At 44.0% G+C, this 144179-nt stretch overlaps 1 protein-coding gene across 1 annotated transcript; it reads left to right on the top strand.

The window, feature by feature from the left end:
- Positions 1 to 24386: 24386 nt before the first annotated feature.
- LOC144774140 (tyrosinase-like) lies at positions 24387 to 124449 on the top strand. Its single transcript, XM_078659160.1, has 4 exons — positions 24387 to 24398; positions 25858 to 26059; positions 60289 to 60430; positions 123888 to 124449. The coding sequence occupies exons 1-4, from the start codon at positions 24387 to 24389 to the stop codon at positions 124093 to 124095; spliced, it is 564 nt and encodes a 187-aa protein (XP_078515286.1). The 3' UTR covers positions 124096 to 124449.
- The last annotated feature ends 19730 nt before the right edge of the window (positions 124450 to 144179 follow it).

Here is a 144179-nt window from a genome sequence, read left to right as displayed (position 1 = left end):
ACACCAAAGGAGTCGTTATGCTGTCTTATAATGATGCAGGCACTAGATATTTAGTATTGTAATCATTCAGACATTACTGCTGCATTTTTTTTGTACACTTCTCTTCACTTATTTTATAGCTCATGTGTAATTGTGAATATATTCCGAAAACCATATATGCACTTGTTTGTAACTTTTAAATAGAAAGAGATTCTCTAGTAATAGCATTGTATTTCTCTATATATTTATTTTAATAATGATACACATTAATTTTAAATATTCTCCATTACTATTAAGAAAAACTTACCATTACAAAAAAAATGGAAAAGAGAAAACAAGAAAATAAACAATACTATTTAAAGAAGAGACAACAACAGGAATTAGATGAACTACAACAAGTGGCAAAGAAAAAAAATGTCTTGCGGTAAGAGAACAAAATCATTTATTAAAAGACTTTCAAGGACTAGAAAGGGTTTTGACAATGTAGGAAATAGAAAGAATAGTTCTAGAACAAAGAAGAATTAAATGAAAAAAGGACAAATTAATGGCAAATCACGTTCTGATGAAACAATCTATGCTGAAAGAAGGATGAATCAATTTTATGATATAAGGAAACTTATGTATAAAATTAGAGTACTAAAAAATGTATTCAAACATGGGAAGAAATATAAAAGAAGTTCTGCGTTTTATAAAAAGAAAGATTGAAACTATTGTCGAAAAGGCTTTTGAAATAAAAATAAAATTGCGCATTTTAGCTTTAAACAGGATATGAACATTAGATAAACCAATGGATTCAATGAAGGCCAAAAGTAAAAAGAAGAGACTAATTTTCAGAACTAACTTTTGTAAAAAAAAAATTGGGCGAATGGAAGCACACTTCAAGTTCAGAACCTTTTTTTTTTTTTTTTAAATGAAGAGAGCTATTTTCAAGCCAAAACATTAGTTCGCGCAGTTGATGCCAGTGGTCGTGCTTTTGAAGTGAAGAACGGTTGTGCAATTCCAAAAGAAATTATGGTTCCTAGAGATGTGGAAGAAGTGATAGCTGATGAAGTTCTTGGGAGATGTTCAAAAGCCCCAGTGTATACTTGGGATTGTAGTAGTATTTGCAGTATACGACAGGAGTCTACTGATACTTTACAAGATTTCTCATGAGAGTATAGTAAAAAAAAGTATTAAACACAAGATTAAGATGTTGCAAAGTCTAGGGGCCATATTATCAAGAAAGGGTGATACAGTATAGCAGTTTTATCGGCAGGAAACACCAGAACCTGGGCTTCTATGGGAACTCACAAGGGCATATTGTCAAGCCCATTATCTCCGCTTTAGCGGCAGTGTCCTGCCGATAAAAGCGGAGATAATGTAACGCCCTTTCTTGATAATATGGCCCTAGATTCTTGTAAAGTGAGAAAAATTACTGGTTTGCAAGGTCATGCTCTGGCTTGTCTTTCTAGAAAAGTGTGTCAAAGTGTTTTTCATCAATTGAGAATGTTAGCAGTACATCACTCTGCAATGCGGATGTTAGTAGGAAGATTGTAGTATGTAAAAAGTCCTGCAATCATTTTAAGTGACTTAAACACTGCTCTTTTGCATGGGTCAGTATCGGACGGAAAAAAAGTTTGTGATGATATAGAGTTTTGTTTCTTTGGTCCTGGAAAGGAGTGTAGAGAAAGTGAGAGTTGTGTAGGTGTTGAAGAAGAGGTGGAAGATAGTAGTACTGAGAAGTGTATAGAAGAAATTACGAAGTTTAAGGTAATTTATTGCGAAACACCAAACTAAGGGGCCCATTAGGATGGCGGGCAGATTGCCCCGCCAGGCTGGCGGTAGCCACCGCCGGCCTGGTGGGGGCAATCCGCCCGCCATCCCAACCAGAATGACCCCCCGCCATATTATCATGGCTGGGGGGTCGGCGGCGGATGGAAAGACCGTCCGTCGCAAGGTGACCGGTGCGGAAAAGGTTTAATATGGTGGCGGTGTCTAATTGACACCGCCAGCCATATTAGGATGGACCTCTGCAGATGCCTTGCGTTCTTTACTTTGAGGGCCCCCTGCAGGCCCCCGGAGTGAAGGAGAGGTAAGGGTGCACACGGTGGGTAACTGGGTTACCCCCAGCATTTACATACACAAAGGGGCAGGCACTACGCGGTGCCTTCGGCTTTGCATACTTGCATTTTTAGCATTGTGGCGGGCGGTACTGAGAGCACCGCCAGCCACCATGTTAAAAATGCAGGATGCGCCCGCCACAGTGACGGGCGCATCCTAATACCCCCCACCGGACCCCCACCCTTATGGCGGGCGGTCCCATTATCCGATAGGATGGTGGGCGGACTTAGCATCCTAATGGGCCCCGAAGTTTGTATTTGTTGTCGACTTACTCACTATAGAAATCAAACTAGGAATGTTGATCAGTATTTAAGAAGTGAAAAAGAAAACAATGATAAGTGGAAGGAGTTTGGAGCTTATTTGTTGGTGGAAGATTTCTTTGAGTTGGGTAGTGATCAAGGTATATGCAAATATCATTATAGCAAATTAGAAGAGAACAAAATGCCTGCTAGAGCTGTACATATTAACCTAGATTTGGTAGCTATTCCTCCAGAACTGGTAGATTTAAATATGTATGAGTCGATTCTGATTCAATCTGTGCACCCGTAGAATTTTTTGTCTTCTTAAAGAAACCCTCAGACTGTTGACATTCCATGTCATAAGCCTCAGACAACTATTTCTTGTATGTAATGCCATACTTTAAGATTAACAAAAAAACTAAAAATAAAAAACTCAGACTTTAACTGTAATTTTAAGTAAAAAAAAAAAGATAAGTCTATAACAATTGAGGACACTTTTTTTTTATTTTTTCCCCAATGCTCCCCCACCCTTTGTGAAAAATGAGGTTTTAGTGTTTTCCACACATTCTAATTTTTTTACCTGTGACTCCCCCATCCCGCCCCACCCTCCCTGGAGAACCCTCCCTTGCCTCTTGAGGTGTAATTAAACCTCCATTTGAACTCTCTCTATCATAGGGCTATATTAATACTTTGCTTTTATTTATGACTGAGACTTTAAATTTTCTCACTTCGCTAGGATCTCGAAAATTGTGCATTTTATTATTCAGCATAACTCTTAATGATGCAGGGAATCTAATTTTTGCTGTGGCGCCAAGGTCTCTAAATTCGGAAATACATTTTCCCAATTCCCATTGGCGATCAAGTGTAGTGCGGGAAATGTCTGATCTTAGACGATAGTACCAATCGTCTTTCTTATATGAGCCTGCTTTTAATGCCCCAGTAAGTATAATTTCTTTCAGTGTGTATGATTTGAAATTCACCAGAATTCTTCTCGCCGCTTTCCTACCAGGGCGGATAACAAAAGGGTCATGGTGAACTCGCTGTATGTCCTCCTCTAGGGAAACTTGGTCAATGTCTGTATTCTGCTCCAGAATTAGCTTGGTAACAAATTTTTTAATGTCCCCCTCCTTCCACTCCTTCTGGGACATTTAATATTCTAATATTGTTACGTCCTGCATTATTTTCAAGGTGTTCTATCTTATCTCTCAGTTCCTGTTCATTTTTCTGGAGTTTATTAATTCCCAACTGGTTAACCACTACTTTTGCAGCAATTTGCCCGTATGCAGTCTCCATAGTTGTAACCCTTTCCACTAAGCCGTTGAGCTTCTCCTCCAGAATCCCACAGTGGTCTTGAATTTTTTTTTGATTCTCCTCCAATAGTTCACAGTGATTATGAATCTTTTTTTGATTCTCCTCCGAGGTTACAAACCGATGTCTAATCTCAGTTAACATTGTTGCCATTAGCCTCCCCAGATCTTGTGGTTCTTCCTGAGTAGACAGTGGTTCTCCTGTAGTGCTTTTTTCAGTGACTTTTTCGGTCAGAGGAGGAGGAAGATGAAAACTTAAAGATTGACCCCTTTGAGGGCTTTTAGGGCCTTGGGCGATTAAAACACTTGGCCCCATCGTTTCAGAGCCAACATTCTCTCCCATACCCGCCAGTGGGTCGAATCTATTTTTATTTGGAATCTGGACAAGGATGTCCTCCTGTATGCTGAAGTCTGGGTACAGACTCATTTTCCTACCATCTATCTCTTTTGTCACATGTAGCTCTATATCCGTTGAATTCATTAGGTTGTAAGGGTGAGAATCCGGATTACTAGGAAGTAGATCTTGTGACTGTACTTTAAAGTACGATCGTAGAGATGGGGTAATTTTAACTCTTTCAGCTTTTTTTTTCTCTCCTTCCCTTTCCCTTTTTCTTTCTCTTGCCCTCCCAAATTTAGAGATGCTTTTTTAAAAGACTTTGGTGTAGGGACGAGGTGGTTATCCTGTTCTATTTTATTCTGAGTTGTTAATACAGATGTAACGGTCGAGGAGCAAGATAACTCGTCGTAGTCTTTTAACTCTTTGGGGGAAATTATCCGCACCTCAGGTTTAACTCTTGCGCCCTTTATACTCAATGTTGGATCCTCTTTACCCCAAATTCCTCTACACCTTAGCGTTTATCTGTTTATGGTGGTAGTTCCCTCCTCCTTTCTCAGCTTTTCCGTTATACCGTCTTGGGAGCCCTCTTCTTTCTTACTTCCTCTACCTTTACTCCTCTTTTTGATTACCGAAAGTCTAGTAGTGGACCCCCCCTCCTCTACAACTTTCTGTGTATCCTTTAATTCCTGAGATGGACCCCTTTTTTGCCTCCTTACCGGGCTCATAGGTCCTTCATTTGAGTCCCTACTGGCATTCTTCTTTTCTTCCCGAAAGTAGAGCTTACCCAATATCGAGGAGGAAGGGAACTGTGGTGTACTTCTGACTCTTTCCTGCTCTAGTGTCACTATACAGGAGCGGGGGTAGTACGCTTTTACTCTTGGTGCACGAAGGGGATCCCCGACTCTTTCTGCGGCAGAACGACTCCTCCTGAACCAAGCTGCTGCTACTGCCCAGATTCCTTCTAAAAGTGCCGTTGTTACCTTCTATCTTTTACAGGCTGCCCACAGGATTCGAGGGGCGCCCGTCAGAAAAGAAAGACAGAAAGACCGAAGCTATTCTATCTACCAGAAGACATCCCCCTACACACATCTGTTTTGAACTTTTTTAACGTGATTCTTATGTATAGAAACGTGCCATGTCACACCCTAGCCAATGAAATAATGAAACACTGTAACACAGCTCCAAGCTCCTCAAAGCTCCTCAAGCACCCCCTCTAAAAAGAAAGAGGGTATCCGATGTACCAACTGAGCTCCACTGTATTCCCTGTTCTCAGCCGCTCAGAAAGTCACGAGTCCCCCAAAGAAAAGAAAAGATTTTACCAAGTTCCAGTGACCCGGAGAGACCGGGTGTATGGCTTTTGCTGTCCGCTGCCTTACCGTTTTCTCGCCGTTTTCTCGCCGCTCCCCCACTCTGAGTCTGAAATCTGGAAATCTGGAATACGAACAGCGTATGACAGCGTAGCGATGCTCTTCTCAATCTTGCTGTTCCCCCTGCACGAAATCCTGGTAACGGTCGTCTTGGCGTTTCAGCTGCCACAGCCTCGTTGTTCTTACTGCTCTCGCTGTTCTCCGAGATGCAGGTGTGCTGGTGTGTCGGCGTGACGGCTCCGTTGATTTTCGTCAATCTACCCACCACTCTGCTCAAAAAATCCCGGTTGCCAGTTACAGAAGCTGGTGTGTCGCCTACTTTAGCTGTTTTTTCTTTTCCTTCACGTTTTCCACTCTGCGTGTTGGCAACCACCGCTCTTCTTACTGCACCCCTCCTGGTTAGAAATCCCGCCTCCCGTCTCAGCCATACCGAAAACGCCGTGCAGCCCTACAACCAGCGAGAGAGCTCACGACCGATCCTGCTTGGCGGCCGCCATGTTCCCCTGCTATGATGTCTTTTATCTGTAATAAAACTACCCACCTCTTGGAGAAGTTATTGATTTCTTTTGGAGAAAGGAGTACCAAGCTAGAGGTGCTCCTCATATACATATGTTTTTATGGATCAAAGATGCACCTAAATTTGGAACTGATTCTGATTAAACTGTTTTATCTTTTTAGGTGGAACTCTTTATGTCACTTTCATAGACTCGATGTTTCCTTCGCCTCCTCCTGTAAACCTCCTCGTAATGTTGATCTTTATTGGCTTCCCCTTACTGTATACCTAGATCGTTCAGCTAAAAAAAAAACATTACCTATCAATTCTGAGAATTTTAAACCCCCTTGAAGGATTTTACTCCCCCTTTACGTATATTCATATACTGTTTACTACCTCCATTTATTTACTGCAATGTTCCTCCATATGTTATACAGTTTTTGATGAATGCTTTTATTGTTTTTTACCTGCTCTGTTCTTTTTGTAGTTGTTCTTTCTTTTGCACTTCATTTTCTCCCCCTTCTTTCCTTCACGTGCTCTTTCTCCTTCAAAATGTATAAAATGCTTTTGCCCTCTAATTTGACACTAGGATTGTTATGATTCTTGTTTGACCTATATACTTTGTATTATCCTTCCTATTGTCATTTGTTACCTTTATTATTCTAATTACGTTTTTCAAACAGAAAAAACTTTTTTCTTTCATTGAAGACTATGTTACATGTGGTATTCCAAAAACAGGAGAAGAAAATACCTTAAAACAACACATTTTATGGTTTCAAACTGTTCGATATGGCAAATATTGTCGATGGAAATGCAAGTCAAAGGAAAACTTTTATACAAAATGTCGTTTTGGATTCCCACGTCCAGTAATTTCCAAAGTAAGAGACAACAGTTTCATGTCAGCAGTGAGGCATACTATAACTCGAAAATCTCCCAAAAATACTTACAATTTAAAAAGAAGTGAACATTCAAAGTATGTTAATGATTAACATCCAGTGATTTTGTCGATGTGGAATGCAAATATGGATATCCAGTATGTTACAGATAATTTCATTGCTGTTGCTTGCTATGTTACTTCATACATAACAAAATCTGAAACGACGGAGTTGAAAGAAATGTGGGAAGAAATTTCACAAGAGAAGACTGATAGTTACAAATTGCACAGCTTTACTTTGAAGATGCTGTTCCATCGAGAGATTGGATCCTACAAATGTTCGAATTGGTTGTCCCCCGCAAGTTTATATTCAAAGTCAGGAGGAATCATTTGGGTTAGTCTAGGTCTTGCTGCAACACAAAATTGAGTATCGAACTCTGTACTAAAGGGAATTTTTCTATTTAGCACTTCTGCAACTCTTCAAGCCTTGGCATGCTGGAATGGAATTACTTAGAGATTTACAGTGCTATGAAGATTCTTTTAATGCATGCAAAGATAGCATTGAATGCAGAGTTTTTCCAAATTATCTACAAATGTTGAATGAAGATATTGAACAAGAAACTACTATTGCAGCTGAAATAGCTAGAGGAAGTTCTCAAGATAGTCAACGTTCTGCTCCACTGAGTCAAGATCCACTAGGAGAACCAATTCTTGAAAATGAAGCAGCAATAGCCATGAGTGAAGTAGGAACAGCAATGCATCAAGCTCCACAGGATATTTAAGATGTGGGCAATCTTGGAAGAATAACTAAATATTGATCAGAAAGAAATATATCAGCAAGTTACACAACAGATAGACTATGGTTTACTTCATGAAAATAAAGAATGCAACCGCACATCATTTAAACCTATTCAAATGTATATCAGTGGTCAGGCTGTAACAGGAAAAAGTTTCTTAATTAACCCCTTCAGTGCAGCGCGACTTTCGCTGCAGTGCTGAAGGGTCATAAATCACATTGACTCATGACGGAAATGTTCCGTCATCAGCACCGGAGCACCGACGCTGATGACGGAACCGTTCCGTCATCAGCATGGAAGGGGTTAAAGTTTGGACCAGTTATCTCCATACAACCACTGAATCACATGTATCTTGTGTTGTAACCGCTCCAACTGAGTTATTAGCACATAACATTAAAGTGATTACATTACATTGTTTACTGATGCTACCAGTTGAACATGAAAACAAGTTGGAATATCACAAGCTATCTGGAGAAGCTTGTTATGAAGTTTCAAGAGTACTAAAGAAAATGAAACTTCTGATAATTTATAAGGTGAGCATGGTCTCAAACTTAATGCTTGCCTTTGTACATTTAAGAATGCAGCAAATTTTAAAAACAGATTATGATGTCTTATTTGTAGGAAAACATGTGATTGTATTCGGCAACTTACTGCAACTTAGTCCTGTAAAAGGGCAACCAGGGCAACCAGTTTTTAAAACACATGAAGACAAAAGGACATTTTTGGGAAATATTGGAAATGTCAACATTTGGTCTTGGAAGCATTCTTCAAGATATAATTATTGGTGTATTGACAAAACATGGTAATGAAGCTTTGCAAAGTCAGCCACTTACCAAATGAAAATGGTGCTTAGTAAATAATATAGAAAAGAATTTGAGAAAATAAATCTATACTTTGCCTAATGCCAACACTGTAGTGTTCAACATTCAATCAAGAACTTTTGAAGCTGGAAAAACAACAAATAATGAAAATGTAAGCCATTGATAAAATCAAACACAAACAAAATTACTATTATTTTGTCAGAAAAATTTAAATCAAAATTGGATTCTTTGGAACAATCTATATCTAAGACTGGTTCAGTAAATGGAGCAATGGGAAAAGTTGTTGATTTTGTTAACTATGCAAATAGAGATGGAATTGAATTTTTGAAGATTACATTTATAAGATTGAAAAGGTAACACAGATTAAATGTTGTGCTGTTTCTTTTTTGCTTGTTATAGACTTGCATATTTGTAGAAAACAGTTTTTTCTTTCTTAAGCATATGCGTCGACCATCCAGAAATCTCAAGGTTTAAGTGTAGACAGTGCTTTGGTAAACATTGGAAGTACATTGTTTAAAAAAGGCATGGCATATGTTGCAGTGTCCCGAACCAGAACTTTATCTGGATTCTTTTTGATTGATTTTGATGAGAGAAAGTTTAGTGCAGATACGAATTGTGTAAGAGAGTATAATCAGTTAAGAAGACTGTATGCTCCCAACTTAGGTGAATATCCAGTATATGAAAAGCGTGTAATATGTCCAAAACAAACATATGAGAAACACTGTAGTGAGGTTGAAAAGAAGAAAAAAATCAAGAGAATGTTGAGGCTCCAAAGAAAATGAAAATGGACCCTGTTGGTGATATTATAGGATAATAATTCAGGTATCAACTGCTATGCTAATGTTAATGTGAACATTGTTCCTTCTAGAAAATCTTCATCATCAAATTATGGAGAATTGAGAAAAAAGATGTTGTTCTTTGTTGCATTTTCTGGCATTCGGCATCTTTTGGATATGAGTTCTGGTTCTTCACAATCTACACTTAATGTACAGCAAGATGCTCAAGAATTTCTTATGCTTATGATTGCAGTATTGGAAGGTGAAGGAATACAAACCGAAAATCTGGTTGGAGTACGTTACAGATGGTATCATAAATGTGACGACTTCATTTTCTTCTACCACTGAAATAGACACTGAACAATTCATATATTTGACAATACCAGATTGCAAAACAGTGTCTTTTAACAAATTAGTAAAATCAGCTAATCAAAATATGGAATATACTCAGTGCAAGTCTGAAATGTTGTCAACATTATTTATAGAAAGATTTGGACAAAATGTCATTTTAATGCCACAACGTTGTAGAGCATATGGAAGAAAGTTGGAAACCATAATAAAAAATTTAGTGGCAAGTCAACTGTCAATTTCAGGACTCTTAAAGCAGTGGCTATTATTTTCCATGATGGCCCTTGTACAACATCGGGACACTATACTGTGTATTTAAAGTGCAATAAAGGATGGACTCATTGTAATTGTCACGGACCCCACAAGCCTTACTGACTGCCTGTAGAGTAGTCTCGCAGGGATGATACGAATAACCTCCACCGTCCCCACCTATTCCCTTGTCCTACCTTAAACAGTACATAACTGGGGCGTGGTGAAGACCGGAGGAAGGAATCCTTGTGATGTGGCATGCCTTAAGTTGCGGTGAACGATAAAGGATACCTCGTGAAGTTAGTTGTTCTTACTGACCTGTAGTCTGGAAATATAAATGCCAATCAGTTACCCACTGCCTCAACCAGTATACACACCTACACATATGTTCATCAAGAGGAGGGCAGGAGGAAGAACAATAGTCACCTGAAAAGGATGGGTGTAGTCCAGGAATCTCTGGTAGGTGCGCCTACCAACAATGGGTAAGGAAAGAGCAGACAGCACAGATTCGCTTGATACCCCGGTTCAAAACAGCAAGGGATTCCTTCAAACAATGGTACGGTATTAGGCATCCTTGCGCTACCATAAGGGGTTAACTCAGCAATGCGCTCCTGCGCTCAACGTGTGGCCAAGATAATGAAAGTGGTGATACGCTCCAGCGCTCACCGTGGTGTGGGGCAAATGAACTCCGGTGCTTGTCAAATGGAAGGGAAGAAAGGAAAGTGGTGATACTCTCCAGCGCTCACCGTGGTGTGGGGCTAGTGAAAAAGTGGCAATACACTCCGTTGCTCGCCGTGTGGTAAAAAAACAGAAAAGAGCGGTGACGCGCTCCTGCGCTCATCATTAGGGGGAGGAAGGTGACGCGCTCCATCTCTCACTGTGTGTTCAAAAAAGGAAAAGAGCTGTGATGCTCTCCTGCGCTCACCGCGAGTGAAGGGAAGGATGGTGACGTGCTGACCTTGGCATTGAATTACAGTGACACGCTCCTGCGCTCACCGGGAGGAGAGGGAAGGACGGTGACGGGCTCCTGCGCTCACTGCAAGTGAAGGGAAGGACAGTGACACGCTCCTGTGCTCACCTTGGCGTTGAAGGACTGTGACGTGCTCCAGCACTCACGATGGTGAAAAAAGGACACTGACGCGCTCCAGCGCTCACCACAGGGTTCAACAAGGAAAAGTGAGTGCCCCCGCACTGGACTCTCCCATGGCAGGAACACAAGGGCTCGAGCTCCGGGCACTTGGCATGGACAGCAGTTCCAATGGTACAGGTTCTGGATAGCGTCTGTATCAGTATCAGAAGCATGCGTGTGTGGTCATTGTGGAGGTTTAAAGCTATGACCCGGAAGTGCTCCGGAGGTGACCTGCGGTACTACACTCTCATAGAGTGCTAGACTGCCAACCACAACATCACACACTCCCCACTACGGACGGGGGCATGACAGTAATGATGCCAATTTGGAATTCAAATGTCGGTTGACTAATGAATTATCAAATTCATACCTGATATTTTTGGAGCCAAAGTTTTGAAAACATCATTCTGCCTATTGGGAAGATGTAAACTTCACTTAACTAGTTAATTTTGGATATTTTCAATTCAAAATATTTCTAAAAAATATTTTGGCCTATTGGGACGATGTCAAAGATTTCTGTTTGTATTTTCGTTTCGGTTCATTGATATTGTATTAAGAATTTTTTTGGGGAAAAATCAGTTCATATATTTGATCTTTGTATTATATGCAATGTTATTGAGGGTGTTTATTTAAAAAAATGTAAACAATAGTTGAGTTTGTTGTAAATATTTTCAACACGGATTTGTTTTTTTTAACAATCTTATTGATTGCATTTGTTTTCTCACTGTTACATGATGATCAACATTGAAATCACTGTGTATGGTGAAATTCAATAGAATCTGAAAACTGCAAAAAGGCAAACTATGTAAATGTAAAATTATGTTGTGTTCTTAAAACTATAATATTATATGCAATAACAGTAGTTCATGTCTACTACTCCACCTGCAAAATTGGATGGACGAGACAAATATAATTCCAATGTTTCAAACCGGTTTTAGACCAGGGATGGGCACATAACAAACCTGGCCACGTTGGCACTCTTAACTGAAAATGTAAGAAAAGAGAAAACACGGTTGTTTGCATGTTTTCTCGATTTGAAAGCCGCGTTCGACAAAGTAAGCAGAAATCGCCTTTGGGAAAAATTGAGAGCATAGGGGCTACCGAGCAAACTACTGGACACAATAATAGCCCTGCACTGTGACCCCTGGGCAAGAGTGAAATTAGGCGACGGTCTTAGTACCACCACCAGTATTCACACACAGCAAGGCCTAAAACAGGGCTTTGTCTTTGCCCCGAACTTGTTCAATTTATTTATGGCAGACATCAGTAAACACATGCAAGCAGCCGACTACCATCCGCCAAACCTAGCAAACGAGCCAATACCCTTCTTACAGTACGAAGACGATATAATGGTGCTAAGCCAACGCCCCATCGGGCTACGAAGAGCGATACATAGCCTAGTCTCCTAACTCGATGGAGATAGCTTGGAATTAAATAAGGACAAAACCAAGGTGGTACATCTTGTGGATCCTAAAAAAAACAAGTTCAAATGGTTCGTAAGAGGGACTATAAACAAAGAACAAGCGGGGTACAAATATCTAGGCTTAAAAGTGGGGAGAGGCTCAACATACAAATAACATAAAATAGAACTAAAAGCTAAATCGCGATCGTTCACCTTTGCGTACAGTCTATTGAACAAAAAACGTTGTTGCCCGATCCATGCACACCTCCTAAAAGTGATGGCAGCACAAGCAGTACAGCTATTGTCATACGCCCTAGTAGTTTAGTGTGGCAAAGAGGTCGATCTGCTGAACGAACTTCAGACAAAGGTTTATAAAGCTGTTTTTAATTTACCAAGGTCCGCTGCACCAGCTTAGGTTTAGCTGGAATGCTGCCTTCAAAACCAGAAATTCCGGAGCATGAGCTGCTTCGTGAAACTATGCCATAAATGTTGTGCATCTGAACTGGGATCATTGAATAACCTATGCTGGAAAGAAATCAAAATCCAGATGGATCAAGATATCCCACACTCGTGGGGAGCCTATCTGAATAAAGCATTGGCGGAACTTGACATTCAAACGATATGGGATAGCCAGATAGACCTGGAAGTTTTTGGCAAATTGACAAACAAGACCGCGAAGAGGAAGTCTTTATTAGAAGATAAAATAACTGCCTCGAAACGCAGGAATGGGTGGATCGTGATTAACTCCTACATATCAATAAAGCCACAGGCCTACTTAGTAGCTCATTTTAGTGCGGAGTTAAAAAAAAAATTCATCAACTACCAGCTGGGCTTGCATGTTTCGAAAGATCTACACCCATCCTGGAAAACCAACCAACAAGCAGCACACTGTCACCTATCTGGTTTTTTTAATAAAACATTAACTCACCTGCTGTGGGCATGCCCCGTAGTTAATGAAATAAGGGGGCTTCTAAAACCAGTTTTTAACCAATTGAACATTCGCACATGCAGGCAAGCAGTTATACATTGTTTGGAAGGTTCCTATAATTGTGGCTAGCCGAGGGGTAATATACTTGGCAAAAGTAAGGAAACCTTTAAAGCTAACAGATTTAGAAGTCACCAACTAAGCAGGAATAATGGCGGTTTCAGTAGTCTAAATAAATTGCAAGTGGTCTGAAGCCCAGGCCACAGGATAACCGGAACAACAAAGAAAAATGGCAGCAGACCAAACCTTATTGTAAAGTTTGGCATTTTACGGACATTTATTTCAAATAATCTAACCTTTGGACAATTTCGATCACTGGAGCACTTTGGAAAGCTGTGAATATATTGAACTGTCACAGATCATTTAACTGGTTAACTAGGATTTTACGCTCTTTTTTAATGTTATTCAGATTTTAAATATCGCCAAGTTCATTGCTGATATGCAGTATTTAATGGAAAATTAAGTTTAATATATTCTTAAAGTGTAAATTGTAATGATTTTAAGTAATCACATGTATTAAACTATTTTTTGATTTGATTTGATTTGATATGCAAAAAGAGTATTGTTTTTCTCTTGTACAGAAACTAATTTTAAAGTTTGAAAATATTTATAATTAGATTATAATAAAACCACTGAAAAAATTGTTTCAAGGAGTTTCATATCTACTTCAAAAAAGGTAAGATTAGGTAATCCATTCACTACCAATGCACTGCTGCAATGAACGTGTGCACTACCCATGGAAAACTCTAATCACCTAGACACTAATCATTCATTCCTTCAATTACCCAGGTACTACCCAAGCACTGCTCCAATCACCTGTGCACTACACAATGCACTCCTACAATCACCTACAATCACCCAGCCAGTAGCATGCACTTATCCAATCACTCAACCAAGAGCCAACCCCTTATAAAATCACTTTGCACTATCCTTGCTTTCCTCTAATCTTCCCATCTGTACTCATGTACTCATGCAATGACCCAGGTACTAACCATGTATTCAACCAATCATCCAGACATTAACTATAAACTCATCAATGATGTCATTTGAGATGTCATCAGTGATGTCATCAGTGATTTCACTGATCATGTCATGAATGATGTAATATGTGACATCATCAGAAGTACATTGCGGGGATGTGAGTTATAGTTAGCTGAACTAACTATAACGGACGAATTTCACTGGTTTTGTACAGTGAAATGTCCAACTAATATATATATATATTTATATATTCTCTGAAAACACCATAGGTTTCACACCAGTTATAGTTAGCTGAAAATTTTACTCGCATAAAACCATTGAAATTCCCACGTTATAGTTAGTTGGACTCACTATAACTTGCGCGTGCAATGCACTGCTGATGACGTCACATATTACTTCACTCATGACATGGTCAGTGACATCACTCATGACATCACTGATGACACCATCCAGTGAATGTGTGTCTTTCTGAGAAATAAATATGTTTTATATATATATATGTAAAAGTTGATAGAAGAATAAATGTTTAAATAAGTGTCTAAATGGATGTTTTTTTTTTTTATTGATTGGTTAACTGGCTTATTAAGTGTATCTTAGTGAATACATATATTAGTGAGTAATGTTTAAATATTTAAATATATGTATTAGTGTTTCACTTTGTGTATAAGTGGCTGCATGGGTTGGTGAGTAGCTACATAAGTATGTATATGGGTTATTAGATGTTTTTTTAGTATGAGTATGAGTGTTTGTATGGTTTGGTTGGGGTATTACTTAGCACATAGATGCATGAATGACTGACTCTCTGTTTGTATGTGTTTTGAAGATAGCATATGTGCAGGACTGTATGGGTGGATGAGTGTGTATATGTGTGTGTTAGTGAGTGAATGACTGTCTCACTAGTGTCTTTATCAGTAACTACATATGTTTTAATCTAGTATATGTGAATATTGATGTATATAAGTGAGTACATGTGAGAGTAAGAGATTGTAAGAGTTCCTGTTTAAATAAGTATGTGTTTCTATAAGTGATTGTTTAAGAGAGTAAGTATGTGTAAGTTTCCTTAGAAGTAAGGTGGTAGTGTTTGTATAAATGCTCAATATTTACTTGCATGTGTGAGTATGTGTGAGAGTAACTTTGGATGACTGTCGGTGTGTAACAGGATGTATAAGTGTATCACTACATATGATGAGTGAGTATATGTGTGAGTGACTATATAGAACTGTTGGTGAATGAGTGCATGTGTATATAGATGGTGGGATTATTGAATTGGTTGTTGTAACTGGTAATCTCCAATTTTTTGAAAATTTTAGTTTCTATTTTTGAATATGTTTTTCAAGGGTTACATTACAGTGAAAGGAGGTCTGTCACTTTGTCACAAGGATGGTGTCATCAGTGATGTCATGAGTGATGTCACTGACCATGTCATGAGTGATGTAATATGTGTCGTCATCAGCAGTGCATTACACGCGCAAGTTATAGTGAGTCCAACTAACTATAACGTGGGAATTTCAATGGTTTTATGCAAGTAAAATTTCCAGCTAACTATAACTGGTGTGAAACCTATGGTTTTTTCAGTGAATTTCATAGGTTTTTTAAATGCAAATTCGTAACTATAACCGGTGTGAAACCTATGGTTTGTTCAGTGAATTTCATAGGTTTTGTAAATGCTAATTCCTAACTATATATAGGGCCTCAAACCTATGTTTTTTTCAGTGAATTTCAAAGGTTTTTTAATAGCAAATCTCTATAGGTATGAAATATAATATTTTTTATAATAAATTTTATATTGTATATTTATGTAATACTATTTTTTTATGTATATTTTTCCCTTTTTTTTTTTTGCCTTGGTGCGCTCCCGGTGCGCGTACCGGTGAGCGCACGGGTAAGCGCCGTGTTACGGCACGCCCCGGTGCGCATACCGGTCAGCGCACGGGTAAGCACAGTGTTACGGCACGCCCCGGTGCGCATACCGGTGAGCGTCCCGTAAGCGCTATTGCCGCGAATGAAAACATCATAGTGACATATCGCGTAGCCGCGTGATGCGTCTTATGACGCATGGCGTAAGCGCACCCGGAAGCGCCCGAGCGCATACAATCGCGCAACGTAAACGTCCCCGGGCGCGCCCCAGGGCGCGTCCCGGGGTGCGTAGCGTAAGCGCGTCGGGTCATGTGACCTGAAAATAACACTTTTCATTAGTTCAGAACACTTTTGGTTTCCAAATGATGAAAGCCCGGGTCATGTGACCTGAAAATAAAACTTTTCATTGGTTCAGAACTGTTTTGTTTTCAAAATGATGAAAGCCCCCACCTTTTTTCCTCATTTTTACTTTGTTCTTTGAGTGAGGAAGACCTGTTTCCATTCATTGAGAAATGGCTACAGTAGCAGCAGCAGCAGGAGCATCTGCACCACCACCACCACCACCACAAGGACCACCACAACACCACATTGGTGGTGAAGAAGAAGAGGAGGAGGAGGAGGAAGGGGAGGAGGAGGAGGAGGAGGAGAGGAGGTTCCTGCCTGAAGACAATCTCCCTTATAAACCGAGAGAGCACATTGTGTGGGAGTTTTTTAAATTCCCAAGAGGCCAAAAGAAAGTCAATGCGGCAAAAGTGACTTGTCTGATCTGTGGCACTGAACTTTCCAAGGGGAACCCTACAAAAAAGTATTCTTTTGGTATTTATACCATGATTCGCCACATGCAACGCAGGCATCCTAACAACTATTCTGCGGCAGAGGTGAGAGAACTGTCCAGAAACCTTCCCCAATCTTATTCCAGAACCTCAACAAGCAAACAACCCACTCCATCAGGTCCAGAGGCAAGGGAGATGGTCCCAAACATCCAAACCAAGTTTGGAGATTTTAAAATTGTTTGTATCTATTGCGGGACTACAATTTCGTATGGCGAAAAAAAGTATAAACCTAATCAACCGTGCAGGAGATAACCACATTTGTAGAAAAAAAACGTAATTTTTTTCCTGATTTTTTTTGCTCCAGTTGAGCCATTTACAATTCCCTGTTTTTTGTTTCTCCCCATAAAAATTACAAAAAAAATATAAAATTGTTCATAAAAGCCAAAAAAAGTAAAAAAAAATCAAAAAAACTAAAAAAACTAAAACAACAAAAAGAATAAAAAAAAGTTCTTTTAGAACTACCTCCAATTTATAAAAAAAGCTACATTTTTAAAAAACTCTGTCATTCTTTTTTCTCCAGGGTATGCGCACCGGTACGCGTACCGGGGTGCGCACCCAATTTTTTTTTTTTTTTAATAAAGGAGTGAGCATGAGGGAAGGACACAGAGAGAGTGATGTTAAGAGAAAGAGAGCTAGAGGGAGCAACACAGAGGGACTGTTTATTACATAGTAAGACAGAGAGAAGGTGTAATAGGGTGTAAGTGAGAAAAGGAAAATGAATAAGGGAGCGAAAGAAGGGAAGAGAGAGGAAGAAGACTAAAGCAGAGGTACTGGGAGAATGTGAATGGGAGGAAGGACAGTGAAGGATGGGGAATGAGGGGTAGTGACGGAACTGGAGTAAAGGAACAACGGTGAGGGAGGGTGAGAAAAGAGCAGTGAGTGTAAGTAAAGAGGGGTGAAAGAGGGTGGATAAAAGTGAATAAGGGTAAGACATGGGGAGTGACAGAGAGAAAGGACAGCGAGAGTAAAGGAAGGAGTGACTGAAAGGGTCTGAGCGAAGCAGCAAAGAAAGGTAAGTGAGGGAGTGTGGGTGGGTTGTAGGGAGTGAGCAAGACGAAAGAGTACTGACAGAGTGAGGGGACAGAGACAGCGACGGTAAGAGAGACAGAGTGAGGGAACGGAAGTGAGGATCTGTGAGGACCGACGGACTGAGAGAAGGAGTGAGTGGAGTGAAGTAAATGAGTAAGGGAATGAGTGAGGGAGCGAAGGAAGGGAACAGAGGGTAAGGGAAGTAAAGCAGGGGGACTGAAAGAAGTTGAATGTGGTAGGAGAGTAAGGAAAAGAGGAGTAAACATGGAGAATAAGTATAAGTGAGGGAAGCAGAGTAAGGAAACAGGAGTGAGGTAGGGTGAGAGAATAGTAGTGAGGTTAAAGCAAAGGGTGATGACAAACTACATTTTTTTAGTCACACTTACATATAATTAATGTAACTTTAATGACATGTTTTTACTACACTTTGTATCTGTGAAAGAGAGAACAAAAAATAAGTTATAATTAGTAAAATATATATTTTAAAATATAAAAGACAAGTCAAGAGGTTAAAAATCATAAAAGTGTACTAAGAAATAAAGTAAGAGTGAAGGACACAGAAAGGGAAATAAAGTAATGTAGAAGGAAAAAAAGAGGGAAAAATAAATAGAAGGAGAGCAAATTACTAAGAGTAAGGCAGATACATTCAGTGACAGAGAAGAAGAGAGAAATTAACTGAAGGTAAGAAGGATACTAAAAGAATGGGAGTTAGCAAAACTAAATCAGGAAACAGGAGTAAGTAAAAAGAGAATGACTGAGAGGGAAAGGAGTCTGATTGAGGATACATTTACAAGAATGAGGAAAGGAAGATGACTGAGAGTGAGTGAAGGGGAGTCACAGAGTGAAGGGATGAAGGGAGAGAGGATAATATAGAAGGATTGAGGGAAAAGGAGTGAGGAAGTTAGTAGACAGAGGGACTAAGGGAAGGACTGAGTGAAGTGGAGTACAATGAGTGAGGAAAGGAAAATGAGTAAGGGAGCAAAAGACGGAAAGATAGGAGAAGAGGACTAAAGCAGTGGTACTGAAAGAATGTGATTCGGTGATGAAAGTAAAGAGAAGGACACTGAAAGATAGGAAATGAGGGGTAGTAATGGAACCGGACTAAAAGAAGTGGGGTGAAGAACGATGAGAGAGGAGCAGTGAAGTTGTTGTAAGAGAAATGATAGAAGGTAGATAAACACAAGTGAGCATAACACAAGGAGAGTGAGGGACTGAGGACATAGAGGTAGTGAACGGAAAATAGAGAGAAGAGGTCAAAAGAAAGGAGCAAAGAAAGATAAGTGAGGGAGAGTGGGTGAGTTATAGTGACAGAGTGCGACAAAAGAGGTGAGTGAGTAAAGAGGAATTACTAAAAGAGCAAAGGAGGAAAAGACGGAAAAGGGAAGTAAAGCAGAGAGACTGAAAGCTGAAAAGTGGTGCAAGGGAGAGAGGGGATTCAGATAGTTGAAATGGAAATGAGGGGTTGTGAAAGAAGTGGAGCAAACGAATGGGGGTGAAACAGAGTGAGAGAAATGCAGTGTGAGTAAGTAAAGAGAGCTGTCTGGAAAAAGGAAAGTGAGTGTGAGACAATGGGAATACAATATAAATTATACAATACAAACTATAGAATAATTTGTACAACATGTTAGATAGTTTATTTTTGCTTTTCTCAGAACATATTGAATTTCACTAAAAACAGTGAGTTCAAACTATTCATCATATAACAGCGGGAAAAAAACACAATCTAAAAGATTGTGTTTAAAAAAAAACATATAAACTTACAAATCACATATGTACACTAATCTTTGATTCACTTACTTTTCCTTTAGGCCAAATAGTACATCATGAAGGTCCTTTTCGTTGCAAAGTACTCTGCTGTTCTCTAAAAATTCCATTTCATCGACTTTCTATAAGAAAAGCTCCAAGAACATCTGAAATATGTTTCAATGTTTTCATATCCTCCTTGTGTTCAGTCATGACTCTTTGCTCATTCCTTCACCTTTCCTTAAGGCCAAATAGTGTCAGATGTATCAGTATGTTTTCAAATTACTCAAAACAAACTCTGAAATTAGCGTTATTTTCACAATGTTTAAAAAATCATATTTCCATCTCTTTCTCACTCATGTTGAACATTTCCTATAATACTGATATCACTTACTATGAGATCCACTTACCGTACCTATATGAGAACTAGAATTTTTATATTATCTTCATCACTTTTACTCACAATATAATTTTAAACAGCAGATTAAATTTTAATAACTGCTCCCGCCTTTATAGGCCAATTACGTTTACTTAAATTTCGGTTCTAAAAACCCTAGGTAAGAATTTTTTAAGTCAAAAGGCAAACGTTGTTTGAAAGTCAAATGAGTATCATTACAGTTAGTCCAACCTTTTCGACATTTTAAATAAATTGTACAATGCCCTGATGTTGGACCGTCATGATAAATAATAGCTACAGTTGCAAAAGTTCTTCCTGAAATTGATAACTGAGAAGCCACGAAATTTGTAATAGAAGTTGTCAATTTACTTCCATCAGGTCTACATCGTTGGAACATTAAAATGACATACTGACCATAAGTTTGTATAAATAATGTTTACAGCATTGCAGACTTACATTGGGTACACACCATATTGTGATCAGCTGCTTTAACTAGATTATTAAAAGACACTGATTTGCAGTCTGGTAACGTCAAATATATAAATCTTTCAGTGTCTATTCTAGTACTACTTGATAAACTACAACTGTCGAAGTCATGCTGCCATTGATAAGAAAGGCTAAAAAAAATTTTTATATCTACACCTTCATCTTCCAATACATCAAACATATACATTAAAAATTCCTGACAATCCTGCTGAATATTCTGTGAAAACTGTTTTTGACCAGAACATATGTTTAAAAGATTTCGAATTTCTGAAACACTTTCTATTTTTGCTCTATCACTGCTACATTCCTCAAACACAGAATTCAATAAACAGCAGAATCTTTGATCCCGATTTTCAACAATCTGTTTTTGTAAAGTTTGAAGAAAAAAATACAACATTAGCATAGCAGTTGACACCAGAACTATTTTCAAACTGAAATCCAACAACATCTTCAACAGAATCCTTTTTCTTTCTCCTTACAATTACAGTGTCATCTACTTTTTCTCTTTTTGCTACTACCTCACTGCAATTATTCTAATTTCTTCTTTTTCGGCCTACCACACGTTTTTCAAACAGAGGATATTGAGGCAAATGTGGAGCATACTCTCTTCTTTACCTATTGTATTCTGTAACACAATCTAGATCTGCACAAATCTTTGTCTCATCACACTCAATCAAGTACAATCCTGATAAAGTTCTGACTCGTGATAATACCACATATGCCATACCCTCTTTAAACACAGAAGTTCCAATGTTCACCAAAGCACTATCTACACTTAAACCTTGAGATTTATGAATTGTCACCGCATATGCCAAACAAACAGGAAACTGTTTTCGGCGAACATATAAGTCTTTCACAAGCAAAAATCTAGCTGAACAACGACTGATTTGTTGTATTTGGTCAATGCCATCAAATTTAATTTTTAAAAATTCAATTCCATCTCTATTTCTGTAATTCACAAGATCAACAACATGACCCATTGCTCCATTTACCAGACCTCTTTCAACATTTAAATTCCTTCTCAAAATGATACGACAATTTAAACACACATTCTGAGTCTTTTCAAAACCAGCAGTTTTAGATATACTCTTCTCTAATGAATCCAATTTTGATTTCAAATTTTCAGACAAAATAATTGTTGATCCCATATGCTCTATTTTATCTATAGCTTCCAGTTTCACAATCTCTTCATTTTCGAACTTTAACATTTTGTTGTTGAAGATGGAACATTCTTTCACAGTTGGCATCAAACATATCCCAGATTTGTTCTCAGTAATTTTCTTAAAAATATTCTCTGGAAGAATGTTTTCATTTGGATACAAGTTTGAAATTAATCATGCATGTAAAGCTTCTTTCCCATGCTCACTTAGTTTTCCGATTCTTACATCTGTTAGAATATTTTTATAATCTTCATCCTTTGCCTGTCGCATATTTTGAAGCAGTTCTGCATATTTGAAGTTTGACCATATATTAACGTTTCCAATGCTTCCTAGGCACTTCCTGGTATCTTCATGCGTGAGCATTTTAAACACTGGTTGTCCTTTCACTGGAGTCAACTGCAGTAGATTTCCAAAAACAATAACGTGTTTTCCTCCGAATAACACATCATAGTCTGTTCTAAGAATTTCTTGCATTCTCAAATACACAAAAGCAAGCATTAGATTTGAGACCATGCTTACTTCATCAATGATAAGAAGTTTCATTTTCTTCAGGACTCTCGAAACTTCAGAACACGCATTTCCAGATAGCTTGTGGTATTGCAATTTATTATCATGCTCAACTGGTAGCATCAGTAAACGATGTAAAGTAATCCCTTTAATGTTATGTGCTGCCAGCCCAGTTGGAGCGGTTACAACACAAGACAGCAGTGATTCAGTCCTTTTCTGCAGATAAGTTGCAATTGCTTTAATCAGAAAACTTTTTCCAGTTCCCGCTTCTCCACTCACGTACAGTTGGACAAGCTTAAATGATGTACATGAGCACTCTTTTTTCTCATGACTGAATCCATGTTCAATCTGTTCTGTGACTTCGTCATATATCTGTTTTTGCTCAACGTTTAGTTGTTTCACCAAATCTTCTAAGTTAATTACATCCTCTTCAGCTTGTTCCATAGCTCTTTCCACCTCATCCTCCTGCTTTGATTGGATACTACTTTGCGATAACGATAAGTCAATTCAACATCACTGCTCATTGGCGTTTGCACAATTAGACTGGCTTTCTCTGTGACACTCATAGGCTTGGGCGTAGGTTGGTTGGATGGACCCACTTGATGCGGTTGTGCGGCTCCCAGCTTTCTCCTCAGACACTGCTGCGGCAGGAGTAATATTTTGTTTCCCAAAAAACTTCCTGGGTGGCACACCATTCTTGGTAAGTGCCACTTCTTTCTTCTTCAGCTGCTCCTTCTTCTTACTGGCAACTTTCTTGGTACTGTACGACCTGGAAACTTTCTTTGGGGCCATCTTCAGCAGATGTCAGCAGGACGCATTGCACAAGTTGCAGAAATGTCTGTGGTCACATATGACGTCACGTGACGTCGTGCGCAGCATGACGTCTGTCTGGCAGTACAACCGGTAATGATGATGACACCTTCTCCTCAGTCTTTTGTGCGCTTAAATGCAAAGAAGCCAGAAGAACATCAGTGAAATGTTGCATTTGTTGTGGTTCAATTAATATCAGTACAAACACATATAATATATAAGTTAGTGTGTGGTGGTCACACTTGTTAGTGTTATATTATTAAAATTTATTAACTCAGTTATTAAAAAAACATAATAACAGTGTAGCCATTTGTGAGTCTTTGACAACATGGGCTTTCATCGTATACTATGTACACTCAGGAAGGATAGGAAAGAAGAAGAAAAAAAACAAAAATAGAAATGTAATGGAAGTGGAACCTGTTTGGCATTAATTTACGCATTACATAATTCAGGGAGCTGCAGCTGGCAAAGGGGATGGAAGCAGTAAGCCAAGAGGAACAAAGGAAAGACATGCAGGCCTATATGTCAAAAGCAGCACACTACTAAACTACCACCACAAAACGGCCACCAGCCACATGGTTACTCACAGTCACAACAAGCAGGAGGCCTGGAAAACATTGAACTGAAGCAGGCCTGTATTACATGGCCAGACAAAGGAGGCATGCTTGCGAAACAACACAGCTTTAATGCAAAATTGCAAAAATGAAAATCCACAGTGCTAAAAAAGGTTGGAAAGTTACACAACACAAGTACAACTACACCACACACACATCCAACCAAGGCATTTATTTAACACACATCAAAAAAGTGAAATACCCCAAAAAACACATTTTGGAATTCAATCCAATGCCATCCATGCCATAAATGATGTTTAAATTCAACAGACACCACATAAACAGTTGTGTCATGCACTCATGAGTAGCTCTGGGCCTACTGGCTGAAAGGCCTATTGGCAGAATAGGCTGCAAGCTTGCAGGCCTATGGAAAAAGCACACTGGCTGGATGTACAAAATGGCCGCCAGCCACATAGCCAGGCCATCTACAACAACAAGAAAGGGAATACAGACAATGCAGGCCTATGGCAAAAGCAAACTGCCTAGCGTCACAAAATAGCTGCAAGCCGCATGGCCAGGCCACAGCAGCAAGATGCATAAGCCAAGAGGAACAAAAGAAAGACATGTAGGCCTGTATGGCAAAAGCAGCACACTACTAAACTACCACCACAAAATGGCCGCCAGCCACATGGTCACTCATAGTCACAACAAGCAGGAGGCACGGACACAATGAACCCGAGCAGGCCCATATTATATGACCAGACAAAGGAGCCATGCTTGCTAAACAACACAGCTTTAATGCAAAATTTCAAAAACTAAAATCCACATGGCTGAAAAGGTTGGAAAGTTACACAACACAAGTACAACCACACCAAACACACATCCAACCAAGGCATGTATTTAACACACATCAAAAAAAGTGAAATACCCCCAAACAACACAATTCAATCCAATGCCCTCCATGTCCTAAATGATGTTTAAATTCAACAGACACCACAGCAACAGTTGTTTCATGCACCCATGCGAATTAAAAAAATATTGCAAGTTGGAGAAAATGTAGTGAGCGTTTCCTTCATAAAACAAAACTAGTTGAAAAATTACATACAAAGAAAAACAACTAGGTCCCTACTGAAACTACAGACTACCCACAACAATAAATTCTAAAAAAACAAATCAAAAGTAACAAAAAATGTACGTGCAATCTCCAATCAAGCAAACAACACCAATTCTCAAACTTACTTTTAAAATCTCATATACAAAAGTCCTCAAATCCAATGATATATGATGCTGCAGGCACAAAGAGTGATCCTTCTAGCTCAAAATCCAAATGAAAAGTGAACAGGACATGGGCAAAGAACTGGGAGGAGCCTGCTGGACAGGAACAGGAAGTTAGAGACTGTGGGCACTTCCAGCCCCTTAGAAAAAAGTAAAAAAAGAAAAAGGACACCTTACACAAAAAAGTACAGCCAAATGTCAATCTGAGGAGTTTTTTCATCCAAATCATTATTTTCGAGGAGGTTTAATGCTGCTCGAGAAATATTCTTCTCCAGATTGCAAATTCTGCATGTCCAGCATTGCGATCTTCACGGAAACTCCGCCGGATGTGCGATGGCGCGTCCAAATGATGTGTTCGCGATTGCACACTCTACTGGGATCTTGCGGCCAGCTACCAAAATCTTGTGGCGCACGCGAGCGGACAGGAAATCTTGTCGGCGAATGCAGGAATCCCAGTAAGCCGCTACCGCATGCGCAAAAATGCATTTTGAGAGAGCAAAAAATAAATAAACTCTGCTCTGCCGTGGCTCGCAGAGTTTTCGTTATCTCGTAAGTGCCCAAAAATCCGCAAACTCCGAGAGTGGGGTGGGTTTTAACGCCCAGGGTTAATTCCGGCCCGGAAGCGGAAATTGCAGCCCGAATGTGGAAATCCAGCCCGAATGCAGACATAAAGTTAGTAGTCGTAAGTGCATTCTGTGAATACCAAAAACCGTAGGTGCTTTCTGTGAATAACAAAAGTAGTACGTTTAGGATTTTGTCTCAGATTAGTTCTGTGAATTGGCCCTTAGGTGTTTGTATACTTCACTCACTAACTTGGATCTAATGCATTTTCTTTCGGCCCACCACTTTCCAAGTCCAGCAATTGCTTGCTCTCACTCTCCTCTGTACATCCATGTGGGTGTCTGAGAGGGGCACATGGCCTCACACTTGTTTGTATATCCCCCTGAGGTGGGCACCTATGAGACGGTTCTACTGCAGCTAGACCAGTCGTTTTCCTAATTCTGTGTTTGGTTGTGTTTCAGGTTGCATGTGGCGATTCAACCATTTACAGCTTTTGCCGACAAGCTGTAGACCCGACTCAGCGATACCAGCTCAGAAGGGCCCCGAAGGGCCCATGGAGTCTGCCCACAGAAATCGACTTCACTGAAACAGTGGCTTGGCAGGAGTATGACGTGCCTCCTTTCAACACAACATCAAAAAAGTGCTTCCGGTCCATAGCAGAAGGTATGCTGTATCATTAGGCTGCAGAGATATCACTTCTAAAGGAAAACTAACTGCATTACATGTCTTTATTTTAGAACAATGGCTCTAAGGAGGTGCACAAATCATCACACAAATGAACAATACATACAAAAGAAGTAATATCCACATACGCTAGCTGTTACCGCACACCCCCAGAAATAGCTAACCTGCCCTGGCCCTTTTTACACCTGTGTTACAGAGCCTACTCTCCCAGTTACTTAGTTTTGAGAATGCACCATGCCCTATTCTAATTTTTCTAGATCTAATGAATCTTTTTTGTATTTACGAGTGGTAATGAGAAACACATCTATATGGTACTCAATATACATTGTAACCCCATTGGCCAGACATTACGGGGCAGATTAGGATACCGTTTTTTCCGTATCCTCCGGGCCGGCGGAAGCCACCGCCGGTCCGGAGGATACGGAAAAACCGCAGCGGACCCACCAAAGACCCACCGCCACATTAGGATGGCTGGTGGGTCCAGGTTTACGTCCGCAGCTTTTCCGCCGCGGTTGGCTTACAACCGCGGCGGAAAAGCACTAATATGGTGACGGTGTCTCTGAGACACCGTCAGCCATATTAGGATGCCCAAAAAGAAATGCTTTTCCACTGCGGGTTTTCCACTGTGGAAAAGCATACGGAGCTTCACTGCGGGGGCCCATTGCGGGCCCCCTGGGTGAAGGGGGGGTGGAGGGTGCACATGGGGGGTACCTATGGTACCCCCCTGCATTTGTATGCAGTAATCGGCAGGCACCGCGCGGTGCCTGCCGCTTTCTGCATACAAATGCAATGTATGTATTTTTAACATTGCTTCAAACTGCACCCGCCGCAATGTTAAAGATTGAGGATGTGACCGCCACCCTGGCGGTCACATCCTAATCTGCATGGAGGGATCGCCGCAGCCCCTGCGGACGCTCCCTCCTACTCTATGGTGGCGGACGGACTCAGGTCCGTCCGCCATCATAATCGGCCCCCTAATCTTGGAGGTGGAAGTTATAGCTCAAAGGGCTTATTACAAATTCTTACCGGCGACCGGGAGATGCAATGACCCTAGAGGGAGGATGGCCAACCCCACAAAGTGGCAGACAAAGGGCATAGCAGCAGCAGGGCGCAAGAGCGTGGCAAAGAAAGGGTCAGTGAATGACAGGGGAGTTTGGGTTCAAAGGACCCATTCAAGAAAGAGGGGCGTGGTTGTAACCACGGCCAAAAAGACAACTGGAACAATCAATCCCCAGCTGTGTTCCCAGAAGAAATTGATGTTGCCTCTGCCTGAGATGACAAAGGCAAAGCTGAACAAAGACCATCCCAGAGATGCTTCCTAAGGAGCTGAGGTACTGGTGTCATGGTGAGCTCGGTATTTGACCGCATAGGCACAGACATTAGCAGGGGGGACCAACAAAGAAGAAGCAGAGGAGCCCATACTTATACCAGCACATGCAGCCAGGACTGCGATGCCCAAAATAAGATAGGGTGCGCATGGGGTGGGCTGGCCGGGGAAACAAGGACAACTAAGAGGGCCATCAGTGCCTAGGAAAGCAGCCTAGCTAGGACTGCGCGCCCTGAGAAGATGGGGGCACATGGGAGGCTGGCAGGGGCCACGAGGACAACAAACAGGCCCAGCAGTGCTTAGGAAAGCTGCCCCTGCTGGGCACAGGTGCTTCTGACCTGGGGCGACTGCCGCTGAGCATGGTGGCCAGCTTGCCAGGTCTTGCTGCGCCTGGAAGGTCGATGCGGGTAGTGGTGCCCCCGAGGCGGTTGAGGTCATCTTGTACCAGAGGCCTCGGTCAGTAGTGCCCACTATGCGGAGGTGTGCACGGACCTGAATCAATCAGGCTCCAGTCATTAAAATGGGTGTAGGGTGCAGGTAGCAGTATACCCTCAATTGATTTCTGCTCCATGCGGAGCTTAATTTAGCTGGGTGTGGGTAGGATTCTAGAGCAGAAGAGAATTTAGGATGTAGGAGGCCGTAGGAATATAGGTTTATAAGGAACCTGGCACCATTTGCAGCATTAACATTAAAGTGTCTGACCGAAGGGTTATTCTCCCCATTGACATATCTTGTACCGCCGTGGTAAGCAGCCCTATTGACGTTGCGCTAAAATCTGATGCAACATAGTCACTGAGTCTAATCTAAGGCTGTGTATGAGGCGAGTGCCCCCAGTCCGGGTGAAACTATTAGTCACTGTTCAGAGTCATAAACCCAACTCTGCTGCCCGGATAGCTACCAGCAAAAATCAGGCAGGGTTTACAAGGAAAATGGTGCTTTTCAGTGGCACAGGCCAGATGTATGACCAGTTTTTGCATGTGCAAACAGGTTTGCAACCCCTTTGCACATACATAAATCTAAATGGCCATGTACTAACAATATTTTGTGAGTCATAAAAAATTGCATTCCGAATTTTAGAATTAGCATCTAGAGGGAAACATCCTTTACAACGTAACTACCATTACGACACAACTTTTACAACGCAGGTATTACAATGCATTGCGCTGGAGGGCGCTCTAGGATACCTTCCCTACTAGCCACGGGGACTTTAGTTGGAATAGTAAATTAAACTATTCACTATCCAGCGCCCCCCAACGCAATGCGTTGTAACGACTTGCGTTGTAAAAGTTGGGTCGTAATGGCATGCGTTGTAAAAGCATGCGTTGTAACGACATACATCCGTATCTAGATCACAGGCAGACTCACAGGCAGGAAAAACATGAGAGGACGTGGTACTGGAACTACATTCACTGAGCCTCTTGGTCAGGAGATCCAAAACGGATGCCAGGTGAAAGGGCATTTGGGGACAGCTAGGCGAGTCATCCTCCTGCCATGGCTGTCTGTTTTCTCTGGCCAGAGATTACCTGTGAGTCAGACCATCGAAGGGGCACCGCAATTTCCTGCTGCATTCAAATGGGGCCCCCATGGCTCGGGCACAGTTTACATGGATCTGCCAGAACCCCCTGCGAGTGTTGGGGGTGTCCACAGCAGGTTTTACTTCATACTCCTTTCGGATTAGGGCAGCCACAACTGCAGCAGGCTTGGAATTGTCCCCAGATGGGATTAAGACTATTGGAAGATGGAAAACCAGCAGCTTTGAATGCTACGTCCAACCTCATTTGGCATAGGGCGAGCAAGTAGAGCCCCCCCTTTCACCCTCCCTATCCCCTCACTGCTATTGTGTAGGGCAGAGACTGGCAGCCTCTATTTGTGTCATTACAGGAACAACACCAAGGTGTGTTGGTTCATGGATTCAGTAGTGAACAGTGCAGCAAAAAGATTACATGGCTCCATCTGGGAGTTGAGAACTCATATGGAGCACCATTGGTTGGGTTTGGTCAGCCTTATGCTATGACACCTGCTGGTGCGGTTGAGTGAGGTGCTTGAGATTAGCAGGCTTCCCAAGCCAGACATTCTACTCGTTCATGAAAAAACACTTCTTGAGCGGAGTCCAGATTGTGATCCACCTGCCCAATCATTTGAAACTAATTACATCTGAATACACTAATTAAGCTGCAAAGGAAACATCAAGATTTCTCTAAAATTAGGAAATAGGATTATAATCAAAAAGTGTCAGCATGACTGACAGCCCGGTAGAGGCTGTGCAAGAGAGAGATGTGCGTAGCATGAAGCCACTTCAGCTAGGTCAAGCTGAGAGAAATGTACTCTTCGAGAGTCCGCTCCGGGCAAAGGGTGCAAGGAACCTGCATCATCTAACTACCACTGCTGTCAACATTTTACTTTGCACTAAAGCTCACTTAACGCTTATTTTATCCGTTTGCCGAGTAAGCGTATGTGTAGTTTTAACACACATCTGTGCCTCGCTCTGATTGACCATTTCCCAGCCAATCAGAGACCAGCCCAGGAAGAGCCAGTTGTGCCCCAGGCATTTAATGAATGCCGCAGTGCGGACGCGCCGCTGGTGTGCCAAAGGGAAGCCCATCTGCGCCCGTCCGTGCCAGGACGTCGCCAGGAGCCAGGCACTCTGCTCCACCCTTGTCTCACAGATGAGTTTATTTATGTGAAGCTTTGGTCATTCCAGAAGGTGAGGCAGCATTTGGGGAACACAGCTGGGCTCCGGAGCTTTGCCCCACTCATTGCAGTCAGTGAACTTTTGGGGTTAGCACTCACTTGCACTCCACAGACTTTGTCTCCAACGCTACAACACAGGCGCGCAACACCCATTGGAATCAAAGGGCTTCAGCCCCCCCCCGTCTTGTGTGGCAGCCCGGGCTCTGACAGCTCCCGGGCACACACACAGCCACACCCGAGCACTTAACAGGTCTTTAAAAGACCAGGTGCATGTTAATGAGGCTTTGTTGTTGTTCTACCCCTTCCGAGAGCCCCTGCTGTTCCACTCTGCCTATTGCTTAAAGTTTCAGCCCCCCTGAAATGTTTTCTTAGCCCCCTGAAATATGGCTCTAGTTGCACCTCTGCGAAGACATATACTATTTTTAGTCTAAACTGCCACTCCCTAAATAAACATTATGCTGAAGAGTATGATCTCCTACAGGAACGGTCCCCTTGAGGTTTTATTCTTAGCGGAGACATGGCTATCCGAGGATACTGTGGCCTTACCAGCCCTGGCCCTCCCCGCCGGATATGTAATGAGCAGTCTGAACAGAGGGGTGGGTAGAGGGGGAGGTATTGCAATTATACACAAAGCAACTTATACCTGAGAAGTCCTATACGTGGAGAAGTGTGGCTCACCGGTTAGAGGAGGCAGACCCTGATGCAGAGGTCAGACCCGGGACCAGGGTTCAATTCCTGACGCGGCAGGGTCTTGAGCTCATAATGTCCACGGACTCGATAATTCTTGCCTTGGTGCCTACTCGAATTGTGGGTTCACACTCTGCGACTCTGGGCAATAGCTTGCTTAATCATCACTACGGCCCCACCATGATGGGATGCCTGGTCTTCACCTTGGGGATGCCCAGCAGGGGTAATCTCGCAGGGTAAAACCAGGACGGGTTCCCAAAGCAAGCGCCATGAGACCTTACGGTGATAAGGCGCTATACAAGAGCGTATTATTACGATTTATGATTACCTGTAGCCTCGTGCCCAAAGACATTCCTGACTGTGAAAGCGCACTCTTTAAAGTTACACTGACAGCTCAATTCACTCTTTCTGGGCTATTTATCTACCGCCCACCGGGTCCATCAAAAACCTTTAGAGACGCCCTGGCCATTGCTATCACTACATTAGCTCTTTGAACAGCCAACTTCATCGTTATAGGTGAGCCGAATCTTCACCTAGAGTTGCAGGAGTCCCCTAACATTTTCATCATTCTTGGGGACATGGCAGCATGCCAATTGGTTGAATTGGTCCCATCTCCTTGACCCGATCTTCTCAAATCTCCTATCCCTGGAGGTGCAGGCACCTCTCTCTATGCCCTGGAAAGATCACTCTCTCATTTTTATTCCTACGCTAATGTGCTCTTTCGGGAATGTGTTACCCAAACCTTGGACACCTGTATTTCATTTAAACTCACCTATCCAAAAAGCTCACAGGCTAACGTTTGGTTTAATGAGTCTTTGTCCCTAGCCAGGAAGAACTGCAAGGTCCTAGAGCAAGCCTGGAGGCAGTCCCATAACCCTCTTGCTAAAGCACAGTACAGAAGTGCGATCAAGGCATACCAGTTCAGGAGTAGTGAAGTTAGGACTCCTAAATGCCTTAAGTGAATACTGAAAGTCTTAAATTTTGATTTTTCTCAGTTTAGGATTAGTAAAGTTAGGACTCCTAACTTTAGGACTCCTAAATTGAGAAACATCCTAACTTTAAGACTTCCGGTATTCAAAGAAGGCATTTAGGAGTCCTAAAGTTAGGAGTCCTAATTTTACTACTCCTAAACTGAGAAAAATCCTAACTTTAGGACTTTCGGTATTCACAGAAGGCATTTAGGAGTCCTAAAGTTTGGACTCCTAACTTCTGTGAATACCGAAATGAGTAAGTACCTTCTGTGATTCTGTGAATACCAAAATGGTAGTAAGTTTAGGATTTTGGCTTAAGTTAGTTCTGTGAATCGGGCCCTATGTGTCAGAGTAAAATCATGGGGGCTGATTCACAGAACTAAGTTACGAAAAAATCCTTAACTTACTACTTTTGGTATGCACAGAAGGCATTTAGTGGTTTTAAGTTAGGATTTTGTCTTAAATTAGGATTTTGACTTACAAAATCCTAATTTTAGACAAAATCCTAATTTAGGACAAAATCCTAATTTAGGACAAAATCCTAACTTAAGACAATATCCTAACTTAAGACTACTCTTCTGTGAATACCAAAAGTAGTAAGTTTAGGATTTTGTCTTAAGTTAGTTCTGTGAATCAGGCCCAAGGGCTCCAGACAAACTCATGAAACCCGACTTTTTTAGAAAATTCCATCAGTGTCTTCTGCCTGAGTGCTTGGAGCTGATTAATCTATCCCTATTCTTGCAGTTGTCCCCAAGTCCTGGTAGCATGCCAAGGTAGTCCCTCTACTGAAAAAGCCAACATTAGACATGCCCAAACGTGAAAACGTCCAACTGATCTCCGCTCCCGGTCCTATCCAAAATGATGGAATCACACGTTAAAACGATCCAAACTCATTACCTGGAAGCAAACTCAATACTGGACACATTTCAAAACGGGTTCCGGGCTCGGCAAAGTACCGAGTCCGATCTGATAGCAGTCATAGAACAGCTACAGACCTCCTTGGATGCAAGCAGAACTGCAGAATTAATTCTGCTGGATCTGAGTGTGGCCTTTGAAACAATCTCCCACCAAATCCTGCTCCATCGCCAGGCGGATATCGACGTCGATGAAAAAACGCTTTCCTGGTTTGCCTCCTTTCTTGCCGGTTGAACCTTCCAAGTAATTGCCTTTACTTTTTTTCCCTTATGCACCCATTATGCTGTGGTATTCCTCAATGGTCAGCATTGAGCCCTACCTTATTTAATGTCTATATTAGACTATTGGCTCTGCTGGCCAAAGCCCGGGGCATCTCCTTGGTGTCATACACAGATGATACCCTGCTGGGATCACCTTTTCCAACAATCACAGCCAGGACTCAGCAAAATTCAAAGAGGATCTAACTGATATCTCTGAGTGGATGGCTGCTAATTATTTGCAGCCAAATCCGAGATCCTTCTGGTAGGCCGGTATTCCCATCTATAGGGGAATCAGTGGTGGCCTCCTACTCTTGGAGTGCTCCCCATAGTCAACCCTATTTTGAACAAAATTAGGAATAATCGTGGACAAAGATCTCACCTTTGAGGCCCACGCCAAATCAGTGGCAGGAAAATGTTTCGGACTGCTGCCTAGCCTAAAGCCAGTATTAGGTCTCTTTGATTCTCAAACCCAGCAGCTGATCATCCAGTCGTCCATCCTGGCTAGATTGGATTATTGTAACATGCTACTTCTGGGATCTAACAAATCCGTGATCAAAGGGTGGCAACAGGTTCAGAACGCTTCTGCCTGCGCTATCTTCGCTCTCCCTAAACACTGTCATGTCTCCAACCTCCTTTGCCGCTTACCCTGGCTACCCCTAGAACAGAGAGTAGGTTTGCTCCTGGCCAGAGTTCCTTGGGTACGATGAGCCGGAGCGGATGGTCGCTCTTTCAAGTTGTTGGCTCCCGCACTATGGAACTCCCTCCCTCTCCACATCCGCAGCAACCCTGACTACCTGACGTCCAGAAGGCTGGTGAAGAACTGTCTTTTTCCCACTGTTAATTTTCTCTTTGTCTCCTCACTATGCGTTCAACTTCAGCGCTGGGATCCCCCGATGATGGGGCAGCCATGCCCTATACAAATAATACAGCATCACATAGCATAACATAACTAAACACCAATTTAAACCTTGTAGAGCCGTCGAGGGCCGACGTCATTATTGCCAATAACTTTCAACCTTTCACATACACTGGAATCTGCAGCTCCCAATAGACTTTCATCTCACAGACGAATGTCAGGATCACCTTGGATGCCTCCCATGTCCCGGAGTTTGGACGGGATTACATCTTCACTTTCTCATGTTAGTGCTTCCTGTCCTGGGCAACACAACCTCCTATACCTCAGTGCTTAATTTCATCCAGTGTTTACTGGTGCTCAACACCAGCACTTCATTCTCAACACCAGCTTTTATGACAGTGTGTCACACGGTGGCGCTGTTTGTCTGCATTTGAGATATTGACAGATATTTTGCACTAAAGTCTAGGACAGTTTACCTATTTGCAAAGTATAATGAGTAAGATTTATAGCATGTTGCATAAAGGTTTTATTCACATGTGAGAATACATGGAGTAGACCTTTACCCCTGGTCTTGTGTGCCACTCCAGCTGCTGATTAGCTCCTCCAGTCTCTGCTGCGTTCTCTGTCTTTAGGGCCTCAGGTTCGGTCCTTCTATTCGGTGACTGAGTCCCTGCTTGCTTTTTATTTCTGTTGCTAGCATAGTCTGAGGTAGTCTTTTAGGCACAACTTTGGTTTCATTTTGTCTTGTCAAGTCTTGGGGGACCTATCAGGCATCTGCGTTTTGAGGTCCCAGCTCTCTTCCTCCTTGCATACCCTGCCGGTTATCAAGGTTCTCATTCTTTTGGCTCCTTCAACTAAGGGGTTATGTGTGTGACATGCCCACTGGCAAGCTAACTTGCATAGTTCACAGACAATCCCCCGCACAGGGGGTCTGATTAGCTGGGACTGTCCTTGTCTGTGTGGGAAGGTTTTGCTGGTCTGGGTTCTAATGATGGAGCTCTAGCTTAACTATGCACGGCAGGTTTTTATCTCTTCCATACCTACGAAACAATATAGTTGTCATTATTTTTAAATCCCCTAAATTCAATTCTGGTTGCAGTATTCATTCTTTTATCTTAAGTGAAAATGTATTGTACAGTTCTTAGTCATGTGTTGGTTTTAATTGTTCAAACTTAAATCAATAAAATAAGATAGTGAAATGAGGTAGCCAACCATTGAACCAAATTCCTATTCAACAGGTGGACAGTTAATGTGTATTTTGGTTCTTGTGCTCGCCATTGGGTAACTCTTGTCACTACTCTAAGGTACCTGCAGTGAAAGGAGTCTGGCATGTAACTAGTGTATAATTTTTTCTGATGATGGCTAATATGAACCTACGGTCACCTCAGCCGTTCATGATCACTGAGAGGGGATCTACCTTGTAGATGCAGATGAGGAAAGACTATTTTAGTAACTATATTTCCACCTATGGCAATGACGACTTATCTCCTCAAAAGGAAACAAATATTCTGTTACATTGTTTGGGCCCGGGGGGTTTGAAAGTTTATAACCTCATTCAGAAGGAGCCCTGCTCAGGAGATGAAGGGGCTGATTTGACTTTGATATTTTACACCGATTATATATCAAGTGATTGATCTTTACCATTTTTATCATAAGAAGCAAGGGGACAATAAAAAAATGTAGGATTTTGTGGCTGCTCTAAGGAAATTAGCTTTGTTTTTCAGGTTTGGGGGATCGAAGATGAGTTGCTCAGAGACCAAGTTATAATACACTGTAATAACCTATCTTTGCAAGGCAGACTTTGCGTTCATGGGTAATCCAGTTTGCAGTAGGTTGGTGGGAGTAGGATCAAAATTGTATGAATAAAACATATGCAAACATTCAAACAAGAAGGGAATAAGAGGGTAGAGAATAGTTCCTCTAAACAGATACTGAAACCTAACTCCAGTACAAGAATGGGGAAACTTAGGGGTAAGTGTTTCCACTGTGGTAATTCACTCACCTTGCATATCACAGGAGGTGTCCCGCACTGGGTCAAACATATTCTAAATGTGGCTTAATGGGACATTATACAAGAGTATCTCGTAGGTCAAAGGTGATCAAGTGTGTGGTGGAAACGTTTGAGCAAAGTGATCCTTCTGATTCAGAAAAGGCGGGCCAATGTGTGTTTTCCATAATAAGGTATTAGAGAATAATGGCCACTAAAGGAAGAGACCTATTTGCGACATGCAAACTCTGGTTCACCATATACAATTATCAACAAGTATGCATGAGCGGAACTGTTTGTGCCTAATATAGGCTCTATTTTATTAGAACCGGATGTTAATCCCCAGAGTTTCATAGGAGAATATATAAATGTTTTGAGGGTCTGTAAACATTTTTTAAATTCAAAGGCAAGAGAGCGGATTGCAATTTGTATATTGCAGAATATGGTCAATCCATTCTTGGATGGTGGAACCAAGGAGAATTGGGAATTGTCTCGGATCCAAATGGTGTGTATTCTGTTCGGGTAGTACAGTACACCAAATAGGATACAAGCGTGCTGGAGAAAGAATTTACAATAGTATTTTCCAGGACAGTGGGAGAAGATTAAAGGCGTTGTGCACAGGATAGTGTTAAAACACATGCTAGTCCTTGTGTACACAAAGTGAGAAACATACTGTTCAATGTTAGAGAGGAAGTGACCCAAGAATTAAAAAAATTGACGGAAGCAGGAATTATTGAACAGGCCGAGTCTTCAGATTGGGTAGCTCCTTGGTGGTAACATGGAAGGCCAATGGACATGTTTGTTTGTGTGTAGATTTGCAGACATATTCCCTCTACCATGGATTAATGAACTATTGGGCTAACAAAGGCATGGAATGGTTCTCTGCTATAGACCAGACCTCTGCATACCACTAGCTATTGTTACATGAGGAAAGCAAGCATCTCACTGCCTTTAGCACTATGTTTCCAATTTAAGAGGGAACCCTTTGTATTGGCCTCTGCTGTGGCCATATTCCAAAGATTAATGCATCAATCAATAAATCAATGCTTGTTGAGCATGGCTACTCACCCGTGAGGGTCTCAAGGCTTGGAGGAAGGGTGGGGTGTTGCAATTGTGACTGGGAGTTGTGGTTCATTCAAAGAGCCAGGTTTTGAGATCTTTCCTGAATTGTGTCAGCGGCGGTGAGAGCCTGAGGTAGAGAGGCATGGAGCTCAGAGATTTGGTAGTGAGGTAGGAGAAGGATCCTATTCTGGTTCTGGTCTTGCAGATCCAAGGGACGGTGGTGAGGGCCAGTTAGGTGGAGCGTAGGTGTTTGGTGCATGAGTGGAATTAAATGCAGTGGTTCAGGTAAGCTGGTCCAGCACCATGGAGGACTTTGTAGGCATGTGTGAGCAGCTTGAAGGTGACTCTTTTGTTCACTTGGAGCCAATGGAGCTGGTGTTCTGAGATCTGGCTGTGGCGGGGGAGGTAGAAGACCAGTCTGGCTGTGGCGTTCTGCACACTCTGAAGTTTCCTGAGAAGTTTCTGGGTGGCTTCTGTGAAGACTGCATTGCAGTAGTCCAGTCTGCTGCTGATAGGTGACTATCTTCCTGACCTCAGTGGGGATCCAAAGCAGGAGAGGAGTTTGGAAGCATGATGAGGTGATGATCCGGGGATTCATATTGAGCAAAGAGTCCAGTATGATGCTGAGGTGTTGTTCATTGTCAGCGGGTGTAGGGGGGTTTCAAGCTCGAAAGGCCTCCAGGAGTCTTCTCAAGTGGAGTGGTTGGGCCCCATGGTGAGGACTTCAGTCCTGTCTGAGTTGAGCTTGAGGCAGTTGCCTCTCATCCAGGTGGCGACTGTATTCAACAAATTGCAAAAGTTGCTTCTGGCAATTGTGGGCTCGTTGGTGAAGGAGATAATCAGCTGGAGGTCATCGGTCAAGGAAAAAATGTTAAATCCACGGCTCCTGATGACGGCTGTGAGTTGGGCTGTGTAGATGTTAAAAAGCATGGGGCTCAAGGAAGAGCCCTGAGGCACTCTGAAGCTGATCTCTGTGGCTTCCGAGTGGAACAGGGGTAACCTGAATTGCTGTGTTCTACCATTGTGCAAGGAACTGATCCAGTCCAGGGCTTTCTTGTGGATACTGACTTTGTGGAGCTTCGTGATTGGGTTTTGTGAGAGACGGTGTTGTAGGCGGCCGAGAGGTCGAGGAAGATGAGGTCTGCTTTTTCTCTCCGTTCAAGGAGGGATCAACTGTGGTCGGTGGCGGAGAGGAGGGTGGTCTTGGTGCTAAGAGATGGGTTTGAAGTTTTGAGGTCTGTTGGGTCCGCTGATGGTTTCTTCAGCAAGGGGTTGATCTCAGCATGTTTCCAGTCATCTGGGACAGTAGCGGTCTCGATGGAGCAGTTGATGGTGCGGCGTAGTTTGGTGGCAATGGTGATGGTAGCTCTGTGGATAATGTGGTGCGGGCAAGGGTTTGAGGGGGCTGCAGATTTAATTTTCTTCATGGTCTTGAGGGTGTCATCTGTGGTGAGTGTGGTCCAGTTGAGCAGAATCTATTGAGGGCCATCATCGTCTGGTGAGGTGGTGGCGGGAGTGATGGGCAAGTTTTGAGAAATGAAGCTGTCATAGATCTGCTTGATCTTGGGTGGAAGTAGGTGCTGAGTTTGTTGCAGAGGTCTTGGGAGGGTGGGACTTCTGTGGTCTCACTGTGGGGTTGGGCACACTCGACAATGGAAAAGAGTTTTTTGCTGTTGTGTGCGTTGGCATTGATTCCGACTTGAAGGGATTTTTTTTGCGGTTTTGAGGAGGATGTGGTGTGTGGAGGTGGCGGCTTTGAAGACTGTTTGGGTTTCTGGGGATTTGTTGTTCCTCCATCGCTTCTTAAGCTGTCTACGTCTTGACTTGTGGAGGGTGGGAGGGAACCAACTGGCTTTCTTGCAGTGTTGCTTGCTGGGTGCTATCTTGAGGGCCACCAGTGTATCGGAGCAGTTGGCGCCTCATTTGGTGAGGTTGCATGCTGATGTGTTGGTGTTTGTGGATGTTGGTGGTATGTTTGTGCTGAGGGCAGCAGTGAGATGTTCTTCAGTTACCTTGCTCCAGTTGCGGCAGGGTTTGGCGTTTGTGTGTGGTAGGTTTGGTGAAGGTGAAGTGAACGCAGTGGTGGTCGGTCCAGAGGAGTGTGGCTGTCGGTAATGTTTTTGCTGGTTGAGAAGTCAGTGTCAAGCGTGTGTCTTGCTGCGTGGGTCAGAGAAGTAACTGGCTGCATGAGTCCGATGTTGACAGGGTTCTCCAGAAGGGAAGCTGCGTTTTGGTTGTTGGGGTTGTCCAGGTGGAAGTTGAGGTCACTGAGTAGGATGTGATTGGTGGATGCGAGAGCATGAGGTGCGATGAATTCAATGATGGTGTCGGTTAAGGACAAGTGGGGGCCAGGAGGTCTGTAGGCAAGGGTCCCACAGAGGGCGGTGTTGCGGTTGATCTGGGCCTGGAAGTAAAGATGTTCAATGGTTGCTGTGGAGTCTTCCGAGTGGGTGGTCAGGCAAAGGGAGTTCTTGTGGACGATGGCGATGCCCATCTGGGTCGGTAGATGCGATCCTTGCGGGTGATCTTGTATCTATCCGGAATGGCGATGGTGATGTACAGGTCCGAGCTGGGGTTAGTCCAGGTTTCAGTGAAGAAGGCATTGTCGGGGGAGACGGAGTCAAGAAGGTCATAGATTTCTTGAGATGTCTGTAGAGGGAGTGCATGTTGAGGAATTAGTCAGGTGTGCTGTGGGTCACCCGGGTGGAGGGCGAAGCTGGAGTGTGGAGATGGGTGAGAGCGCAGCTACAGTGTTGGCGGGAGAAAGGTCCTTGGGTGTCCTGCGGTGATGCAAGGTGGCAGGCAGCGTGGCGTCCAGTGTTGAGGGCAGTGAGGGTGCTATCGTCATAATGGTGGAAGTTCTGAGAACCAAGGTCCATGATGCTGGGCGTGGTCCAATCAGGGATTGGCATAGAAAGGCTTGCCTTTGTCTTGTCTTCTGTGTGGCCGCACAGCGGACGCCCTTACATAATGTGATGTGGAGCACTGAACAGCTGTAAGGTGGGAGCGGGAAGCCAAAAATGCGGTGCTAGTAAGGGGTTGGGGTACTGCGGTCAAACAGCGAACACATCGTAAACAGAGAGGAAAAAAGTGATAAACAGCAAAGTAGGGTGAAAAAACTGCAAAGAAGGGTCAAGAGAGAAGAAAAGCAAAAAAGAATGCCAAGAGGGAGAATACAAAAGGACAGAAGGCATACCAGCAGCAGAGCACAGATGCTCCCCACTAAACCACCAGGGATGATGTGCAGTAGGGAGCCTGTGGGTGGAAGAAGGCCTCATAACACCTACCAGTGAGGGAAGCAGTAGTAATTTTACCACGGACGCCAGCTGCAAGGGTCTGGGGGCAGTACTTTCCCAGATACAAGAAAATGGCATGGAACGAGTAGTGGCATTTACCTCACAAGCTTTGACTCCAGCAGAGGAGAAATACTCTGTCATTGAAAATGAAACCTTAGGATGTGTGGGTGGGTCTCAAGCATTTTAGGCAATTTATTTGGGGAACTAAAGTGATGGTAAAAACAACCATAAACCTTTGGCTAAGGTTCTAAATTCACAGAGTCTTAATTACGTTTCACCTAGGGTTGGTAGATTTTCTATGCAACTCTTGGACTATGTATACAAAGATAGTTATGTTCCTGGGGCTCCGAAACAAGATTGCTGATTCGTTTAACGCCTTAACTGCGGCGTTTTTTCCGCCACGGTGCGGGTGTTCTAAAAAGCGGGCGGGGCTGCATCGGCCATTGAACGTGCGCAGCACCAGCGAGGTAGCGCTCGCGACGTCCAACGATTGACGGCAGCACGCAACGGGTTAAATAGAAATACCTGTAAGTAAAAACACCATCAATGAATGGGAGGACTGTTAAGTGGCACTGGTATCACTTGAGGATCACAAAAGCATTGTTGCCAAAACATGGTCAGTGTTTCAAGACTGGGATGTTGTACTCACCAAAGTCATACCCTTTGTGCCAGGAAGGGTGGCCAGACAAGAAATGTATGGATAAAGAGTTAAACACAGATTGGAAGGGAAGTAATGAGTTGTCTGCAGAAGAAGGATTTTTTTTGAGAGGTGGAAGGCTAATTCCACCCAGTTAACCCAATGTGTTGGTGAGTGACCATGGTGGAAATGTATTTCCGATTTATTCAAAGATTTTATTTTGACAACAGGGATAGAGCTCAAAACTACTGCTCTTTATCATGACGACAGAAATGACTATGTGTAGCGTTTCAATAGAGTAATCAAAGACATTATCGAAATTGGCCGACAGAAACAACATGAACTGGAAAGATGCAGGGAATTCTGGGGAACCTGGAGGAGAGGAATTACCAAGCACAGAGTTTAGGACGTCTAGGTCAGGAAGACCTAGCCGTGCTGCGAGATCTATCCTCACTTGCGTGAACTGAGACTCCTGTGACAAGCTCATCTGAGTCGTGCAATCGAATTGCAGATTACTTTGCTGAGAACGTAGCCTTTCCGGATATGGCTCGCAATGGAATGCTCTGCCAATTTGAGAGGACCGTGGTGGACATGGCCAACTGCCTCTCTAAATATGACCCACCCTTACTTGCAGATCTTAAAAACATAGCTTCAAGTAATAAAGCTGGCTCTCCCACTGATCCAACTACACCTAAGGTCAGGAGGGCCTGGAGATTATATTGCCATATATACAGCAGATTCTTGAGCTCTCCTTCTTGGATGGTGTGGTCCAAAATCTTGGAAGCAGGAAGCTGTCCTTCCCCTACAGAAAAAGCCAGGAGCTGACTCAAGTCAGCTGGAGAACCTGTGCCCAATTTCACTCTGCCCTATTTCTCCAAATTAGCAGACAAGGTGGTGAATATACAATTAGTCACACATATTAACCAGCAAAATGTACTCCACCCCTCACAATCCAGCTTTAAAGCTACGTACTCTACGGAGTCAGCGTTGCTCCATGGAACTGAGACAATATTAAGACACATGGATGAAGGGCAGGCCGTAGCCTTGGCCCTACTGGACCTAAGCGCTGCCTTTGATACAGTATCCCACCAACTGCTTTTATAACGTCTCATATTTTGAGGGCTGGATAATATCACACTTAAATGGATGGCCTCTTTCTGCAGGATAGGAGCTTCCAGGTGGCACACCGTCCACATATTTCCAAAAGTATAGCTCTGCCTCAAGGGGTCCCTCAGGGCTTCATTTGAGGCCTACTCTTTTTAATCTGTGTCGCACTCCTGGCAGATATCATGAAATTATGGGCGTCACCATTGTGTCATATGCAGACGAGTTGGTGGTTTCACTATCACACACCTCTGACAGAGCAGCCATAAAGTTCTCCTCGTACCTGAAGGACCTGGCCTCCTGGATGACAAACAACTGCCTTAGAATGAATGGCAGTAAAACGGAGATTTTGGTGGTGGAGAAATCCCCCTCCATCTGGTCATTGGCATAGTGGCCGAAGGATTTGGGCCCTACTCCTACTCCAAGTAAACAGGTTAAAAACCTAGGAATGTGGTTGGACTCCAATCTGTCGTTTGAGGCAAAGACCCGTAAGGTGGCAGGGAAGTGCTTCAGAATTCTGAAAATTTACAAAAACCTCTGGACTTTTACCTCCTACCTCAGCTACGAAAAGCCTGGTCCACGTCTTGGTAACATCTCAACTGGACTATGGAAAATGGTCTTTACTTAAGAATAACAAAACAATGCATTCATAGGCTACAACTTGGCTTTCCTGTTTTCAGTTTCTATTTTTGGTACATTCTGGTGGTTTTCTTTCAGTGTTTTCACTCGCCATTACTTAGCAATGCTGAGAGGCACATTACCTTAAAAAACTGTGGTTATCAGTGGTCACACATTTGTGTGCCATTAAAAAACCACAGAAAGAGTGTTTTTTCCGTTTTTTGTGGAATGTTTTGCTCCTATTATTGCTTGCTTTCTGCACTGATAGCGCATGGTATATAGACAGTGTAAGTTTAGTGTATATGAGGACCAAATAGATTTTTGCAAATTAAACTTATTGTAGTACACCGCAAAATACATCTTCAGTGAGTTTTTTGTCATGTGTAAACTTCTGTTAAAAGGCCCTCTCAACATTGGCACTTGAGATGGGCAATGCCAAAACATCCAGTACACAATTTGTTAACGCTGGCCACTGACATAGCTTTCCATGCCAATATTCGTTCACTTGAAGATTGTGATTCTCAGGGCAGGTTCTGCAACATTTGAGCTGATCTGGGTGATTATGCCCTCAGAGTTATTGAAGCATTCAAATATGAAGCATCACTTTTTAAACTATGGAGGAAATTCCCCTTTATGGAGGGGGCCTAGAACAAAGTACCACAGTGAGGTTTCATTGCGTTCAAATGCCATTGGTTGTAAGGGTACATTTTTCTGCATCATTGTTAGTCAATTCAATTCAATTCAAAATACTTTATTCGGTTTTACCAAGAAAAAAACATAAAAGCAACATTACAGAGATGAAAAGGCAATTTTAAAATTCAAGTACATTAGTGGTAAACATGTATCTAAAAAGAATCATAAAATATTGGTATTGACCTAATAAAAACCTGGTACCCATACAATTTGTGTAGAAAACAGAAAATGTGGCTGACCAAGGTTCGACACTTCAGTTTCAAAGTAGGCTTGTCAGTATAGGTTTGTGCACTTAGCATCCGGAGCTAGCCACACGGAGGCACCACTGTCGAAACAGATACCAAATCTTGAGATTAAGGATGGTGCACCAAAGTTAGAAGTCCAACAAGTATGTAGTTTTATGAAAAGTCTTTTATTATTTCAGTCTTGAAAAGGCCTCAGCCAACGCGTTTCGTTCCTTGCGGAACTTCATCAGGGCTTGAACATTTCTTGGGATTAACATACAGCAGCCAAGTCGTAAGTCGCTACCTCCGCAATGTGGGTAAGTCGAATTCTTCAATGTTAAGATGAAAGGATGTTTATAACAAATGTCAGCAAGTATCAGTAAAACAGGTGTCTCCAGGCTCACGGCAGTTGAGGACCACATTAATGGTTACAGATCAGTACATAAAACAAAATAATCACAGTCGCATTTGGGTAAAGTAGCCAAACGTGCCGTGGTAAAGCAACTTAAATAAGTTACGTGAGTAGGAGGGCATATATAACCCTGAGCAGCATGGAGGTACGTATCCCCCCATCTACATGCGTCCCCTCTGGTCCTGCCGTGTATACAACTGGACAGATGCCGGCTAGAATTTGTGTAAAAAAACTGGGATAGAATTTTACCACTTAAAACAGTGGCCACAGTGTGTAAAACCATTAATTTGGAAAACTCTTCCTCAATCTCAAAGCCGATTTAAAAAATTCAACCACAAATAAAGTACTTTCTGGTTTTAACATTTGCAAAAAGCAGAGGGCTGGGCGGACCTGAGTAAAATTCATCCTTTTTAAAAGGGGCTTTAAGAAGAACCTCCTGGGGGCATCATAGTGGCGGCGAAAAAAACAAAAAAGTGTGTCAGATCCTGTGGAGATGAATCATCGCAGCCACACGAAGACAGCACCTGGCCTGTATGGCTTCCCTTAGGAACAGCCAATAGGAGATGCTAATAATCAAGCCTAAACGTTGTTAATAGAAACCGCTCATGAGAAGAGAGGGGCCACGTAAGGTATGGTTCCAGGGAAGGAACGGTTTTAAGTAGCATGAATTTGTGTACGCTGGGTTTTAAAATGTCTGTCCCATCTCTATTTAATCTTTGCCATAGGGAGAATGTGTTTTTTACGTAATCCACATCCCCAGGGATAATCTTTTCAGGATTTAAAAAAAGGTCTGGACGCCCCAATTCAGTAAAACAGGTTTTTAGATATTTTAACCAGGGGATATTGAGCATGTTGTCCATGGACATGGCCTCTTTGAGCAACTGGTGGTTAAGGACGAGATCTTTATTTAACCAGCACTTAAGCCAAAAGAGCAGAGGGCAAATGGCTATAGTGACACCAATGAATGGGATCCCAGTTTCTTCATGTGTAATCAAATTAGAAGTTCCTTTGGGTACTCCCAATAGCTGTTTAAAAAGTTATTCTCCACCACCTGAATGCCCTTAGCTGTTACATAACCCCATAGCTCACTGCCATAACTGCCAATTGCTACGCTTTTTGCCTGGTATATCTTCAGCATTGCAGCAATTGGGCGCTTGCCCATTTTGCTCGAAAAGCTGAAGATAGCTTCTCTTTTTATCTCAACTAGGGCACCCCAGTTTAGGTGGTCATCAAATAGGACACCCAAGTAGGAGAAGGATGTGGTTATGGGTACTTTTTCACTATCTACCATAAAAGGGTAATTACGCCTCGGGCGGGATCCAACCTGTAGTATGTAGGATTTGGAATTATTTATGGCTAAATCACGGTCAGCCATAAAACTATGGAAAGTGGGCAGTAACGACTGCAGGCCTCTTGCTGTTCTAGCCAGGAGGACCACGTCGTCCGCGTAAAGCACGACGGGAAGACCCCCTACACCCTACATATGGAAAATCCGCCCCAGTTTCAGTCAAGGTTTTGTCCAACTCATTAATGTATAGATTAAATAGAAAAGGGGCTATGATTCACCCTTGTCTTACTCCCCGATCAACAGTAAAGTCCCTAGATACTCCTAGGTCCCGGGAGAATCTGATGTTTGCCCTAGTGTCCCTGTGCAGATCCCTCAGGAAGTTGACCAAGGGGACGTCCACCTCCATGGCGCCCATGGACTGCCACAATTTCCCCCGATTGACACATTCAAATGCAGAGGAAAGATCCATGAATGCCATGTAGATGGCGCCTTTACGGCCGATGGTATACTTCCCGAGGATCATGTATAGGTGGAGGCATTGTGCAAGGGTGGAGTGCCCCGGGCGATACTCATACCGGATGTCAGAGATAACCCTGTTTTCTTTTGCCCAGGATGATAGTCTATTTAAGGCTACTCCACCTACGACCTTAACCACAGAATCAAAAAGGGAGATCGGTCTGTAACAGGTAGTGCTGTTATGATCTCCCTTCTTGAAAACTGGGACGATCGTGGGGGTACCGCATGACACTGGGTACCCTTCCACCACCGCTGCATTAAGCACAACCGTGAGGACCCGAATCCAGAGGGACTGATTTGATTTGAAGAGGTCTGGTGGCATACCATCTGGGCCTGGAGCCTTGTTACTGGTCAGGCCTGAAATACCTTTCTCGACCTCACACAGCGTGAACGGGAGCAGAATTTCCTCATTTCCTCCCACCTGGGGACATAACTCAGGAGAGTTGCTCTTGAAGATGAAACCAAAATGTAGTACCCAATCATCTTCTGGGATATTGGTGCAGATAGCGCCGCCCCTTCCCTCTCAAATAACAGTTTATTAATTAGACCCCAGAATTTCAAGCTATTACCCAATCTGCTGGGATCTTGGAGCTCTTTCCATATGGCATTCTTTATTTCATCTTTCCGAGTTGACAAGGCCCTTTTGTAATTAAGACGGAGTAACCTGATCCGTGGTTGGACTCTGGGGGTGGACTTTAGGCCCGCCTTTAGCTCTCTTGTAGCTTTCGAGCATAGAGAGTCGAACCACTTAGGGTCTCTAGCTAGTGATTTTTAGGCAGTAGTAGATAACAAAGTCCCAATCTTAATGACGATATCCTCAAAGGCCTTAAGTACATTCCCGGGGGAGGGATTAGGAGACATACATGATGTCAACTCGACAGCAAAGGATTCCCGAATATTATGATAGACGACCTCGGGGTTCGCCTGGGACCACTTAAGTCGACGTCTACCATCCTTAAGTGTCAGCACACCTGGGGCTACCTTCTTCCCCTGTGGGTTCAAAAGATCTCCACCGAAGCGTATACATAGGGGATTGTGGTTACTAAAGATACTGCTTCGGATTTTAAACTCTAGGAGTAGGGAGTGTAGACCCCCCGAGATGATAACATGATCTAAAAAAGGAGCCCCATTATGGCCTTTGAATGAGGGTACGAGCGGTTTACTGGAATCGTCTACCGTAGACATGGCTGAGATCAAATCTAACTCGTTAAGTAGATTATTAAGCTCAAAGTGTAAGCCCTCCATCCTTGCACAGCCAATTTCTCCCATCCTCGTTAAAGCCGGGTCTCTACACAGCCGTACATTAAAATCACCGGATAACATGAGACAATGGGAGAAGAAACTGCAGTGCTGTTTTACAAAGGTAGGGTTACCTTACAGGAACTCACAGGCAGTACGGCGTTATAAAAATGAATCAAGCAAAGACTTAAATGTCCCTGCTGTAGGGTAATAGCCTGGAGATCTGGATAAGGGGAGCAAATTTCCTTGTTTCTACATTTCATAGCTAGAGCTATGTAGATAACCAAACCACCCCTAGCTCTACCCCATAACGAGGGCAGGGCGGGGATAAAGAAGGCTTTATAGCCTTCTAAGAAGAATTTATATTCCGCCCAGGTCTCCTGCAAGCAAATCACAAGGAATTGCTTAATAAAAAATACCCAGTTAGGATCAAGGAACTTCCCTGCCAATCCAGCGATATTCCATGAAATGATTTTATATGATACTTGCTCCGGGGGATCCCCCAAGGAGTCATTCGGTTGAATTACAGGTAGCACAGGATTACACACCCTTAGCGGGGATCGACTTCAATGCGAAGAGGTGGGAATGTCTGTGGCACAAACGGTGGAACATTAAGTTCAGGGCTAAGGCTCAGTCAATCGCATTCGTCTAATCTAGAGAGGGCAGCAAACCTATTTGGCCCCATGGGAATTGGGGAAAAGAAGCGCCCCTCCAGAATAGCCTGTCTTGGAATGGGCGGAGTTATGTGGCTTCTCACTCCCCCCTCGCACTGACCGTATGAAGGATGGTGACCATGGCGATTGAGACTGCGTGGTGGGGGAGGTTGTTAAAAAAAAGCCCAAGGGGAGGATCTGTATGTTAGAACCCCTGTCAGGGAAGCCCGGTTGAGTCTCTCTAAATATTCTTTCAACGATCATGCGATTATGTGGCTTCTCACTCCCCCCTCGCACTGACCGTATGAAGGATGGTGACCATGGCGATTGAGACTGCGTGGTGGGGGAGGTTGGTTAAAAAAAAGCCCAAGGGGAGGATGTGTATGTTAGAACCCCTGTCAGGGAAGCCCGGTCGAGTCTCTCTAAATATTCTTTCAACGATCATGCGATCATTAACATTTACAATGATACAATCCCCCCACCCTGTTTTCCTAGCATTACCCACCCAGCCCACGCGATGGACCATTAAGATCTTGCGGTCTACTACCGAGCCTACAGAGGTATTACTAGAGAGCCAGTGTAACACTTTATTATTAAGCTGGCTGAAGGTCTCGTTGGTACCTCGAGGGAGGGGTGGGACATTCCCTAAAATGACCGCGAAGGGTGTTATTTCTGGAGGTAAATTAATGGACGTCAGATTTGAGGAGACAACAGTGTGGTCGACCTCAGCACCCCCGACTCTAAACCCCGGGCACCGAGAAGCCTGTGTCTGGCGTGAAGCTGGAGGGCACCTAGCCTTACCCATACCCTCCTTGGTAGCCCCCAGCACCTGATCTGTGGGATTAATGTTCAAAGTGCTCCCCCGCAATCTTGGATGACTAGATTGGGTTGAGATAGTAGTATTCCCCTGTAACTTTATAGGCTGGTGAGAACATACAATAGGATCTAAACTGTTTTGGGCATTGTTGCTGTTCTCGAATGTGCCCACTATTGGCACGGGTTTAATTTGTGCTGGCAGCTAAACTTTGCTCTATCTTGTTTAATTTAGACACAATGGGGGCCAGTTTTTCATCCAGGATGTGGGTTAGCAGGGATTTCAGGGTTTCCAACAGGAAGTGTTCACCAGTGGGTAAAATTGGCCCCTGGATGTCCCCCATGGCTGGAGCTAATGGTATCACATTGTTGGGTTTTGTTTTTTTTGCTTGGCTAGAGATGGTTTTACATTTTCTTTTCCTGGTGCCAATGGAGCTGTGGTCGTCTCCCAAGCCCTTTGATGTAAACAGACCATTAAGGCCATCTTCAGGCACAGCAATATGCTTTCCAGTATGGGCACCATCCCTTAGTGAGTCACTGTGCGAGGTAACCTGCCTATTTGCAATTATTACTACGGGGGATAGTGGCCTACACGGTCCCACCCCCGCATCCTCTAGACTACTCTAGGGCAAATCTTCTGCGGGTTTAGCTCTATCCACATGCATAGAGGGTGAGGTGCGACCTAGCTCTATGGTGGAATCATTGGGGCCCTTGTTCGTGTCACTCTGTTTGTAGTGGGCCACGCCCAGGGGAGATCTTGATAAACGTCTGTTAGCCAGTTCAATTTCCTTGTTGATGACTTGTGCCGCCCTCAACAGGAAAACACACAATTAATTCAACTGTAACATCAATAAAATACATACAAAAGTAATTATAACAACATTGTTTTTAATCACAACGTGTATTGTAAAAAATTCATTCATACAAATAGATAAAAAAATATAATGCCCCTAAAGAGTGGAGTAGGGAAGGGTAGTGCTGGGATAGTGAAAGTGTTGAAAATAGAGCATGGGTCACTAAGACCTAAATACACCAAGAATAATGATAAGTTAACACAAAGGAACAAATAACTCATCAATTAGTTTAGCAGTCATGCCTCAAATAAAATCACAAATGATAAATCAGGGAAGAGGCTGAACACAAGAGGGAGTGTCGACGTTTCGACTCAAGTTGATGCAGGCGTGGTGGCTAGAGGGTCTTCATCAGGACAGGGGTTGCGGGAAATGGGGCAATGGTTCTTAAGTAGGTACTGTGATGCAATGATTAGAGTTCAACAGTCGTAAGATCTTGAAGGTGAGGTTGTGCCTCTCAGTAAATAAAGTATCGATGATAACGAGGGTTCACATGTGAAAGTATAAAGTTGTGATTACTGCCGAATCGTGTACTCGGAGGATCGTGGGTGAACACAGGACCTGCCAAGAGCAGAAATCCAGCAGATAAAGGGGGTTCAGCTGTGATTGTCAACCGGGGCGTGCGTTGGTCGCCGTTGAATTATGTGTTAAACGCAGTCATGGTCAACTTAATAATATCTGGAGCAATCGTGAACCACTCGTAGGATCCTAAATGCCACTGATCAGTGGCATTTAGGATCCTACGAGTGGTTCACGATTGCTCCAGATACACGATTCCGACCCGAACACATTACGAGCCGCATAATAATACAGCGGTCCTGGGCGTTTACCTCAGTTACATTCAAGCTTCCACTTTCTGTGGTAATTCTGCTTTCGTCAGATTTGTTATTATTAAGCTGACCATGACTTTATACTTTCACATGTGAACCCTCGTTATCATCGATACTTTATTTACTGAGAGACACAACCTCACCTTCAAGATCTTACGACTGTTGAACCCTAATCATTGCATCATAGTACCTACTTAAGAACCATTGCCCCATTTCCCGCACCCCCTGTCCTGACGAAGACCCTCTAGCAAGGTTTACACCACGCCTGCATCAACTTGGGTCGAAACATCAACACTCCCTCTTGTGTTCAGCCTCTTCCCTGATTTATCATTTGTGATTTTATTTGAGGCATGACTGCTAAACTAATTGATGAGTTATTTGTTCCATTGTGTTAACTTATCATTATTCTTGGTGTATTTAGGTCTTAGTGACCCATGCTCTATTTTCTACACTTTCACTATCCCAGCACTACCCTTCCCTACTCCACTCTTTAGGGGCATTATATTTTTGTATCTATTTGTATGAATGAATTTTTTACTATACACGTTGTGATTAAAAACAATGTTGTTATAATTATTTTGTATGTATTTTATTGATGTTACAGTTGAATTAATTGTGTGTTTAGCTGGGACCATTTTGTTTGTATTAACCTTCCGCCCAGGTCCCAGTGACTTATTGGGTTAACCCGTGTTTTTGCTGCCCTCAACAGGAAGGAGTCTATCGTTGTTACTGTAGGTTTGGCAGTCACAATAGTCCCTGGGGTGGGTGTCTGGGTCTTTCTCCTCCCCATCTGTAACACCCCACGAAATGGGATAACAACTCGACTGGATAGAGCTAGTCGACAAGAGGCCCGAGCACTTGTATCTGAGTGGGTTAAAAGTGCAGGAAACAAACAGAGCACTAAACGACCCCAAGCAGACAATTACAATAAATGAAAATGAAAAAAGCGTTGCCTAGCCCAGCCTCTTACGGCCCCTAATGGGCACAGACGGGTCTGCCCTTGGCCCGGGCTTTGCCCGGTGCTTGCCAGCGTGCGTCCCATGGGGCGGGGGCAGCAGGTTGAGTAAATCACCCAGAGTAACGTAGAGGGAGGGGCTTGAGCTCCACCTACAGCCCGCTGTATCCTGGGGCATGCGGTCCCTTGGAGCAGATCCCCGCAGCACAGCAGCACCGGCGAAGCGTCTCCCGCAAAGCGAGAGGCGTGAGCAGTCTTTATGGCCGGCAGCGAGAGTGAAGGGCTTGAGCTCCACCTACAGCCCGCTGTAACCTGGGGCATGTGGTCCCTTGGTGCAGATCCCCGCAGCACAGCAGCACCGACGAAGCGTCTCCCGCGAAGCGCGAGGCGCGAGCAGTCTTTACGGCAGGCAGCGAGAGTGAAGGGCTTGAGCTCCACCTACAGCCCGCTGTAAGCTGGGGCGTGTGGTCCCTTGGTGCAGATCCCCGCAGCACAGCAGCACCGACGAAGCGTCTCCCGCGAAGCGCGAGGCGCGAGCAGTCTTTACGGCAGGCAGCGAGAGTGAAGGGCTTGAGCTCCACCTACAGCCCGCTGTAAGCTGGGGCGTGTGGTCCCTTGGTGCAGATCCCCGCAGCACAGCAGCACCAGCGAAGTGTATCCCGGAATGCGTCTCCCACGAAGCGGGAGGCGCGAGCAGTATTTATGGCTGGCAGCGAGAGTGAAGGGCTTGAGCTCCACCTACAGCCCGCTGTATCCTGGGGCATGTGGTCCCTTGGTGCAGATCCCCGCAGCACAGCAGCACCGGCGAAGCGTCTCCCGCGAAGCGCGAGGCGCGAGCAGTCTTTACGGCCGGCAGCGAGAGTGAAGGGATTGACCTCCACCTACAGCCCGCCGTATCCTGGGATGTGTGGTCCCTTAGTGCAGATCCCCGCAGCGCAGCAGCACTGGTGAAGAAGTGGGAGGCGCGAGCAGTCTTTATGGCCGGCAGTGAGAGTGAAGGGCTTGAGCTCCACCTACAGCCCACTGTATCCTGGGGCGTGTGGTCCCTTGGTGCAGATCCCCGCTGCACAGCAGCACTGGCAAAGCATCTCCCGTGAAGTGTCTCCCGTGTAGCGTCTTCCACGAAGCGGGAGGCATGAGCAGTCTTTACGGCGGCAGCGAGAGTGAAGGGCTTGACCTCCACCTACAGCCCACCATATCCTGGGACGTGTGGTCCCTTGGTGCAGATCCCTGCAGCACAGCAGAACGGGCAAAGAGTCTCCCGCGAAGCAGGAGGCACGAGCAGTCTTTGTAGCCGACAGCTAGAGTGAAGGGCTTGAGCTCCACCTACAGCCGGCTGTATCCTGGGGCGTGTGGTCCCTTGGTGCAGATCCCCGCAGCACAGTAGCACCGGCGAGGCATCTCCCACGAAGCGGGAGGCATAAGCAGTCTTTATGGTTGTCAGCGAGAGTGAAGGGCTTGAGCTCCACCTACAGCCCACTGTATCCTGGGGCGTGTGGTCCCTTGGTGCAGATCCCCGCAGCACAGCAGCACCGGCGAAGCCTCTCCCGCGAAGCGTGAGGCGCGAGCAGTCTTTATGGCAGGCAGCAAGAGTGAAGAGCTTGAGCTCCTTCTACAGCCTGCTGTTTCCTGGGGCGTGTGGTCTCTTGGTGCAGATCCTCGCAGCACAGCAGCACCGGCAAAGCGTCTCCCTCGAAGCGGGAGGCGCAAGCAGTCTTTATGGCTGGCAGCAAAAGTAAAGGGCTTGAGCTCCACTTACAGCCCACTGTATCCTTGGGCGTGTGGTTCCTTGGTGCAGATCCCCGCCGCACAGCAGCACCGGCGAAGCGTCTCCCTAGTCAGAGGTCACGGCAGAATAAACAAAAGGAACAGTTTGTTTCTTTACAGAAACCCTTTCTGAGGGTCTGTAAGCAGAGCGAGAGTGTGGTGTGCATTCCTTCAGCTGCTCTGCTCGGTGCGCTGCTGCTCCTGCCTGCTAGAGGCGAGTCTCGCTTCTCCTGAGGTGGGCGGGGCTGCTGGGGGCCAATTCGAGCTGTGTAAGGCTGCCAAACGCCAGTGGATACATTTTTCTGCATCATTGCTAGTCATTTCTCATACATTGTAAAATAAAAGTTCCTGAATTGCTCTTCCCCATTGCTTTGCTTACCGAAATTTACAGGCCGAGTGCAGACGTAAAGTTAGTAGTCGTGAATCCATTCTGTGAATACCAAAAGTAGGAGGTGCATTCTGTGAATACCAAAAGTAGTAAGTTCAGGATTTTGTCTTAAGTTAATTCTGTGAATCGGGCCCAATGACTCTCACACTCTTTTTCCTTTCTTTGAATGGCATTTAGTTTGTGGTTGTGCAGGTGTTTTTTCAGTGTTTATATGTTTTCAGTGGAGAGGGCTATTTCTCTTTCAGTGGCGTTTTATCAGTTATTATAGATTTGAACCTAAAACCGGACAGCCTAGCTACAATGTATCCAGAACACAGCAGGCTGCCTAATTCTGAAGCTGCCCAGGAGAGCTTCTATGGGGAAGGCTCTTGATGACCTGCCCTCGCTGCCAGTTGCAAAAAGCGTCCTCTTTAAAGCTGTATGCATTAGTCACCGTAGATTACAGGGCAAATGTCCAAGGTATCTGAATGGCTTACTCACTCCGTTTAATCCTACATGTGATCTCCGATCAACCGCGACCCATCTGGTCAAAGTCTCTAAAGTACAAAAAGCTAGAATGGGGCGTGTTCATTCAGCTATTTGGCAGCCAAAAATTGGAATGCTCTTACTCTTTCACCGCGCATGGAATCTTTGGAGGCTCTCTTCAGGTAAAAACTGAAAACATGACTTTTCCAGGTAAAGGTCCTTTACTTTCCCTGTAGAGTTTTTCCTGTGCGCGACCTGGACCCACCCTGCTCCCACGTTAGGCCAAGAAAGGACACCGTCCGAGACAGCCCTGCTCACCCCCTTAGTAGCTTGACACGAGCAGCCAGACTTATCTACAAGGCACGAGTGTTCAGTATGTGCAACCACGCCCCCAGCAATCCCATTAATGTCACCACAAATGGACTCTACACAAGTTTGTATAAAACGAGTATACTTTATATAGAAAGACATACAAAATGACCACACAATACAAATTCCACACATATACAATGGGTAATATTGTTTCTGGTGGCTTTGGGTGGTTCTAATCCCCAACCACTGCCTCTAACCAACAGTTGCGCTGACTTTTAACCGTTCTCAACAGGTTAGGTAGGTTGTATCACTAGAATGACACACATTGCAAAATACAAGAAATACTGCACTACTTAACGATGGGTTCCTGTACAGTGCCACAGTGAAACAATCAATGCGTAGCGCCACAATCATGTACTGAGTCACCACAAGATAATGCAACTTGGTTCACTATCAGCAGGCACTTTTCAAGGAAGACATGCAACAATGTATCACGCTACAATTACATACAGTGCGATTGGAAGACAATTCAATGCATACCGTCACCAGCATGCCCTGTGTAAGGAAGGAATAAGGTAATGTGTCACAGTGCAATTCAGTACAGTGCAGTAAACAACCAATGCAGTGCGCTATGCTAGGATCCTGTATCCTGCAAGAGAAATATAACTTAGAGCGTAGCGCACTAACCCCTGAGTTCGTTAAGCACCACTAGTGTCAAATGTTGTCCAATAGTTCGATAGCTCGTTACCAGCAAATATGCAAAGTGTTATTGTAAGGGGACAGGGTCAGGGGGTGTGGTATCAAGTGAAACTGAGTCAGGGAATAGTGCTCTTAAAGACGGTTTTATTTTTAAATACGCTTTCCTTCTTTTGCTAGTCTCTCTTAGTTTGGCAAATTCACTGGACTCCGTTTTGACTCTCCGAGGGAACGCTGAGTACTCCAGGCTGGGGTTGTCTTTGCCGGTGGACTGGCTCGCTCGGTCTGGTCTTGCCAGTGTAAAGGGCTGGCTCCGCTGGTTCGCTGGCCGTTCTCCCACCGGATCGAAAAGGAAGACAGGAGAAAGCGGAGGTCAAAAGGGGCATTCCAAAACAAGAGTAACAGGGGCCGGGGGTGAGGGAAACCACGTGTGCCGGTATATACAGGGCCTGCAGTGCTCGTGAAGGGAAAGGGACACAGAGGCTTAGACTATATACAATGGCTACAGGGTCTCGGGCTGTCCGTTACGTCCCACCCAGCCTGCTACTTTGCCCCGTACCTTGTGCAGCCACGTTCCTCCCGTGGGACCGTGGCAGGGCGGTTCGTGGAATCGGTGGCCTCCTGGCTTGATGGTATCAGCTGGGCTCCGCTCGTCGTCGTCCTCCTTGACTCTGCTGCTCGTCGGTTCTTCTCTTCGTCTCCACTCCAGTACTCCGTCCACCTCCTGGGAATCGCCGTCCGCTGTCTTGGAGTCTCTTCCGGCTTTTAACCCCGCGTCGTCATCAGGGGGCGGGGCCATGGATCTCCGTGTTCCACAGTTAAAGGGACCCTGCACCATTCCCTCTTGGTCGTACCACACCGTTTCTGCCTCCGTGGAAAGCCAGTTCTCAGGATCGGTGTCTGTAGTCTGTACATGAGGAACAGAAAGGGGCGTCAAAGGTAGGGCGGACCACCAGTCCGTAGCAACCCCCTGTTCCATGTCGGGGGCCCCCACCGCCCCGTCACAGTTATACAATTGTATTTAGAAGTTATGCGACCGGTTGCCCCAACACAGATCAATAATGACACCCAAGTTCCACTCCAGGCCCTGGCCCCTGTACTGCCCCGTCCGGGACCACCACTGGCCGAGATCTGTGCAGAAGCAACAGGCGCACACAGCTGCCAGCAGCAAGAGGCCGAGAGAGTGTCTCTCAGAGCTGGCAGTCCACCGCAGTTGATGATCCACTTTACCTGGTGGGGTCGTGTGACCCCACTCTCCTCTCCTGCAGCAGCGGATTGGCCTCACTCTAGAACCTTGTCACTACGGGCAAGGCGCCCTCGGGCTGGAAGTTCTGCTCCTGCGGGGCTGCTGGTCCGGGCTACCAATGTTCAGCACAAACTCCTTCCACACAGCCTTCCACACAACGCTGATGCCACCCCGCATTGCCTTCAAGGGCCCGATCACTTGGCCCTCCTCTCCAGCGCTGTTAGGACTTATTCGCTCCCCGGTGCTTACCGCTCCCCGGTACTCTTCACCAGCACCTCAGCTGGCACCTAGACACGCACCCTGCACGTCCGAGTCTCACTCCGTCTCCTGGTACACACGACCTTCGGGCACTCTCCTCTAGCGCTACAACTGCACCCCCACACGCATCCCGCATACTGGAGACCCACCGCGTTTCTTGGTGCACACCATAATCCAGGCGCTCTCCACTAATGCCCTGGTCACACCATGAGTCTCACCTCTCCTCCTGGTGCACACGCTGTACCAAGCGCTCTCCACTGACACCCTGGCTGCACCACCAAATGCCAACTCGCATGTCGGAGACTCACTACTTCTCAGTGCCCATGATGTCCCAGCCCTCTTCACTAGTGCCTTAACTGCACTGCGACACACACACACTGCGCGGCACGAATCTCGGCTCTCTTCGACGATGCCCACAATCCACAAGCGCTCCAACTGCTGTATCGGATGTATGACGTTACAACGCATACTTTTACAACGACTACCATTACAACAAATTTTTTACAACGCAAAAACTTTTACAACGCATACCATTACCACGCAAGATTTTACAACGCAAGTACCTTTACAACGCATTACCAGAAAACGCCGTGCGGTGGAATCATTGACGGGCTGCCAGGAAGGAAGGAGCAGGGAGGCCGATATCTGTAATTCCGAGTTTAAACAACTTGAAGAGGAAAATCCTGAATATATTGAGCGGATTTTTGATATATCCAGACCTAATTGAAAGTGGTTTTGGATTATAGCAACTGATTACCCGGCCCCTACGGGAGAACATTGTCGCAAAACACACTAAACGGTGGCTCCTCCTGGCAGCTAGATACGGCAGGAACGTAGCCGATATGAAGGCATAGAAGCTGGGATACTAGTCCCTTATGATTTGAAAAAATAAAAGACGATCTCAAATCAGAGGAAATTGATTTCATCCCTCTAATCTGAGCAACTTTGCACGAAATTTCCAGCAAATTGCGACCAACCGACTTTCCGTATTCTCAAAAGGGACTTCTCGAGGAACCAACCAGTTCCGTCCACATGGGCAATAAATTCCATTGGACATAACAAGAATCAGTCCTGATGAAGGTGTACTAAAGAAAGCCGAAACGCCGCGTCGACCTTTTGATTCTGTGTTTACAGTGATATTTTATCAAAAATATTGTGATGATCATGTGTATTTCCTAATGTTTTTTAAAAGTGATTTTTAATATATTGTGTAAAGTGATAAAGTGGAATAAAAATTGATATACTGTTACCAAACACAGGTGGTGATATGTTTTTAATTTTAAAAAATGTTTCTCTAAATGCTTAGTATAATGTTACGACTAGATTGGTAATACTGGTTGAAGGCATCCGAAGCAATTACTTAAGAATCTGTCATTTACCCATGTCTACTTTAGTAACTAAAAGTATGAGATTTTATATACATGTTTAATTAATCGCTTGAGGTGTTACGTTTTTGCCTTTTCCGTTGGATTTCACGCCCATCCGTCCGATACTAAAATAGGACACAACCTTCGTTGTCCACCGACGCAGGACGTCTGTTGTTGTTTTAAATTGTTTTACCCTACCGTCCTGTACAATCTAGTGTGGGGTCCTCCTAATCTTTTCCCCATTTGGGTACCAAACACAGCACACAGCAAAGTCCTGCTCAGGAAGAAGGGGGACACAACCCACTGCCGTGCCTCTTCAGTCTTTCCTTGGCCAAGAGCTACAAACTGCCCACAACCCCCAGATCACGAAGCAAGGATCAAGTGTGCCGCGGCCTATTCAGCAACACTTCCTGATGCAGAGGTTTTCTTCCCGATTGCGGACAGGTCAAAGCCACCAGAGACTCCACCAGTCCACAGCATCATCAAAGCACTCCCAGCATTTCTCTGAACGATACAGAGACAGTTCTCGACGACATCATCAACATAACCAAAGTCTTGGGGTTACAGTTCCTTCAGTTATACCCCTCATTGTGTTTGAAGTTTTCTGGTGGTCAGAGTCCCCTAAATCAGTTTGGCATATCTCCCCCCAGTGACTGGGATCCTGGATATTTAATCACTCAGAGGGAGATGGGTCTATTGTTTTATGGCTCTGACCCAGGCTTCTTTGCCTCGCAAAGCCTCTCCTTCTCCCCGCTCTAGTTTCAGGGCAGCCTGGTGCCATATCTACCCCTCCCCTGTGGCACGACCTCCCTCAGCCTTTCTCAGCTGTCCCAGATCCAGGCAGGCAATTCACATTCTGCTGAGACACACAAAAAGGTTTAAAGCACAACCTCAGCCATTTTCTCAAACAGCGGTTTCTGGGCACACAGCGACAAAACCATCTACCCAAAAAGATGCATTATGACGCTGCGAGTTCAGACATACCAAAATTCACTGTTCCAATTACAATTCTTAGGAAACTAGGTTAACAATACTACACCCAGCCTCCCCCATTCTGTCCATAGGGCAGGATAGCCTTTCACCAGGGAAAATGAAATGGAGTATTTTCCACGGTCAGCGCCTGGCACCCACAGTGGCACCGGTCCTGCCTTTTACCTACACTGCCCCCTGACTAGGGGTTACCCAGGACATCCTACAGGGGTGCCCTATGTCTATACAAAAGGAAAAGTCAGGCCTGACAAGTGGTAGCACTTGTAAGGACAACATGCTAATTTAGCATATTGCGCCCTACATTGAAGACCTATGTTCCTTCTCTGCGCATTTTTTTAGTACTAGCCGTGGCACTCACAGTGCACATCACTTGCTAATAAGGCAAACATGTACTTGCACACTGATTAGCAGTGGCAAGTACCTACAGCATCTAACTTCACAACTCTCTGTCAGGAAAACAGTCTAGCAGAAAAGCAACAAGTTTAAGTGAACTTTTAGCCAACAAGGCCAAGTCCAACAGGAACCATGCGCTTTACCAGTGCTATTATTTTTTATTATTAAGACATGTTGTGAAACCAAGACACCTTGATGATTTCTTTCCATGGTGTCTAATGTAGTATAGATAATTCCTCTACTCTAGGGATTTTCTATTGGCTTTCTTTTCATATTGTTGTAACATATGTTCTCCTTTTAATTGATTGGAAGGATTTTTTTTTTCAATTTTAAGGGGGAAAATGGGTCGTCTTTATGGCTTGCTGCCATGGTAATGTTATCAGGATAGAATGTTCATTAGGCAGGCATCTTAATGTGGCCATTAGAATGTGTGGGACGTAGGATGGTTGAGATCGCGGGGAGGAGGTTGGAGAAGATAGTCACATTGCTGATGCCGGGTCTGATTTGGTGAATAAAGCAAAATAAAACCTGTAGGTATCATTTTATACAACTAACCCTCACTCTAATAGTGGCACATCTCTTTTAGGGGTCAGGGTGAACCCAATGATGAAGCATGCCACTCCTAGAGTGGGTGAGGCTTATTAAATAAGGATTCCTTTCCCTTTCCCCCACCTCCTTTTGATGTGGTGTATAGGTATGGCATGTAACAACCCCTCTTCTTACAGAGGGATACCCTGATGTTCATTGGGACCTTTCTTTCAACAGACATGTGGGATTCTGGATAGCATCCCAATTCTGACAAGCAGTATACAATGACCTGCAGATTTAGCTGCAAGTAGAAGGAGAGGGCCGGATCATGGGCTGACAGCTTTATGTGGTTAGAATGGAACCCGACAAAAGATGAGTGAACATAGCGGTCAGTGCAGAGGTGAAAATGTAAACTGATGAAGTTCACGGTTTCCTTTATAGGTAAATAGGTGGTAAAGGGCCTGAACCCCCGATGCATCAACATCCAGAACCCCTAAGTGGCTGCAGTTGAGGCGATATCAGCGGTGTCTGTGACAGAAGGTCAATGTTATTCAAAATGCCATTCCTCCCAGCTGCTGATGTCTCAAATTTAGGGCAGGCATGGCTCTGGCTGTCAATGTTTGTGTTGAAATAATCTGAGCTTTGAAACCACTGATCTATCTAGAGGGTGCCTGCATTGCACCTAAGTGTAGGAGAACAGTGTTTCTAACTCACCCTTCCAGTCTCTCCAAGATGGAAGCTGGTATGCGATGGCCAGGGATGCTGTGGCAGCCCCTTCCTCTAATCCTGAGACTTTTTCTCTATCTCTGGATTGTATCTTTGGGTTCTTGAGATTCACCAATTGCTACCTTTTCTCTAGTCTCACACATGTCCATGTTCTCCAGTTGAACCAGTTCTTTCTGCCTTTCTTTAGGCTTCATGGATCCCCGGTTTGGTGTTAATGAAGGGCAGTTCATGCACAATTTGGTCCACATCACTGTTGGAGGGCACATGCAATTGCTTACTATGGCTTCAAATGACCCCATCTTCTACGTCCACCATGCCCAGATTGACAGGTAAGGCTTTTACAGTTAAACACCCATCAAATATGCTCTACGTTGAATGTACACCAACCAAAAAGGTGAATTGAAGCAGCTGCCACCATTACAGATAGGTCAGCAGCTTCTGCTACTTGTCCATATGTCATTGTAATACGGGTGTCGTCCGTTGAGTCTTTGGAGCAAGGAGGTCTTTTCTGTAAATCTTTGGCTGAGGATCCTCTCCCTTTGCCATCCCTTTGTCACAAATTCTTTAAATCACCCAGGATACTTGAGGGCTCGGCGTGTTTGGTCAATCCTCTTTTAGAAGAAATAGGACAAGCACATCCCCCAAATCCCAAGAAGCATTTCCCAACTGAGCCAGCGTGAAAATGCGCTTTTAGATACCTAAATGACAGAATTATTTGTTGGATGCAATATGATCAGTAACAACACAAATCCTTACTTTTTTAAGCAAGAAAAATAGTGACACAAGTGGCCAGATTTAAGAAAGGACAGTGTTGCCCTTGGGTCAAGCAAGGTTATGCAAGGGCAAAGGAGTCCTTAAGACAGATTTAGCAAGCCACTCAAGTCCACCTTGGGTGGCCCTGCATTGCTTTGTAAATAGTGACACAAGAGGCCAGATTTAAGAAAGGACAGTGTTGCCCTTGGGTCAAGCAAGGTGATGCAAGAACAAAGGAGTCCTTAAGACAGATTTACCAAGCCACTCAAGTCCACCTCGCGTGGCCCTGCATTGCTTTGTAAATCTAGAGTAACACAAGGCGGTGCAAGTAGCTGCGTTGCACTACTCTGCACCAGGACGGTGTTACCTGGTTTTTGGCACATTCCTAGAGTTACTAACACTAGCAAACCTAGGAAACTGTCAACATTTCAAGGCTTACAGAGAAAGGGGAAACAAGCAGAAATATCTTTATTTCTGCTTGTTAAGTTCTCCTTTTAAGTATGCTGCATTGTGTGGCACACTTAGAAAGAGGAAAATGCCTCTCAGCATTTCTTTTGTGCCGGAAGCTGTCACTTCCGGCACACAAACAATTCTGCCTGCAATGCAGGCACCCTTGCACTCTATCCATCATCTTGTTGCGTTTGCTATGATCACTCAAGTGGCCAAGGGTGTGCCTAGACATGGGCTTGCAATGCCACTGGATTCAGGCTAGCCTGGCTGAGGAGGGGTGAAACCCCCAAACTTGTTCCAGGATGTCTTTTTCCAGTTCAGAGAGGACCTGGTTTAGCAGTTCGGGCTGGACTGTTCCCATGAGAAGCAGGGTCAAGACTGAATTGCATATGGCTGGGTCCAAACTGAGATGGCATAGTGTGCAAAAGAACAATGGATTCAACCCAGATCATTTGACTGACAAAATGCCTTCAACTTCAGGGCATGTTCAGGCCAAGTGGCCAACTGGGCCTTCTATGAGTGAGGAGGTCTTCTTCTTACTGTGTCCCTGTAGTAGGTAACATGAGGCCCACCACATGAGAGCACTCCCAGTCAGGAATTATTATCCCTTCCATCTTTTCAGAGCAGGCAGACACTCCTCTTCCTCCAGGATGTTTTTTCCCAGATCCAGGAATGTTTTCAAGATGCGCAAGTGAGGTGTCTGTCTTCTCCTGGTCAGCAGTCAGTAATTTTAGAATTAACTATATCCAAAACTAGCAACATTTTTAGGTCTTGTCTATTATATTCCGCAAGGAATAAATAGACGAGAGTATTGTGGGCAATCCAAGCTCTCAAACATCACGGATTTTGGACAGTGCCTGTGGATTACTCGAGCGGAAAGCGCGTCCACATCAAAGCCATCCGCCTCCCTCCCACAGGCATCTGAAGCTTCCCCAGCGTGCGCTCGGCCTCAGGCATTTCTCCTCCCCCCTAATTATTCACCCCTGCTGTTGTTCAGACACGCCACAGCAATGCTGCCCTCCATCGCCGCCGGCCGTCAAGCATTTTCTGCCTGCAGTCAGAGCTTGTTTAAACCATCAGCCACGCACCTTTCTTAATGCCTTATTTGCCCTATTTTTAATTAATTAGTATTTGTTTATGTAAAGCAGCCTGATGCGCATCCTCTTTAACAATAGTGGCCCAGCTCAACTTCTTTTAGCATTTTCTGCTCGCCGTCGCCACTGCTCGTCAGTACTTGTTTAATGCTCCCACTTTTTGTGTTCTACGACGATTGTTGGCATGGAAGTTATTTAATGTCAACGCGAGTGTGCTTGAAAACAGCTGCTTCCTGTTCACTTCTGAACTGCTTGTCTTTCAGCTGGTTTACATTGAGCAGCACGCGTCATTACTCCTGGTTAATCTCTCTACTGTCTCTGTAGCCGCCACAATCTGCCTCACTTCCACTTCTGTATCTCCTCTGTGCCCCTCAATGCCATGGCCCTCCCTCTGCCTCTCTCACTCCTCACCCCAGCCTCCACTCCTCTCCCCCTTTCCATGTCCTCTTTCCTTCCCCTCCCGCTCCTTTTTTTCCCTTTTTTTCCCTGTTTTTCTCATCTTCATCTCCCCCATGCTTACTCCTTTCCCAGGTCTATCTCCATTGCTCTGCCTTCCACCTCTCATGCCTCTCTCCCCAACTCATCTTCTCAACCTCACTTCTCTCCCTGTTGCATTCTCGGGCTCCCTCATCATGCCTCTCTCCCTTTCTATACTCTCAGACTCCCTCTCCTGCTTCTCTCTCTTGCTTCGCTCTTGGGCTCCCTGTCCGTACTTCTCGCCCCGATACACTCTGTCTCCCTCTCCATGCTTCTGTCCCCTGCTGCACTCTCAGGCTCCCTGTCCGTGCATCTCACCCTTGCTTCACTCTTAGGCTCCCTCTCCGTGCTTCTCTTCCCTGCTGCACTCTCTGCTCCCTCTCAGGGCTTCTCTCCCCTGCTGCACTTTCGTGCTCCATCTCTGTGCCGCTCTCCCCAACAGCACTCTTGGGCTCCCTCTCTCCCTAACAGCACTCTTGTGCTCTGTCTCCGTGCCTCTCTTCCCAACAGCACTCTTGGGCTCCCTCTCTCCCTAACAGCACTCTCGGGCTCCCACTCCATACCTCTCTCCCTAACAACACTCTCTGGCTTCCTCTCCGTACCTCTCTCCCTAACAGCACTCTCTGGCTCCATCTCCGCGCCTCTTTTCCTAACAGCACTTTCGGGCTCCCTCTCTGTGCTTCTCTTCCCTTGCTTGTCTCTGTCTCCCTCTCTGTGCATGCCTCCCCTGCTGCGCTCTCAGACTTCCTCTCTGTGCTTCTCTCCCCTGCTGTACTCTCGGGCTCCCGCTCCATGGTTCTCTCCCCTGCTGCACTCTTGGGCTCATGCTCCATGCGTCTCTCCCCTGCTGCACTCTCGGGCTCCTTCCTTCTCCGTTCCTCTCTCCCTTGCTGCTCTCTGTCTCCCTCTCCGTGCTTTTCTCCCCTGCTGCACTCTCAGGCTCCTTCTCCGTTCCTCTCTCCCTTGCTGCACTCTGTCTCCCTCTCTGTGCTTTTCTCCCTTACTGCACTTTAGGGGGAAACATTCTTTACAACACAACTTTTACAACGCACTACCATTACGACGCAACTTTTACAACGCAAGTCATTACAACAAATTGCGCTGGGGGGCGCTCTAGGATAGGGAATAGTTTAATTACTATCCAACACCTTCCCTACTATCCACGGGGAAGGAGTTGGAATAGTAAATTAAACTATTCACTATCCAGAGCCCCCCAACGCAAGTCGTTGTAACGACTTGCGTTGTAAAAGTTGCATCGTAATGGCATGCGTTGTAAACGCATGCGTTGTAATGACATACATCCACTTTAGGGCTCCCTCTCCATGCTTCTCACCCTTGTTTCAGTGTTAAGCTCCCTCTCCGTGCTTCTCTCCGTTGCCATTCCCCTCAAATTGCCTTCCTCCTCTTCCTCCCTTTTTCGTCTCCCCCTGCTTGCCTCTTCTTTCCACACTCTTTCCCCCCTCTGTACACACTCTTCTGTCTCTTCCTTTCACACTCTTCTCTGCCTCTCCTTTCCACACTCTCACACACTGACCCATTTACACTTTCTGGTTTGCACTTACCTTGACCTTGGGCACTGAATTCTGCACAACAGTTCGCAGAAGAAACACAAATGTGTGCTCTGCTACTAGCTGATAAATTCAAGCACTAGAAAAGCATTGATCGATGGCTTGAGTTATTTTATTTTTGCCATGTAAACTTTGGCGTCGTGGACATGAACAAAGATGTATTAGATGTTAATGCACGGTTTATCGTTTCTGATGTGGCGGGTGTAGCATATGGAAACGCATTGTCAGGCCACTTACAATGAAGGCGCATCTTTTCGTGTTACAAACAGGGCGGCATCTGTACTGATAATACGGAAGCGGAAGCCGTGCTGAAGCATAAAGTTAATGAAACTTGATGCTGCAGCACAGCTCCCGCTTTAAAATCCGCCTGGTTCTATGGTACATCTCAACCCCTCCCGCGCCCATTTGGCCTTTAATCGTTAACTGAGAGGTGTTAATAGCCCCGGGCTCTCAGTCGCCACGGAGTGGGATTTTTTTTTCTGTCAGAGTTGAGCTATCTCTCAATTCTCTCTCTCGGGAACAGTCTAATTGGCCTGGTTCACAGCAGGGGGTTCAAATTTGATGTCAGTAACACCGTCGCATTTACTGCCTACAGTGCTTTGTTCTCTTTTTCAATTTTCACAACTTGTCTGACTTTTAGGTGGCTATATTATGTTCGCATTACCCAAGCGCCTGTTACCTTGTGCCAATGGATGCCATTAGATGTCAAGAGGTTTACTGTCGGGTGCTATTTCCATATGTTGAACCTGCACTGTGTTTATCACTGAGCCGCCTGGCGCTCGCGCATGTAACCGAGCGTGCCATATTTTAAAGCTGCTCTGACAGGGCCTGTCCAGGAACATGAATACCGTCTGCTCAGTCTTAGTGTTGCCAAGAATACAGTATCTAACAGCTCTTGAAATACAGGCTTGCTTCCACTTGCTGTGACTTTTGACATTGCCCATGAATATCTTTCGAACTCTGCTGATTCTTTTTTAGAAACATGCTGCAAGCAGACAGCAGACGCATGATAGGCGAGAAATGCTCTCCAGATCTGAAATGCTTTTTTTAACACTGCACAACTAAACGACTCTTTCCAAAGACGCTCTTCAGGCTGTATTTTTGGTAATGTTTGTTAATTGATAAATAGTTCCAGAAACTCAACAGCATGTAATGCCACAGCATCACTCAGCGCCACAGAATCACTCAGCACCACTGAATGCCACAGCACCCCTCAACACCACAGCACCACTCAATGCCACAGCACCACTCAATGCCACAGCACAACTCAATGCCACAGCACCACTCAACACCACAGCACCACTCATGCCACAGCACACTCAACACCACAGCCCCACTCAATGCCACAGCACCACTCATTGCCACAGCACCACTCAACGCCATAGCACCACTCAATGCCACAGCATCACTCAACATCACGGCATCACTCAACGTCACAGCACCACTCAACACCACAGCACCACTCAACGCCACAGAATCACTCAGCACCACTGAATGCCACAGCACCCCTCAACACCACAGCACCACTCAATGCCACAGCATCACTCAGCGCCACAGAATCACTCAGCAACACTGAATGCCACAGCACCCCTCAACACCACAGCACCACTCAATGCCACAGCATCACTCAGCACCACAGAATCACTCAGCACCACTGAATGCCACAGCACCCCTCAACACCACAGCACCACTCAATGCCACAGCACCACTCAATGCCACAGCACCACTCAATGCCACAGCACCACTCAACGCCACAGCACAACTCAACGCCACAGCCCCACTCAACATCACAGCATCACTCAACGTCACAGCATCACTAAATGTCACAGCACCACTCAACGCAACAGCGCCACTCAACGCAACAGCACCACTCAATGCCACAGAATCACTCAGCACCACTGAATGCGACAGCACCCCTCAAAACCACAGCACCACTCAATGCCACAGCACCACTCAATGCCACAGCACCACTCAACGCCACAGCCCCACTCAACGCCAAAGCACCACTCAACGCCACTGCAGCACTCAATTCAACAGCATCACTCAACGTCACAGCATCACTCAACGTCACAGCACCACTCAACGCCACAGCACCACTCAATGCCACAGCACCACTCAACGCCACAGCACCACTCAACGCCACAGCACTACTCAATGCCACAGCACCACTCAATGCCACAGCATCACTCAACACCACAGCATCACTCAATGCCACAGCATCACTCAACGTAACAGCATCACTCAGCACCAGTGAAGGTGGAGAACCGAGCCTTATGGGCCGAGCAGCGCAGAGCACGCCTAATATCTCCGGGTTCACTTGCCTTGTAAGATAGAGACACGAGACACTCTGTTAACCGTAGAAAATCGGGTTTATTAGCTGCAGCTAAGCACAGTTATCCAAGAAGTACAGAGGTATGTTCTTAGGAGACTGCCACTTAATTCCGTGGCGCACAATCTTATATAGTACACATATTTACAACGTCTACTCCCAAAACATACAAAACTGACAAATAGGAAAAGTTTGAAAACAAGCTATCAAGTATCTTGAATACGCCCTTCTTTCAGACACCATGTTCTCTCCTCCCCTCAAGTTAATCAATGCTAGTGCCCGTAATCCAATTTGCAGGTGGCAGGACATATCTACGTGCCTCAAAGGATAGTTGTGTAATAGGAGAATACAAGGAGAGAATAGCGAAGGCCAGTCAAATACGATAAAGTAAGGGAAGAATGGTGGGACCCAAACAGTCAACTAGGACAAGGATCAATCAGTCTAGACATGGATTACCAAACTCGGTCAGACCCTGACATTGGTTTCGTAAACAAGGACAAAGGGTTACTTTTTAACAGAAGGGACACATAGCAGCTGGGAAAGCAAAAACACTCTGTTCGCCGTGCTGTCTGAGTAAAGGCAACACAAAATGGCGCCGGACACAAAATGGCGGCTAGATACGAAGCGAAGTCAAAAATCACAGAACCTCAGTCCCTCCTTTTGCCATTACTCAGACAAAGCACAAAGGACTCAAGTTAGTCTGAGTCAATGTCAATGGTCATGATGTCATTGAGCTGTTGCTGCAACATCATTTTATTGTTCTCTATTTGCTGTGACACAGGCTTTGGGACACACAAGGTGGCACAAAGACCACAGATGGCGGGGCCACACTGCAAACAAAGACAGCAAGAGAAAATCATGGCTAAAGTCATTCCAAGGAAAGTTAACACTTTCCATCCCCATGTGGACAGTAGTCCCCAAAACTATCCCATCACAGACAAATCCCCTGTGTCCTGATGAATAGACTCGGAAATTACGTGTAACTTAGAAATGGCTTGGTATACTGTTGGGGCATTATCAGGAATGTAAATGCAGCAACTAGACCCAATCAATTTACAGGCTCCTCCTCTATTTGCAAGGACGATGTCTAAAACCATTCGGTTTTGCAAAGTCATAAGACAATCCGCCTAAAGTTCGGCTGTCAGATTACTCAAGGCTCCGGAAGTCACATTTATCGTAGCCTCAACAACACGAAATAGCTGTCTAATGTTTCTGCTATTGGCCATTGGGCCCCAGAAAGGTAGAAACCCTTTGATAAAGTCTCCTACCTCTTGTCCAGCTGTGTCTGTAGAATCAATAACTCCTCTGCCATATCTTTTTCTGTGATGACCTGAAGGAGCAGTGTATGTCGGGGGGAGAAGGAAAGCCACGTAGCATGTTCCTGAAAAATAGGTGGGAAGCCATGTGTAGGCTCTATCATGACAAACAAAATATGTACCTTGAGATGGTACCAACGGTGAAGAAATCAGGGGTGAATAGATATATGTATGGGAACAAACACTCTTTTCCTGTTGATTCTTATTATTCTGACCATTTATCTGCAGACATAAGTTACCTCTATGAGATATGGTCCAAATCGGCAAAGATCTTCTTTGTCTAGCCTTTTCAGTGAGGCTGGTAACGTAATGAGTCACATTCCAACCATCATATGCTCGTTTCTCTTTTTTTTTTTTTAAACAATCTTTATTGCAGATTTTTTATAATTTTACATAAATTTTGCCCAGCCCCCCACCCACCTCCCCCCAGGAGACCAAGAGGTAATTATACATTCAAACAAAAGAGGATACAGATCAAAACGCAGTAATTTTTCTAAAACAAGGGAATATGTACAAATATAGAAACAAAAAAGGAAAAAGAAAAGAGAGTAGTACATAAACATGAGAATGTGAGAGGAAGAGTATCTCATAGAATCTCATCATATTCCTGTTTCTAATATCTCCTATTATTCTCTCTAGTCATTTCTCATTTCTCATCAACGGGAATCTTACCAATTTCGGCAATTTTAGCCATAGTCACTATTCCCTTTATCAAAGAACTATGACTAAAATCTGCTCCACCCTTATATGAACTACCTGGAGGATATCGGAGTTGATTCTGGTATGCATTAGAAAACATAGCCAAGTAAGCCCAAGCGGAACCTTCATAAGAAAACGGAAGGACTAAATATGGCATCCCTTTCTCTGCATTATGGGGCATAAGCCCACAAACCCAACAATCAGTAGTGTTGACTACCAGTTGATGCTGATGTAACAACTGGATGAATTAATTGTTGAAGTATTCTGCTCTCCTAATTTTCTCGTGATCTGGGAGTGTATAGAACTTATGCGGGGAAGTAGTAGTAGAAAAAGGCAAAGAAACAGAAGTTGGAGCAGGTGCTTGCTGCATAGTGTGGACAACCCAACCCACACAAGCTAATAAAATACATAAACATACTAAAATACACAATGCTACGCTACATCAACTAAACAATAATTTCTTATACTTATTTTTCATTTGGACCTTTTTATCATTCCCTTCCACTTTATTATCCATTCTCTAAAACGTTGCTCACGGCAATATTCCTAGATCACTTAGTTGTGGTTATTAGCCGGCCTTTGACACTGCAAGTCCTGCAGACCTATGTCACTACTCAGGTCACAGCCTAAGACTCATACCGTGACCCTGCAACTTGATGGATAGTGAAAAGGAAATGTCTTTAAATAAAAAAAAAAAGAGTAACCAGAAAAAAAGGAAAACACAGAGTTCAATTGCCTTTAGCCAACCTAGGTCTTAGGTTGTACCGTGTCTAGCCAGGTATCATTTGATCTCGAAACTAAGTCTCTGGATTTGTTGTATTCAATCCCAAATGTTATGGTACAGCTTCTTGCAACACGTCGTCATCTTCTTTCTCAAAACTTGTCCAGTCCAGGCGTGCACTACTGAAAGGTACAAATCGGGGTACATTTTCAATCTCACTATCACCTACGCCTTCTCGGACCCACTGGTCATAAGGTAAAGGCAAAGGTACCCTCTTACAGTGCACGCCGCGGACCCAATTTTTCTTCCTGACGACCTTCACTGCTGTACGTGTGACAAGAAGCACCTGTCGCGGTCGCCTCCAACTAGGTTCCAAGTTCTTTTTCCTCTGAAAATTCTTCAGACAGACAAAGTCTCCAGGTTGAATGGAATGACCTGGATCTAAGGAAGCCTCCGGCAAAGCGTTTTGAACGTGTTGATGAATAACACGTAATTTAGTGGTGAGGTCATGCAAGTAATCAACCAACAATGCGTATGGGATATAGGAATACTTTTTAGGTCGAGGGACTCCCCAGACATTGGCTGGGCGCCCAAAAACGACCTCATAAGGACTAAGGGCCATATGTAGGTGGCCATTTCCCGGCCGGTAACTGCCGATTTCGGCCGTTACCGACCGGTAAATGGGTTTTTGGGATGTAGGGGGCCAATTTTACCGATTCGGTAAATTTACCGAATCGGTAAATTTACCGAATCGGTAAAATACTGATTCGGTAACTTCTAGATGTAGGTGGGACTCTTCTGAGTCCCAAAGGCCTTTCAATGCAATTGGGTGGTAAAATACAGAATCCTGGTGTGCATGCACACCTATGCCATGTGACAGACAGACATGCCCTTAGGGCATGTCTGTGTGCCACATGGCACACATGCCTGTATTTGGGGTGCTAGAGGGTGTCAAAGTGACACCCCCTGCACCCTTGCTGGAATCGGTATTGACCGATTCTGTAAATACCGATTCGGTAATGCCCATTGATTCCTATGGGCTTCAATGCCCATAGGAATCAATGGGCATTACCGAATCGGTATTTACAGAATCGGTAAATACCGAATCTTAACGATTCGGTATTTACCAAATCTGTAATACTTACACCCCCCCCTCTATTTTACCACTTCTTAAATACCGAATCGGTAAAATTCGGTATTTAAGAAGTAGTAAAATAAAATTACCTACATCTAGGCCTAAGTCCTAAACGAGAATGTACAGTTGTTCTCGTAGAGAGAAGTGCCAAAGGTAAAGCATCGGGCCAAGCAAGACCCGTACTGGCCTGAATCTTTGCTAATTTGAGCTTGAGAGTACCATTATAGCACTCTACCAAACCCGCTGACTGGGGGTGGTTTGCCGCATGGAATGTCTGCCTAATACCAAGACCCGCACACACCTTCTGCATAATTTGACCTACAAATTCACTTCCATTGTCACTCCAGACAATGCGCCGCAAACCAAACCTCGGGAAGAATTCCTTCAAGAGGACTTTGGCAGTGGACAAAGCAGTATTATCCTTTAGGGGGTAGGCCTCTATCCATCTGGAAAAGGCACAGACCACAACCAGAACATACTTGAGGTTATTTGAACGTTCCATGTGAATGTAATCAATTTGTAATACCTCAAAAGGGTACGTAGGGAGAGCAAAATGACCTACCGGAGTTGGGGTTCCCTTTCCTGGATTATGCATCAAACAAACGATACAATGCTTTACCACATTTTTCGCACATTTAGGGATACCTTCATTCTGCCATACTGGAGCCAGAAGCTTGCATATTCCTTTCGCACTGCTATGAGCTGGACCATGCGCCATAGTAACTACAGGCAGTACATAAGCATCTGGTAACAACCAACGTTGGTGTTCTGACAATTCTGTCCAACACCCTGTCGCGTCCAACATTCCCGTACTTTCTTTCCACTTACTCAATTCCTTCTCAGTTGCATCTTCTTGGATCGTTTTCACATTTTCTACTGTGTCCTCACACATACCTACTTCTCTGATCCATCTAGCAGGACCTGCAACATCGATACGACTCTTATATTCTTTCGCTGTTTCTTTTGCTACCTCATCTGCAAAAGCATTCCCACGACCCACTTCATCAGTGATCCTTTTATGTGCACTGCATTTCACAATTGCTATCTGAGTAGGCAAGGCAAGTGATTCGAGAAGGTCAGTTATCAACTGACCATGCTGTATTTTAGCCCCATGGAAAGTAAAGAATCCTCTTTCCTTCCACAAACAACCGGAGCTATGAGCCACGCCAAAGGCATATTGGCTATCGGTGTAAACAGTCACTCTCTTTCCCTTAGCCAACACACACGCTCTCGTTAGTGCAATCAACTCAGCTGCTTGTGCTGAATTCTGTGTAATGCGTGCAGTTTCTACTACCGTATGCAAAGTGGTAACAGCGTAGGCTGCAGTCGTATCGCCATTAGGAAGCTTGAAACAAGACCCATCCACCCATAGGATCCCATCCGGGTCCCAGTGGTGTATCTTTTAAATCTATTCTGCCTTTAGTTTCCTCCTCTGTACAAAGAAAACAATCATGCTGTTCTTGTATATCTTTCTCTTCTGGAATGGGTAACAATGTTGCTGGATTTAAAACATTACATCGCTTGATATGTATGTGACTAGCCAAAAGCGTCAACTCATACCCAGACAAGCGAGCACTCGTGAGATGTTGCGTTTTCGTTCTGTTCAAGAGAGTATCCACGGCATGTGGTACCATAACAACAAGAGTGTGATCCAACACCAATCCAGCAGATTGACGAATGGAGATCGCTGCTGCTGCTGTTGCTCTGAGACAACTAGGCAATGCCTTGGCTACTGGATCCAATGTAGCCGAAAAATAGGCACATGGCCTTTGTTTGTCTCCAAATTGTTGCGTTAAAACTGACAATGCACAACCTTCTCTTTCATGTACATAGAGTGTGAAAGGCTTACTATAATCTGGAGTTCCCAAAACAGGAGCAGAACTCAAAGCAGTACGTAGATCTGAAAAACTCTTCTGACATTCATCAGTCCAAGGACGAGGTTGGGGTGTATCTTTCAGAGTAAGTGCCAGCAAGGGTTTGGCCAACAAAGAAAAATTCAGAATCCACTGTCTACAATAAGAGGTAATGCCCAAAAAGGCACGCACTTCCCTTTGTGTGGATGGTACAGACATTCGTGCAATTGCTTGAATACGTTCTGGGGTCAATCGCCTTCCCTCCTTCGACAAGAGAGGACCTAAATAGGTAACCTCTTGGTGGCAATATTGTAATTTAGAAGGTGACACGTTATGATGTAAATCAGACAAATGACGCAAAAGCGAAACAGTCGCATTTTTACAAACATCCTCTGAATCGGCAGCCACTAATAGATAATCCACATACTGAATAAGAGTAGCACCTGGAGGCAAAGAAAAAGCATCAAGCTGGGATTTCAAAGCCTGACTATAAATGGAGGGACTCTCACAATAACCTTGAGGTGCATGTTTAAATCGAGAACTTCAGCCTCCAAGAGAGAAACCAAAGAGATCTCTACTCTCCTCAGCAATAGGAATGCTAAAGAAAGCATTCTTAAGATCTATAACTGAGAACCAAACAGCCGAAGCAGGGATCATTGTGAGCAAAGCAGTAATATCCGGGACAACGGGAAACTGAGGGACAACAATTTTGTTGAACTCTCGAAGATCAATCACAAAACGGTATTCCAGAGGCTTAGAAGGATCAGTACGTTTAAGAACAGGCAAAACAGGACTATTGCAAACATTTCCTCTCGTTTCTTCAACCACACCCTTCTGAACTAAATCATAAACAATAGCCAACAGAGCTCTTTCGCCATCGTTAGAAATCTTATACTGAGGAATGCATGGCAATTTAACATCAGGCTTGACAGTAATCACGTAAGGTGGAATTTTGAGCAAACCAACATCATTCGGACCCGTGGCCCAAAGCATAGCAGGAAGTGAACGCAATTCAAGTGGCAGTTGATCCTTAGACAAATACATAGGAGAAACCAATTTATCACCCAAAGTAAGATCTACACCAGAGGGGGAACAATACAATGTTGCATGTAGACGTTTCAATAAATCCAAACCCAACAAATTCTCACCGCAACCAGTCGTTAAAATAAGCGGGGCTTCCAAATCATAAGGACCAATGGAGATAGGCAAAGGACAAGAAACCGGGTTGCGAACTGGGGCGCCACAGAATCCTACAGAAACATTTGTTAAGCCAGACAAAGGTGCCCCATGGAGTTTGGAGTGAATGATAGAACTTCTCATTGCACCAGTATCCAAAAGAAATGGTTCTGAAACACCCAATGCAACAACGTCAACATAAGGTCCATTCTGATCCACTGGAACTGATACCACTCCGTTGCTTTATCCATGGCTGTCCTAGCTAGTATGAAAATCCTGATTTTCGTTTTCAGTACAATAATCGTCATTGTAATATTGTGCAGACTGGGAATTCTGCTGATCAAAATAATTCATAGAATTCTGAGGGGGAAAAGAACGCTGTTCCTGAGACAACGCACCTCGCCCTCTACCCCTAGATGCTGACTGAAAACCACCACGGCCTCGTGGCCCTGGCAGTCCACCATTACGCTGTAATAAAATCGGACAACTATTCTTGAAATGACCTTCCTCTTTACAGTAGGCACATTGATTAGGACCCAACAAAGGTCGTGGAACAAAAGGTGTAGGTTTCTGTAACAATCTTTGAAACTGTGAAGGCTGTTGCAGTTGACGCTGAGCAGAACGAGGGGGATACGCTTGTTGCAAAAGAACCTTTGTTTTTAACTCTTTAGTCTTTTTCTCCATTTCCTCCTTTTCTTCCTTATCCCCATTTTCGTAATACTGAGCAGTAGCTAATATATGGGCAGACGAGGAAACGGCCAACGAACTCTCAGAATCTTTCAATTTATGCGATAATTCTGGAAGTAAATTAAATACAAATGTATCCACAAATAATCACTGTCCACCCTCAGTACTCATATCTTGACCACTATGGTCAATGAACGTCTCCTCGAAACGGGTAAAGAAATCGGAGACACTCTCATCTTTCTTCTGTTTACACGCAGCTAACTTATCCCAATTAACGCGCAAGGCAGGCATCATCGTTTTCATTAGAGCGATTATTCTACCAGGTAATTCTGTGATCAACTCATCAGGTTTAACACCACCTACTTGTGCAGTATCCACCGCAGTTATAGCTGCCCAATTACCACCTAAAGCTTGGTCGTGGTCTTCCCTACGAATCCGAGCCCATAATGCTTGAGGGACTACATTTCCCATCAGCAAATCAATATCTGCCAAATTCATAATACACGCATCAACAGTCTGGGACAGCTCATTATAATAGCCAGCAGGATTCTTATGAGGGTCCGGTAAAGACTGTTTAAGCGCCAAAACTTCTGATCATTTCCAAGGGACATGTACCCATATACGCTGGAAATGAGCTGGGATAGGCGGAAAAGTGCCTGCCTGTAGAACCGCATCTCTCCATATTGGAGGAACTTCTCGCATAGGATAGTGTTTCATTTTACGCCGAACCGCAGGATCAGGTTCAAGAGAAGCTTGAGAGAAAAAGGAAGACCTAAAAGTGACAAATGTCTGAACGGCATCCTCAACATCTGGACCCACAATAAGTCCTTTATCAAATTTAGCCTGTATATCAATAAAACCCTGAGGAGGTACATCCAAATCCTTATCTCCTCATCCTTTCACAAGAGTATCACACATAACATTAAAAACATATCTCTGTGTGGGCGCATTCCACTGAAGAAAAGTGTCCAGGATATCGCGCACACTATACTGTGGACCACTCATGATCCAATTGTGAGCAAGAGAGTCCAATCTAACTCGCTCGTCAGAATCTGGAATTTGACTACGAGATTGCCTTCGAGACGAAACGGGAGTCAAATTAAGAGACCCAAAGAAAGGTGAGAGAAGACCGGAAACAGTATCGACTAATCGTCGACGAGCCGTAGGAGAATCTGACAATAAAACAGGAGACAATGTATTAAGGACTGAATGTACATAAATCAATAATATGTCACAAGATCAATAAAGTTATACAAAAGAGGAAAAGTGAGAAAGAAAAATAGAAAACTTTGTGGTCCAAAGGGGAAAGTGATTCAAAAGAATGCATGTGATTATAGAAAAATACAAAATGTATTCATGTTTAAAAGATTAACATAAGGCTCAGACAGGTTTTTGGTTTAACAAAAACATCACACAACATATACATAAAACCAGACAAGTGGCAAACACATAGAGGTTACATATACATAAGAGTTCTAAAACCATGTAAGAACTCCTATACACAAAACAATGTGTCCTCCTTAAATTATGGCCACAGTATGGTCGACGACGTTTCGACCGTTGTCATAAGTACATGGTCATCCTCAGGACAATAGTTTTTCTGAGCTTGTCATCAAACCATCTAAAATACACAAAATAACCTATTCACCAATGGACCAAAGCTCTAAAATTTATAGCATCCATATTCTTAATGTCATGAAATACAAGAAAACGAAGAAGAATTGTGCCCACAAGAAGTAGAAAGATGAATAAAGCTCATCCACTAAAAAGTGTGTTAATTAATAAACAAAGTATCACAGAAAACCGAAAAACGTGTACACCCTGAGAGTAAAGAAAGAAACCAAACAAGAAAGCTGAAAACAAGCATTAAATTCGCCTTTTAAAGGACACTGTCTTTTACGCTTGTAATTACTCAAAGCCACAATTATACTATTAAAAGCAAAGTCCAAACAATCGACATGATGTCCCGTTAAACGTGCCGCATAAAAAGGGAGATGCTTGCACAAGCAGTTACTTACAAAATAGCCAACTGCTGTGGTGTCAGTTTAAAGATTCCACTGACTTCTGGGGAATTCGTCCTTTACTGTAAACAACAACAGGGACTTAGTTAATAGGAGGCTAGTGAGTGGGATATTTAGTCAAAAGTGCTCCATAATATCACCTCCACAAAGTGACAGTAGTTCTATCTAAAGTATTCAATGATGTTATATATTACCTGATAACTGAATTAACGCAACCCACTCTCAAAGATAGTGGTTGCCTCCAGCCGGCAATATTGTGACACCCAAACTAAAAAGAGAAAAGTGGCAAAAAGCGATTTGTTAGAAGAAATTCAGTTACGCTGAATTCCGAAAGTATACAAATTGTGAGAAATCGAGCTTACCAAATGTAAAGTAGGTATTGGGTCCATTCTTCTTCCGACAAGCCGTGATTTAGATTAGCCGCCAAGCCGGAATGCCTGGGTTAAATGCGCATTGGGGGGAAATCGAAATAGGACCAGATGGCAAGACAGACTAAAACAGCGCCATCTTAGAGTGTCAAAAAACGTGTTCCATCACGTATTAAACAAAGCCCATAAAACACCCGAAAGGTGACAAAAAGCAAAAAAATTATCAGAAACTTTTTTTCAATGCATTATGATAAACAAAGCGGCTATTTGGATGCCACATAGTAAATGTAACAACATAAGCAGAGTATTCGAAGTGCAAAATGGCACCATTGCAAAAGTCCGATATTAAGCTAGCAATACATAAATGTAACCGTATAGGGTACATTCATTCAAATAGAGCTGACAGTGCATAGACATTAAGCCTTAGAAGGTGCATTGTTCAAATTGATAAAAACAAATCCAACATTAAATGCTTATGAATGGAATATCATAAAGAAACAACTAATACTAATGATTAAATACCCATTGTAAAAATACATACATATTTTGCAATCGATAATCAAGTCAGAGAAAAGGCATATACTGATATTTGATGTAACAACAACAATACATGATATATGAAATCCTGCAGATAGCATGACATTATGTGGGATTCTATATCAAATGCAAGTAGTAAAAAACAATACAGTGAAAGCAATTGAAAAACAACACAGAGGAGTTAGCCAAAGGTTAAAGAATGGCATTCCTCCATCGTGTTAAGCCCCTGATTTATACTATTACAGCGTAGAATCCAGCGGCATTCAGTTTTGTTTAAGAAATGACTAATACTCCCACCACGTGGAGGGGTACGTATTACGTCAATGACTTGCCACTTCAAATCAGATGGTGCGTGGTTCATTTCCAAGAAATGAGACACTAGAGGGGCATTCTCGGTTTTGCATCGAATGCGACTTTTGTGTTGTCCCAGACGGATTTAGATTTTTTGAGTCATCTGTCCAATGTAAATCAATCCACAAGGACACCAAATTGCTTATATAACATTTTGTGTAATGCAATTTGAATATTCTCTCAAATCATAACAAATGTTAGCATGGATATACTGTTTGGTGTTCAAAGTGGAGTCACACATGAGACAACCGCCACATCTATAATGGCCAACAATTTTGTCCAAACCCCACATAGATGTAAGATTCGGTGCTTCTATGCGTGGTAGGGCATCTCTTACTAGATGATCTTGCAAGTTTTTTCCTCTTTTGAAAGAGAAGAGAGGCTGATCATTGGTAATGCCAGTAGATACGACAAGAGGCCAATGTTTTGTAATAATGGCCGAAATGTGGTTACTTTGAGTACCAAATGTTGTTACACAAGGGATTCTAGTAGTCGTTTTTTTTATTTTTGGGGACAATAAATGTCCACGGTGATTATACCAGGCCCTCTTCATAGAGCGTTTGAATAATTTGCGAGGGTAACCATGTAGTCTCAAATTTTTCGCCAGTATACCAGATTCTGGTAGTCGTCACTAAACAATTTCTACGAATACGCAGAAATTGCCCAAAGGGCAGACCATCTCTGAGACTACGTGCGTGATTGCTGGAGTATTGGAGCAATGTATTTCGGGCGGTTGGTTTAGCGAATAGCTTAGTGACAAAACCACCTTCAAGAGGAAAAATTGTCAAATCCAGAAAAGCAATACTGTTGCTACTCGATTGAGAGGTGAACTTTAAATCTGAAGAACAAGAGTTCAACCAAGACAAAAACTCAGTGAGTGCAGGAACAGTCCCCGTCCAAATGAAAAAAATATCGTCAATGTAGCGTCGCCGATGGCGAACGCTAGCAAAAAAAGGATTTTTGTACAGTCATAAATAAAACGTTTTTCAAAATCGTCGACAACCAAAATGGCTAAATTGGGGGCATAAGAAGCCCCCATAGATGTCCCATTAATCTGTAATTAAAACTGTCCATCAAATTCAAAGTAATGTTTTGTCAAAGAAATAGTCAATAAATCAATAATAAAGTCAGTGAGGACCGCTGTGGGAGCTGGACGAGCATCAAGAATCTGTTTAATGACTGCAATCCCTTGTTGTTGAGGAATATTAGTATATAAGGATTCCAATCCAAACAAACTAACAATTCAGACTCAGGACAAAAGGTCATTTCTTCTAACTGTGTAATGATATCCCCGCTGTCTCTCACATTACTCCTGGTAGTGATTGCAAATTCTTTAATAAACACATCTATGTATTGGCACAAAGGTTCCAAGACCAACCCACATCCAGAAACTATGGGCCGGCCCGGAGGATTAAGAGAATCCTTGTGCACCTTCGGCAGGGTGTACAGGACAGGTGTCCTGGGGCTCTTTGAATTGAGAAAAACAAATTCTTTATTGCTTACAAACCCGGCATTTTTGGCCTCGGTTGTAACCGAAAGTATTGTCTCTTGGATGTTAGATAGAGGGTTGGAACGTAAAATTTTGTAATGATCAACATTGTCAAGTTGTCGTTTGATCTCAAGTTTGTATCGATCGGTGGACTGGACAACAATCCCACCACCCTTGTCCGCGCTCTTAATAATCAAGTTTTGATTTTGTTTTAGAGTGGTCAAAGCATAACGTTCATGTAAGGAGATGTTATATGGTATATATTCAAGGCCCTTGTTCAAATCAGCCACTTCCTTAAGTACCATTGACTCGAATGCCAAAAGTTCCACTGGCATTTTGCTAGATGGTGGATTAAAAGTTGATGGAGGACGTAAACCCGAAGGATTATAAGCCTCATTAGTAATATTCCCAAGGAAATATGCTTTAAGACTTAATTTCCTGAAGAATTGTAATAATTCCAGTTGGATTTCAAAAAGGGAAGATTTTACAGTGGGTACAAAGCTCAACCCTTTACTCAAAAGTGAAACTTCGTCATGAGACAACAGATGATTTGACAAATTAAAAATAGGAATAATTTCCTCACTAGGAGTATTTAATACACTAGAGGACAAGTCATTGGAGATCAAAGGCATAGGGGGGTTGATCATGTTGGTGGGCCCCACTGGTAGAATTTCCAACGGGTCTGTCTCTCTCCCGACTGGAAATTCCAGCGTTGCTAGTGTTGGGGTAGCCTGGCTCTCATACGGCCCCTCGCGCCTCTGCCGCGCTGTTCTAAAAAGAAGGGTTATAGCCCGCAGTGGAAGGTCCAGGGCGAGAATTCGTGTTCTGATCCGATTCATCGCCAGAACTGGCAGATGATTCAGAAAAAGTTATGGCATTGTTGTTTTTATTAAAATGACCCCAAGTAGGGTAGTTTTCGTTATATTGGGATTTTGTTTGAGTATAAAACTCATCTTGTAAGTAGGGGTGAGCTTTTATTTGGCTAAAATTCGCTATATATTTTTGGATCTTATTAGTTTTCTTGTTCCTCTCGAACTTCTCAAAGTCCACAATGGTTTTATTGACTTTATCAAGTGCTATTTTGGCATCATTAAGTACATCACCCTCACTTATCCGTCTCTCCAAATCAGCAATTATTTCAAGTTCTTTTTTACTGTGTTCCAAAGCTGTATCAATGCCATGGACAAACCAATGGCGGGAACAGGTAACTCCACATCTTTTTTTAAATATTCCGTCATCAAAACTGTTGATGGCCAATCCCGAGGTTCCCCTATATTCTGAGGAGTATATTTCTAGGATAAAAAATGGTCCTTCTCTTTTGGGACCTGCAGCGGCTCAGCCCGGTGTTAGTGAAGCACAAGCTTTACTTGATGAATAGGAACAATGCAGAAAAAAGCATGTACGTACTACCTTACATAACCTTATGATGACAGAATATTTAAAAAAAGATGTGATACCGGTGGGCTTACAAGTACGCAATGTCCCCGTGATTTTCACTAATGATCCTAAATTCAGAAAAGGATTTAGTCATATTGGAGTTACCTGTTCCCGCCATTGGCTTGTCCATGGCATTGATACAGCTTTGGAACACAGTAAAAAAGAACTTGAAATAATTGCTGATTTGGAGAGACGGATAAGTGAGGGTGCTGTTCTTAATGATGCCAAAATAGCACTTGATAAAGTCAATAAAACCATTGTGGACTTTGAGAAGTTTGAGAGGAACAAGAAAACTAACAAGATCCAAAAAGATATAGCGAATTTTAGCCAAATAAAAGCTCACCCCTACTTACAAGATGAGTTTTATACTCAAACCAAATCCCAATATAACGAAAACTACCCTACTTGGGGTCGTTTTAATAAAAACAACAATGCCATAACTTTTTCTGAATCATCTGCCATTTCTGGCGATGAATCGGATCAGAACACGAATTCTCGCCCTGGACCTTCCACTGCGGGCTATAACCCTTCTTTTTTAGAACAGCGCGGCAGAGGCGCGAGGGGCCGTACGAGAGCCAGGCCACCCCAACACCAACAACGCTGGAATTTCCAGTCGGGAGAGAGCCAGACCCGTCGGAAATTCTACCAGTGGCGCCCACCAACATGATCAACCCCCCTATGCCTTTGATCTCCAATGAGTTGTCTTCTAGTGAATTAAATACTCCTAGTGAGGAAATTATTCCTATTTTTAATTTGTCAAATCATCTGTTGTCTCATGACGAAGTTTCACTTTTGAGTTAAGGGTTGAGCTTTGTACCCACTGTAAAATCTTCCCTTTTTGAAATCCAAATGGAATTTTTACAATTCTTCAGGAAATTACGTCTTAAAGCATATTTCCTCGGGAATATTACTAATGAGGCTTATAATCCTTCGGGTTTACGTTCTCCATCAACTTTTAATCCGCCATCTAGCAAAATGCCAGTGGAACTTTTGGCATTCGAGTCAATGGTACTTAAGGAAGTGGCTGATTTGAACAAGGGATTTGAATATATACTATATAACATCTCCTTACGTGAACGTAATGCTTTGACCACTCTAAAACAAAATCAAAACTTGATTATTAAGAGCGCGGACAAGGATGGTGGGATTGTTGTCCAGTCCACCGATCGATATAAACTAGAGATCAAACGACAACTTGACAATGTTGATCATTACCAAATTTTACGTTCCAACCCTCTGTCTAACATCCAAGAGACGATACTTTCGGTTACAACCGAGGCCAAAAATGCCGGGGTTTTAAGCAATAAAGAATTTGTTTTTTTCAATTCAAGGAGCCCCAGGACACCTGTCCTGTACACCCTGCCGAAGGTGCACAAGGATTCTCTAAATCCTCTGGGCCGGCCCATAGTCTCTGGCTGTGGGTCAGTCTTGGAACCCTTGTGCCAATACATAGATGTGTTTATTAAAGAATTTGCCATCAACTACCAGGAGTTATGTGAGAGACAGAGGGGATATCATTACACAGTTAGAACAAATGACCTTTTGTCCTGAATCTGAATTGTTAGTTTGTTTGGATTTGGAATCCTTATATACTAATATTTCTCAACAACGAGGGATTGCAGTCATCAAACAGATTCTTGATGCTCGTCCAGCTCTCACAGCGGTCCCTACTGACTTTATTATTGATTTATTGACTATTTCTTTGACCAAAAATTACTTTGAATTTGATGAACAGTTTTATTTACAGATTAAAGGGACATCTATGGGGGCTTCTTATGCCCCCAATTTTGCCATTTTGTTTGTCGACGATTTTGAAAAACGTTTTATTTATGACTGTACAAAAAATCCTTTTTTTGCTAGCGTTCACCATTGGCGACGCTACATTGACGATATTTTGTCATTTGGACGGGGACTGTTTCAGCACTCACTGAGTTTTTGTCTTGGTTGAACTCTTGTTCTTCAGATTTAAAGTTCACCTCTCAATCGAGTAGCAACAGTATTGCTTTTCTGCATTTGACAACTTTCCCTCATGAAGGTGGTTTGGTCACTAAGCTATTCACTAAACCAACCGCCCGAAATACATTGCTCCAATACTCCAGCAATCAACCGCGTAGTCTCAGAGATGGTCTGCCCTTTGAGCAATTTCTGCGTATTCGTAGAAATTGTTTCTTTAGGGACGACTATTTCCGAGAAGCTGGTATACTGGTGGAGAAATTGAGACTACGTGGTTACCCTCGCAAATTAATCAAATGCTCTATGAAGAGGGCCTGGTATAATCACCGCGAACATTTATTGTTCCCAAAAATCAAAAAAACGACTACTAGATTCCCTTGTATAACAACATTTGGTACTCAATGTAACCACATTTCGGCCATTATTAGAAAACATTGGCCTCTTGTGGTATCTACTGGCATTACCAATGATCAGCCTCTCTTCTCTTTCAAAAGAGGAAAAAACTTGCAAGATCATCTAGTAAGAGCTGCCCTACCACACATAGAAGCACCAAACCTTACATCTATGTGCGGTTTGGACAAAATTGTTGGCCATTATAGATGTGGCGGTTGTCTCATGTGTGACTCCACTTTGAACACCAAACAGTTTATCCATGCTAACATTTGTTATGATTTGAGAGAATATTCAAATTGCAATACACAAAATGTTATAAATGCAATTTGGTGTCCTTGTGGATTGATTTACGTTGGACAGACAACTCAAAAAATCAAAATCCGTCTGGGACAACACAAAAGTCGCATTCGATGCAAAACCGAGAAGGCCCCTCTAGTGTCTCATTTCTTGGAAATGAACCACGCACCATCTGATTTGAAGTGGCAAGTCATTGACGTAATACGTACCCCTCCACGTCGTGGGAGTATTAGTCATATCTTAAGTAAAACTGAATGCCGCTGGAGTCTACGCTGTAATAGTATAAATCAGGGGCTTAACACGATGGAGGAATGCCATTCTTTAACCTTTGGCTAACTCCTCTGTGTTGTTTTTCAATTGCTTTCACTGTATTGTTTTTTACTACTTGCATTTGATATAGAATCCCACACAATGTCATGCTATCTGCAGGATTTCATATATCATGTATTGTTGTTGTTACATCAAATATCAGTATATACATTTTCTCTGACTTGATTATCTATTGCAAAATATGTATGTATTTTTACAATGGGTATTTAATCATTAGTATTAGTTGTTTCTTTATGATATTCCATTCATAAGCATTTAATGTTGGATTTGTTTTTATCAATTTGAACAATGCACCTTCTAGGGCTTAATGTCTGTGCACTGTCAGCTCTATTTGAATGAATGTACCCTATACGGTTACATTTATGTATTTCTAGCTTAATATCGGACTTTTGCAATGGTGCCATTTTGCCCTTCGAATACTCTGCTTACGTTGTTACATTTACTATGTGGCATCCAAATATCCGCTTTGTTTATCATAATGCATTGAAAAAAAGTTTCTGATAATTTTGTTGCTTTTTGTCACCTTTCGGGTGTTTTATGGGCTTTGCTTAATACGTGATGGAAGACGTTTTTTGACACTCTAAGTTGGCGCTGTTTTAGTCTGTCTTGCCATCTGGTCCTATTTCAATTTCCCCCAATGCGCATTTAACCCAGGCATTCCGGCATGGCGGCTAATCTAAATCACGGCTTGTTGGAAGAAGAATCGACCCAATACCTATTTTACATTTGGTAAGCTGGATTTCTCACGATTTGTATACTTTCGGAATTCAGCGTAACTGAATTTCCTCTAACAAATCGCTTTTTGCCACCTTTCTCTTTTTAGTTTGGGCGTCACGATATTGCCGGCTGGAGGCAACCACTATCTTTGAGAGTGGGTTGCGTTAATTCAGTTATCAGGTAATATATAACATCATTGAATAATTTAGATAGAACTACTGTCACTTTGTGGAGGTGATATATTACGGAGCACTTTTGACTAAATATCCCACTCACTAGCCTCCACTTAACTAAGTCCCTGTTGTTGTTTACAGTAAAGGACGAATTCCCCAGAAGTCAGTGGAATCTTTAAACTGACTCCACAGCAGTTGGCTATGTTGTAAGTAACTGCTTGTGCAAGCATCTCCCTTTTTATGCGGCACGTTTAACGGGACATCATGTCGATTGTTTGGACTTTGCTTTTAATAGTATAATTGTGGCTATGAGTAATTACAAGCGTAAAAGACAGTGTCCTTTAAAAGGCGAATTCAATGCTTGTTTTCAGCTTTTTTGTTTGGTTTCTTTCTTTACTCTCATGGTGTACACGTTTTTCGGTTTTCTGTGATACTTTGTTTATTAATTAACACACTTTTTGTGGGTGAGCTTTATTCATCTTTCTACTTCTTCTAGGCACAATTCTTCTTCTTTTTCTTGTATTTCGTGAAATTAAGAATATGGATGCTATAATTTTTAGAGCTTTGGTCCATCTGTGAATAGGTTATTTTGTGTATTATAGATGGTTTGATGACAAGCTCAGAAAAACTATTGTCCTGAGGATGACCATGTACTTATGACAACGGTCGAAACGCCGTCGACCATACTGTGGCCATAATTCATGGAGGACACATTGTTTTGTGTGTAGGAGTTCTTACATGGTTTTAGAACTCTTATGTATATGTAACCTCTATGTGTTTGCCACTTGTCTGGTTTTATGTATATGTTGTGTGATGTTTTTGTTAAACCGACAACCTGTCTGAGTCTTATGTTAATCTTTTAAACATGAATACATTTTGTACTTTTCTATAATCACATGCATTCTTTTGAATCACTTTCCCCTTTGGACCGCAAAGTTTTCTATTCTTCTTTCTCACTTTTCCTCTTTTGTATAACTTTATTGATCTTGTGACATATTATTGATTTATGTACATTCTGAACGTTTGTTAGGAAAAATAATTTTGGCCCCTGGTTCAGGTTGTTAGGGCTGCCCCTGTGGTGGTGAACAATGTATTAAGGACAGCAGGAGAAGAGCTGACAGTTGTGAGAGGAACTGCTGGTAAGGGAAATTGAGGTACAGAAGTTGGTGGCAAAGGAGGTGGAGGTGGAAATACTGGAAGAGGCAATTGTGGAAGAACCGGAACAACTGGTTGAACAACAGGTTGCTGAACAACAGGTTGCTGAACAACAGGTTGCAATGGGGGTGCATTAGCACCTAATACATAAGGCTGAGGTAATCTCAACAAATGCGACATTAAGGGATCTTTGTCAAGATCTTTATTCTGTGGGGGAGTAGACAACACAGGATAAAATCTATCTACGGCCATACGATGCTGTCTTTCTGAGACTTCAATCATCTGATCAGTCTCATTATTCTTAAGCTGTTGAGCAGCCTGTAAAATCGTCATACCTTGCGCTTTCTTATCTCTTTTTTCCTGTTTAATTTCTTTCTGTTTGGCTTCCTTGCGCCATAGGCGGAAAGAGTCAAACATTGCCGGCTGGGCTTTTCTCTTGAACAAAATTGCTTCTAGGTTATCTAATATGTCAGGCTCAAAGCTACCGTTTTGTGGCCGCTGCAGAACACCATCTTTCTTCGTCTATCGGATCCATGTTTCATTAAAAATAATGGGGCCAAGACCATGTTTCGAATAGAACTCATAAGTGGGAGTTCCAACCGGTGGAATTTGACAAGAATCCTCTAGCCGGGAATCCCTATTACAGTCAAAACAGCAAAACTTCCTAAACTTACTAAGCCCAGGCATTTCTTGACAAACTGGACTTTTCACAAACTTCAAGGGGGATAAAGCAATGATCACAGCACAAACGTACTTACCCCTTGGCTTCCACTAGTGCAAAAGGCGAATAACAAAAACAAGACAAAAGGGTGGGTGCTACCCACGAATACTTAACTAAGTGTTTTCTCATGCCAACAGATGTCCGTCTAACGTCTCGCGATACCAATCATCACCAGGGGGCCAAGGCAGGGCGGCAGTCAGGGCAGCAGTCGTCAGCAGCCGTCGGAAAGGAGTAGCCGCGCTGAAAAAGACTTTCGGTCCACTTCGACATACAGGGGTCGCTAAGCGTGGTTCGCGATTCCTCCAGAATGTTCTTGCGAAGCTTCTCACGATCCTCCGGCTGAACCGCTACCACTGAAGCCGCCCACACGTTGGGACTCCAATTGGAGAACCGGGCCTTATGGGCTGAGCGGCGCAGGGCTCGCCTAATATCTCCGGGTTCACCTGCCTTGTCAGACAGAGACACCATAGACTCTGTTTAGCGTAGAAAATTGGGTTTATTAGCTGCAGCTAAGCACAGTTAGCCAAGAAGTACAGAGGTATATTCTTAGGAGACTGTCACTTAATTCCGTGGTGCACAATCTTATATAGCACACATAACATCTACTCCCAAAACATACAAAACTGAGAAATAGGAAAAGTTTGAAAACAAGCTATCAAGTATCTTGAATACGCCCTTCTTTCAGACCCCGTGTTCTCTCCTCCCCTCAAGTTAATCAATGCTACTGCCCGTAATCCAATTTGCAGGTGGCAGGACATATCTACGTGCCTCAAAGGATAGTTGTGTAATAAGAGAATACAAGGAGAGAATAGCGAAGGCCAGTCAAATACGATAAAGTAAGGGAAGAATGGTGGGACCCAAACAGTCAACTAAGACAAGGATCAATCAGTCTAAACATGGATTAACAAACTCGGTCAGACACTGACATCGGTTTCGTAAACAAGGACAAAGGGTTACTTTTTAACAGAAGGGACACATAGCAGCTGGGATGGCAAAAACACTCCATTCGCCGTGCTGTCTGAGTAAAGGCTGCAAAAAACACAGTTGATGGACAGAATGTAGAACAATGTCATACATTCATCCTTGTACAAGGATCTGGGCCTAAATCCATCGTTTTTCTGCACTCCACACCACCCTGGCTTAGACACTGGCTATATGCAAATCAGCTCTGACCCTGTGCCTCATGGGAACAGTCCAGTCCAAACTACCAACCATGTCTTTCCCAGACCGGAATCAAGCATCCAAGGACCGGTTTCTGGCTATCAGACTTCATCAGCCTGGATAGCTTGACTCCAGTGGTGTGGAGAGCCTGGGACTCACGTCTGAGCATACCCAGCCCACTCGCGGTGAAAATTGCAAAAAACACAGTTGATGGACAGAATGTAGAACAATGTCATACATTTATCCCAGTACAAGGATCTGGGCCTAAATCCATAATTTTATTGCACTCCACACCAACCTGGCTTTGACACTGGCTATATGCAAATCAGCTCTGACCCTGTGCCTCATGGGAACGGGTATGCTCAGACATGAGTCCTGTGCTCTCCATGCCACTGGAATCAAGCTATCCAGGCTGATGGGGGCTGAAAGCCCGAAACCGGTCCTTGGATGCTTGTTTCCAGTCCAGGGAGGACCTGGCTTGGCAGTTCGGGCTGGACTGTTCCCATGGGGCACAGGGTCAAGGCTGATTTGCATATAGCTGGGTTCAAACTGGAATGGCATGGTGAGCAAAAAAACTATGGATTTAGGCCCAGATCTCTGTACTGGGGTGAATGTATGACATTGTTCTGCATTCTGTCCATCACCTGTTGTTTTTGCGTCTGAGTAAAGGCAACACAAAATGGCGCCGGACACAAAATGGCTAGATACTAAGCAAAGTCAAAAATCACAGAACCTCAAAGGCCACAGCATCACTCAGCACCACTGAAAGCCACAGCATCACTCAGCACCACTGAAGGCCACAGCATCACTCAGCACCACTCAATGCCACAGCACCACTCAATGCCACAGCACCACTCAATGCCACAGCACCACTCAACGCCACAGCACCACTCAACGCCACAGCACCACTCAATGACACAGCTCCACCCAATGCCACAGCCCCACTCAACGCCACAGCACCACTCAATGCCACATCATTACTCAACGTCACAGCATCACTCAACGTCACAGCACCACTCAACGCCACAGCACCACTCAACGCCACGGCACCACTCAACGCCACAGCACCACTCAACCCCACAGCACCACCCAACGCCACAGAATCACTCAGCACCACTGAATGCCACAGCACCCCACAACACCACAGCACCACACAACACCACAGCACCACTCAACGCCACAGCATCACTCAGCGCTACAGAATCACTCAGCACCACTGAATGCCACAGCACCACTCAATGCCACAGCACCACTCAATGCCACAGCACCACTCAATGCCACAGCACCACTCAACGCCACAGCCCCACTCAACGCCACAGCACCACTCAACGCCACAGCACCACTCAATGCTACAGCATCACTCAACATCACAGCAACACTCAACGTCACAGCACCACTCAACTCCACAGCACCACTCAACGCCACAGCACCCCTCAACGCCACTGTATCACTCAACGCCACAGCATCACTCAACGCCACAGCATCAATCAACGCCACAGCACCACTCAACGCCACAGCATCACTCAGCACCACTGAAGGCCACAGCATCACTCAGCACCACTGAAGGCCACAGCATCACTCAGCACCACTGAAGGCCACAGCATCACTCAGCACCACTGAACGCCACAGCATCACTCTGTGCAACCATTCAACAACAACTGGTTGTAAAATCTTCTCTCAATGTTTCAAGCTTTTTTACAAATGTCACAAAAAGATGTTAATATTTCACTTCTGTTCTTGGATTTTCATCACAATAAAATACACTGAACATAATCTTCCCAAAAGTTATTTACAAAACTTTAAGCTATTGCCATTATAAATTACAATAACTTTTATTTAAGTATTAATTATTTAAAAAAATAAAAGCCATTGTTATTTGTAATGTTAATACATCTAAGTCATGTAAATACAACACATATTGCATTACAAATGCTATAGGTGTCATGTTTGCAAAAGTTAAAACTATTGGCATTTTAAATGAAAAAGCTATTAATTTTGCAATTTTCAAAACCAACACATAAATAATAATTTTGTCAGTTACAATACCAATAGCTCAAACTTTCCTAATGCGAGACCTATTGCGTTGCAAATACTTGTTTTTATAGTTCCTCCCACCTTTTCACAGGGAAGGTCTATGAAAGCGGCCTTTTCTGTTGCCCTCTGTTCCTCTGTCCCACTTACAGACAGCCAGTATCAGCTATGTGGCCACTGTTAACACTTGCAGTGGTGTACAGAAACTTGAGGGGGCCCCCTGCAAAGTATATAGAGGCCGCATGCTCCAGACCCAGTCAGGGGCTCTCAGCCACCGCCCATGCACAGTGCTGGTGGGGTCCCACTGGATTTCCACCCCCCTGCACCTCTGGAACTGCAGGAGCTGTGGTTATGCCACTGCACCCCTGCCTTTCTTCTGTCAGAGGCCGGGCTGCTGTCTTCCAGGGGGAGGGTTGCTAACAGCAGCCACAAATGTGTTTGTAGTCCCTAGCTCAGCATTCTAGACCTGATTACACCCAGGAAGCACAAAACGTACACTTTTTTTAAAGCTACATTTCTGCTAAAGGTATTATATTTGAATTCGAATTTGAAAATTAAATGCTGTAGTAGTTTCCCAAAGCAAGGAGGGGAAGATTGATCCAATATATCTATGCCTGTTCATGAAATACCTACATTTACCTACTCAGTGACAAACAAGAGTTCTGAAGAAGTTCACTGTGAGGGCAGCATTTTTTACACTAATCAATGTTCAATATTTGAGGATTTCTGGAAATGCAACCTTATTTGGGAGTCCTGGGTTCCTCCTCTTTTTAAGCTTATGCTCATGGAACATTAACGGCTTAGGTGACAAGCTTTCAGACGTGGACTTAAACACCTACTTGCAAAAATGTGCTATCATCTCTTTGCAAGAAACCTGCTCCGAGTCTCCCCCAGCGTTGTCAGGATATCATTTGAATTTTCTACTGTCTGTACAGAGCTCACTGTTCGGCCACAAGAAAGGTGGTCTTACCACATACAGCGTGCTATCAGTGATAACGGAGGCAGTCCTACTAGATTACAACATAGCCGCCCCTAATGCAATACAAGCACTACGACTGTCACTCCGCGCGCAAGATACAAAAGAGGATATCATTTTAATAAACCTCTACTTGCACCCCAGGGAGAAAAAGAAGGGAGCACAACAAATGAAGGAAGAACTCGTAAAACTGATGAAAACCGAGAATACGAACAGCATATCATCACAGGGGACTTCAACCTAAATATGCTTAGTATCACTGACGATGAGGACCCATTTGCCTGGGAGTATAACCGTCAAGACTGTACCTCGGGAGGCAGAAGCACAAAAACAGCCAGGAGCCTGCTGGCCAAACTAGAAGAGCTGGGCTTCAGGGCACTCAATGGCAGATTCTCAGGTGACTGACCACTGTCTGCAACATACCACAGTACACTGGCGAACTCTACAATTGACTTCACATTTTTCTCCCGCAGTCTGTATCATAAGGTAAAAGGCTTTCACATCTGCCCGATGGACCACAGCGACCACCTGCCCCAGGGAACAACGATAACTACACCAACAATACCAAACCCGCCAGGCGCCAACAAATTAGGCACGGACTTCACAATAAACGAAATACGGATAAAGGGCAAAACCATCGACCCACAAAATCTTCTAGTGCAAGCGAAACAAGCTCTTGCTGAAGCACAGTCCGCATCGCCAAACCTGATAACATGCTGGAAGGCATTCACAAAATAAATAAGAGAGACACAGCCGAAAGAAAAGTGCACACAAAGCGAGCAGGAAAGAGCAGCAATGCGGCATACAAGAGCCATTATAATTTCCGAAAGGACATCAGGCTAAAAAGGCTGAAGACGAAGATTAATCACACCCTGCGAAGAGCAAAAATAGACCCCACTGCCTGCCCAGCGCTGAGACAGTTAAAAGGCAACCGCAGGAAACTAATATGGCAACTAAAAAAGGACGCAGACGAGGCCTTTTGGGGAAAACTCCTATATGGTGCCAAAACAAATAACAGCGCACAGTTTTGGCAAAAGATCAATGGTCTGATCAACGAGCATAGCCAGGGGATTGAATCGCACGTGACGGAAGAGTCCTGGACAACCTATATTAGCACACACTTCAACGACACCAATGAATCATGGAAAGAAACTGGCAATGCTAATATCAGGAGCAAAGAACACATGTCCCCACACAAAGAAACCCCCACAAATCACAAAGCACTACTAATCACGAACTCACAAATAACCAACAGAATATCCAAAGGGAGAACAGAGGGAGCCCCTGGCCCAAATGGTATACCCATTCAATAACACAAGATCCCTGTACCATAGACAATGGTTAGCATACGTCTAGTCAACATGAGTGTACACAAATCTGGATATTTTTACTATCTAATTCCAGAAACACCCCCTTTCTATTTACGGTAAGGTGTGTATTCTCTAATGTCTTCCTGTCCACAACAAACCAATGTTTGTCGCTAAAAACCAGGAGGATCCGGGTTGGGTTCAACTCGACACGTCCAATGATGTCTGCCCCGCTGAGACAGTACATCCACCCACACTCAAACAAATAATCAATGAAAAAAATGTGTGGTGGAAAGGAAGGCACCTCACGGGCGAACAACCTTCGGGGAACTTGGCAGATGTTACCAATTCAATGCCCCTTTCTCATCATCGGTTACCATTCCCATTCCAAGGAGAAAATAGTGTACAAAGCAAAAAAGTGCGTGCAAAGAAGTGCTAGAGAACAAGCTAAATCAATAGCTCCCTAGTGTGACAACATAGAAGAGTGATACAAAATCATCAGACACACTCATTATATAACTTTATTATTAGTGCTAGTGTGTACTGGTGAATTAAAAAGGGTGGTAGCTTAATGTCGCATACCACTACCTGACACTGACATGTTTCACTGCCTCATTAATTTTTGGCAGATTCATCAGGGTATTACCACTCGGTCACCGCACCACTGTTGGACATCTTCTTAGGACACTGTCGAGTTGAAAAACACACCCATTAAAAACCACATCTGGACCAATCTCGGTACCTTATTATATGAAATGCTAACATCAATATGGGAATCATTACCCTCAATCAGCCATGTCCTCTCATACCAGCTGATCAGGCAAAAATCCGCCCTATTGTAGATTGTAGCATCAATCTAAAAATAAAGGTCTATAGTTAGAGCTATCAAATATGCTCTACATCGATATGTGGAATATAAAATTGGTATACCCCCAATTATATTCAAACAAGAACCAGAATACTGGGCCACCACTCTCAAACCTATGTTTGAAAAAATATGGCAGACCTCGACAATTCCACGATCATGGAGGGGGGCAATAATCTCACCAATATTCAAAAAAGGTGATAGAAAAGACCCAAGAAGCTGTTGGTTAATAGCCTTATTAGACAACGAGGCAAAATACTATGCGGGCCTCTTACTTCATGAGCTGACATCGTGGGCGGAAGAAACATCAGTAATCCCACTTAACCAAACAGGCTTTAGGAAAAACATGGGGACGACCACAAATATTTTAGCCTGGTCACTTCTGATCGACTCAGCGCTAGAAGGAAAACAATCCCTACACCTGTGTTATTTCGATTATAGCTCTGCCTTCGACCGCGTAAATAGAAATCTGCTGTGGCAAAAATGAAAGAGAATGAAAATTCCAGCAACACTATTGAACCAACTAATCCTCCTGCACAGCGGCACGTGGGTCCAGATCAAACAAGAAAACTGAGAAATTTTAACCAAGAAAATCTCAACTAGCAAATGAGGAAAGCAAGGATGCGTGTTAGCACCAATTTTATTTAACCTCTTTTTGGCCGACGTATCAACCACACTAAATGAAAACAACTCACACGCCCCAAAATTAGGGAGTACTCAGTTGTCCAACTTATTTTACGCGGACGATTTGGTGCTAATCAGCCGGACTCCGATTGGCCTACAGCGGCTCCTCAACATTACCTCCAATACTTCAAAACAAACAAACTCAGTATCAACTACAACAAAACAAAAGTCATGTGCCTCAAGCATTGCAAGAAGACACCAACATTCAGCTGGTACTTGAACACAATGAAATTGGAAGTTACAAACAAATATCGTTACCTGGGAGTGACTATAGACCACAGGGGGAGCTTCAAACCACAACCCGAGGAGATAAAAAAGAGAGGCTTAATGATAGCTGTATCTCTAAGGAATCTGAAAAACAAGATCACTGGCCCAAACTTCACCCCACTACTATACCTGATCCAAGCCAAACTGATACCATCTATTACATACGGAAGCGAAGCAATAAGATGCAGGGACGCCGGAACTTTAGAAGGAGTAGTAACAAGAGCAATGCGGATGATGTTTGGCCTCCCGAGATACACTTCTCCGGCGCAGATCCGACTCGAATTTGGGCAGTTAAGGGAAGAACTTGCACACAAGGGAGCATTTCTCAAGACCTGGTATAAAATCAGCAGGGGGGGCAAATACCCTCAACGCACTCCTCTGGAAAGACCTACAAAGTAAAGACAACTGCCCAGCAAGACTTTTTCTGGAGGACGCAATAAAACAACTAGGGGCGCGTCAATTGTGGGATCTGCAAGGGAACCTCCACAGGTTTTTAAAAAGCAGTAAACAACACTGTCAGGAAAGAATCTCTCTTACAAGACCAAGCCTCACTAATGGAGCGAGCACATGGCTGGCTAACTGTACAAACCTACAATAAACTTACACCACAGACATACCTTTTGACCAGCTTCACCAAAAAACAAAAGAATCATTCCTAAAACATCGTCTAGGAGTATTACCCTCAGCGGACCACATGGCCCCTTGACTGCGTCCCCCAAAACCAGCAAAATGCCGCCTGTGCGGGATTCACGAGGAAAACATCGTACACCTCATCACTATCTGCGAGGAGCTGCAGCAAGACCGCAGGAACCTTCTGAGACCCCTATTTATTAAAAAAGGAGTCAGGTTGTGCAGACAAGCAACCCTGGCCTGCTTCACAGGTGACGAAGTCCAAATGGCCTGCTGACTGGTAAAATACCTTGAAGCTGTAGAAATTAGAACCAATACAACGAAAGAACTAACGGATAGGGACAGCGCATCTTCTACATTCCGAGAGCCAAAACACTAAGACTGCTCAGAGATACAACAAGCTGATAGAATCAAACACCGACACATCATTATCAAAAGCCATGAGCACACAGGGAAAAGGCCTGCCTGCCTCCCAAAAGGAACAGTGACTGCAAACACACCTTTGAATGGGAACGGAGGTCAGGATAGACAAAAGAAACCTTCTCCGAGGAAATGCAGGAGCGCTCAGTGGCGGATGAACACTCCCATTTTTTATCATTTTGAACTCCACTTTGTAGCATAGTCTAAACGGATGCTCTTTTTTCTCTTTTAACCTACCTCAAAGTACCACCACCCATGCTGCTATTAATATTAATATTTTCTTCTTCTTTTTACTGCTGCTGGTTTTTTAATGGTTTTTATTAACTGTACAATAAAGTATTACTTACTTACTTCCGCTTTTTACAGTAGTGACATCAAACAAGTGTTGCATCTATATTCACATTTTTTTCCCAGTTAGTGCATCCACTTGTACTATGAGGTCCTTCTTTGAACAAGCCACACACATAACAGTCCAAAGCCTCACATGCAGATTGGAGCTACCTCCGTGCCTTGAAAAGCCAGCAATTATTTGTGCAAGAAAAGTTCAGAATTGTCATTACACTAACTAACATGGTGTAACATTAACAACACTTGATGTATCACTTTGTAAATAATCACTGTAACCCTGGGCGTAGTGGGCGTAGTGGGGCTCCGCGGAGCTACGCGGAGAGGGCGAGAAGCTACGCCCACTCCCGCACTCCGCGTAGCCCCACTACGCACCTCCCTCCCGCCCTCCCCTAGATACATTATTTACGTAATTACAGTGAATAAAACAATATTAAAGCACTTACCTTGTCCGGGGCTCGTCCGGGGCTCCATCTTTGAATAGCGTCCTTTTCCTGGATACCAATGCGCATGCGCGGGCGGCCGCGCATGCGCATTTCTCCAGAGAAATGCGCATGCGCGGGCGGCCGCGCATGCGCATTTGTTGTCAGGAAAAGGACGCTATTCAAATATGGAGCCCCGGACGAGCCCCAGACAAGGTAAGTGCTTTAATATTGTTTTAATCACTGTAATTGCGTAAATAATGTATCTAGGGGAGGGCGGGAGGGAGGCGGGTGGCGGCCGACTCGGCTACGCCCACGGAGTGGGCGTAGTGTTGCCGCCTACGCTGTCTACGCAAAATGCGGAGAAGGCAACACTACGCCTACTCCGTGGGCGTAGCCGAATCGGGCGCCCACCCTTAATAATCAGTAACTTTTGTGGTAAAAATAACTCAGTGAAACTTGACTAGAAATTAAACAATGTTGGCGTTTCGTAGGGGCCGGAAAAGAGGGAAACATAAAATGTACTCAGCAAAAAAGTCAGCAGAAAAATGATTTCATGGTGTTGCATCAGTGCCAGAGCTTATCCTAGGCAGCATGGTGTGCAGAAGATAAGGCAGCGCCTCCATGTTGTCCACACTCGGTGGGAACGGTGAAGCAGTGAGTGCCTGGATTTCGTGCTCAGTGTGTGGGACGCTGCTCAGAGCACATTGGCGGATCTGGGACCGCAGGGGTCAGAAAAGGGCCGGACTGGCCAAAGCGGGCACCAGGCAATCCCCCGGTGTGCCGCACGGGTGGGGGGACGGTTTTGGGCACTTGGGGGCCGTTTTTGTTACAGGGCCATTTTTACAGCATAGCTGCAAAATCGGCCCTGTAGCAAAATCGGCTGAAAACCGGCCCCGGCAAAGAGCTCGACGGCACCCACAACCCCCCCGGGGGAAGGAGTGCCGGCCGAGCACTTTGCCAGGGCCGGTTTTAGTTCCCAGTCCGGCCCTGGGTCAGTAGGGTAGTAATGCAGCTTGCATGGATTGACAATCTGGGAGGGCCACGATCAGGGCGGAGCTGGTCATAGGAGAAGGATGCCATTCATGGGCTTCTTCTCACACTTGAAAGAAACCATGGGGCCGATTTATGAGTTTGTCATGCAGTGCAGCACAGCGAGTCACCTTACTGCGCCGCGCTGTGTGACAGGGGAAATGCAGGAATACGCCATAAGTACGTCAATACGACGCTTCCCTCCCTTTTCCCCTTTGCTGGCCCCCTTTTGGCTGCAGAGCTCCAGCGTCAACCATACTGCACGGGTGCCTGTGTTGTCGGCAGGACTCCTTCCTGCACAAACACAACCCTGTGAGACATATTTCTCTCTCAGAATGCAGCACACATAGACAGATGATGTAACAGGAACAAATAAAGATATTTCTCTTCGTTACGCCTCTCCTAGGAAGGTATATCTTTTGACGCAGTTCTGGTAAATATGTGAATGTGTCAAAAACCATTGGAGGGACACCCATGCAGCGCCCATGGATTGCTTTCTCAGGCGGAGTAAGGCAACGCAGGGGTTTGCACTGCGTTGTTTACACCACGTTTCTGGAACGGATGTATGTCGTTACAATGCATGCTTTTACAACGCATGCCATTACGACGCAACTTTTACGACGCATGTCGTTACAACGCATTGCGTTTGGGGGCGCTGGATAGTGAATAGTTTCATTTACTATTCCAACTCCAGTCCCAGTGGATAGTAGGGAAGGTGTTGGATAGTAATTAAACTATTCCCTATCCTAGAACGCCCTCTAGCGCAATGCGTTGTAATAACTGCGTTGTAAAAGTTGCGTCGTAATGGTAGTGCGTTGTAAAAGTTGCGTTGTAAAGGATGTTTCCCTTATGGAACCATTCAGCGCCACGCAAACTTAAGGTTTGCTTCGCTCATGTACCGTGTTGTGTGATCCAGTCCTGATGCAAAACGGGTCATTAATTTCCAGCTGCAGATGTAAACCTGTCTATCCTTATATATAAGCCTTTCCAAGAAGGTGACTTTTTCAGCGTTTGTTACCTAAAGTTCCCAAACATGCTGCTAACATATTGTTTCTGATATCATATTCTGATCAGATCATATATATGCAGGCAGTACTAAGAGGCTGAAGCATTCTTTTCCTTATCTCCCATTATGTTCCTCTGCCAAATATTACAATTCTGTCCCTCTAATTTGTGCTACTTTATTACTGAAGTCTCTGTCTGAATTTTGAGTTATTGGCGATCTATTCTGGGTTCTTTTGATCCAGCAATGTTTTTTAATGTCTTTGTTGTAGATAGATGATTTATTGATATGTTATTAGTCTGTCATCTTTCATTGTGCAGCTTGTGTCTGTTCACTTGTAAAAATCATGCTATAAATGTGTATATCCTTAAAGATTTGCCTCATAGAAACCTTTTTGTGATTTAATTCTACTTTTCTGTCATTAAATGTAGGTCATTTTAAAACACATTTGTTAACTATATTAGTAAATATTAGCAACAAAAAAAATATAGTAGGGGTATTTCTCCTTGTTAGATCAAACGGATCTTAATATTAAGGTCTACCAAAACCTCTGAGGCCCCACAGGTTCTTTGGTGGATTCAATAAAGTTGCAAACATTTTTGGATTTTTTTATGGTGCATTTTGCTTTCCACCTGGACATTTTTCCAAATACTAAGTGTTAGATTTGGGGGTTTATAGTTGGAACAGGTAGGTACTTGTGACAAATAGGGACCCTTTCCTCTAGTCAGGATAAGGGGATTACACTCCTAAATGTAACCCCTGCCCAAAACAGCAGCAGGCACTTCTAAAGAACTCTGAGGAGCTGGGGGGTGAAGTCTGTTGTCCCTGAGACTTCAGCAGGAGGCAAGCTCTTTTCCAAGCCCATGGAGATCCTTCACAAGTTGAAAGCAAAGGACACAAAGTTCCTTTCTCCTTCCTTTGGCAGTAAGGCAACCACTGCAGGCCACTCCCCCAAGCAGCACTTCAGCTTGAAAATAGTCTCTCTACAGTTTCTTCAGGTTTCTCTCCTCAGTAAAGGTTTCTTCTTGTAGTCCAAAAGTGGCCTAATTTCATGGAATCAGGGTCCCAATACTTATATCCCAAAATACTTTGTTCTCTGAGGGGAGAGGGGCCTTTGCTCAGTCCAAACCAGTTCTGAAGCTCTTTGTGTACCAGACATCTCCTTTCCTTTCACAGTGCAGGGTAGAAACATCAGCCGCCCCACAGTAGGTGGAGCCAGCATTGTGAAGGCAAGTACAGTCCTGGAGCACCTTGTTGACAGTCTTCCTTCTCTTCTTTCAGTGTGCAGGGCAGAGACATCAGCCGCTCCCCAGGAGGTGGAGCCAGCATTGTGAAGGCAGGCATAGCCCTATTCAAGGTCCAGGTGCAACTCCTCCTTCCCATTTAGATGCAGATCTCTCTATTCACCACTGGGCTGACTCATCCTGTCTCTTTGAATCCCCACGACCTGTCACTCACAAAACTAGACAAAGGACTACACAACCTAGCAGAGGCAGGCTAGAAAGGTTAGGCAAGCAAATACCTACTTTCTAAAAGTGGTATTTGCAAACACAGAATGTTAAAACCAACTTAACTAAAAGATGTATTTTATCATTCTGAGTTCAGGTATATGTTGGACTTGGCCCTTCTGGCAGGTTCAACCCTAAACTTTTTGCTTTGTGAATGTGAATTGGAGGTAGTGATTTTTGGTTTCTGTGCACTTTCACTGTGTCCCAGTGGAAAGTGCGTGCACACTCTGAGTGCATGTGGTGAGATAGGCCTGACCTCCCATAGGAATGCATGGGGAATGTATGTGTCCCTGGTAGTTCCTGATGCGTGGGGTGTACAGGCTCGAGTCTGGTATGTGCAAACTCGTGACAGTGAATGCTGCGCAACGGTATGTGCGGCTTGTATGTGTCTAGTGGGGAAGTGCCACTTCTAGACAGGGCTGTACGTGTGTTGTGAGGGTGCTGGAGTGTGATTGGCTGGAGCTGGCTGGGATGCCATGCTCCAGGACCTCTGGATGGGTCTGCCCAGTGGTGAGTGCTGAGATTAGCATGCTGATGTGAGGGGAGGGCTGCACCTGGTTCCTGATGGGGCTGGGCTTTCCCCACACAATGCTGGCTCCGCCCCCTGTGGTGCGTCTAACGACCCTAGCCTCCCTAGTGAATGAAAGGGGTGGTTGAGCAATCAAGGGTGCTCCAAAACCAGCTGCGACTCGTTTCTCCCCCACCCTGCACCTACAGACAAAGGTTTTCATAGTATAAAAATGGGGCAGTGTCCCCACAGAAGTTGTTCTTTTCCTGACCTTACTGAGGGGGGGCTGCTGCTGTAGCTGGGTGCCAGGAGACACCGCCACTTGGGATCCCCTCACTGCCTGGAGGGACCAGTGAGCTGGCCCCTGGGCCCAGCCTTGACACCCCCCCATCTTGCTGCCTTTTCCAGGAGGACTTGTGCTGGCCTTTATTGCTCATAGCGCTTGGGAGCGCTGTATTTCCCCCTAAGCGCCTGGAAGCGCTTGATTTTCACATTCAGCAGGAAGCGCTGTAATTGCGGTTATAGCGCTTGGGAGCGCTGCTTTATTGTCCTCAAAGCGCCTGGAAGCGCTGTGCCTGTTTTCGGCACTGGGGAGCGCTCTGTGGGCTTCAGCCGATGCCCACCCGGCATTGCCCGCTCCTTGCCGCATTTTTCCGTGCCAAGTATCGCCGCCGCTGCCCGGCCGGAAGTCAGGCAGGCCGGGGGCGGGACATTAAGACAACCGGAAGCGGACGGGAGGGCACCCCGCGCTCCAGTGAGAGGAGAAGCCGGCATCTTGTCTTCCCCCCCGGGCTCCCAAAGCGAGGGAGAGCCCCGGAGAGAGAGAGGGAGAAGAAGCAGAGAGAGTCCCGAGGAGCGGGAGCTCTCGTGAAGCCACAGCTGCCGGCCCGCTTGCAGGAAAGGCAGGAGTGAGGGGGAGCCTTGGAGGCTCCAGAAGAAGACCGCCGTCGCAGCCTCCGTCCCCGCAGCCAGCCGGAGAAGAGAGAAGCTGGTAAGTGCTAGGGCGGGGGAGTGCACAGCGAGCGGCAGAGTCCCCCGAGAGGGACTTCAACGGAGGGAGACCCTTTGAGCGGCCCCGGTTGGCAGAGGGCCGCTCCGACGAGCAGGGCATTTCCTCAGAGCCCGAGGGCTCCGGCAGCATTTGGGGCATCTCGAGTCCCCCAGAGGGGGGGACTCCCAACAAAGGCGCTCCACGTGTTCGCGGGTCCCCCGTGAGGGACCCCACCACCCCAGCGAGGCTCGAGGGCCAGTTAGTTTTCTGAGTCCCAGGAGGGGGGACTCCAGCATCTGGGGCCACATTTGTGTAGAGCCTGCAAGGCTCTTGGCGTCATTTTTGTTTATGCGAGTCCGGGAGGGACTCCAACAAACCGCATCTTTGTTTGTTCAGAGCCACGGAGGCTCAGGGGCATTTCTTTGGTTTATGAGCCCTGAGAGGCTCAGGGGCCCATGTGTGTATTTCGAGTCCCCCCCCACGAGGGATTTCAACACCGGGGGCATTGGTTCTCTTGAGTCCAGGAGGGACTCCAACGACGCCCCCCTTTGTGCTCTTGAGCCCCGAGAGAGGCTCAGCAGCGCCCCATTTGTTTTAAGAGCCCAGAGAGGTTCTTGAGGGCCACATTAATTTCTTAGAGCCCACAAGGGGCTCAGGCGTATTATTGTTGGTTGAGCCAGAGAGGCTCAGGAGACAGTCAGTTGGGCAGAGCCTGCGAGGCTCCCGCGTTGTCCCCAGCCTTGTCTCACACAGCTGCCCAGCACTTCATGGGCAGCTGCCACGTTTAGGCCCCTGACTTTGGGACACAGGGCGTCCTAGCCCCAACAAGGCCAGTTGGCCTAGGGACAGTGCACAGGTGGTGACTTATGTGAGTTTGGCGCAATTGTTCATTTTCTGCACCTCTGAATGTGTTTTTATGCGTCATGTGCCTTGTTCTTACACCTCTGAATGTATTGTTCATGCATCATGTGTTTTCCTTCCTTACACCGCTGAATGTATGTTTATGCATCATATGTTATGTGCTTACACCTCTACAGGTATTGTGATACTTAGGTGGTTGTGCTAGTGAGGTCCTGGTTACCAGTGATTACTGGATGTGTGCTATTTTGTGCTAAGGTGATTTTACATTCTATGTTTTATATTCTAAAAGTGTTACTTCTAAAAGTGCTGATTCCTGACAATGGTCCAGCTGGCCCTGTCTTGTACATATCCCCTGTAAATTCTGCCCGTGCCTGTTGGCACATTGCAAAGTGTGTTTTTATCTAATGTGTTTTGGTGTAATACAAAGGCTATTTTTATATAACCTTGTGTGAAGTTTCCTTTTTGGTGGGTCTTGGATGTTGTTGCTGGGGTGCGTGCGCAAATACTTAACTCACATCGCCTCCAAGTTTAGCCTTGCTGCTCGCGCCACGTTACCTAGAGGGTGAGCAGGGGTTATCTTGGCGTGTATCTCCCTTGCCCTGACTTAGGAGTGGTGGTCTCTGACTGACTTTGGCGCAAGCCCTGGCCAGCCAGGGAACCCATTTCTAACAGTATACTAAACTCAGATGTCTGCCATGTTCTCTGAGTCAGTTAGGATTATAAAATTTAATAATTCTAACAGTCCATTCTGGCCTATGGAGAACAGGTAGCCTTGCAATAGTGAAAAGCGAAAATGGCTGTAATTCACTATTAGGGCATGCCACACGCACCAGGACTTGTCCTACATTATACGTACAATGCTCCCTTCCCTTGAGCCTACTATAGGGGTGACTGATATGAAGAGAAGGGAAGGTTTAGGGACTGGCAAGTGGGTGCACTTGCCCAGTCAGCATCACAGTATCAGAATGCATGCAGGCTCTGCAAAGGCAGACCTTAGACACATTTTACAAGGCTGCTACTGTGGTTGGTGTGATGTTATCCCTTCTCTCCCTTTAAGCCCTGAGAACCTTTCCCTGTGTTCCAAGCCCTCAGAATTCTGTATCTTGGTTCTCACCGAGAACTCCATACTTTGGCAGTTTATCCTGGCTGTTTGTGGATGAGGTTTATTAAACCCACCTTACCTTCCAAACCTCGTTTCATGTACTCTTTTAATATAAATTATACAACGTTTTACTGGCGACGATCGGAAACGACCTCAACACGACGGCAACATAAAAAAAAAAAAAAAAACGACCTTGCTTCTCCTCCAGCGGCTGTAGTATCAAGAAAAGAAGCGTTGACTTCTCAGCGGCAGAACAAGCTTAATATAACGGTGAGGAGAGCGGGAGGAATATCCGAAAATAAAACGGGACTTTAAATTAAGTAAACGTGAGGAAAAGGTTTACAAGTGTGCGCGAGAGACTGAACGCGTGACTGAGCGCGTGAGGAGATTTTGCTTACGTTGTGGATGCTCGCGCTAAGGGAACAGACGCTGCGTTCCATCTGCACGTCCCTCACGCTGCGTTTCAGCTGTGATGTCTCCATTGTGCGTGTCATTTGATTCTCTTCGTATTTCTCAAATGCGCTCCAGTTAAACAGGTGGGAGAGAGACAATTGGCGTTAGTTGAACTACTAGGGTTCTATTCTGCAGTCTATGAAAGACTTTAGACCTTCATTGTGACGTTTTTTTTACACTGAGAAAATTAAAAAAAAAAAAATCTTTTTCTGACACGTTTTTCAATGCTTTAAGCATTATTGACAATGGAAAATTATTCTTTAATTTAAAAAAAAAAGGAAACAAACTAAAATGCAAAATATTACTCAACCTGCTTTTTTTCTAACAAGTCCAGGTGAACCAAATGTAAAATGGAAAAAATGGAAGAAAATGTTTGCAAATTATGCAAGAGTTTGTGGAACTAATCTAAGTGCAGAAAGGAAGCATTCTCTTCTTTTACATTGTCTTGGAGGAGAGGGACAAGACGTACTAGAGCATTTACCTGATTTATCAACTGCTGAACAAAGAAACTTGAATGAGTATGAGATTGCTATTCTTCAACTTGATAGACATTACTTACCTAGGCTCAGCACTATAATGGAAAGATACCACTTTGCCTTAAGAGAACAAAAAAAAGACGAAACAGTAGAAGAATATGTATCCTCTCTAAGGAAGTTAGCATCTTCTTGCAACTTTGGTCAAACTTTAGACGAGAGAATTCGTGATCAGTTTGTTTTGAGATGTGCACATGATGACATTAGGAAGGAACTCTGGTTAAAAGATGAACCTCCTCTCGAAGAAGTTCTTGTTATTGCAAAACAAGTGGAACATATGACTAAATGTGTTGGAGAATTAAAGAAAGAGAAAGAGAAGCCATCTACTTCAGAGTCAAAGGATGAACCAAAAGTTGATGAGACTATATGTCAAGTTAAGAAACAAGAAAGCACATCTTTACAAGAGAACCAAAGCATGTTATCAAACTCTTCCAATTCTAAGTTTTCCTGTTTTAGATGTGGTCAAGTTAGTCATTTAGCAAATTCACCTACTTGTCCTGCTTTGAAGGTTACATGTAATTTATGTAATAAAAGAGGGCATTATGCCAAGTTTTGTAGGACAAAAACATATAAAGGCGATGGTTCCAGGAAAAGATGGCCCCAACCTCAAGTAAGATCTATTTGTTTTGAGGTGAATGGTGACAAATCAGATCATCCCTCTTGCTTGGTTAGAGTAGAGAATTCCATGATCAATTTTAAATTCGATTCTTGCTCTAAAATTACGTTAGTTGATGAGAAAATATTTAATGACTTGTTTTCAAAAAAAGTAAGATAGTTGAAATGTGATATCTCCCCGTTAGGATACAGTGAGAATCCAATTAAAATGTTAGGCTATTTTATGGCAGAAATAGAATTGGGTTCTCACATCATTGTAGGAAAAGTTTATGTTTCTAAAAAAGGTGATGCATTGTTGGGATGGCTACATCAACGTCAACTTGGAGTTAAACTTGATCCTAATGCTTCCAATCAAGTTCAGATTCAAGATGTATTTAATTCTGAATGTACAAAGAGTGATAGTAATTTGTCAAATATTTTAGCCAAACAGTTTCCTGATGTTTTTAAAGAAGATTTGGGATGTTTGCGTGGTTACAGGCATCATATAAAATTGAAAGACAATGCTGTTCCTGTAGTAGCAAAGGTTAGGAGGATTCCTCTTATGGAGCAGGTTAAGGTCCAAGAGGAGTTAGATAAACTTGTAACAAAATGATATAATTGAACCAGTTGAAGCAACTGAATGGCTTGCCCCTATTGTGGTTGCTAAAAAACCTACAGGTGAAATTCGTCTATGCATAGATTTAAGGTCACTAAATAAAGAAGTTGCGGTGGATAGGTTTCCGCTTCCCAACATAGATGAGATGGTTGGCACTCTTGAAGGTGCAAAATATTTCACTACTCTTGATCTAGCTTCCGCTTACCATCAGGTGGAGCTAGATAAGTCCTCTCAGGATCTGACTGCATTCATTACACCCATGGGTACCTTTAAGTTTAAGAGGATGCCTTTTGGCCTCGTATCAGCGGCCTCTGTTTTTCAACGTATTATGTCCAAGATTTTAAGAGGGTTGATTGGTGTTAAGTGTTATCAAGATGATCTTTTGATTTATGGTAATGACATTATGGAACATGATAATCGTTTGCGTGCTGTCTTGAAACGTTTGGATGGGGCGGGAATGTCTCTTAAAAGGTCAAAATACAAATTTAGAGTAGAGGAGGTTAACTATTTGGGTCACCGTATCACTAGAGATGGTGTTTTTCCTAAGAAGGACTTAGTTGAATCTATTGATAAGGTGAAAGAACCCATTAATAAGGAGGAATTACTCTCGTTTTTGGGTATGGTTGAGTTTTATGGAAAATTTGTGGCGAACTTTGCAGAAAAAAATCATAATCTAAGAAGATTTACGGCAAGGAATGTTGTTTTTGAGTGGTCACCTGAGTGCAAGAGTGAGTTTGTATGTATAAAGAAAGAATTGAACAGAGCTCCCTCTCTGCATGCATTTGTTCCAGGCCTTCCAACTGTTTTATTTACGGATGCGAGTGACAAAGGTCTAGGAGCGGTACTTGTTCAGAAGAAAGATGGTAAAGATTCTCTTATTTGCTGTTCTTCTCGTTGTCTTAAAGGATCGGAGCGTAATTACTCTGTGATAGAGAAAGAGTCTCTTGCAATTTTTTGGGCTTTGAGGAAATTTAAGAATTTGATTTGGGGTACAAAGGTTTCCATTTTGTCTGATCACAAGCCATTAAGAGAGGTTTTCTCAAAGAAAGGTCTAGATGCTATATCATCAAGAATCAGAAGGTGGGTTGTTTCTTTACAGGAATAGGATTTTGAGGTTCAGTATATTCCGGGTGTAGCTAATAAGTCAGCTGATTGTTTATCTAGATTAGTTGATACTGAAAATTTTGAAGAGGATGACATCTGTGAGTCTGATGAATATGTCAATGTGTGTGAAGTGACTGATGGTGCAATTGATGAATCTGAATGGAGAATGGAGCTAGAGAAGGATGTAGAGATTTGTAAAGGTTATTCTTTCTTTAAAGAATGATACTCGGTTGGAAAAGCCGTGGTTGTTAGTCTCGGATGAACTTTCTGTGAGTGAAGGTTTATTAACTCGTGGCACTAAACTTGTTCCTCCTTGTGGTTTAAGAAAAAAATTGTTGTCTCATGCCCATTGTGGTCATTTAGGTATTGTGAAAACAAAGGAGATTCTCCTATTTATTTGAAAGATTATGTTTAATTGTTTTACTGTTGTTTCTTCACTTAAAGCATTAAGTGCTTCCATTTTCTTGTAACTCTTTTGAAAATTTGTGTTTTTTTTGCTTTTCTGATGTTACTTCACATGAAGTTTTCTGCTCATGTTTAAAGTCTTTGTTTATTCATTTTACTTAAGTTTCATTTTATGTGAATTGCTCTTTCTCCTTTTATTTCATATTGTAAGGAAGGGAGATGTGTGATGTTATCCCTTCTCTCCCTTTAAGCACTGAGAACCTTTCCCTGTGTTCCAAGCCCTCAGAATTCTGTGTCTTGGTTTTCACCGAGAACTCCATACTTTGGCAGTTTATCCTGGCTGTTTGTGGATGAGGATTATTAAACCTACCTTACCTTCCAAACCTCGTTTCATGTACTCTTTTAATATAAATTATACAACGTTTTAGTTGGCACTACCAGTGCTGCAGGCTCACCAGTGGCATTTGGATTTACACGCCCTGGACACACTCAGTGCACTAGACTAGGGTCTGACAAGTAAACCAAATAGCCAAACATGGAACCACTGATTAATACATCAATTTACAGTAGGGAACACTGGCACTGTGGCACTGGATAGCAGTGGCACAGTGCCCAAAGCATCTAACACCAGCAAAAATACATGAGGCAACAGCAAAAATGGAAGGGAGACCCACGCCAATGGTGCCAGGTCTAACACTAAGCAAAGGTGTTATGTCTGTTAAGATGTCTTACAGAAATGCCTTGGCTTAGGATACAACTTCAGATCCCGTTTGCATCGCTAAGCTACCTTCTTACTGGCATTGAACATATTTGAATATCCTGAACTGGAGCATTCTGCTGAAGTAGCATTATATAATATCCACAAGGTGGACGAATGTATCAAATTATGTAACACGTTTTTGTCAGTCGGGAGTAGAGGCTACTTAGGATGAGAAAAAACAAATGATACTGTTTTGTTATGGATTTCCTACCACAAAGGAAAGCGTCCTTGTGTAACGTAACTGATGCTCATGTAAAGCTCTCCAATACCTTGGGTTCCAGTTTGCGTAATATTAAAAAAAAACGCACATAGAAGAGTTTAAGAACTGTGGGCCTCATTTATTAGGCTGTGCATCACTTTTACGCCGCCGGTGCATCACTTTTTGTGACACACCAGTGGCGTAAAAAATGCGCCTTGTTGCACCATGTTTACAAAGTGACGCATCTAGGTAGATGCGTCACTTTGTAAACCCCTGCACCACATTATACCTGCGCCACTTATAATGTATGCAAGGGGGGGCGTATTGACACAAGAAAGGGTCATGGAAGTGACGCAGTGAAATCTATGAGACTTCACTGCGCCACTTCTAGGACTCAAATGCGTCAACATCTTACGCCTGCCTCACAGCAGACTTAAGACTGACGCAGGCCCTTTCACATGGGGCTTGCCCCATGTGAAAGGACACATTGCTGGAGTTGCGTCACTCTTGTGACACACTCCAGAAATGCGTCACTTTTGCGCCATACAGATATGTCAGAAATACTGATGTATCTGTAACTCCTTGCGCCATGATACGTCATACTGTAAATATGACACATCATTGGTGTCGCAAGAAGGGCGCAGTGAAAAGTGACACATTGCTGTTTTCACGCAGCGATGCATCACTTTTCATAAATGAGGCCCAAAATAGTTTGTTTTCATCATCCTACTTGATTTTCTGAACCTACTGATTCAGTTCTGTTAAATCAACATTGATTGCTGGAACCACTGAGAAACAAAGATTTCTTGGGGTGATCTTCATAGTTCTACAAGAATAATTTATTTTGGTTGACAAGAAATTCCTCGTGTGGATCCAGTGTTTTAAGAGCAACCTGTGCAAAGAGGAGAGGGCAGGGGCCCGTTAACAGAGGAAAAAAAAGAAACATCAGCAAAAGGATGGATTGTGTTCATAGTGTAGTGATGCTGAACTCAACCTTGGTGCCTGTTCTGTAGATTCTAATTTGAATAAAAATGTACTTTCTGAGAAAGAGAAGGTAGCATATGTGTGCCTTGGCTGCATTACATTGAAACCTCTGTGGATGGAGCTGGCAGTCATTTGATCCTTTTGCCAATTACCTTCAGTAAAAAGAATGAAGAACTATCAATGCTTCAGTGTATGTTGGATGGGTGTTCGAGTGCTATGTGTTACAGCCCTAAGAGAGCTAGGGTGCAGCCTGACATAATTCATAATATTTATATGTTACTATCGGCTTCAGGTACATTACATCAGGCTTCTCTTCCATTGCAGGTCTCTTTGGAGGCCACACAGAAGAGACTGCCTTTAATGTAATAGGCTTTCCTAATTATGCTGTGATTTTGGAAACAATTGGCTGAAGAGACAGAATCTGTATGTCACCTATTATCATCACGGTTTTGCCGTGATCACTATTAGACTTCAGAAGGTTATAACTACCAATGAAACAATTAAGGGCATAAAAGATTCTGCATCAAATTTAATGGTGGCTAATTTTTCTTGTGACCACCTCGATATTATGTTTATTCCACAGTTTTTGCTAAGCCTGAGATCTGTTCATTTTCACCTCCTAGGGAATGAGGTTTGCACTATGTCAGTTGAAGCTGTGCTATTGTGCCTTTAAAATGCATCTATTCACTGTCGGGAAATGAGAAGGTGGTACTTAAAGCCTATTTACAGGAGAGCGTACAAAATTGATAGATTGTACTTTTTCATTTCCTGCTGGAGCACCTCTGTTTTTGTTACAAAAAAATCAAAATCTGAGGCTGTGTATAGACTATATATGTTTAAACAATTCAGGATCAAAGACACATTTCCTATAGCTCTTATAGAAGACATTTTGGAGTCTGTACAATGAAAACAAGAATTTACCAAACATGACCTTTAAATTGCCTGTCATCTCTTGTCTATAAAAGACCGCCAGTGAAAAATGCCATTTCACAACCAGATTAGGTATTTTGGATATTGTGTAATGCCATTCAGTTTGTTTAATGCCCGATCAATTCAGTATGGATCGCTGTACCTGGATGATATGTTGTGTTGTTCTAAGATATGTTCTGAGCACCAAAATATGTCAATTTCAGCTTATCAAGACTCAAGCAACATCAGTGAACTTGAAAGCTTATGTAATAGGAGTTACAGAAGGAGATTGTGTATCTTTGATTCATACTAATTACTTCAGGTCTCAAAAGATCTAAAGAAGGTTTTGGACATCCTTAAATGACCTTCTCCTTCTTGTGTCAAAGAGACAGATATGTTTCTTGAATTTGAATATTGATTTTGCAGTGATAACAAGTGACAGCATTCACATCTTGAAGATGGATACCATGAATGCTTTTGCTGTGATTATGCTTACGAGAGTCTTTACTCAAGCTTCAACTTTCTGCCATACATGTGACTCTCAATAGTTCACTGTAGAGACAAGTACTTCTGAAGGAATATGTGACGTTAGAATGCAATGATTTACATTGCAGTACATTACTTCTGAGTTATTACAACGCAAGGTATTACAACGCAAGTCATTACAGCGACTAGCGCTGGAGGGTGCTGGACTTAGGAATAGTATGATTTACTGTTCCAACTCCAGCCTAAATAACAGTGGGGAAGGTGTTGGAATATTAAATCATACTATTCCTTAGTGTATAGCGCCAACCAGCGCAAGTAGTTGTAACGACTTGCGTTGTAAAGACCATGTTGTAAATGTATCGCAGTGTAACAACCTTTTTGTAAACGTTGTTCGCATTTCTTAAGGAGCTTTTATTGCTGTAGCTGTCTTGGTGAGTTCCAACTTAGAGAGCCCAGGGGGAACCATATCCTGTACTCCTGGTGCAGGTGTTCTGTCTCCTGGGACGTTTATAAAGGTTCAGGAAGTGGGAGTGCAATATGCCTGGGAGATGTATGTATGTATGGGATTTGTAGAGTGTAGGAATCACCCCCGGTAGGGTATCTCCATGCTATTGTAGCAGGAAAGTCAGATGAAACATGGGCAGACAGGTGTAAGCTCTGAATAATGCTGTCTTCAAGCGTTTCCTGAAGCGGAGCAATTTGAAGCAATTGCTCAGGTCCTCGGGCAAGGTGTTCCAAAATGTTGAGGCAAGATGGACAACAGTTTTGCCTCCTGTTCTAAACTTCTTAAACCGGGGGACCACCTACAATCCTTAACCTTCTGATCTAAGATAGCGATTTGGACAGTAAACTTGAATTTGTCTGACAGGTAGCTGGAGCTCACACCATATAAAGCTTTATGGGTGAGACAGCAAAGCTTACATTTAAATCTCTAGCGGATGGGGAGCCAGTGAAGGTGTTGTAACAATGGTCCTGAAGAGGTGCCAGGTGTTTTTTTAAGGGCCAGGTGAGCCGCCACATTTTTTACAATCCGCAGTCTGTTTAATAGAGACTCCATTTGCAGATGCCAGCAAAGCATTACAAGAATCTAACCGGCCAATAATCAAAGACTGAATCAGGGTTCTTCATACAGAGAGAAGCAACCATCTGAACACTCTACGCAGAAGGCTTAGGGTTTTGTAGCAAGTCCCTGCCGTAGTCATCACTTGGTCCTTCATGGATAACAATACATCTAAGCGTACTCCCAGGTTTTTTGCCACCAAAGTAGGAATGGGGCAGGACCCAGTGTTGTAGGCCACCACCTAGTGGACCAGAAACTCTGGGCTGACCCAAACAACAAGATTTCGGTCTTGGATATTTATTTATTTATTAATGCGATTTTTAGAGCGCGCAAATACCCAAAGGGTGTCTCGGCGCTTGCAGAACAGAACCGTCACTGTGGCAGAAAATTATACTGAAAACAACCAGGTTTTTAATTTTTTTCTGAAACTGATGAGCATGGGGGCAGTTTTGATATAGAGGGGTAGTGTGTTCCAAAGTTTGGCTGTGGAGATGGTAAAACATCTATCTCCCCAATTGGCCCTTCTTGTACGCGGGACTTTGAGCAGATGGGCTGACAACGAACGTAAAGTTCTTGAGTGTTCAAGCGGGCAAAAGGCATTTTTTAGAAACTGTGGGCCCAAGTTGTTAATGGCTTTGTATGCAATGCATAGTGCCTTAAATTTTGTCCGGCTCCTCACTGGGAGCCAGTGCAGCTGTCGAATGTAAGGGGAGATGGATGTAAACTTGGGAATGGTTAGTAGGATTCTGGCCGAAGCATTTTGGACCAGCTGCAATCTGTTGAGGACTTTTTCTTGGGCGTTCAGAAGAAGGGCGTTGCAGTAATCTGTTCTGGAGAAGACCAAAGTAGTGATTAGAGTTTTGCCAGCAGAAGGAGGTAAGTATGGAATCAGTTTTTTAATCCTTTTCAGGATATAAAAGGATGAGGAGACCACGGAGTTGGCATGTTGTTGGAAAGTCATTTTTTTGTCGAATATGACTCCCAGGTTACGGACCTTGGTAACCGGTTCAGGTGGCGCTCCCATCTCGGGTGGCCACCATTGGGGGGACCAGATTGGTTCCAGTTTCCCGAATGTCATCACCTCTGTCTTGTCAGAGTTTAATTTAAGACAGTTTGATGACATCCAGGAACTGATTGCCCGCATTCCCTCTTGGAAATTTGCTGCAACTGATGTACCATCGTGGTATACAGATAACACCAGTTGAGTGTCGTCCGCATAGGTTGTGAGGGCGAACCCATAAGATTTTATTACCCTCGCTAAGTCCGAAACATAAATGTCGAAGAGTGTCGGACTTAGCGAGGAGCCCTGTGGTACACCGCAGGGGAGAGTGAAGGTCTGGGAGGTGTAATGGCCCATCTTCACTGTCTGCGGACGGTCAGCCAGAAATGAAGCAAGAAGTTCTTTAGCTTTATTCTTAATTCCTATGGCTGCGACACGGTCGATCAAGATGACGTGATCGACCGTGTCGAAGGCTGCAGAGAGATCCAAGAGTATTAGTACTGCCGCTCCTCCTTTGTCCAATGTCATCCTTATTTCGTCCGCTGCTTTTAGTAGCGCAGTCTCCGTTCCATGCCCCTGTCTGAACCCAAATTGGGTGTCGTCCAGTAGGTTGTTGTTGTCTATAAATTTCGATAGTTGTGTATTCATGGTTTTTTCGAAAATTTTAGCTTGAAAAGGGAGACAGGCAATGGGTCGGTAGCTGGCGGGAAGGAGGGGATCTAAGGTAGGTTTTTTTAAAAGTGGCTTGATGATAGCCTGCTTCCAAACCGAGGGGTATATGCCAGTTAAAAACAGCATTGCAGATGGTGGTCAACGCGGGGGAAATAGCTTCAGGGATGAGGTTAAGGATGGCGGGAGGGCAGGGATCTAAAGGTGATCCTGATTTGGTGCGAGCGACAAGTTGTCGGACTTGTTCCTCCGTGGCAGCTTCGAAGACAGAAAAGTTAGGCGCCTTATTGGGAGGGGATAACATGGGGGTGTGAGAGGAGGAAGAGTGGGTAAAGGCTGAAAAAATAGCACTAACTTTGTCTTCGAAGAATTTGGCAAGAGAATCGCAGAGAATCTGTGATCCATCAGAGCGAGGGGCGGGAGGGTTAGAAAGATGTGTGACCACCTGAAAAAATTCCCTTGCAGAATTTTTCGCCTGATTGATTTGGGAAGTATAGTAGAGAGTTTTTGCCGTGGTAATATGTTTTTTATAATTGGATAGGGCGTTTTTGTAGGCGCTTTTGTCCATCGGACCGTAATGGCGGCGCCAGTGCCTTTCCAGATTCCTGCAATGTTGTCTTTGCAGTCGTAAGGATTCCGTAAGCCATGGGGCCGAGGGGAGCTTTCTGCTGCGATAGGAGGTTTTGATAGGAGCTAACTTGTTGCAAGCCATATTTAGGCTGTTCAGATAGTTGATGGAAGCTAGTGTAGGATCCTGTTAGTTACTAGTAGTACTATCGAACATCATAGCCGCGAGGTGAGAAGGATTCATATTTTTCCAGTCTCTAAAGGAGACGGGAGTAGATGATATAGAGGGAGGTGGAAGGGGGTTGAATTTTATAGAGAAACAGACGGCTGCATGATCCGTCCAAGTAAGAGGGATTACCTTAGAAACAGAAATGTGTGGATTGGTGGTAAATAACCCATCTAAGGTATGTCCCGCTTTATGGGTAGGTTGTTTGACAATTTGCTGAAGACCAGCTGCAGCTAGGTCGTTAATTAACACCGAGGTGTCAGGATCACGGGTTACTTCAAGATGAAAGTTGAAATCTCCCAGTATGGTAAAATGTGGCGATCCTACTGAGACCTCGATTAGATTACTAAGATTCGTGAGAAATTTCAACCTAGTCCCGGGGGGGCGATAGATTAACATGCCTGTGAATGATTGCTTACCAGAGAGGCCAATGTAAAGGAGAAAGCCTCACACTCACTATAGTTAGATTCCGTAATTGTGACTTTGAGGTGGTCTTTATAAATGATGGCTATCCCTCCACCCTTTCTTTTAAGTCTATCTAGTCTGCACACGCAGTAGTTTGTCGGGGTGGCCGCTTTAAAATCTGGACCGGAGGAATCATCAGCCCAGGTCTCAGTAATGAATAATAGATCTAAGTTATGTGAGTCAATGAATTCGTAGATTTCAATTTTGTGTTTAGGGAGAGATCGCACGTTAATAAGTGCTGCTAACACCTGTCGGGGGGAAATAGTGGAGGGGGTAGGGATAGTGCAAGTAGGACATTTGTGAGGACCAATGCTAGAGTTGGTGTAAAGCAGGTGTGGTAAGGCATGGGGCACCTCCGCTGAGGCCTTAGGGTTTAGGAGTTGTTCGGACGTATATGTAAGTACGCCCGTATTCAGCAATGTGTGAGTCACAGGCGAATCAGGGGGGGTGGCCCTAGGCCCGGCCTCGGCGCGGACGAGCGCAGACGAGCTTGCCTTATGCGCGCCTTCGGCGCGCAATCGTCACGCCCGCTGCGCTCGTCCGCTGCGCATCCGATGGATGAGCATAATTTATGGAGGGTGAGAGGGTGAAGAGAGGGTGCGTGGCCAGCACGGATGGGCATGTCAGCTGGGCCCGGAATGGCGTCAAGATTGCATTTAGTTGCAGACAGTGGCTCATCATCCACTCTTATATAGCCTACATGCCCTTAGTCAAACGCTAATCAATAGACTCATAGTCCTTATCTAAGGACAGGAGCAATTGGGTATTGGCAGCGTAAGAGAAAGGTGTGAAACCGTACTCCCTAATAACCTTGGAATTGGGGGCCACAAATATATTAAACAAAGTTGGGCTAAAATAAGAGACCTGGGACACCCCTTAGTAAGTTTCAAGGTTTAGGAGCGGAATGGACCCAGGTTGATGGTCTGATTGGGCTGGTCTAGGAAACTGACAAGCCAATTAAGTGCCTATCCCTGCAGACCGGCCTACCTCAGGTGAAAAATCTATTTCTGATGAGAGACAGTGTGGAAGGCTGCTGTCAGATCCAATAAGACCAGTATCACTGCTTTATTAGCATCCAATTCCATTTTAATATGATACGTAACCCCAATAAGGGTTGTCTCTGTGGAGTGGTTGGGTCTAAACCCAGACTGAGAGGGATCAAGAATGGTGTGTTTGTCGAGGTAGTCCATTAACTGAGTGTTATATAACTCTCCGCCATTTTACTCATCAATGGGAGGAGTGAAATGGGGCAATAATTCGAGAGCACATCAGCAGGCAGTTGATCTTTCTTCTTAATAGGAAGTACTTGAGCAGACTTCCAGTCAAGAGGCAGAATACCTTTGCCTCAAGAGGTGTTCAAAATCTCAGTAATTGGGACGCTAAAAACGGAGCAAGCAGAGCATATTTGTGTGCTGGCAACACATCTAGAGGAGAGCCGGATTTTGCCATACTAAGCATGGCTTCCACCTGAGAGATCTTAATACCTTTAAAACAATCCAGGCCCACAGCTAAGTCCTTAACCTGTGGGCTCAGCGTGACAGGGGTTTTGAGGAAATTGATTATAAATCAAATTAATTTTATCCTCAAGGTGCTCAGCTATGTTGTCACACAGTCCCTGAGAGGGGATAGTCTGTTGTGCGCAGGCTGTGGGCTTAGTGAAGAAGTTAAGGACTTCATATAGTTCCTTTGTCGAATTTCCTGCCTGGTTAAGTTTTAACATAACAAGATTTTTCCGGGCTATTTTAAATTCTTGTGATAAGCAGCAACAGCCAGTTTGAAGTTGAATCTCTCACTATCTAGCTGAGATATGCTCAAGCCTTTTTCCAGCTCTCTACAACTGTTTTTTTGCATCAGTAACTCTGCAGTGTACCAATCTTCACTTTTTTCCCGAGATTTATTAGGTTGATGCTGTAATGGAGCCAGCGTATCAATTATTGAACTAATATTATCGGTAAAGACCCTCCACTTCATGGTACTGTCCATGTGTGCATTGAATATCGGGGGCATATATAGTTTGCTAAGAGAGCCATCGTCTTTGAAGGGCCATCTGGGTGCCTCCAGCGGATTCTTGTCTGAGGCAGCTAGTAATCTGAAAAGGAATCATGGTATGATACGACCATGTCAGTGGGCAAGCAGGATCAGCACTTATGAGAGGGGAATTAGTGAATATAATATCCAGGATATGATCTGCCAAATGGGAGGGGCCAGTATTATTCTTTCCCAGGCCTAAAGTGGACATCTCAGCTAAGAAGCTGGCAGCTTCAGTGTTCTCTTTGTCATCATTGTGGATATTAAAATCCCCTAGAAGCAGAAAGTGAATGGAGGCAATAATGTGAGATGCAATTTTCTCAATTAATTTTAAATTAAAATCTTTAAGTGGCCAGGAGGGCGATATAAAAGCGCACCCTTTAAAGTTTCCTGATGTGACAGCTCCACTTTCAATATACATATTTCCATCCGGGTATCTGAGATGGAGTCAATAATATTAGCTTTCAGCTCTTCTTTGAAAATTATGGCAACTCCACCGCCAACTTTCTCTACTCTATCCAGTCTAAGAATCCAAAAGTTCTCAGATAGAGCAAGGGAAATATCAGGCGTGGAGGTTGATTTCAACCAGGTCTCTGTTAAGAAACCAAGGTCAGGAGATTCTGCGCTCACCAGATCCCAGAGTTCAGTGGCATGTTTAAGTAGTGAGCGAACATTTGCTAACAGCCCCTTCCAGGCACACAACTGATTGGTAGTGTAAGGTCCAACTAGGCTGTGAATCACTCCAACCTCTCCTGCCCTGCTCTCACCGCGATCGCCACGAGTGTTGGATGTAATATCGCCAGAGTTATAACGGCAATCTAAGCAGGCAAAAGGACCTTCAAGATTGCTAAACATATCTGCATGAATGCATGGTGTCATGGATACATCAGTAGCCCCATACATCACATGCATCAAAAGCCTAAATACAAGCATCGAGGGCGCTGCTCATGAATGTCAATGACGCCACGGAGTACCTGGGGCTACTGATGCATCAGTAGCCCGGCATCAGTAGCCCCATACAGCACATGCATCAAAAGCCTAAATACATGCATCGAGGGCGCTGCTCATGAATGTCAATGGCGCCACGGAGTACCTGGGGCTACTGATGCATCAGTAGCCGGCATCAGTAGCCCCATACAGCACATGCATCAATGGCCTAAATACATGCATCAAGGGCGCTGCTCATGAATGTCAATGACGCCACGGAGTACCTGGGGCTACTGATGCATCAGTAGCCGGCATCAGTAGCCCCATACAGCACATGCGTCAAAAGCCTAAATACATGCATCGAGGGCGCTGCTCATGAATGTTAATGGCGCCACGGAGTACCTGGGGCTACTGATGCATCAGTAGCCGGCATCAGTAGCCCCATATAGCACATGCGTCAAAGGCCCCAGAAATTACATTAATGGCTGTGCACAGTGCCTGCATCAGTGATCGACCACAGGACATGCATCATTGTTACCCTACAGTACACGAGTAAGTCCACATAGTGTTGACATCAGTGGAGCCTCAGTGGCCACAGTAGCTACAGTCCTCCATGATACCTCTATCAGTGATGGACACATAAACTGTATCAAGAACCCGAAGCAGTGCTTGCATTGACGGCCCCAGGCAGTAGCGGGCATCAATGGCTCCATAAAGTAAATCAAATTCGCTATCGGTAGCAGCAGCCAATAATGGGAGCTGTTTATGCAGCAGCACCTCACTGCCCCCTGCCAGGCTGCACATTCCCTGAGTCACTCAGTACAGTGCAGATCAGCAGCTTGTGTCAGTGGTGCCAGATGAAGGCCAGAGGGTCATCGCGTGTCAGTCTGTGGATGGTGAAACGCCACGTGGAGGCACACCGGATGGCTTGGAGCAGCTTCTCTGCTCACATGCTTACCACTTTCATTTACGGATGTAGCAGTCTTGTGGTGTGGGGTCACATAAAGGGCTCTAGAACATGTTGTTATTAACCCTGGGCGAAGCACTACGCTACGCTTGCGTAGTTTGCGAAGTTTGTGCAACTTCGCACTACGCGAGCTGCACGTAGCACAATGCGAACACGCGTAGCGTAGTGCAGCGGTCATTTTTTGCTTGTTCGCGGTCCTCAACGTCATGTTCGCGACCGCGAGCAAGCAAAATGACATCCCGGCGAGACTCTCAACGCAGGGAGGTCAGGTTTCTCATTGGGAGTGGTCGTGCATGCTCGCGACCGCTCGCGATTAGAAACTACCAGTTCGCGTTGAGAAAGCTGCCGCTCGAGTAAAAATCTATTCGAGCGGCAGAAAACTACAGCTCGCACTGTGCAAGATGCAGTTTTCAATGATTGCACAGTGCCGGATGCTTGTTCGCACTGTGCAATCATTGAAAATGCATCTTGCACAGTGCGAATATGCTACTACGCAGCTCGCGTAGTGCTACGTGAAGTTCACGTAGTGCGAAGTGCACTTCGCGTAGCTTCGCGTAACGCTACTTTGCGAACTACGCCCAGGGTTAGTTGTTATTGGGGTAACATTGACCTATGTAGATATGCTCTCTTTGGAGCAATGCTGCTGTATATAAATGTGTCCTCTTTGATGTAATACAGTCCTGTATGAGGGTGCTCTCTTTGATGTAATACTGTCCTATATGAATATGCTCTCTTTGATGTAATACTGTCCAATATGAATGTGTTGTTTTTGATGTAATGCTGTCCTTTATGAATGTGAGCTCGTTGAGATAATACTTTTGCACATGAATGCATTCTTTTTGAGGTAATGCTGTCCTGTATGATGATGTTGTCTTTGAGATAATACTGTCCTATATGCATGTGCTGTCTTTGATGTAATGCTGTCCGATATTAATAGGCTCACTTTGAGGTAACGCTGTCCTGTATGAAGGTGCTATCAAACCTAATACTGTCCTATGTGAATGTGCTCTCTTTGAGGTAATGCTGTCCTATATGAATGTGCTATTGGTGGGATAATACTGTCACACATGAATGTGCTCCCTTTGAGTTAATACTGTTCTGTGTTGTCTTTGAGATAATTATGTCTTATTTGAATGTGCAGTCTTTCATGTAATGCTGGCCTATATGAATGTGCTCTCTTTGAGGTAATGCTGTCCTGTATGAAAGTGATGTCTTAGAGATAATACTGTGCTATATGAATGTGCACTCTTTGAGGTAATGTTGTCCTGTATGAAAGTGATGTCTTGGAGATAATACTATGCTATATGAATGTGCACTCTTTGAGGTAATGCTGTCCTATATGAATGTGCTCTATTTGAGGTAACACTGTCCTATTTGATTGTGCTGTCTTGCATGTAATGCTGTCCTATATTAATGTGCTGTCTTTCATGTAAGACTGTCCTATATGAGTGTGCTCTTGTTGTGATAATACTGCCGCACATGAATGTGCTCTCTTTGAGGTAATGCTGTCTTGTATGAAGTTGTTGTCTTTGAGATAATACTGTTCTGTATGATTGTGCTCTCTTTGAAGTAATGCTGCACTAGATAAATGTGCTGTCTTTACTATAATTATGTTCTATATGAATGTGCTCTCTTTGAGGTAATGCTGTCCTGTAAGAAGGTTTTGTCTTTGAGATAACACTGTCCTATATGAATGTGATCTCATCGAGATAATACTGTCACACATGAATGTGCTCTCTTTGAGGTAATGCTGTCCTGTATGAAGGTGTTGTCTTTGGGATAATACTGTCCTATTTGAATGTGCTGTCTTTGATGTAATACTGTCCTATTATAATGTGCTCTTATCTTATTCCTTCCCGACCTTGGCTTTGCAAATTGTTTATGCCTTCCTAGGGCGGACTTCAGGTGCACTTTTATAGGTAGAGGTGCAGAATCGACTATTGATTATATAATCATGGCTAACCGATATGCTAGCTATGTTACTGGCTTTAACATCCCTCAAAATGTATAGAGCGATCACCTACCCTTAAGCGAAGACATTACAATTCCGACCATAGCAGTAAGGAAATATTGCAACTAACTGGCATGGGTACAAAACATAGCAATAGGTAGAACAAGTGGATATACTTTACATTGGTCTAGTCAGGACCCATTAGAGATGAGCAAGCAAATTGTTACCAAGGCGTCCGATTCTATTGCTATGTGCTTAAGTTACAACCCATCGCATGATAGCATCTTGAATGCCCTTTCCTACATCATTACGGTTGTTAAAAACATGCTGCAATTAGAAAGTAAAGGCACTCGTAATTGTAGAAAGGGATGGTTTGATAATAACTGCACAAACAACCTACTCTAACCTAAAAGAAGCTAATTCACATGCTCCCAAAGTAACTCGTCTCTTGTTGTATAATTCACATGCTCTCAAAGTAACTGTTCTCTTGTTGTCAAACCTTCTATACGCTGACAGCGTGGTCCTTCTTAGTAAAACAAAGATCGACATGCAAAGGCTCCTGGATGCTACCTCTGATTATTCTAATAAAAACGATCTGCAGATTAACAACAAGAAGACTAAAATATTGGCGGTTCGTCCAGGGAAAGCAAAGAAACTGTCTTGGACCCTGAACAAGGAAAGCATTGTTGAATCTGAGTGCCTCAAGTACCTTGGAGTATTTTTTACCAACAATGACAAATACAAATCTCATTTAGAAGAACAAAAAAGGAAGGGTGCTGCACTTGCTTTCGCAATTGGATCAATCCATAAGAAACTACAAGGTCCAACTTTTGCACCTACAATACAGGTTGCTCAGGCAAAAATTATTCCAACACTAACCTACGGCAGTGAAGTCCTAAAAGGTTTGGACAGTGGCCTAAATGAAGCTCTACACAAGACAGCAAGAGATAAGGAGGAAGTTATGAGATGCAGGAAGCTGTATAACAAAGCTAGGAAAACTAAGAAAAATTAAATGAAAGACAAGGCCTGGGAAAATGTCAAAGAAGCTGCAACAAGCAAAGACAGCTCCCGTTTTTGGAGGGTCGTCAAAACACCTTTTTTCTCTACTGAGTCCGATGCGCCCTCCTCAGAGGTAGCAATAGAAGAAAAAACCTGGTATGATTTCTTTTCAAATGTTTACACCCTGCAAAATACTACAGAGAGGGTAACAAATCCTAGATGTGAGGCCGAGGGGGCTGCCAGGTTTTACTGCCTTTTGATCTCCACATCACTCTGAATGACGTAACTATGGCCATAAAAGCTAGTAGGAGTGGCAAGGCCCCAGCCCCGCACAGGGTACCAATTGATCTATATAGGTCATACCCGCATCTCTGGTCGCCAATTTTAACACGAGTTTTACAGGCATGTTGCGCAAAGGAATTTATTGATACATGGTCTGAATCGATCATTGTCCCAATTTTCAAGAAGGAGGATCGGGAAAATCCCAGGTGCTTCCGCCCAATGTCTTTAGTAGTTTCCCTTATGAAGGAAGCAGGAAGGATTGTTTTGGATCGGTTGCAAACATGGGTGGATGACAATAATATTTTAAGTGATGTGCAGTACGGTTTTAAATCTGGTTTAGGAATCAATGAGCAGGCTCTTAATCTTAGTATTTTAACTGGAAAATATACGAAGGCTAAATTAGGAACATTTTATCTGCCATTTGTTGATCTTACAGCCGCATTTGACTGTGTCATACACAGCAAACTGTGGAGCATCCTCAGTGATATTATGGTCGACCCAAACTTAATTCAGTTTTTTAGACAGTTATATTCAGGTGCAACAGCCAAAGTCCGATATTGACTTAAGGGAGAGTGTACCGCTTCGTTCAAAGTATAGAGGGGAGTGAGGCAAGGATGTGTTTTGGCAGCACTCCTGTTCACTCTTTATACGAACGCATTAGAACAGGAGTTGGTGTCAAATGCGAGGGACCCGCCAAATGTAAACAAGCGTCCGATCGTCTTCCTTCTCTACGCGGACAGTGCAGTACTTATGGCATGCACCCAGATCGGATTACAGAATGCCCCTACTTATTATACTAGCTTTATGGAGAACATGGGTTTAAAAATGAATGCAAAGACCTGCAGGAGAGGGAATTAAAGGTTTAGGAGTTTTTATGCTGGGGGAGCAGGGTAGAACCTATTAACACCTCTACATACCTGGGTGTTTTATTTAACTGCACTAGGTTTTGGGTACAGGCGATCAAGACCAAGAGCCTTTTGTTCATGAGGTCTACCGCGGCCCTGATACATTTTACTAAAAAACTGAGCAAAAGAAGACCCAAAATATTTTTGAAAATCTATCAGGCTAAATGTGTGAGCATTGCAATCTTTGGGGCGGAAATATGGGGGGTTCCACCATTGTGCCCCAATCCGATATGTCGAAAACAAGTTTTTAAGATTTATTTTGGCCATCCCTGCTAGTACCTCTGTTTTTAACTGCCACAGCGAGCTAGGAGTTCCATACATTTCAGATTTAATTAAGGTACAACCAGTGCTGCTCTGGCGCAGAATTTAGACCTCTACCAGAACAGGTCTAAACAAGGAAATTTTAGCAGGTGCAATGAAACTGGAGCATGCCATCAGGATTACGTGGTTAAACGATGTAAAAAATGGTATGCATGACATTGGGCAACCAGAATATTTTTCCCAGTCTGAAATATTAATTTCAATACATCGGAAGGAATTAAAAAAAGTTTGTATGTCCATTCTGGAAGAAAATAGAATGGTATTGGAAATAAAGAAACCCATGGTGGTCCAGCATTAATTGATCACCATAACGTACAACATCCAACCATACCTATTATGTTGTTTGGGGGTGTACGGCAGGTATGTGATAACGCGCTTTAGATTTGGGACTCTCCACCGCCTGATTAGTCATCCGGCTATGAATAATTGGTCATGGGAATTACGCCCATGTCCTTGCGATAACATCTCTTTACAAACAACTATTCTTGTCATTTTATTCTGTAAGCACTATGCAAATGAACGACGAAGATGCATTGTACCCCTATTAAAACAGGGGGATGGAGACAATGCCGTCCTGCTTTTATGTATTTACAGATGTTAGAAAATTATTATTGCATTGGTACCATGGGGGGCTTCCTAAAAAGTATATTGAGAGCAAGGAAATTCCTAAATGTTTAGACCTTCAAAGGAATACTATAAGTATAGTTGTCAAACATTCTGCATTTTCATGTACCAGAGATAATTATAGCTAAATGAACTGTTTTTATGCATTTTGGGGCAGATTTACAACTTCTGGGGCATCTCTGCAAATCAGCAATCAGCAATCAGATGTGACGGAGCAGATGTGTCACGTAATCCCCCATTGCGTCACCATGGATGCATCGCGTTTACAATGCAGCGCACCATGGTGCAAGAAGGGGCAGATGCGTGACGCATCTTGTGGCGTACAGGCGGCTAATTGCTGAAGTCGCGTTGCAAGTGCGACACAACTCCTGCAATGCACAGGGGACGCCCATACTTAACATGGTGCAACACTCCTTACGCCTGCTTCAAGCAGGCATAAGGATTTGACGCAGCAGCATCGTAAATCTGACTCAGTGAAATCTTGTAGATTTCACTGCGTCAGTTTTATGGGACTTTCCTGCGAGGGTACGGCCTCCCTGTGACAGAACGCCCACATGAAACCTGACGCACGTTTCATGTGGTGCAGGGCTTTACAACGTGACGCATCTGCCTATATTTGTCATGTTGTAAATAAGTCGCAACGTGGTGCATGGTTTACGCCGCCTCTGCGTCACAAATGTGAAGCAACGGCGGCGTAAAAGTGTTGCATGGGGCTCGTTTTGATTGAATGTGCTCTCTTTGAGGTAATGCTGTCCTATAGGAATGTGCTCTTGGTGAGATAATACTGTCACACATGAATGTGCTCCCTTTGAGTTATTGATGTCCTGTAGGGAGGTGTTGTCTTTGAGATAATACTGTCTTATTTGAATGTGCAGTCTTTCATGTAATGCTGTCCTATATGAATGTGCTCTCTTTGAGGTAATGCTGTCCTATATGAAAGTGCTCTCTTTGAGGTAACGCTGTCCTATATGAATGTGCTGTCTTGCATGTAATGCTGTCCTACATGAATGTGATTTCATTGGGCTAATCCTAGTGTACCTCAATGTGCCCTCTTTGATGTAATACTGTGCAATATAATATGCTATCTTTGAGGTAATACTGTCCTATATGAATGTGCTCTCTTTGAGGTAATACTGTCGTGTATGAATGTCCCTCATTAGGGTAATGCTGCCATGTATGAATCTGATCTATTTGGGGTATTGCTGCCCTGGAGTAATGTAGTCTTGTATGAATGAACTCGCTCTGAGGTGAGGATACTATTTACAACCATGATCTGTTCTGTAATGCTGGGCTGTGTCATGGGTTGCCTGTGTGCTGCAGCCCACCCTATGAAAGTGCTCTGCCCACAGCACTGATGACTTGGTGTGCCTATGTTCTCTCTGTGGTCATTTCACACATGTTTTATGTGCTGATGTTTCCTTGTTTCTCATCATGTGCAGGATGTGCGCAAAGTGGCAGTGGGTCCATTGCAAATCATCTGTCGACTACCCAGAGAATGACGTGCCTTGCCAGGGCCCAAAGGATAACATCTATGCATCCCTTCCTCCGAAGCCACTGGATCTGTACCTGAACCCACCAGGCTACTTTGGCTACTCCTATTCAGACCAAGCCCTTTGGGAGCCCTCACCGTGCCAGCCGGCTTCTTGAGAGGTGTTCACATAGGCACAAGGAAACAATCCAGAGGTCCTCTCGTCGCCATTTTTTATTTATTTGAAAAGTTTCATAAAGCGCAAACATGACCCGAAAAGGATATCAGAGCGCTGTACATCACAAAATGGATATGATTCGTCACTAAGCATGCTAGTCCTAAGCAACTAGTTTGTGGCTAGCACCAGATCCTTGAGGCCGCTCCTACAGCCTCTGGGCACTGCATGTCAGGAATCTCTCCTTTGAGCCTGAACCCACATCAACCTGATTAGGTAGCATCAAATCTCTCACTTACGACTTCACTGAAATTCCTTTCAAATATTCTTTTGCGCTTTGCTGTGGTGAATGAATATTTTTCTGAAAAATATATCCATGTACAAATTACTCTATATAACTGCCAGATGTAATAATAATATATATGATAATAATAATAACAATAATTATGATGATGATGATGACAATGATAATACTGATGATGGTTATAATAAAAAGTGCTGCAAATTTTACAAAATTTTACAAAAGGTTACAAAATGTTCTTTCACAATGGAAGTTCAGAGGTAGAGGTTGTGGGTTTGGTAGTGTACTCCATTGTTCCTCCTCTTCTGTGATACTCCTCCTCTTCTGCCATGCTTCTCCTCTTCTGCCATGCTCCTCCTCTTCTGTAATGCTCCTCCTCTTCTCTGATGCTCCTCCTCTTCTTCATTACTCCTATTATTTCATGATGCTCCTGCTCTTTGGTGACGCTCCTCCTCTCGTGCCATGTTCTTCCTTTTCTGTGATCCGACTACTCATCTTCTGACATGCTCCTCCTCTTCTGCCATGCTCCTCCTCTTCTGTGATACTCCTCCTCTTCTCTGACCATCCTCTTCTGTGCTCCTCCTGTTCTGATATAATCCTCTTCTGCCATGCTCCTCCTCTTCTGTGATCCTCCTCCTCTTCTGCCATGCTCCTCCTCTTCTGTGATCCTCCTCCTCTTCTGCGATGCTACCCCTCTTCTGCCATGCTCCTCCTCTTCTGTGATCCTTCCCCTCTTCTGCGATGCTACCCCTCTTCTGCCATGCCCCTCCTCTTCAGCAATGCTCCTCCTCGTCTGCCATGCTCCTCCTCTTCTGTGATGCTCCTCCTCTTCTGTGATACTCCTCCTCTTCTCTGACCATCCTCTTCTGTGCTCCTCCTGTTCTGATATAATCCTCTTCTGTGATCCTCCTCTTCTGCCATTCTCCTCCTCTTCTGTGATCCTTCTCCTCTTCTGCGATGCTACCCCTCTTCTGCCATGCTCCCCCTCTTCTGCCATGCTCCTCCTCTTCTGCCATGCCCCTCCTCTTCAGCAATGCTCCTCCTCTTCTGTGATGCTCCTCCTCGTCTGCCATGCTCCTCCTCTTCTGTGATGCTCCTCCTCTTCTGTGATACTCCTCCTCTTCTCTGACCATCCTCTTCTGTGCTCCTCCTGTTCTGATATAATCCTCTTCTGTGATCCTCCTCTTCTGCCATTCTCCTCCTCTTCTGTGATCCTTCTCCTCTTCTGCGATGCTACCCCTCTTCTGCCATGCTCCTCCTCTTCTGCCATGCCCCTCCTCTTCAGCAATGCTCCTCCACTTCTGTGATGCTCCTCCTCGTCTGCCATGCTCCTCCTCTTCTGTGATGCTCCTCCTCTTCTGTGATGCTTCTCCTCTTCTGACATGCTCCTCCTCTTCAGCAATGCTCCTCCTCTTCTGTGATGCTCCTCCTCGTCTGCCATGCTCCTCCTCTTCTGTGATGCTTCTCCTCTTCTGACATGCTCCTCCTCTTCTGACATGCTCCTCCTCGTTTGCCATACACCTCCTATTCTGTGATGCTCCTTCTCTTATATGAAGCTCCTCCTCTTCTGCCATGCTTCTCTTCTGCTATGATCCTCCTCTTCTGTGATGCTTCCCCTCTGTTAAACTCCTCCTTTTCCGTGGTGCTCCTCTTCTTGTGCAATGCTCTTCCTCTTCTGTGATCTTCCTCTTCATTTTTGCCATGCACCTCCTCTTCTGCCATGCTCTTCCTCCTCTGATACTTTTCCGCTTCTGCCATGCTTCTCCTCTTCTCTGATCCTCCTCCTCTTCTGTGTGCTGCTCCTTTTCTGCAATGCGCCTCCTTTTTTGCCATGCTCCTCTCCTTGTTCCATATTCCTCCTCTTCTGTGTTGCTCCTCCTCTTCTTCTATATTCCTCCTCTTCTGTGATGCTCCTCCTCTTCTTCTATATTCCTCCTCTTCTGTGATGCTCCTCCTCTTCTGCCATGCTCGTTCTCTTCTGTGATGCTCCTTCTGTTCTGCCATGCTCCTCCTCTTCTTCCATATTCCTCCCCTTCAGTGATGGTCCTCCTCTTCTTCTGTGGGAAAACAGGCAATCTTTAACGTATAAAAAGGCTGTTCGGTGCAGGGCACCTTTAATCCCAATATCGATATTTACCAAAATAAAGAGACAGGCGCTGGGAACTGGAAAGCAAGAACGGGTTTATCGCTTCAGTAGAGAACACAACAGGCCTGACATAATCAATGTCTTCAGGAGGTGTTCTAACAACTTCTCCGCTGCCCCACAATTTATACAGTTTTGCAGTAACTTTACTGGTGGTCAAACATCCTAGGAATTCCCGCCCCCCCAGCTGGTTCTCACTGAGTCCCAACAGTTGGTAGTCCCCCACCCGGATCTTGATTGGTGAGTGGTATCACATAGCCGGACATTCCGACAGGGTCTGTAAATGTGTGGGATCGGTCAGATCTGAGAGTTATGTAGATGATAAGATCATGCATCTCTGTGTGTGCAACAAGTCCTGCTTTGTGGGGGCAATAAAGTACGTCCGCAAGGCTTGGGTTACAGCCTGGGACCGGATCGAATGGCCAGGTTCAGTTGGGGGTTATCAGAAGGGTCTGCTCGAACGGGGAGGATGAAAGTACAAACGTGTTTATGGCGGAAATTGGCTCCGGGGTTTTGTCACGAGGACAAGGGTTTATGACCTCCAAGCATTTGGTCACGCTGGAGCAGAGCGCCAGGGATGGTTGCGAGGTCAGGGTGAAGCGTGGGTGACTCGCAAAGTGCGAGATGGCCACGGCACCTAAATACCTAAATGGATGCCGTTTACGTGCGGTCGATGGCTCTTGTTAGGCAAGATGGCGCCGTTGATGTTCACGTTTGTCGATTCTATTTTCAACACTTCGATGCTCCTCCTCTTCTGTGATGCTCCTCCTCTTCTGCCGTGCCTGTCCTCTTCTGCTGTGCTTCTCCTTTTCTGCCATGTTTCTCCTCTCCTGCCATGCTCATCCTCTTCTTCCATGATTTTCCTCTTCTGCAATGCTTCTCTTCTTCTGTGATGCTCCTCCTCTTCTGCTATCCTCTTCCTCTTTTGTTATGCTTCCTCTCCTCTACTGTGATGCTCCTCCTCTTGTGCAATGCTCTTCCTCTTCTGTGATCCTCCTCATTTTTGCCATGCTACTCCCCTTCTGCCATGCTCCTCCTCCTCTGTGATACTCCTCCCATGCTTCTCTTCTTCTGCCATGCTCCTCCTCATCTGCCATGTTCCTCCTCTTCCGTGTTGCTCCTCCTCTTCTGTCATGCATCTCCTCTTCTATGATCCTCCTCTTCTGTGATCCTGCTCCTCATCTGCCATGCTCCTCCTCTTCTGTGCTGCGCCTCCTCTTCTGCCATGCTTCTCCTCTTCTGTCATGCTTCTCTTCTCCGATCCTCCTCCTCTACTGTGATGCTGCTCCTCTTTTGCAATGCGCCTCCTTTTTTGCCATGCTCCTCCTCTTGTTCCATGCTGCTCCTCTTCTGTCATGCTTCTCTTCTCTGATCCTCCTCCTCTACTGTGATGCTGCTCCTCTTCTGCCATGCTTCTCCTCTTCTGTCATGCTCCTCCTCTTGTTCCATGCTCCTCCTCTTCTGCCTTGCTCCTCCTCTTCTTCCATATTCCTCCTCTTCTGTGAATGGTCCTCCCGTTCTGTGATGCGCCTCCTTTTCTTCCATATTCCTCCTCTTCTGTGATACTCCTCCTTTTCTGCGTTGCTCCTCCTCGTCTTTGACACTCCTTCTCTTCTGAGGCCTCTCATCGTCTGTAATGCTCCTCCTCTTCTGTCATGCTCCTCCTCTTCTGCGATGTTCATTATCTTCTGTGATGCTCCTTCTCTTCTATGAGGCTTCTTATCGTCTGTGATGCTCCTCTTCTTCTGCGATGTTCCTTCTCCTCTTTGATGCTCCTTCTCTTCTATGAGGCTTCTTATCGTCTGTGATGTTCCTCCTCTTTTGCAATGCACCTCTTTTTTGCCATGCTCCTCCTCTTGTCCCATGATCCTCCTCCTCTCTGATGCTCGTTCTCTTCTGTGATCCTCCTCTTCTGTGATGCTTCTCCTCTTGTGCCATGCTCCTCCTCTTCTCTGATCCTCCTCCTCTTATGTGATGCTGCTCCTCTTTTGCAGAGCACCTCCTTTTTTGCCATGCTCCTCCTCGTGTCCCATGCTTCTCCTCTTCTTCCATATTCCGCCTCTTCTGAGATGGACCTCCTCTTCTGTCATGCTCCTCCTCTTCTGCAATGTTCATTCTCTTCTGCAATGTTCATTCTCTTCTTTCACGCTCCTTCTCTTCTGAGGCTTCTCGTCTGTGATGCTCCTCCTCTTCTGCAATCCCCCTTCTCTTCTGTCATGCTCATTCTCACCTGCCATGCTCCTCCTCTTCTGTGATGCTCCTCCTCTTCTGCGATGTTCCTTCTCTTCTGTGATGTTCCTTCTCTTCTATGAAGCTCCTCTTTTTCTGCCATGCTCCTCCTCTTCTGTGATGCTCCTCTCTTCTCTGATTTTCCTTCTCTTCTCTGATGCTCCTCCTCTTCTGCCATGCACCTCCTCTTCTGCCATGCTCCTCCTCTTCTGCCATGCACCTCCTCTTCTGCCAAGCTCCTCCTCTTCTGCCATGCTCCTCCTCTTCTGCCATGCACCTCCTCTTCTGCCATGCTCTTCCTCTTCTGCCATGCGCCTCCTCTTCTGCCATGCTCTTCCTCTTCTGCCATGCTCCCCCTCGTCTTTAATGCTCCTCCTCTTCTGTGATGCTCCTCTCTTCTCTGATTTTCCTTCTCTTCTCTGATGCTCCTCCTCTTCTGCCATGCACCTCCTCTTCTGCCATGCTCCTCCTCTTCTGCCATGCTTCTCCTCTTCTGCCATGCGCCTTCTCTTCTGCCATGCTCCCCCTCTTCTTTAATGCTCCTCCTCTTCTGTGATGCTCCTCTCTTCTCTGATTTTCCTTCTCGTCTGCCATGCTCTTCCTCTTCTGCTATGCTCCTCCTCTTCTGCCATGCTCCTCCTCTTCTGCAATGCTCCTTCTCTTCTGCCATGCACCTCCTCTTCTGCCATGCATCTCCTCTTCTGCCATGCTCCCCCTCTTCTTTCATGTTCCTTCTCTTCTGTGATGCTCCTCTCTTCTCTGATTTTCTTTCTCTTCGGCAATGCTCCTCCTCTTCTTTAATGCTCCTCCTCTTCTGTGATGCTCCTCTCTTCTCTGATTTTCCTTCTCTTCTGTGATGCTCCTCCTCTTCTGCAATGCTCCTTCTCTTCTGCCATGCACCTCCTCTTCTGCCATGCACCTCCTCTTCTGCCATGCACCTCCTCTTCTGCCATGCGCCTCCTCTTCTGCCATGCTCTTCCTCTTCTGCCATGCTCCCCCTCGTCTTTAATGCTCCTCCTCTTCTGTGATGCTCCTCTCTTCTCTGATTTTCCTTCTCTTCTCTGATGCTCCTCCTCTTCTGCCATGCACCTCCTCTTCTGCCATGCTCCTCCTCTTCTGCCATGCTTCTCCTCTTCTGCCATGCGCTTTCTCTTCTGCCATGCACCTCCTCTTCTGCCATGCTCTTCCTCTTCTGCCATGCTCCCCCTCTTCTTTAATGCTCCTCCTCTTCTGTGATGCTCCTCTCTTCTCTGATTTTCCTTCTCGTCTGCCATGCTCTTCCTCTTCTGCTATGCTCCTCCTCTTCTGCCATGCTCCTCCTCTTCTGCAATGCTCCTTCTCTTCTGCCATGCACCTCCTCTTCTGCCATGCATCTCCTCTTCTGCCATGCTCCCCCTCTTCTTTCATGTTCCTTCTCTTCTGTGATGCTCCTCTCTTCTCTGATTTTCTTTCTCTTCGGCAATGCTCCTCCTCTTCTTTAATGCTCCTCCTCTTCTGTGATGCTCCTCTCTTCTCTGATTTTCCTTCTCTTCTGTGATGCTCCTCCTCTTCTGCAATGCTCCTTCTCTTCTGCCATGCACCTCCTCTTCTGCCATGCACCTCCTCTTCTGCCATGCACCTCCTCTTCTGCCATGCATCTCCTCTTCTGCCATGCTCCCCCTCTTCTTTAATGTTCCTCCTCTTCTGTGAAGCTCCTCTCTTCTCTGATTTTCTTTCTCTTCTGGGATGCTCCTCATCTTCTGCCGTTCTCCTCTTCTTCCTCTCTCCACCGCCTTTCTCTTCCTTTTCAGAGATGCTCCTAGTCTTCTCTGAGGCTTCTTCCCTTCTGTGATGCTCCCCCTCTTTTGCCATGCTCCAGCGGCTCCTAGTGCACAATGATGTCCATCGCATGGAGGAAGTTATTTTGACCTTCTTAAAATCTTTTCTTTATGATTCCTCTTTTCTTTGGTAACTTCTCTTGCTGTAGCCTGTGTCAGGAGCAGATAGCGCCATGAGTAGCATCTAAAGACACTTCCACTCAGAGCCCCAGCTGCATCATCTGACCTCTTTACCCTCAGCATCAACTCTTGGGGACCTCACTTCAGATCCTCACACACCACATTTGGTGGCATCATGCCTATGAGACACTGGTATTGAGTATTGCCAACTGAATCTTCCGTACTTCAGGGGCCTCACCAGTCTTTATATTCATCATCAGTAGCCACAGCGACCTCAGCATCTCCACCCATGCAGCAAGAGGGCTTCAGATGTGCAGAGTAAGGGCCATATCTTTGAAGGCGGTTGCATCGCTTTTCCACTATGCAACATGGTAGATGCACGATGCAAACCCCAAATGCAAGTCATCGAGCCACACAAGGCCCCTTTGCATGTTCCTGCATGGCCTGTTAATCAGGAGTAATGCAATGCAGCACAACTCTTTGTGTTGCGTTACTCTTCCCTGGGAGGGCATTCCATGGCAATTGTGTGGGTGTTCCCAAACGATCTCAATGGATTTTGACCAACTCCCAGAATTACCATTGCTGGTAGACCTTGAATGTTCCAAAATGCTACACATCCCCAGGTAAGGCATAACAAGGAGAAACATCTTCACTTCTCCTCATTACTTCTTTCTCTGTGTGAGGAATATGCCTCAGGGGATTGCTTTACTCACCGTAAAGAGCTTCAACACCTCATCAGGGGTAAAAGGTACTATATAGTTGAAATTTAAACATTTGAATCTAAACCAGTAAATATAAATGCCTAACTCTACAGCAACTCCCCCGCATGTGAAACCACTAGACATCAATGACAGATCACTGGATCTCAAGTAAGTCTGGGCGGTGAAGTCCCCTCTGCTCGCAGAGTTTGCAGAGTTTTCTGCACTCCACGTTACGAGGAGCTAGTGAGTTTTTTTCCCTCGCTCGCATTCATCAAGGTCAAGTTGGCGAGCGCGAGCGATGAAAATCTACCTATCGGTGACATTTTTTCTCATTTGAGATCATCAACATCAAGTTGGCAAGCGCGAGCATGGAAAACCAACCTCCTGGCAAGATTTCTGAATTCAGGCAGTCAGATGTCTCACTGCGAGTGGTCGCTACTGCTCGCGTTGAGAAATCTGCCTTTCGAGTTAAAATCTACTCGAGTGGCGGAAAGGAAGCAGCGACCCCTTGCGCTGTGCATGATGTCATTCGCGATGATTGCATAGTGCGGACAAGCACCTGACACCGATAATAACTGTGAACTGCATTTCTCTAAAGAAACTACGCAGCTCGTGGAGGTCCACGTAGTGCAGTGGAGTTTTATTTTGCACTACTCGGAACTCCACGAACTCTGCCCAGGCTTAAGTGATTAGCTTACTTATTTCCTAAATCACATCACTGAATTATGAGTCACATACCGGTCCTATGGTTGATTAGACGGTATACTAATGTTACTCACTGTTCTTTGAGTGACTTTGGTGTATCCTGGGGACATCACTGTAGTCTCATATGTAACAAGACACCACATCGCTGAATTTTGAGTGACATCCCTGTATTCTGTGTATTCACACTGTATCCCCTTTCACCTCCCTGGTCCTCGAGTGGCACAACAGGATCCTGGGAAGTGCCTATATTCCTGAGGACCTCTCAATATCCTGAGTTGCACCGCTGCCCGTCGGAAGATGATGACCCAACATCCTGTGTGATCTTACTGCGTTCTGAACATCTGGACACCTCAGGATAAAAAACAGTAAAACCACAGGAATTTCACAAAGCAAGCCCTTTGTAAGACAACTTTGAAACCAATGTCACCAATGGATCCCAGTGCACTGTTACTAGTCACTTTTATTAGTATCAAAACATACCAAGCTGCCTGATGGTAACACAAATCAGCGCTTTGAACTCCCTTGCCCTACTTTGCATCAGGGGGTTCTACCATTGGCAACCCCATGCAATCATGCATGTGTTTTTACACAAAAAAATACCTACTACCAATTGTAGACATGGCTGTCCAATAGAAATAATGCCCCTTTGAGGAAAGTGCAAAAAGGATAAATCTTTTTATTTCTCTAAATGTTTCTGACTTGCAGGTGTGCTGTAGTGTGTTGCAGAAATTGGGAAACATTTTGAGTCTGTCTAGGCATAGTATTGTGTACAAAAAGGGCATCCTCCCAGAACAAACCCTATGCTAGACATGACACAGGCACCATTGCACTAAGGTGCAAAGGCATGTGCATGGCACTAGACAGCTGGATTGTGCACCAGCACTAGAGCCAGAGCAGGACTGGGCCATATTTTAGTAGATAAGACGTGTTCCTGCTCTCTGCAACTCACGCAATGCAGGGCCCTATCTTTTGGTGCAGCATTGTGACGTGGGACATCTTTGTAAATTGTGGCTTGTGTGTCACATTCACTCCAAGTGCCTTGAGCCAGAAATGCCTCCGAAGGACGCTCACTCCTTGATTCTTTAATGCTCAGTTCTTTAAATGCCTTTACACTGGGTTACAATGAAAAGTTATTTAGAGCGCTTAGAAGTAAGAGAAACTAGTACATGCAGGAATAGATAAAAAATGTTGTTATTCCAAGCACATGCTACTAAACAACTGCAGGTATCAAATACATGGGCCCGATTAACAGAATGAATCTGAGACAAAATCCTAAACGTACTATTGTTGGTATTCACAGAAGGCATTTAGTAGTAGTAAAGTTAGGATTTTGTCTTAAGTAAGTATGGGCGAATTTTAAGGATCTGAGATCCGCAAATTCGGGCAAAATCGGCAAAAAAATCTGTGAGTTCGTGAAAAAATTTGCGAACTTGCGGATTTGCCCAAAAAGCTGCGTAAAGTGCCAGAAGAGTTGTCTCGATGTGTGTTACTTACTATGCTATTGCGCCGAAGGGCGCAGGGGTCCCTCGAGTGAGCTGAACATCCTCATTAAAGGAGTGTAATGACTTCTTTTATGAAAGCACCAAAAGACTATCCGCTCGTTTTATTTACACTGCTGATCTCTTATGTGTATGATGGCTACAGCACTGAAACTAAACCGCAAATCTTTCACTGATACAATTTGTGTGTCGAATCATTATGAAGCTCAACAAAGGAGTAGTTGGCAGCTATATGCCCCCTACGGTATAGAGTCAACATATCGAGTTTTTATTATCGACTAGACATAATATCGAGTAAAAAATATAGAATAGACTTAATATCGACTAGACAGAATATAGACTACCAAAATATCAACTAGAACATTTTAATATCGAATAAAATGGACATAATATCGAATCAAAAATATAGAATTGACATAATATCGACTAGACAGAATATAGACAACAAAAATATTGAATTTAAGGTAAGTTAATAATAATTTTTAATATTTGTGTAATATAATTCTTTAGCGGGTTGTGGGTTTATAGGGGAATAGGGTGGGAAGTAATTTAATTATAATTAATTAAATATGTTATTTTATTTATTGGTATTTATTTAAAATTAATTGTCAATTAATTATTAATTGGTAATTAATTAAAATATAATTGGTAATTAATTTGAATTGATTACTTGATAAATATGTTAATTTTAGTAATTTATTTTCTGTAGCGGGTTGTGGGTTTATAGGGGAAAAGGGTGGGAAGTAATTTAATTATAATTAATTAAATATGTTATTTTATTTATTGGTATTTTTTTAGAATTAATTGTTAATTAATTATTAATTGGTAATTCATTAAAATATAATTTGTAATTCATTGTAATTGATTAATTGATAAATATGTTACTTTTATTACATTATTTTCTGTCGTGGGTTGTGTGTTTATAGGGGAATAGCTTGGGAAGTAATTTAATTGTAAGTAATTACATTTTGTAAATATTTTTAATTGTGTCAAATTTTTTATTATTTTTATATTGTAAATTAATTTATTGGTAATTGGTAAATAATTAGTATTAGTAGGTAATTTTTATTATTAGTTAATTTTTATTTGTAATTTTAATTGATTAATTAATATATTTTATACATTTTTAAAATATTTTAATTAATTTGTAATTGGTATTAATATTTATGTCATTTATATTTATATATGAAGTATTTACTTTCCCTACTATTGCACTCACTGGAGTGGGAATAGTAATGTTTAACCCTACGCTATCCAACGCTTTCCCTACTGTTGCACTCTCTGGAGTAGGAATAGTAATTTTCACCCCTATGCTATCCAACGCTTTCCCTACTGTTGCACTCTCTGGAGTTGGAATAGTAATTTTTATCCCTACGCTATCCAACGCTTTCCCTACTGTTGCGCCCTCTGGAGTTGGAATAGTAATTTTTACCCCTACGCTATCCAACGCTTTCCCTACTGTTGCACTCACTGGAGTGGGAATAGTAATTTTTATCCCTACGCTATCCAATGCTTTCCCTACTGTTTCACTCTCTGGAGTAGGAATAGTAATTGTTATCCCTAAGCTATCCAACGCTTTCCCTAATGTTGCACTCACTGGAGTGGGAATAGTAATTTTTACCCCTGCACTATCCAACTCTTTCTCTACTGTTGCACTCTCTGGAGTGGGAATAGTTATTTTTACCCCTATGCTATCCAACGCTTTCCCTACTGTTGCAATCTCTGGAGTTGAAATAGTAAATTTTATCCCCATGCTATCCAACGCTTTCCCTACTGTTGCGCTCTCTGGAGTTGGAATAGTTATTTTTACCCCTACGCTATCCAACGCTTTCCCTACTATTGCACTCACTGGAGTCAGAATAGTAATTTTTACCCCTACGCTATCCAACGCTTTCCCTACTGTTGCGCTTACTGGAGTGGGAATAGTAATTTTTATCCCTACGCTATCCAATGCTTTCCCTACTGTTGCACTCTCTGGAGTAGGAATAGTAATTGTTATCCCTAAGCTATCCAACGCTTTCCCTAATGTTGCACTCACTGGAGTGGGAATAGTAATTTTTACCCCGGCACTATCCAACTCTTTCTCTACTGTTGCACTCTCTGGAGTGGGAATAGTTATTTTTACCCCTACGCTATCCAACGCTTTCCCTACTGTTGCGCTCACTGGAGTTGGAATAGTAATTTTTATCCCTACGCTATCCAACGCTTTCCCTACTGTTGCACTCCCTGGAGTAGGAATAGTAATTTTTATCCCTACGCTATCCAACGCTTTCCCTACTGTTGCACTCACTGGAGTGGGAATAGTAATTTTTACCCCTACGCTATCCAACTCTTTCTCTACTGTTGCACTCTCTGGAGTGGGAATACTTATTTTTACCCCTACGCTATCCAACGCTTTCCCTACTGTTGCACTCACTGGAGTGGGAATAGTAATTTTTATCCCTACCCTATCCAATGCTTTCCCTACTGTTGCACTCTCTGGAGTAGGAATAGTAATTTTTATCCCTAAGCTATCCAAAGCTTTCCTACTTTCCCACTCACTGGAGTGGGAATAGTAATTTTTACCCCTACGCTATCCAACTCTTTCTCTACTGTTGCACTCTCTGGAGTGGGAATAGTTATTTTTACCCCTACGCATTCCAACGCTTTCCTTACTGTTGCAATCTCTGGAGTTGAAATAGGAATTTTTATCCCTACGCTATCCAACGCTTTCCCTACTGTTGCGCTCTCTGTAGTTGGAATAGTAAGTTTTACCCCTACGCTATCCAACGCTTTCCCTACTTTTGCACTCACTGGAGTGGGAATAGTAATTTTTACCCCTACGCTATCCAACGCTTTCCCTACTGTTGCACTCTCTGGAGTTGGAATAGTAATTTTTATCCCTACGCTATCCAACGCTTTCCCTACTGTTGCGTTCTCTGGAGTTGGAATAGTAATTTTTACCCCTACGCTATCCAACGCTTTCCCTACTGTTGCACTCACTGGAGTGGGAATAGTAATTTTTACCCCTACGCTATCCAACGCTTTCCCTACTGTTGCACTCTCTGGAGTTGGAATAGTAATTTTTATCCCTACGCTATCCAACGCTTTCCCTACTGTTGCGTTCTCTGGAGTTGGAATAGTAATTTTTACCCCTACGCTATCCAACGCTTTCCCTACTGTTGCACTCACTGGAGTGGGAATAGTAATTTTTATCCCTACGCTATGCAACTCTTTCCCTACTGTTGCACTCACTGGAGTGGGAATAGTAATTTTTACCCCTAAGCTATCCAACTCTTTCTCTACTGTTGCACTCTCTGGAGTGGGAATAGTTATTATTACCCCTATGCTATCCAATGCTTTCCCTACTGTTGCAATCTCGGAGTTGAAATAGTAATTTTTATCCCTACGCTATCCAATGCTTTCCCTACTGTTGCGCTCTCTGGAGTGGGAATAGTAATTTTTATCCCTACGCTATCCAACGCTTTCCCTACTGTTGCACTCTCTGGAGTGGGAATAGTAAATTTAACCCTCTCGCTATCCTATGGAAAAAATAGTGTATATGTTTTGTTAATAATATGTATATATTACCTACTGGCGGTCGCCAGTAGGTATATATAGTTAGGATTTTTTCTCTATGGGTTTTTTGAAAATTCTATGTCTAATAACTTTGGCGTTTGTGGACGGAATTGGCTGAAATTTTCAGGAAAATGGCACATTTTGTTTCTGAGCAGCCCTTGAAAATTTGGGGGGGTTCGTCAAGGGGGGGCTGAGAAAAAAGGGGGGTCCCAAAACGTGTTTTTAACATTGAGTTTTCCATAGGGCGGTTGGCCTCACTTTTAGCCCGAACGGGTGAATGGATTTGCACGAAACTTGGCAAAATTGTAGGGACTGGTAGCCCGATGTGCCTTTTGTAGGTCTCAATATATGTGCTACAGTGGATTTTGAGAAATTAACGTTTAAAAAAAGATATATATCTGTAACAGCGGACCGGGCAGCGCTCCAGGACGCGTACTTTTCGCGCAACGGAGCTTTGTGAAGCGAAGCTGATTGGTTCTCCGGCGTCTGTCAACATTCCAAACAGTCCGTAGCGGCCGCCATCTTGTCTCTCGGTAGGATCGAGAGACAAGAGGAGGCCAAAGCGAAGGGGCAAATGACCATAAGGGGGAATAGTAGATCCTCGCTGACCCCCTACGTTTGATGTGGAGGTTTTAAAAGGGCCCCGCGGGGCAAAAAAAAAAAAATAATAATAATCGAACGGCTGAATGGATTTGCACGAAACTTGGCAAAATATTAGGGACTGGTAGCCCGATGTGCCTTTGCTAGGTCTCAATATATGTGCTCCAGTGGATTTTGAGAAATTAACGTTCAAAAAAAGATATATATCTGTAACAGCGCTCCGCTTCGCGTACTTTTCGCGTTACGGAGCTTTGCGAAGCTGATTGGTTCTCCGGCGTCTGTCAACATTCCAAACAGTCCGTAGCGGCCGCCATCTTGTCTCTCGGTAGGATTGAGAGACAAGAGGAGGCCAAAGCGAAGGGGGAAATGACCATAAGGGGGCATAGTAGATCCTTCCTGACCTCTTAGGTTTGATGTACCATTTTGCCAAGTTTGGTGTAATTCCGTTCAGCCATTCAGGCTGTAGACGTATGTAAATGTCCTATGGAAAATTGCATGGGGAAAACACATTTGAAAGTGTTGAAATTTAGAACCAATTAAAATGTTACTTTGGTTTTGTATTTGTGTGTGATGAAAGTTAATTGGTTATGTATATATTTCAAATGAGAGGAAACCACAGCCATTTTGTGATACTACTGTCTGAGGTACATTTGTGAGGAATTTTTGGTGGTGAATTTCTGGTGTTTGATTTACACAGTACTAACACTTCTCCTACTTTTAAAAAGGTGAGTTGTTAATTTGTAAGGGGAACTATGTTGTACACTTGAAGATAATTTGAAAAATGTTTTCTGTTATTTATTTGCAGTCCTTCTGTTATACTAAATACTTGATAAAGTTAGTTTTATATTATGTATTACTAAAAACGATAAATGAAAGTGATTATTTTTTTCTGCAATTTACAGCAAGCAATTTCAAAATAAAATGGCTCACAATGAAGAGACCATGGCAATTTCTTTTGAATTGTCCAACACATTGATTGAAATTGAGAGCACCAATAATGAAATATTGTCACAAGGAGGACATGACTTGTATGATTCCATTAGATTGATTGAAATGGACAGCACCAAGAATGAAATATTGTCACAAGGAGATGACTTGAATGATTCCACTACATTGATTGAAATTGAGAGCACCAATAATGAAATATTGTCACAAGGAGGAGATGACTTGTATGATTCCATTAGATTGATTGAAATGGACAGCACCAATAATGAAATATTGTCACAAGGAGGAGATGACTTGAATGATTCCACTACATTGATTGAAATTGAGAGCACCAATAATGAAATATTGTCACGAGGAGATGACTTGAATGATTCCACTACATTGATTGAAATTGACAGCACCAATAATGAAATATTGTCACAAGGAGGAGATGACTTGAATGATTTTTTTGATCAATCTCTTGATGGCGAATTTATCGAGTGTTTGGAGACCATAGAGTTACAAGAATCATCATTGGAGACTTTTCATGAGGACATTGCTGATGAGGACATGTTACTAGTTCTTTCAAATTTAGAAAATTCTGAGAATAAATTTATATTTAGAAATCAAAAATTGTTTGAGACATTATTCATTTTTATTTTTAATTTATGAGGTTGTAGCGAAGTGATTGTAGTATAAAATGAGACTTATAGTATAGAGTGCAACATTTTTATGTTACATGGTAAGTTTACTCATATTTACTTCCCTTCTGCCACTATATTATCTCCAATGTGTATTTGACATCTCTTCTTCATCTCCGGCCTCCTTTCTCTCACTGTGTGTCTCCGATGCATCTTATCGCTGCTATTTTGTGTAATTACAGAAGAGAGTAAAATAAAATAGTTCGGAACGTGAAAAGGGGGCAAAGTAGAGTACTCCTCACCCCCTAGGCCTTTTTAGGCGGTCCCAAAAGGATCAGTTTCTGCTTTCCTGAGAGATTATGGTATGAGTTCCATATACCACAATAACTTGCATTACAACATGCAAGATATCTATCTCCTATTACCAACTTTTGGAGATATTCGCGCTAAGCGCGAATATCTCCAAAAAGTAACACCTGCCCTGAGCAGTTCTTAGCCATGTTATCCAATGGGAGGTGGATAACATGGCTAAGAGCATTAGCTCGGTAATGCATGAATATCGCTGAGTTTTTAGCGATATTCATGCATTGCGGCCGTTTATTATCGCATTTGCGATAAACCTTGATAATAGCAAGGTTTATCTTCGATAATTTCTGACGATGCTTAGTGGTAAAAAATTCGTTGGTAAGCATCGTTAGCGATAAATATCGCTTAACTTTGGTAATATGCCCCAACGTCTGTTAACGTTCGATTCGAAGGAAATGAGGAAGTGTTGAAAAACATTGTCTGCGCCATTTTGCCTTTTTTGAAATGCCACACTTTTGTCGTGCACGGCAGCCATTTTAGATGTCTTGACCAGACCCACTCTCTGCACGCTGTCGATTCGTAGCATGGCTCCTCACCCACGCAAGCATCTTCCCCAGGCACTGGTCACCACCGCTCTCTGTCTTATGCATGGGCAATAAACCTCCCCCCATCTGCGCTGCTCTTCCCTGAGAATCACACTCTGTGCCCGCCCGACACCTCCCTTTCGCCCTATTCACTACCGCACCCTCTGACACTCCTCTTCCTCTGTGTCCGATTGTCCAGGCTATCAGCTAGCCCTTCAGATGTAGTTTATGGCCCCAGCTGTAAAGAATCACCCCTCTTCAAAGGAGTTATAGTAGATCAAGGCCCACACCCGATGAGATCCGTCACACCACACGTGTTCCTACTATCTGAAAACCATCCTGTATTGTGATTGGGGAGGGGACCGAGCCTGAAGCGGAAGATTCCAGGAATGACTCTTTGTACATCAAAGTTTTTACAATTATGTGTCACATTAAAAATATATAGCACTCCAACAAAGTAGTAGGAATATAAAACTTTAATAACATATAAATATATACAACAAAACAAAAACAGTAAAAACATTTAAACAACGAAGAGACCGTGGCAATTTCTTTTGAATTATCCAATAGATTTATTGAAATTGACAGCACCAATAATAAAATATTCTTGTCAGTAGCGGTCTGTTGTGCGAATAGTTCCAAGGCAGCAGAACGCGCTGAAATCTAGATGGCACGAAGGTGATGTCTAGTAAGTTGCCGCCCAGCAAATAACGGCGTGGGGCGCCGCGGGGGTGAGTGAGTCCAGTAGGCACCACAGCTATTCTTACCGGCATTGCAGAATTACTGCTGGGGACAATGCCTGTGCTGTAGCAGGGTCACAGCAGAAACAAAAAGGATTCTGTTGAAGATGTTGTTGGTTTTCAATTTGAAAACAGTTCTGGTGTCAACTGCTATGCTAATGTAGTGGTTAATGTTTTGTTTTCTCTAGAAAATGTAAAAGAGGGGGAGGCAGTCCAAAGTTCCGTTAAAAGGGCAAAGGAAAGGATCGGTGGTTTGAACTATCAGTCAAAAAGGGGAGGGGGTGCAATAAATTTTCCTACCGGGTCACACTGTGCTTTCACCGGAAGTGAGGTCTGCAGGATTCTAGTAATTCAAAGTGAGGCTGGCGCCAGCATGGGAGCGCCGACGTCCCGCGGATACAGTTTCGTCACTCCACGGGCGATCATGGCAGTCATTCCCCATCGGGGGTCGGAGACTCCCGCGGCTCCTCTAGAATCTTCAAGGTCGTGGAGGACTACGGTGGTGGAGTCAACCAGTGACCGGGCCATTTCTTTATGCTGGGCCCGCTCTTGCCAGGTCGACCGCCATTTTGAGAGTTCGGCAGCTACCGGCGATCGCGGGGTCACATGAGCGGACGGGCTCCACCCTGCCGGGCGAGACGTTGCAGCATGGCCACAGTGGAAGAACCCTTTTCCGGGCGCCTGGAGCGCTGAGGGTGCAGCTGGGAAGCCTCCACCTGGGGAGGCGGGAGAGGCCTGTTCGCACCGTCTCTCCCTCCCAGTGCACCCCACGGCGTCTCGCTTGAGATTTGTTATGTCCGGACCAGGCGATGAGGACGAGGGGGGGGGGGGTCGGAGGCATGTGCAAGACATCCCCCCCCAGTGTTGTCGCAGCCATTATTCAAGAAAGAAGAAGTGTCCCGTCCGTCTTCGGGCCGGGCTTCCGGTAGATGTCGGCCGGACGCCCCTGGCTCTGGCCCCATGAACGGGTTTCTTGGTTTATCGGCTGCAGCCAGATCCCGTCGGCCTCGGCCCCCCGACCGTTGGTGGCCGGACCGGAAGAGCATGTGGCGGGACTACCTGCAACTCTCAAGGGCCACCGCGGCCGGACTGGGAGAGAGAGGGGAGGGTCGAGGAGACATTCCCCCCCCTGCAACTGTTCAGCGTTGTAAAGGCAATCCCCTGGCCGGGTCCCGCTGGCCTCGGCCTCTCCTCCGGCTACACCCTACGTTAGGATCTCCTGGCCGAGGCGTGGCAGCAGGACCTGCCTTATATGGGCTGCTCCCGGCTGGGCGTAGCCGGAACCCTGCCCCACCTTGGAAGTTTCCAGAGTGGGGGCGGATGTTCTACTGACTTGCATTTTCCCTAGTCTATCGATTTTTTTGGCGTGGCAGGCGGTGGGACAGCGAGGGGTGATTTGGTTTCTCTTACTGTTTTTCTGGTCTCTCACCACTGGCATATTTTAACGTTTTCTTGTTTCTAGGACATTAATAGGTTTTATCATTACGTTATGTTATCGTTTCTTTGTTCGTTGTTTAATAAAAGTTCATGTTCATCAGTGGCCTACTGATTTTCGTTTTCCTATTCTTTTCTTTCCAGGTTGTTTCATGCTAAAGTTTCTGTTAACAGGATACAGTGATCACTTCGTTATTATTGCATATGTCCTTTTCACTAGGGGTGCTCTCTGGTCGGGCCAGATGACGTATCTCTAGTAAATGGTCCGGGTGAAACAGGTGCATCAATCAGTGGGGAGTAGATAGGCATGACAGATTACAACGGGGGAGAAAGGTCCGCATTACGTACCCTTTCACTACTTGCAAAGATTTTCCTACGTTTATTTGCAAACAGGGAATACCTCCAAAAAGAACTAATTCCCAAACAGTCAATGTTCGGACAATCAATCAATAAATGAGGAATGAAATAGGTACGACGTGTTAAAGGCTTGCGTTACCTACCCTTCACTATCTGCAAAGGGAGAGAGAATATTCCTATTCTTCCTCGTTTGCAGGCAGAGAAGATCCTTAAGAGAATTAACTTCGAACAATTCAATGCTCGATTCAAACAATCAACAAGGGGTACTGTGAACACAAATGAACGCCGCTTATGTACATACGCATTGCTATTTTCAACAGGTTGTTCCTAATGTTTCTATTTTAGCGAGGTCAAAAAGAGATCCCATTAGTGGCCTACTGATTTTGCTCGATTCCTTTTGTTTTTTTACACGATTTTTCGCTATCTGCAAAGACTAAACAGAGTATTGCGACTCTGTGCTTGTTTGTAAATAGAGAATGAACCAAAGAGAACAATCAATCAAATGGAGAGAGAAGCAGGCACGACGGATTACAAAGGGGGCAAAGGGCTGCGTTTTCCTAATAGAAATGAGGGGTGGGGGGCAGCATTCAAAGCAGATCAGTGTGCATAAACACGAAAATGTTTTTACTTACCACGTACTTGACATTCGACAGCTTATGATATTTGCTATTAAAAAACCATTGAAATTCACTGAAAAAACCATAGGTTATAGACCATATATAGTTAGGAATTAGTTAGGAATTAGCATTTACAAAACCTTGAAAATTCACTGAAAAAACCATAGGTTATACACCATATATAGTTAGGAATTAGCATTTAAAAAACCTTATTTTACTCACACAAAACCATTGAAATTCCATATATAGTTAGTTGCACTAACTATATATCGCGCACCCGCAATCCACTGCTGATCATGTCACATATTACATCATTCATGACATGGTCAGTGACATCACTGATGACATCACTGATGACATCTCAAATGACATCACTGATGAGATCACTGATGACATCTCATTTGACATCAATGACCACATCACTGATGATATCATTCATGTGACAATACAATGCATCTCCTCACGTTTTAATATAACCTCTGTTTCACCCAGTGTTAAATACAGAGTATAATTTTTGAAACCATTGACACACCAATACTAGTTACTACATACGTACTCACTGATTCCTACGTCTACACACACATTCACTCATTCACCCATACAATCATTCATACATACAATCACTCATCTTTACAACACTATCATATGCACTCATACACCTATACAGACACTTACACTCTGCCACTCATCCATGGAGTTACTCACACACCTAGTCAGTCCTGTAAAGAATCAATCACACTTCCATTTTCTTGTCTATACAGTTAAACATAGAGCACCTTACATTTTCAAACATATACTAACACATACTTGCT

The sequence above is a fragment of the Lissotriton helveticus genome, chromosome 8 (assembly GCF_964261635.1).
Source record: "Lissotriton helveticus chromosome 8, aLisHel1.1, whole genome shotgun sequence".
NCBI lineage: Eukaryota > Metazoa > Chordata > Amphibia > Caudata > Salamandridae > Lissotriton > Lissotriton helveticus.
Note: the sequence above shows the minus strand (reverse complement) of the source record. Positions and strands in the feature narration are given on the sequence as shown.

Coding starts and splice junctions, on each gene's coding strand:
- LOC144774140 (XM_078659160.1), top strand. Junction 26,060..60,288: donor CTTCCGGTCCATAGCAGAAG/GTATGCTGTATC, acceptor GCCTTTCTTTAG/GCTTCATGGATCCCCGGTTT. Junction 60,431..123,887: donor CACCATGCCCAGATTGACAG/GTAAGGCTTTTA, acceptor CATCATGTGCAG/GATGTGCGCAAAGTGGCAGT.